This window comes from Clarias gariepinus, chromosome 25 (assembly GCF_024256425.1).
Source record: "Clarias gariepinus isolate MV-2021 ecotype Netherlands chromosome 25, CGAR_prim_01v2, whole genome shotgun sequence".
Taxonomy (NCBI): Eukaryota; Metazoa; Chordata; class Actinopteri; order Siluriformes; family Clariidae; genus Clarias; species Clarias gariepinus.
Window position 1 is genome coordinate 22,949,648 of NC_071124.1, and position 144,179 is coordinate 23,093,826.

Sequence of the window (144,179 nt, forward strand, 5' to 3'; positions counted from 1 at the left end):
TCGAATGTTTTGATTCTGATTAGTCTGATTAGAGGTGTTGATTAATGTTCTGTAAAGTACAATTTGTTCTTAACGGAATGAAAATTGAAACCACTGAAAAATTACTGTATCATAAAATGAAGAAAATGCTCCAGGGTGTGTTATACTGCATCATACCACCACGTTCCCCTATAACAGCATACCCTGTTGTGTTTTTTATTTCTTATTTGTTGATTTGTAAGATTACACCTGGTACTATTAACGACTGCCATCAAGACATCCCGGAGCTCCAGTTCTCTTCAAACTTTCTTTACGCTGTTTACCCTTTCCAGAAAAAAAGTCACATGCGATAAGAAGCGGATAGCAAATGCGAAAAACTAAATCCCTTTGTCTGGCCCACATACTGATATAAACCTCTGAATCTAAATCTGGCTCGAATTCAACCTCGATAATTCCATATCTATGGTAATATTTATATTTATATAAATTATACTTATTTTATACTATAAGTATACACTTTATTAGTGGCAGTGGTAGCTCAAAGGGTTAAAGCACTGAGTTACTGATCAGAAGATCGGCGGTTTGATCCCCAGCTCCACCAGGTTGCCGCTGTTGGGCCCTTGAGCAAGGTCCCTAACCCGAACTGCTCCAGGGTCGCCGTATCATGGCCCTGCGCTCTGACCCCAGTTACGCTGGGATATGCGAAGAAGCAATTTCCCTCTGGGATTAATAAAGTACTTCTTCTTATTATTATTATAACATATTATAACTTAAAGATTAGGGCAAATGTTTCTGAACCTTTGGCGATAAGTTTTATACCTTTTAGATATACTTTAAAAAGATTTCTGTCTTCTTATAGTGCCTCCTGGGGGGGCACATTGCTCTTCATCCTCCACTATATTTCTTTGTGCAGTTTCTAATTGTGTTACTTGGTCCTGATCTGCAATATCAGAATTCCAAACTTTTAAATAAATCAAATTGAATAAAATCATTTTTATTTAAACAGAACATAAGGGTTAAATGCAAGACTCTTGAACTCTTGCCTGAATCTCTGTACAGTAAGACATTTTCTAAGCTAAAACCTGTTTTTGTGCCCTGTTATGCATATTTCTCAAAGTGCTGACATTCTCGGCGTGAAAATTGATTTCTTTTCTGCAGATAATTATGAAAGAGAACTCCGTAGTGGAAAGAAAGTGAGGATTTACAGCTGCAGAGTTTACAGTCCTGACCTCATTTTGGAGTTATGGTTTGAGAAAGGGGAGGGATATTAAATTACACTTGCACGGTTCAGCTCATTAATTTGAAACCAACAGAATGGATGACTGGAAATGAATAGGCCGCGAATGGGAAGCCTCGCTGATTAAACCTGGAGTGCCACACTGAGCAACACACCATCAATCATCATAAAAGCCTCCCACAAGCCCCAGAACACGGGGGCTTCTCTCTCTCTCTCTCTCTCACACCATCTCTCTCATTCTCTCTCTTCTTTCTTACAGACAACATTAGTTTTGCGCATTTCAACCTGAGACCTGTTATAGGAAAGGATGAATGTGCAGTGTTGTGTCGGAAGTTCACAGGTCATTTGTGTTTTATGTCTTGGGGAAAGCTAGCTTTCTGAATCAATACCAGATAGACTCAGTAGGGAGAGCTGTTAACAGGAATGCACCATAAAACATTCATCACTTAAAAAACGATTATGATTGATCAAAATAGTCGATGTGCCAATGAGTTATTTTAAGTAAAAAAAAAATCCCTGCCAGTAGTTTTGCAGTAGTTGTTTAAATAATACAAAAATGTAAACAGAAAATTCTGGCGAATCAGTTAATAATATGATTTATTCCTAAATTTTTGACATTTGTTAAGTTATTTTAAAAATTTGATATATTTTGTACAAGTCAGCTGGTTTTTTTTGCTTATTATGCATGTGCTTTTTTGATGTAGGTGTTTTTTATGGGAGTGAACAAGCTGCACTGGGTTTCTAATTGTCCTCCCAAATAGCACTGTAGCTCCTGGGTCCCTGATTTAACCCCAAGCCCAAGGCACTGTCTGGAGGTTTCCCATATTCTCTGTGCTTTTGTATAGCATTCTTTTTTGTTCGCTCTTTAAAAAAACATGCACGTCAGTGGATTGCTTATGCTAAGCTTATGCCTCTAGGTCTGAATAAGTGTGTGATCATGTGTGTGTGTGTGCGTGTGTGCGTGTGTGCATGGTGTTCATAATGGACTGGCATCCCATTCAGTGTGTAGTCCCATCTTGTTCCCAATTTGTTTGAACCACCATGACAGAGGTTGCCAGGGTTGCATTTTTACTCTGAAGTGGGCCAGTTTCAGAACAAGGTATGCAGGTGGAAAAAAAAATCAAGCTATAAATATTTCCATAAAGCAATGTGAAGGTTGAAAGCTGTAGATGAAGACACTGTGTTTATGGCATACATAGCCAGTTCTGTTTAGTGTTATACTGAACGGAGGAAATAGAGATTACAATTGCAGATACTGGAAATAAGAAATGCCTGTGCACCATGGTGAAAACAAAGTCTGACAAACAGTCAGAAAAAAGCTAAGAAAAATGTATATTACTTTATGGGCTGGTAGTCCAAATCATTTTATTCAGCTGTGGCACAGAATAACGTTCATTTTAAAGATGTACATTATTTTTTGCCATCCTATCAGGTTTTCCCATACTGTACACAGGAAATAGGAAATGTGAAATGCTAATACAGTATTGATTAATATGGATGAAGTTACAGTATAAAATACACTATATTGGCAAAAGTATTTGCTCAACTGCCTTCAAAGCCATTTAAACTTGCCTCCCTTTGCCCCCCTGTTACATTCCATTTAAACAGTATATGGAACCCTCCCTTATAAATTTTTGGCTTAAGAATTAAAATTTTGCAAGGAATTTGCATCGGCATATGAAGCATTAACAAGGGAACCAAACTGAACTGAATGCCGACTAAGTTGTGCAACATCCAGTAGCCGTTTGCTTCAGTGGAAAGCTAAGTAAAGTCAGTACGATTTTTTTTTTTTGTGAACAAAAGCTTATTTGAAAGAGTCAATTATTGTATGTATAAATTTTTTAAAAATGTTATATTGGTAATATTTTTGGGTGGCTGGAACGAATTATCTGCATTTACATAAATTCTTATTGGAAAACGTGTATCGCTATATAAAAAAAGTCACCTTAAAAATTTGCCAATGAAATTCAAATGCCGAGGTTCTGCTATATCTATCCATCTAGGTACCTCTGTAGTCCAACTACAGAGACCAGTGGTGACCTTTGTATTTATTCCCATTTTACAACAGTCATATGACCAACTATGGTCAACATTGACATGCACATTCACACACTACGAGCATTTTGGGAACGCCAGTTATCCTAATCTGCATGTCTTTGGCTTTTGGAGGACACCGGAGTACCTGAATGAAACCCACCAAGCACAGGGAGAACACGCAAACTGCAATCAAACCCAGACCCTGGAGGTGCGAGGCGACAGTGCTTCCGCTAAAGCTTCTTTGTAACAATGACCATTGTTAAAAGCGCTATATAAATAAAACTGAATTAAACTGAATATTAGGCGATTTGGTGGATTATCCGGGGTCCGGGTTAGCACTGTCATCTTGCACCTCCAGGGTCCGGGTTCAATTCCCAGTCAGGTTCAATTCCCGCATGGAGTTTGCATGTTCTCCCCGTGATCGGTGGGTTTCCCCCTGGGTACTCCGGTTTTCTCCCACAGTTCAAAGACATGAAAATTAGGCTAATTGGCGTTCCCCAAATTGCCTGTATAGGGTGAATGCGAGTGTGTATGTGCGTGCCCTAAGAAGGCTTGGCACCCCGTCCAGGTTATACCCGCCTGGTGCCTCCTGAGACCCTGTATGCAGGATAAAGCAGAATAGACCATGGATGAAGTGAAGTGAATTTAATTTAATATTTTATTTAAGGATTTATCACCTCATACAAATAGTTTTAACTAAGTACATTAAAAAAAACAATTCGATTTTATAGTGTCTAATCTAATATTTAGCCATTACATCGATATTGGAAAGGCTTACATCGTTTTTTAAACTCTTGCGCATGCGCGGTTAATCACGCCGGAGTCAGTCAATTAAGGTTATGGACTGTTGGGCTGTGGTGCGTTGTGTGTGTCCGGGGTCCGTCACCTCCCTGCACGGGCGTTACAGTGACTCTGTGGAGCACAGCGTGAATTATGGAGGAGCGCAGCCGCGTGTGTGAAAGTGCGGCGGGATGTATGATTTATGATCCGTGAGGCGGGTCCTGAGGAGGACCAATTGGAAATCCCGAGCACAGGGAGGAGGAAGAGTGCGAGGTGGGAGGGCGGTGTGAGTTGGGACATGTCCTGCAGCGCTGTCAGCGCCTTCCGTGGGGTTTAAAGCGTGACGACGGGACGCGAGTCGGGAGTTTTATTGCGATCCGACATCTCGTGCGTGCACGCGCAGTCGGGACGAGCCGCGTCTCCGTCAGCTGTTCCTTCCTTCTTTTTATTATTATTATTATTATTATCATCATTCTTCCTCCCTTTTTTTCCCCCCTCCTCGCGTTCATCCCTGTCTAAGACTGAGAGACTGGGGGATAAAAGTGCAGGACTTTCCGGCTCTTCTCTGAAGATGTATCAGGGCCACTCTCAGGTAAGATGCCATCCCTAGTGTGATTAATGTTTCATCAGGAACGGCATCATCAGATTTTATTTAGAGTGCATGCAGGAGTGTAAAAGCCCATGGTTGTTCATAAATCATGTGCATGATCAGATGTTTCCGTGCAAATGTTGCATGTTAAGGCACTTCTGAGGAACCTGAAGAGATCAACATCAAAGCCAAGAAAGCGCATCAAAGCTCAGTTTGTGTTCCTCCTCCTCATTCCAGAGGGTCTTATATAACAAATGATTGCTACATAAAATACCACTCAAAAGAGTCTTCTCAATGTTGTTGTTGTTTTTTTTTTTTTTAAAGAACCCTAAAGCTGAGGATTTTTCTTTTTGTGAATGCTCAAAGTAAAAGTTCAAAAACAGTCTGAGGAAGCTTTTATCCAAGAAGCTGTTTTTTTTTTTTTTTTTTTTAATAACCGCATTTGGCACCTGATGTGATGATCATAATTTCGATCCACCAAACATCTGCTCAGTTTGTGCTCCTGCTGACTGCGGAGTATCGTGTATAATAGTTGAATGCTATAAAATTGTATTTAAAAAGACTTTCATGGAAAACTTTCAAACTGAGGATTTTCATTACAGGATGGATTCCAAGTAGAACTTAAAACACCCAAAGAGGAACATTTTATTTAAGCAGTCTACTTTTGTATAACTGTATTTGACACATCTGAGGCAATAATCATGATTTTTTTAAAATAGTTTTTTAAAATACATAATAATAAGGGCTTTCTCAGTGGTTTATTTCCCTCTGTTGTTTCTTTAATGTTGGGCCCTAAATTGAGGATTTAAATTTTTATAAAACTTCAGAGCAGAACAGAACAAAGCAGATTGTGTTTCTGCTGATTTTGCATAATACTTGAATGCTATGAATTTTCATTTAAAAAGATTTTTGTGAAAAACTTTATAACTTTCATTTCATGAAGAATTTTCATTTCAGGGAGGATTCCAAGTGGAACTGAGAACACTTAAAGAGGAACTCTTTATGTCAGGAATCTGCTTTGTATAAATGTATTTGACATCTGAGGAACCTAAGGAGATAATATGATTTAAAGTCATCTGCACAGCTTGTGCTCCTTTTCGTTTCTTGTGAAATGTTTAAATTGTTTTTATTTTATGGCTATAAATAATGCTTAACAGTTGTTTATTTCCCTCTATTTTGTTTCCCTAATGCAGAACCCTAATTTTTCATTTTTATAAAGCTTCCAAGTAGAACTTAAGTAGAAAACTTAAAGAACTTTTGAGGACCCTTTTATCCAAGGAGCCCCTTGTTTATAACAGTATTTGGCACCTGATGTGATAATCATATTTAGGAGCCACCAAACATCCGATCAGTTCCTCCCTATTTTAGAGTATTTTGTATAAAAAATTAATCAAATTTCATTTTTATAAAGCTTCCGAGTAGAACTTAAGTAAAACACTCAAAGAACCCCTTATTATTATTTTATTTTTGCTCAACAAAGACTTTCTCTGGCACCCCTAAGCATTTTTTCTTTTTTTTTTTTTAGGATTTTCCTTTCAAAAAGAGAATGCAAGGAAGCCTGAAGGAACACTTTAACTGAAGTATTTTGGCACAAACTTTTAGTGACGATGGTGATCTACAGCTGTCAAACATGTCAACTGCCCAGATTGTGTTCCTTCTGATATCAAAATATCTTAAGTATCTTAAGTTACAAAACAGTTTTAAGCAGATGTTCTTTTCAATTCTTTTTAATGCCTAGCATCCTGATTGGTTTGTCCCTTTTTAGTTTTTTTTACATGTAGAACCCTAAAAGATAGGGAGCTCTGGAAATGAGGATAATGCATTTATTTTAGGCAGCAGACCTGGTTTATGATAGTGTTAGAGCAAACGCTGCTGTCTCATCCTGGGAAAAGTATTACATGGTTGAACGTTCTTATTTTTCCATGGAGGGTTAAACTTTGTAGGAAACCGCTCTTGTTGCTGGAATTGTTGGGTACAAACCAAAGAAAAGTTAAGTTGGCGTCTTCTGGTGCACTTAGAAACTTAGAACAGCTCTGGGCGAAGTGTACAGTAGATGACGGCTTAAGACATATTTATCAGCTTTACACAAGTTTGCGCTGACTCGGATGTTTTTATTACTATTAAAGCAGACGATGGATTCTGATTGGCTGATCAACTATTGTATGCTTAGGATTAGTGGATAATACTGGCAAAGTGTAGGGATGGAAATCACCAGGGACTGAATGATAGGATATTATCACGATAGCTTGGTGCTAATTCGATTTGTATTGTATTTATTTTTGTGATTTTATAAATATCCTGGATCAGTATTTTTTTTTTTTTACATTTTACCACCTCAAATGTTAATTAAACAGAAAAAAAAATGGAGGCGATACATGAATTGCCACACATAAGAATAAATAAGAATAAATTGTTTTTCCCCCGTCTTTAAGATATCGCGCCATACTTTGCAAAACTTGTGAAAACGTTATCAATTCACAAACAATCACTGACTCGTTAATATAAACATATCTATATGTTAAACATATCACTTGTCAGTAATTACACTGATGCTCATTAAAATGAAGCGTAATGGAACTGAGTTGACAGTGTAACCAACAACGATCCAGCATTGATTATCTGCGTACAAAACAAACATACAAACAAAAACAAACAAACAGTTGAATTCCCGCGTTTCCGTTTTTCAGTGTGGCACAAATCCACTGTAGCTATCACCTGAATGCACACTCCACATCCGCGTGGTTCACGTCAGCTCACCGTGACCTTCATAGTGTCTCTTGAACTCCGACGTCGTCTACTAGCTCTCACATGACTGATGATGCTGCGCTTGCACTTCGCAGGAACTGCCATCAGGTGCGATTCGCTCCAGAGGGTTTGACGCTTGACGTTAATACGCTTCCCGTTGCAGCGGAGTGTAAATCAGTGTGTGTGTGTGTGTGTGTGTGTGTGTGTAAAGGAAGCCCCTCCTCCTTGTTCTCCATGGACAGAGCACATTGTTCGTGGCTGATGGTTTGGGGAAGGTCTTTATTTGTCAGTAATTTTGCTGTGCAAGCAGAGATCTACATACAGAGAGATTTATGAGTGTTTTTTTCCTTTTTAAAAGCATGACACACCGAGGCTAGCACGCTGCTGTAAAAGGTCTTACTAAATTGGTGAGTCTGCACTGTTAGACCGTGACAGATGCTTTGAGCCGAGAGCTGAACCTAAGTCACACACAACGCAAGAGTGTGTGAGACGTAGGCTCGCACAGTTTACACTCTGCATTCATTTGGAATGAAATGAAGTTTTTTCATGATCAAAGGTAGAAATTCTAGTTTTCAGACATGGTGTAAGGAAAAATAAAACAAAAATCTTATAGATGGAGTGATTGATCAGCTTGGATTATAAAATGATATAGCAGAACTAACACATACAGTATACAGTATTTACCAACATAATATTCAAGTCAAACTGGGACTTGTGATGAATTTTATGGTGAATTTTATGGTGACCAGTTTGATCACAAATGGCGTTCTGTTTTTGCATGACCTCATTCTGCCCAATGCACCAGTTGCACATTAAAGGAACTTAACTGAAAGTTATTGCCACAACCCACTGTACAGTCCTGACATAACCAAAAGTTAAAGTTCCTGGGAGGGCAGGGTTTCAGACGTAAAGCAGTCAGTCCGATCATGGCTTCAGAGTACTGGGATAACTTTCTACTTTGATGGTGTCCAAGCACTAGTGAAACACTGGGATATATTTTGGGTCCAAGCACCAATATCAGATCAAACCTAAAATCTCAAATCTGTTTAATTAGTGCAAAGCCGAGAAATGGAAAGTTCAATGCTTTTTAAAAAAGAATTGTAAATAAATCTTTTACATAGCACTGGAGTCTAAAACACACCCCTTATTCAATTTCTTGTTAAAAAATACAGCATAAAACAGTTTATGCAGAATATGTAAAATTATTAAGTGTTTAACAAGAACAAGTATACGGATTAAGGCTGGATTAGGACCAGATTAAGACTGGATTAGCAGCAGAACACATGATACGTTTGCTGCTGTTGCACTATGATGCACATTTCCCTGTACAGTAGTAGTGTCAGGTCTTTGCTCCATTCTTATTCATTGGTATTATTGCTGAAGGTGTTTCATTAGGATTCATTTTTTTTTTCCTGGCAGCAGGGTGGCGTAGTGGTTAACATTTGTGGCCTCTCAGCTCTAGGGTTGAGGGTTCGACTCCCACTTTGGCTCTGTGTGCGTCATGTTCTTGTTGTGCTTAGTGAGTTTTCTTCGTGTTACTCTGGTTTCCTTTCACAGTCCAAAGACATGCAGATTAGTTTAATTGACATTCTCAAATTGCCTGTAGTGTGCGTGTGCCCTGCGATAGATTCTCAAATACGTATGTAGTCAATGGAGAAATGTCTTTTTCCACCAAATTGCACAGATAACATGTCTGACATTAAGTAAGTAAAGTATCAAATAATGATATAGCATTCATTATATTACAGTGTCGTCTCATCATGGTTATAGTCATGTTTCTTGAATAAGCTAAAGGTAACTCAAGAATGCAGCGATGGCTGCACACACACCAGCACATTCTGAACAAAACATCCGCAGTAATATATGTGGCTCGGGCCTGTTGGGAGATGGGGGATGTGCCGTGTCCTGCAATGTCTTCACTGTGACTTAAGAGTAAAGAGTGAGAAAGCTTGATCCACTAAGGCAATGGTTCCGTATATTGTGATGGAGAAGGCTTCTGTAACTGTATGTTGAGACATGGTACAAAACAGATCACGAGTCACAAAGTGCTGTTTGTGGTGTGATGTGAACCATACCAAACACACGGCATCAAATCTGGAACTTTACAGCGTATGATTCAACTGTATTTATTTATTTTAATAATAACTACGGTTATTATAAAAAGAGTGGAAACTGGAACTGACCTTAAAATAAAATTATTACGTTTTAAATGTCATTTGTATTTGTCTCCAGATTTCTCATTTCTAGATAATTTCATATCATAGCTAAAAATACTATAGTGATCCAGTCTAGCTTGAGATACTGGACCTACTTATTATACTGTACATCCTGGAAGTCCTTTGAGAGTTTGCTTCCCCCCTATATCAAGTGCACAGATGGTTCAGTCTCTCCTATAGCTACATCCATGTCTGCTACACTAAAACTTATCAATTATTTATTCATAGCTACATAAAATTTTCAGTTAATGGTTTGATGTCTAGAACAAATATATAGGTCACATCAGTGTTTGGTCCATGGATGTAAAGAAGCGGGACACTTTGTATGTTTTTACTACACTGCAAAAAATGACATTTTAGAAAGTAAAATATTCTTTAATATAGGCAAACCTATCTGTATTGTTACGGAGTGACAGACTCCATAGACAATGATGTAGAAAACCCGAGCGGGCGATTTATTAACAATGTGGATGAATAGAGAAATAAAGATTTCTCTATTCATTAAACTGGAATGTCTTAACTGTGATGGAGCTGGAGGACGGATAACCACAGACTGGAGGAATGACGAACAAAACACGGAGGGATGTGGACACACGAGACGAGAGGGTAGGAGACGAGGCGTGGGAAGAACGCATAGAGGCGTAGCTCATGGAGTCCTTGTCTGTATTGGAGACCAGACACGGAGTGAAGGAAAGTGGGGTGTATTTGTGTAGTGTTGGTGATGAGGCTCAGGTGTGTGTGATTGGGGACGTTGACTGAGGGCGGAACCCGTGACAAGTATAAGATATTAAGCTTTTTTTAAATTGAAGGAAAAAAAAGGTCTTCTTCTGTTGGCAGAGAATATAGCTCTTTTTCAAGAAATAAATTTCTATTCAATTCAATTCAATTTTATTTGTATAGCAATTGTCATTGTCGCAAAGCAGCTTTACACAATCAAAAGAATTATTTAAGTTTGTATGAAATGTGAATGTGCATGAATCAAAGTGGTCAGATAGTCCCTGATGAGCGAGCCGAGGGCGACAGTGGCAAGGAAATACTCCCGGAGATGGTAATAGGAAGAAACCTTGAGAGGAACCAGACTCAACAGGGAACCCATCCTCATCTAGGTGAAACAGAGAGCAGGAATTAATCTGCATTCATACTGCGCGTTAGGTGTGTTAGCCAGTTCAGCTACAACAGTTGATGTTGATTGATGTTAATATGGAGTCCAGGTAGTTATTGCAGACTCAGGTAGACTTGTAGGAAGTTCCAGTCCTGAACTATCGAGCGACTGCAGCCACGTCAAGTCCTCAGAAAAACAGCTGTCAACATCAGTCAAGGTGAGAACCACTGCATGGTAGAGAGAAACCATCCCCAGACACCAGACGCATCCCAAAGAGACACACGGGGCATCCATGTGACGAGATCTCCAACCAGAAGCGGGGCACTAGAATGGGTCAGACAGGTCCGAAGGGGAGAGGGAGTCTGGATCGCTGGCAGCTCAGGAACAACATGTGTAGCTCGACAGAAAGAGAGGGAAGGCGAGAGAGGGGGAGAGAGAACAGTTAGGTATGGTCACAGTCACATAATGTAGGAAGTGAATGTATATTTAGTGTGGTGCAAGCAGAATGTACTCCTCCTAATTCGGGCTAAGAGGTTAAGAGATCCCGTTAAGGGGTGGCTACAGGAGACCGTCTGATCTTTAAATACAACTTGGCGCAGATTTTACACCAGATGCCGTTCTTGACACAACCCTCTGATTATATCCGGGCTTGGGACCGGGACTAAGGATGTCCTGCATCCATTGGCTGGGAATCAAACAACATGATGATGATAATTTATCCGAATAAATATTTATTCTGGCCAAATTAGTGCATGACACATTTTAACAACAATAATGCATTACAGGTTTGCAACACTGCAGGGCATATAGTCGCTGCTATACTATGTACAATCACATCAATCGCTATTTCTGTCCATATCGTGCAAATTTCACTGCCTGGGGGATTAAATGTATTTTTTCGTTCGGCCATTGAGCCGGACTGAACCTGGCTTCTCAGTAGCGCGGTAATTGTTTCAGTACAGCCGTGTCAGCAAGCAAATATGTACTCAGGCAGTGACTGACATTTCCAAGACATTTATGAGGGCATTGAGGTCCTGTGAAAGCCGGCGTTCGTTTAATTCATGCAGGGTAGATTTTTACACCATGCTCATCAGAGCTGGAAACCCAGATGTAATCTAAAAATGAGAGAAGATAAAATGACAAGTAAAATGAAAAAAAATCAGGATTGATTTCAAGACTGATCATTTCTAGGCCCGTCATTTTTATCTTTTTTAAGTTTTATACTTTTGATTAAAATACACACATCTAGTTTAGATTATCAGAAGAAGAACTTCCTGGTCTGATTAGCAATATAAATCTTCTTCTTTGTCTTTCGGCTGTTCCCTTTCAGGGGTCGCCACAGCGAATCATCTGCCTCCATCTAACCCTATCCTCTGCATCCTCTCCTCTCACACCAACTAACTTCATGTCCTCTCTCACTGCATCCATGAATCTCCTGTTTGGTGTACCTCTAGACCTCCTGCCTGGCCGTTCCAACCTCAGCATCCTTCTACCGATATATTCACAATCTCTCCTCTGAACATGTCCAAACCACCTCAATCTGGCCTCTCTGACTTTATCTCCAAAACATCTAACATGGGTTGTCCCTCTGATGAACTCATTCTTGATCCTATCCATCCTTGTCACTCCCAAAGAGAAGCTTAACAATATAAGGTTAGATATTGATTAGCAATATAAATACATGGTAGATATTAGGACTAGCTTGACAAAAGAAATATTTATTTCCATTTTGGAAAAAAAGATTCTCCCACAAGATATTAACTGTTAAATATTAAAGTATTTACAAAATCACTGCTGGTGATTCAAAGAATATGTAGTGAGGTTTCTTTTAGATAAGTTTGTGTGTCTGCAGACAATAATTTGGCCAAATCTGAACTGAAGTCTCACTGTGGCTTTTATCTCATTTTGCTGTCAAACTCTTCTTATTATGCACTCATACAATAAAGCGAATGTACAACTAGTAGTGGGTGCAGTTACTCTGACAGTTTATATGGTGAGTATATTTTAAATATCAGCCGCATGTGTGGTTAAATGTCACAACGTGACTGATCTTTGTGCAGGGATACAGCCTGAACTGCTCTGCTATGGGGTAGTTCTTGTTTTTTTTCCCTGCTTCCTCTGTCATCCTGGTTGAACAGGAGACTGTGAACGACTTCTGTGCAGGACGCCAGCCAGCCAGCCAGCCAGCGATTTCGTCTGATGCGTAATAAAAGATGTAATGACTGATTGGGTAATGGTTTATTGGAAATGGACCATCTGAGCTTGTGAGGGTAATACAGGAAGTGCATGCTTCTGAAAGCTTTCCACAGCTCAGTAACGAGGAGGGGAAATAAGGATCAGGGGTGACGTTACATGGTGACATATTCATGTGCACGCATCGAGAGGATTTAAAGTGAACCCAAGATGCTTAAAAAGTGGTTTGTTTAACATCTATTTGTGCTTTGGTCTACTCTATTTAAAACACATCACACATCCCTAGTCCTGACGCTGTGGCTGTGCACTAAGCAGCCGAGGTACACCAGCGGATTTGTTTCGTAACATAACCCCTGCTGTATTGACCATTAAATGGCTAATGTTGGCTTTGCATTTACAGTTAAAGCAGTCCACGAGTCAGGATTAGACAGCAGGAAATCACCGGGGAGTCTCCGACTAAGCACCAGAAAGTAACTCGATCGTCTCACAAGATTAGCGCTGGATCTTCTGGACAGATTTGAAGCCTACGTCTTTCCATGAGTCCTTTTTTTAGAGAGTGCATGTCCATAATTCCCATTTTCCCCAAAAATTACAGTCTGATTCCCGCTCTCAGAGTACATCATGGGTTTGTGGATGACGAGCGCTGATCTCATGGTTTGTTTTCTGTTCTCTCCATGTGCTTTTTGCTTCCGTCGTCTACACAACCGTCTGGCTGCTGTCCTGGGATTAGTCTGTTACCTACAGTGGCCGAGAAGTGCAAACCAAAATAACAAAACCGAAAACAAAATAACAAATTTAAAAACAAAATAACAAAATTAAAACAAAATAACAAAACCGAAAACAAAATAACAAATTTAAAAACAAAATAACAAAATGAAAACAAAACAACAAAACTGAAAACAAAATCACAAATTCAACATCAAAATAACAAAATGAAAACAAAACCGAAAACAAAATAACAAAACCAAATACAATATAACAAATCAGAAAACACAACAACGTATTCAGAAACTAAATACCAAATGAGAAAACACAACAACTATTCACTCAAACCAGAAAAGGCAGGTATAGTTCGAAAATTAAATACTTATCGCTGGTTGATGAAACATCTGTCACTCAAGACATACAAGAATTACTATCAAGAGAAGTCATAATAAATTTTGAACACAACTTAGTTGCCCAAAGTAATATATAATCCAAAAAAACTTAAATGAATTCTTAAATGAAAATACATCTAAATGTCTGTTTGGCTGCAATACTTTATATATAGCTGCTATATTTTGAGTGACAGATGTTTTGTCTAATCAGCAGTAAGAATCAACAAGCCGAAAAAAGGTAGGTGTGGTTTGCGAATGACGTTCTTACTGCTGATTGGACAAGACATCTGCCACTAAAGATCAGCAATAAGAATTTCATTTGCAAACCACACATGGGCATGTTGATTCTCACTGCTGATTGGACAAGACATCTGTCACTCAAAATACACAGGAAGTATTGCAGCCACACGGACGTTTAGATGTATTTTCATTTAAGGATCCATTTCAGTTTTTTAGGATTATATTTTACTTTGGGCAACTAAATTGTGTTAAATGTGCTTTAAAAATTATTTTTACTTCACTTGATAGTATTTCTTGTATGTCTTGAGTGACAGATGTGTCATCCAATAAGCAATAAGAATTTCATTACCTATACTCATAACCCTAGCTTTTCCGGTTTGACTGAATTGTCGTTGTTTTTCTCATTTGGTATTTTGTATCTGGATATGTCATTGCGTTTTTTGATTTCTTATTTTGTTTTTGGTTTTAATATTTTGTTTTCAGTTTTTTTTTTTGTTGTTGTTTGTTTTCTGTGTTGTTATTGTTTTCGGTTTTGTTATTTTGTTTTGCACTTCTTGGCCACCGTAGTTACCTTATGTGCTCTGCAATAAGTGGAAATATCTTTAAAAATAATTAGATGTATATCCCTTTTTTTAAAATAAGAAACCAAATTCAAGGATATGTATTAAAATCTTGTTTTATTTGCAGAAAATTTTGCTAGTTTTATGAATTTATTTCTTGAAAGTAACAAAAGTCTCTGCCAAAGTAACGAGAAATTTCCTCTTTGAATTGAACAAATAATAATAATCTTATACTTGACTTGTTTTAAACTTATTATAACAAATTATAGATTTAAGAATTGAAACGACTGAACAACGAGTCTTCACTTCACTGAAAAAGGGATCGAAAAATTTCCCATCAGTCATTGCATCTCGCTGGAGCGTTAAAAAAAATGAATCTTAAAAGGATTTATATATTTATTATCATTATTATTGATAACGAAATCATAATAATATCACACAATTATTCAAACTGTAACCTTATTATAATAAATTATGGATATTTACCTTGCCTGTATTATTATGTTATACCCATATTTATATTTTTACATTTTTGCCATTTGGCCCCATAAGTGGCGTAGCTGTCCAAATACTTATGGACCAAGTCGTGTAAAGGAAGACGAAAAGTTCACAGTGCCAGGAAAAGCAGGTAAACCAACGAGCATTAGGTTTTAACCCAATATCGTGCCAGTAATGTACGCTGTGATGAACGGCGAGGACTTTATATGGTGATATCAGAGTGTAAAAATTGACACGTGGCCACCTACTAAATCAGACCGAAGCACAAAATCGATAATATATATCAAGACGAATGAGGAAATGAGCAGCACTTTGCTTCCTGAGCTGTAATCTTATGCTTTAGTATTGATTAGCTGGACAGCAGCACCTGAGCCACAGAAAACACACACACGAGTGCATAAGGCAGAGGCCAGTGTACAGTCGATTCTCATTCCAAACAAAAAACACACACACACATACACACCCAGGTTATAGCTCACATTTAATAAAATACGCTTCTTATATTATAGCATTTATCCTAGCAAGTCGTTCTTGGACTTGCTCTGTGACTAGAACAATGTGGTGCTAAATATTGATCCGTCACGTCTGAACGACACCAGAGTGTTGCTGAAAATGAATTTGGATTGTGTTGACCCTGCAGGGCTCACAAGACGGCCCTAATCCGCCGAGGGACGGCGGGTCTTTTTTTGCGCCAGTCATGTGGAATAAGAGCGATCCAGACGCGCACTGCTTGAATGGAAGGCTTGGATGGAGGCTAAAGCAGGCCAGTGTTCAGGTTAACAACTAATCTGGGAAATCAGCTCGATTTATCGTGGCGGTCGCAGATGTCGTGGCACATTTCCTCCTGAACCAGATATCAGGTAGCACTGACAGTCAGAGCAGATGGCTGGCTGGGATTTACAGCCTGTGATCTGAACGTAGAACAGTCAGGATTATAAGGGAATGAGGCCAGAGCGCAGAGGCGGATCACGCTAGTTTGTTTGTCCTGCCTTTCCATCAAACTTTCACAAAACATTACCTGATGCTTTAATTCCCTGAGCGCTTACTGGCCGTTTCTAAAATGTTTGAGAAAAGTCTCAAAAAGTAGAGTAAATTACAGAATGCGTGTATCCTGAACGCACAATTCATGCTAATTAGCAAAGAATGTGACCCCGAGGAGCCAGTGCTGACCTTAAGGGTAAAAGGTCAATGCAGCTTCTGGACTCGTGTTCACATCAGCAAGCATCGCATCACTAACGTCATGGCCAGTTTGTCTGTTTGGACTGCTGAGGTTCTTGTCGAAACATCTCAACGAAACAGATGTTTCACAACAGAATGAGAAACACATGAGTCTTGGACATACGAGGTGGTCTTAATATACCCGTAATATAACTTTATTTTAGAAGCTGTAACCCTCCTTGTTTCGAGCAAAGCATAACACGGAAGGTGCGTTCCGATTGGCCTGAAGGACACTGCGAAGTTCACTGCACAAGGTGTTAAGTGTGATTCCAAACCGCAGGGAGCAAAACTGCTCAGTTTAAAGGGAACTGAAAAAGGTGTGGGGAACAACTGAACAATGGGTTTTCACTTCACTGGAAAAAGGGAATAAAAAAATCTCCCATCAGTCATTGTGTCTTGCTGGAGTGTGAAAAAAATGGAGTTTGATAAAGGATTTATGTATTTATTATCATTATTATCGATGACGACATTATATTGATATCACACAATAATTAAAATTTTATTTATATCAAGAAATCCTTTGTATTATATAGATTAGCTAGTAATCTGTAAAAAAAAAAATCTGTACCTCTTGTAAATGAACCTATAATTAATGTACAGTAGTTTATGTTTTGAATTAGTATAATTTTTTTCATAAATATTTTTTAATAAATATTCATGTCTATAGTGTGAAATTTCCACTGCAGCAGTGACAGGTACTGAATCTGAGGTGTTTATGTTACCATGGTGACGCACAGAGGAAGTGACATCCGCGATGGTGACGTTGCACGGTGTTCCGAATGGTGGAATTCTGTTGGGGGAAGTCCCCTTCCCTGTACACGGAGGAGGGAGTAGGGAGCACCCTGTGAAGTACGCTTCATTATGCGTTAATCGCATTAGTTCCTTTTGTCACGTGATCGGTGAAGCGTAGCAAAGACACTGAGAGGTTTGAATGTGTTTGCAGGGTTGTTGGAGAATGTCAATGCCAAGGAAAGGACATTTACACTCCAGTCAGTCCAGTCACTTCGGTCACTCTTGCAGTGATTAATGACGTGTATGTCACCTAATGTCCATGATGAACTCTGTGAAACTGGACGTTATGTAATTTGTACGTTGTTCTAACACCAAGTTATATACAGAACTTAACAGAACTATGGGTTACTATAGGGCAGGCACTGCGGTGAAGCAAATAAATAACATTACAAAAAAAATTACAAAATAAAAGTTGCACGAGTGATTTGTATACATCACCCATGTAGGCTATGTGTGCTATGATAGAAAGATGGACTAACACTACTAGAGGAGGAAGCTGATGATAGTTCTTTCTTTCATTTTATCAGTGAAGCAAAGAGATTTAAAGGTGTCCAAAAGGATTTTGGAGAATGTTGTAGACAAGAAAGAAATGTTTACACACTGTTCCTGCTGTTGCAGTCACACCAGCAGTAATAAATCACAGATATGTGTCAACTTGTAGGTCGTACAAATGGGAATAAATACAATGGTCACCATTGGCCTTCAGGGGTCCCAGTTGGACTACAAAGGTTCCTAGATGGATGGATGGATGGATGGATGGATGCGTCAATTAAATTTATGCGATTTGGATGTTGGGGGAACACCTGTTATATAGTTATTAAACACTGTGCGGGATACTGTAGTTCAGGTGATGTGGTAAAGCAGAGAAATAACATTACAAAACTTAAATTATGCATACAAGAAACATGAGATGCACAGGATGATGCCGAGCTGTGGTCATGTACCAAAGTGAAACTGAAACTAGGAGAGGAAGAGGCAGATGATGCTGTCAACTTTACTTTGCATAGATTAGAACATTTCTCATGATCTTCAACAATCTTTTCGATTAAAAATGTTTTGTATGCAACGGAACCTTTCTTTGATCTGATTTGAACGCAACTACTTTCTGTTGGACTCAATACAAAATCACAATCACAGCATGAGTTTCCGCCAAAGACAACTACAGGCTGATTTATCCATTGTGACAGACCTGGACGAGGTGGAGTTATAGCGTTTTGGAAAAAAAAATCACACAAAAGAAAGGATGCAGAAAATATTCTCAATCAGCCACACTTCTTGCTTCATTAGAAAAAAAGAAATGGAGTTATCTCATTTTACTGTCAAACATTTCATTTACAAGAACAATCCATAATTGACAATAATTTCTAGTAATCTCAGTGTGAGGTGTGGTCCTGCTGAGGAATAAGACACTTCTGGAAAAGTTAAATAAAGTAAAAGGATATGCTAACAATAACCCACTTCATCACACCACCACATTGTTGATTTTTTTTTTTGCTATAACGGCTCGGTCTATTGTGTTTAACTCCTGCTTAATTCCAAGTCAGCAAAACGTCCTTTATGAATTTTTATCATACCTCTTTTGTGGCGTTCTTTCATAGGGAAAATGTTCCTGCCAGCTTCATATTTTTAATTCAAGACGAACATAATGACAAAAAGGAAAGTGTGTAGAAAGTGACATGAGGGGAAAAACAGCCCCAAAATTTTAAACATCGCACATTTTCCCTGAAGACACGCACACATTATGAAGTGCTCTCCTTCTTTTCTGTCACTGAATGCTTTATGCGTCCGCGGTCCCGTCAGAGCTGAGTAAGTGCAGGTGTTGAGCCTCAGGTGATAAAGATATGCTGCTGATGCTAGCATTCCGCACGCTGCTTGCGCTAGCGGTTCCTCTCAGCGGTAGCAGCGGCCTATTTTCACACAAATAAACACAACAACCATCGTTGGAACATATCAAATATTTTTGCTAGCAAAACCGCTGCAAGTTTCCATCTGAGTTTCAGACGATATATACTGTGGTTTGTTGCCTGCGAGTATGTGATACAATTTTTCAAGCAAACGATACGGTTCTTTGACCTTAAACTAGTCCAACTCATCCATATTGTCCAATTCGAATCTAATCTAAACAGATCATTTTCTACAGGACCGGCTTACTTCTTCAGCTTCATCCCTGCACATTTATCTCCGTTTGCTCTCCTCCGACGCGGCCAGAACCTCGTTACAGTTCTCAGCTTGTGCTGAGGAGTACTGGCTGTATTCACTGCGTCCGTCAGCTTTATTTTTAGTTCTGATGAGACCGCAAAGATGCTGAAACACTTCGGAGCGAAGCTTTCTGGGTGTGAAGAAAAGGTCAGACGTGAAGGCTGCTCCGGGGAGGGATCTCGAGGATTCGAACAGGGCCGTGTTTGTTTGCAGCGCACGCGGTTAAACGGACGGATCATCAAACACGGAGTAGGACAGGAGCACGGGGTGTGAATTCAAACAAACGTCTTTTATTTGAAGTTTGGGACGTTTTCCCAGTGACCCGGCTGCTCCGGCTTTGAAGTCTGGTTGACTTTTAAACCTGCAAGATGACAGAAAACTGCCACACTGAAAACGAGTAGTTCACGTCAGTGTAGAGCTGTAAAAAAACAAAAACAGCCCCATACGACATGTGGAAAAAGAAACCGAAAACGGCACCCATGAGTGTAAGTCATTACAGTTCACACATGCTGCTGAAAAACAATTTTTATGATTGCAGCAGCAGCGGGAGCTTTCATCCAGGTGTGCAGGCGAAGCAAGGGTGAGAATATGAAGATCACATGCTGCACTGTGCTACTGCCAAGAGACTTCGTTAAATATGGATGCGTCTGCGATATAAATGGGTCCACAGGGCAAAAGAAAGTCAGCGGATTCGAATCCTGTTTGTCACGAGGCGAAGGGAACCTGTGTTTAAAAATAGTGGAACAACATATAATAAGGAAGGTGACATAAACGCCATTAAATACTTAATAAAGACATTTAAAGGTGCAATAAGTAATTATTTATGTGGCATCTTTAAAGGTTAAACAGGTTGGATTGCTGTTTAAATTATTAAAAATTTTTCCATGAGGATTCTCATCTAACTTTAAGCTAAATAGCTAAATACTGTTCTTGCTATTTGACTGCAAAACTGAATTTAAGAGGTTAAGTGGCTAAGAGGGAGCGTCGTCTTTACTTAAACTATACTTGAATGTGGTAACGTACAGTAAAACATACAATATTACATTTGACGCCCCTCGAAATATTCAAGCTACATAGGCGTGTTAATAATTCATTATTAATTGATTTATTATCATTAACCAATTAAAAATATATAATAATCGATAAGAATTGTTTTGCATGATATTTTTTTGTAGTTCTTCTATCTATTAAATTTTATCCCCCAAAATTTGCCCCTTATTGTTTATTTTTATTATGTCTGTTTGAAATATTATGGATGAATTGATTTGTGTTATGTAATAATATATTGAGATTGTGACACTACTACTTAAAATTGATCTGTTAAAATTTTAAGTGAGAAAAAATGTCATACTGTTCTTGATAAAACTAGCGCTATTAAATCATTTTATTAAAGATTAACCGATTATTGACTGTTAACACATTCAGCTATCAGTTAAGAAACCCTTTATTGGTGCATCTCTTCTAAAATCTAAATAAAACAGCTTCCTAAAAAAGGAGAATAAACTGGAATGCTACATGGCACTGAAGTCTGTGAGGCACAAACAAATTAAACAAATTGCTTCTGGTTGCATGCGCGGATGTTCCGCTAGTCCCTGCTAAAGTGCTTAGCCTTGTCTGAGGGGATCAGGGACTGTTAAAAGCCCCCGATAAAGGCAGGCGGTGATGGACAGTGTCCATTCGACGTGACCCTGAATGGATCAGAGCCCGGCGGAAATCGTTTAATGCTGTCAGTGATGTTTCTCTGGCGTACGGCTTTGATACGCCAGCGGCCTTACTTATCGGAGTTTGTCATGTTTTATCTTGGGCAGGCAGTAAAGGATGAAGTTTCGGTTTGTAGATTTTAACTTTTTGATTGACAGATTTTTTTTTTAAATGTGATGGCATACACTTAGTGGTGTCAGATGTTTTTTTTTTTTTCCTTTTTTACAGACTAGACATGTGTTAATCTTAATTGTTTATATCATGATAATCAGAAAACATTTTATTACAAATTTGCAAGGTTTTAAGAGCTAATATGTACTTTAATGTACATCAGATGTAATGCATGGGTAATAATTGGACGAGTGGTCACATTAAGAAGATGTTTGCCAATAATTACTCAGTACGTCAAAAGATATTAAAAAACAAATAATTTATTGACAAACAAACATAAATTCCTGACCATGCAAAAAAATACCTATAATAATTTGCAGCCTTTTCCAATTAAGATAATTGCACAGGTCTAGAGCAGATTAAAAGCCCTGTATGATTCACATATGATTCTTTTATGTTTAATTTTTTTTTTTTTTATACGTGTCCCTTAAGGAGCTCTTTACACTTCTTGGGTCAAGTTAACATTATTATGGATACACAAACTACAATATTATTAAAAAAATTATTTATTTTAGTAAAAATCTCATATATTCTAGATTCATCACATATCAAGTAACATATTTCAAGCCTTTTTTTTATTTAATTTTAATGACTTACAGTACAGCTTATAAAAAAAGTTTAAGTAAATTAAAAGAAAAGAGTTCACTCATAGTCAGAATCACGAAAAAGAAAATAATGGGAAAAACCAAGCACAAACACTAAGTTCATATCTGTTAACCAAAATATTCATTTATTCATTTATCTGTTTATTTATATTGTAATTATTGTGATTAGCTTTAGCATAGAAGCAACATATTAAACTGGATAGCTAACGCTAGCTACCACACTGTACAGTATACACTCTCTGTTAAACTTGCTAGCTTAATTTAGCGATTGCTGCTACAAAAATAACGGCTAAGCAAATCCTAGCTTTGAAACTTTTGCTGCGAATCTGATGCTTAAAAATTCTGCCCGTGAGCTTAAACAGCCTGGATAACAATAAAAACAATCCTGCATGCCGAATATCATGATATACAGTAGTACAGTGTAAGTGATGATCAGCACATGCCTATTCGCGCCCATGCTAATTTAGCAGCACACTGACCCGGTTCACTGTTGATTTCACTGTTATAGGGGAAAGACTCGAGGGTGGTTGGCATGATGCTGAAGGAGTTCCCACGTAAGGCCTCCTCAGATGGAAACCCCCTCCTCACCATCACAACCAAGGTGGGCTGAACACACACACCCACCTGTTAGCTTCGGTGCCTTGGTTAGCTTTCTGATCTGAAATGATAGCATCCGCAGCTCAGCAGTGAACTGGATAAAAGTGTCTGCCAGCTCTAAGCAGCTATTTAAAGAACAGAGTATAGAATAATGTGTGGTCGGCATTCACTTTTCATGAGTTTATTTTCTTTTCCACGTCTCCCACGTCTCATCCACGGAGCCCGTAATTGATTCTTGGAGGCAGTGCTTCGTGTATGAAACATCCCCCAGAATCAATTACAGGCTGGAAAGTTCGTCCACGTTTGTGTGCTGAATTCTTTCAGAATAACTTGTTTTTATCGGTAACACGATGACATTGCTGTGTTAAATCTCCGCCTTCAACCTCTATGACTTTAAAAAGGGTGAAGTGTCAGAAAACTTATATGGACAGTTTGGGGTTTTTTATCCCATCTGCTTGGTGGCAAAGGGTCAGTTTTCAGGACATGAATTATGAGCTTTGCAATTTATCTGTCTTTGAATAGTGTGAACTCAGTATAGGTCGCGCAGTGTGAGAACATGACTAATGGATGTGGGGGAAAGCATAGCTTGTTAATGGATGGATAAGAAACTCCTAGAAAACTTGGCAGAAAACAGTGTCTTGTCAGGATGATTAAGATAATGAATTCTAATGAGTTCTGGGAGGTAAAAAGTGAGGCAGCAGTGACAACTTAAGTAAAATGGATTATTTATTCACTCACATTTACAGTATTTGGCAGATGCCAGTGTGACTTACATTTTATTGCATATCTGTCTGCGATGTTGAGTGTTAAGGGCCTTGCTCAAGGGCCCAACAGTGGTATTGGTGATGGGGTTCGAATCTGGGACCTTCTGGTCAACAGTTCAATGCAATGTAGAAAGAAATAAAAATCGAATTAAATTAGAAGGTGAGTCTAAACATTTGATTAGTGCGTATATCTATATATAATAAAACTGCATAGTTTATGTGTTTTTACGTTGAAGATATTTGCGAAAATAATAATTTGACGGGGACGTAAGATGAGTGATAGAACACATTAAGATGGTTTATGGATTTTTTTTGTCTGCCTGTTTGTCTGTTTTTTCACAGGTGTATTTGGCCCTAAAATATAGGCTTTAAAAAAATTACTTAGAAAAAACACTTAGTCCCAGTTTGACTCGAACGCCCCTCGTGTGACAAACTGTTTCCTTAATTACAGTTACAGATACAACCAGTTAAAGCACTTGACACATGTCAGTACCAACAGTTCCACATTGTAGGTTAAAGCCATATATGAACCTAATGTAGTTAACACTTTATGGGACACATTTTTTATATGCGCTATATTGTATTAAATAACCAAAAAAAAATTATTCACTCCAGATCTTTTGGCAGAAAACCGACCGTCAGTGTTCTGCCAGTATGCGTGAGTTAATTATCAATTTTTGTGAGTTATAGAGTGAGGTGGCAGTGGCAGCTCGTGTGAAAGCCGTCTTTATCCTGCATTTTTTTATCGCTCTCTATAGTTCACATACATTTCACTGGCAGATATCCAAAGGATGAGGAAGTGGGATGAGGCAATGGATCGATAGAGCTTCGAGACAGCGAAAGCAACTCATGATTTAAAGCAACATACACATCGTATTCTGTGTTTTGGAAAATAGATTTTCTTATCTATTTTTTTTTATTGACAGTTTCGTCAAAAGCCCATGTTGTTTTTTAGTATGTTGAATTACAAAGTCACAATAGAGATTTAAATAATCAAACATTTAAAAGCCTTTAATTGGATATTTATTACTGCGGTGATTAATATGTTTCAGCTGCAACAATACTTTAAACCTTAATTGATTAGTGATCATGGAAAAGATGCTGTGTTTCAGAATGGTGAAATTATTGATTAAGCAAAGAAAACAGCTAGGGAGATTCCTGAACTGATCGGAAAACATGGACTGATCATGAACTGATCGGAGATCACTTAAACACTGGGGGAAGTTGCATATATGGAATGGACTAAAATGGAGTAAAATCATTTCCACACACACAGCGTGATGAGAACTCACAGGATTGGGACTAAACAGCTGTGTGTCCATAAGGAAATCACTTTAAATAGTGAGACTAGTGAAAGGGTTCAGATTGCTGGGGAGCATAAACACTGGACTTTGGAGTGATGGAAAAAGGTCATGTGGTCTGATGTGTCCATATTGATTATACAAAAGTACACAAGGAAGGATGTAAAAGTGTTAAAATAAATAAAAAGGAACATTACTACAAGCTTTCATCACAAGCCGAAGACCCTGCATCAAATAGAAAGCCCTATCATCAAACACCCTCAAACAACCAGTTGGAAAATTTGATCAGACAGCCCATCAAGTAAAAGATGAACAAGGGCTGCATCTTAAAAAGGAAAGATGTACAAGTGTTGTTCAAGTCAAAGCAGGACTTTTGATTGCACAGACGGACGTCTCTTTCTTTTGCACTTGGTAACAATCGCTATCTGTGGGTTTTCGAGGATGAGGTGGTGGTCCACTCGCTAAATGATCATGGGAGTGACTGCAATTGGCTCTGAGCCACCTCGGTCCAGGATTGGCATTAACGGACGTTTAAATGTTTTATGCCAATAAGAGTCTCATCACCGTACTGTGTTTGAAGTCTTCTGTCAATGTTGATCGCTCTTACGCCTTCATTCACCAGAAATCCATCACGAGTCCTGGTTTGACTTGAACACTCTTATTGGCACTCCTAGTTAAGATGTGTTCTTACTGTATAATAAATTCTTTTTTTTATTTAAACAATAAAAAAATGCAAAAAGATAGAAAAATCCAACTTTTAATTGAAGTACAGTTATTAAATGGAAAAAAATTACACATTTCATGAAATCATGTGTGCCACAATTATTGGCGCCCCTAATGTTATTACTTCATACAATCACATGACAGCACTTAATCTCCTCCTACAACATTAGAGAATACAGATAGAGGGATCTTTGATCACAATTAAGTCAAGTCAAGTAGGCTTTTATTGTCACTTCAACCATATACAGTATAGTACACAGTGAAACGAAACAACGTCCCTCTAGGACCAAGGTGGTACATATAACATAAGTTAACAGGATAAATGAACAAAAAATAACTAACTAACTAACTAACTAACTAAGAAACCTAATTAGCTGGCTACCTGAGACAAGACAGAATGACATGACAACATAAATTAACAGCATAAAGTAACAAAGAACTAACTTGCTAACTTGGAGACCTAATTAGCCGGCTAGCTGGGACAGGACTGATTGACATTTTAAGTTAAACAGAGAACTATCTACGTTTTTATACAAAAGGAACAACATAAGGTGCACGTGCGAATGTGATCATTTTAGATCATCCAAAATCCTGGGTCCGCTCTCCTGCACTTCAGCTCACACCACAGGTTTTCAGTTGGAGCTTGATTTTGTGTCTGCCACATGTTTTGGGTCATTATCTTGCTGAAAGACCCAATGACGACCCATTTTCAGCTTTTCGACAGGTTTTGATTGAAAATGTCCTGGTATTTCAAAGAGTTCATGATGCCATACATCCTAACAAGGTTCCCAGGGCCTTTGGAAGAGAAACAGGCCCACAGCATCACAGATCCTCCACCATACTTTACAGTGGGCATGAGATGCTTTTTTTGCTTGATCATCTTTATTTTATGCCAGACCCACTTAGAGTGTTTGTTGCAAAAAAGCTCTATCTTAGTCTCATCTGACCACAGCACACGGTCCCAGTTGAAGTCCCAGCCAACTCCAGACGTAAAAGAAACAGAAGTAGAACCGCTGTCTGTTTGTATCTGCGGACATTCGTAACTCGAATGTTCGTAAGTCGAGGACTACCTGTATTGCGATACTGATTGTTTAATGGTGGTTAGCGCTGCATTTTTTTCCAACAGTCCAAACAAGTAGAAAGGCAATTAGGTTAATTGGTGTTTCCAAATTGCCCCTATTGTGTGAATGCGCGTGTGAATGGTAACCAGAGGTCCTACCACAGTCATACAAATGGCAATAAAAATACAATGGGTACCATTAGCCTCCACGGTTCTTAGTTGGACTATAGAGGTTCTCAGATGGATAGATGGATAAATAAATGGATGAATGGATGGATGGATGGATTATTTCATGTGAAACAGTTTACAAGGCTTTAAAATGGTTCACAGTGGTAAGTATTTGTTGTTCAACGTGATTTCGGTTGATCAGAAATGATGGTGTGGGCAGAGACATCCTGTGCCACGGTTAATATTTGATCAGTATGCATAAATAACAGCTTGTTTATCCTGATTTCACAGCTGCTGTTTGAATAAATGTTGAAAATTGTTTGTCAGACAGCCAAAGGAACCTCTGCGGAAGCGTCCATGTTAGAAATTGGCATGCGTTATTTTCGGTGTGCCAAAAACGTCTTGTGATAACAAGAATATTAATATTAATGACTGGGTTCGAGGATATTGATGTATACAGTAAGAACAGTATGACAGTATCAGCTCACTGTATATGTGTGTGTGTGTGTGTGTGTGTGTGTACAGCTGGGTAGCGAGCACCAAGAGAGCCGACCGTTGCTGAGCCCCTCCATCGACGACTTCCAGAGCGAGAGCAAGAGCGATGGAGCCACACGACCGGTCACCTCTAACACAGCAGGTTCCTCCTCACTCATCTGTTCTGCCTCTCTCTCTCTCTATTCATCATCTGTTTCTCCTTCCCCCCCTCTTTTTTTGTCAACTCATCCTATTCACTCAGTCACTCTGATTTTGTCCTCCTCGCCAGATTGGTCCAAAATCCTCAGTAATTGCTGGTGTGTCAGATTACATTGTGCTCACAGCAAGATAGGGTTTTTGCGTCTAAAGGCTGTTCATGTTACAGAAAATGTTCAATTACTTATATTGCCTTTCCGCTTTCTCATGCAAGGACGGGAAAAGTTCCAAAATACAAGTTATAATTTTGCAATTAAAAGGTTTAATCATAACACGGAGGCGAATTAGGTTCAGCAGTAAATACCTCCGACTTCTGACCACGCCTCGTACAGTACAGTACCTGAGCGCGATGCTGGTGTGGAGTGACACCAAACTGTGTGTGCTGAGATATCATGAAGTGTCTGAGCTTCACAACGGAGATGCGACTGTTTTTAGCTCTGTGACGTCCTTATATCTATTTTTGTAGTTAACAGTATCATACAGTGTCAACCACCACGTCGGCAACTCTGTCAGAGACGGTGAACGCTCCACGTGACGAGAGAGTGTGTGAAAATACAGATATGCAGTTTGTATGGTGTTGAGCTGAAGGCTACAGTTGTGGTGAGAAGCTGAGAAGAATTCAGAGCACAAGTCAAGTTCTTCTGATATTAACACAAGGTCCATACAAAAATATCCATACAGCACAACTAATATGTGATTTTTGTTCCTTAGTATGTTTTTCCTTTCGAAGATGCTTTTGGCAAAATTCTGGTTGGATATTTCAACACTGTTTCTGGCGGAATCAACAGACTCCCATTAATTAATTAATTCTGGACCTGACTTTTAAGCATTTTCCATAGTGTTAAGTCATTATGCTGTTGGAACACATGATTCTGTCCAAGTTTCAACCATCTCACTCATGGTTTAAGGTTCTAATGAAGTATTCTGAGATGTTCTTCTGAGACCTTCTTTATGATTCCATCCACTTTGTGCACATGAAGCTACCACCATCACCATGCTTAACATTCGGTTGGGATTGAATGACTCCCCACTTCTTTACTCGTCCAAAAACACCTTTGGTCAAAACCTTCCTCCATAAGGATGTTATTTTCTTCTTTTTTTTCCAGCTAGAAGCTTTAGTTAGGCTAGAAGGTGGAAGGTTATTGGAGCAGGAGCTTCGTTTTTTGGACAGCACCCTTTCTGTGATGTAAAACGAGATAGTGACACAGTGTTCCAGCAGCTTCCAGTTCATGGCAGGTCTGTTCCTTGTTGGTTCCTTGGTCGTTCCTGACCATCTGAACCACTTTCCTCTCAGCTGAGAGGGAACAGATTGGTTCGTGTAATTGTTTGATTTGATCTTAAAATCTGCAGTTGTTTGAGTGATGTGTTAGAACACCATCCTCTTTCTGAGCACTGTAATGAGCTCCTTGGACTCAAACAAACCCTTTTTATGTTGAAACAGAGAAGCTCTCTGGATTCCACAATCATCACTAACAGGAAGTTAGCAGTAAAGTGAGCCCAGCAAATTAAAAGACAATTTGTAAGTTTCAGTACCACTGAATTTATAATGTTGGTCAGTGAATGTTTTGTCTTTGTCTTATACTGTATGTATGAATGTCAATAGTCACCATTGGCCTCCACAGTCTCTTAGTTGGACTACAGAGGTTTCCAGATGGATTAATGGATGGATGGATGGATGGATGGATGGATGGATATATAAATGTTGCTTGTGTTTGTCAGAAAAACCCAAACTAAATTAAACCTTGTGCTCCAAATTCCTGGGGGTTGCAAAGCCCAGTTTAAAGAAATCTTTGAAAGCCCAATATTGCCATGACAATCATGCTCAGGAGAAGTAAGACCCTTGACTCCTACTGTATATCTTTCCAGGGGAAGAGACAGTGGACAAGTTCTCAGAATACAAATATCTTGGTGTCTATCTCAACAACAAACTGGATCGGTCACTTAACACAACGGCACTCTACAAGAAAGGATGGAGCAGGTTGTATTTCTGCGAAGGCTTAGATCCTTTAACGTCTGCAGCACTATTCCCCAGATGATCTATGAGTCCGTTGTGGCGAGTTTATTTTTTATGCTGTGGTTTGTTGGGGCTGCAATACGAAAGTGTCTGCAGAATTTTTACTGGACAGGGTTATGAAAAGGGCCGGATCTGTACTTTGTACTATGCATGGAGCTCGACTCGACTCTGTTGAGGTTGTGGCAAAGGGGCGGATTCTGTCCAAAATGAAATCGATCCTGAACAATCCTTCTCACCCGCTATTCAGTGTGCTTTTCTACCAAAGAGGCAAATTCAGCCGGAGAGTTTACTGATTACTGTTAAGTGTTCTACAGAGCGCCACAGAAGATCTTTAATACCAATGGCCATGAAATTATACAATTCTTCTCTGTAACGTGTACAATATGTACTGTAGGTAGTAACTGTCTGTAATAATACAATATTACATGATTACTGTATAATACGTGCTCCCTCAGTCGTTTACCAGCACTAACGGTCTGTAATGATACAATATTACTATATTACATTAATACATTATTCGTTCCCTCGATTATTTGCCAATACGACTGGGCCTTACCACTCTTCAAGTGCATTAGTTGTGCAACAGTCTTTCCTTTTCCCTTTTCCCCTTTTAAGTGCAATATATGCAAATGCTTTCCTGACTCACGTGTCCTATTAGTGCAACACGGAATTTACTGATTAATGCTTTTATAAAGTTCCATTCCCGCCTATATAAGTTATTCTAATTCCCCTTGTTTAATTTATTACTCTGTAACTAAGACAAAGCAATTTCCCTCTGGATCTTGAATGTTCATAACGAGTCTGCATAAACCTCTGACTTGAACCGTATAAGCTTCCATCGCTAAGTAAGAGTGGCATTTCCCTCTGGCAGTCATCTCGACAGCGCTGGACCTGGTGGACCTGAGCGAGCCGTACGAGAGGAGATGGAGCTGGGAGCGCCGCAGCCCTCGCGCCTCTTCCAGGAAGAGCAGCCTCCGCAGGAAGAAGACCGACGAGACCGAGCTGATCCAAGTGGAGACCGAGCAGCTCTCTCCTGGACACCTGAACCCCGAGAGAGCCTCGTTAGACTCCGGTAAATTTGAAATGTTATATTGGAGTCTAGCTTTACACTCGACCCTTGTTACTTTTAGGTTCATCAGATATGCAAGAGGAGAAAGGAAGGAGCAGTGTGTCATTTTTGCTGTCACATTTTTTTTTTTTTTTTTTTTGGAGAGCAAGGCTGCCCCTGTATTAAAGCGTCAAGAAACCTGCTGTGGTTTGCATAAGTATTCACACCCTTTGAACTTTTCCTTATTTTGTAGTGTGTTACAGTATGAACTTGAAATAATCAGGACTGGGATTATTCAGTATGTCTTGAATCTACACAACATAATGTTAAAATTGAGAGAAGCCTGTAATTTTTATCCATCATTTACAATCAAAAACATAAAAAACTAAACATGGAAATGTTTAAAGGGGGTGCATACTATTGCACTCAACTGTAAATATGCATTGCATTTTAAATATGTTAATATCATTTGTTTATCAGGTCTATGTCTATTCCCTTTTACATGGTTTACTGTTTGTTTTTATTTTACTTGAAAAAAGTGGGCGTGGTTAAATTTGCATAAACTCAGCATATTCTAGAGAGAGCTGTCAATCAAGCATGCTTATTGGAATTAAATCAGGCCCAGCCTGACCAATCTGTGACGGGTCTAATCAGGTGTTTATCACCCTTCTGTCTTGTTTTTTTTTTTTTTATTATATTTCTTTAAAACAACTTCTGGCTGTTTAATAAACAGGCTTAGACATTTTTAATATTTTACACCATATGCGCTTTAAAATTCTTAACACAGCTGCAGTTTCATTACCATCAGTTTGAGCTATTCTGTTTATTAAAGCGATATTCCTGGGACAGAAGCGATGATGTACTCTAACGACCTGTCATTCATTTATTCCTTCATCCAAGGTGTTTGTTTTAATCAGCATGAAGTGCCACATTAGCCGAATTGGAAATTATTCCTGCAAGCGTTTACACTTATTTGAATTATTTAAAGAGGTCCCTTAGGGGGCTTATTTTAATCCATGCTTTTCTTGTAATTATTTATTTTTTTTTTCCTGGTAACATATTTTCCATACAGTTGCCCATCTTTTAGAGATGATCTAAAAATTATTTGCACTCTGGCTGTTTTAGAAAAGACAAATGCATACTTTTTTGACATAATCAAAAAATTCTTGCTTTTCAATACACTTTGTCTATCCGTCACTACGCTTGTGAGCTCCGAGCTACGAATGCACCGCTGTCTTCGCTTCTTCAACAGTCGGAGTGAGATCAGGACTGTAGGGAGGACGCTTTAACACCTCAGAGTGTCAACAGTGTGGACAGAAATGTGCGGACGCGATCACCATGCGAGATCACGACGCCCTCGGATAGCGCTTTAATCCGAAGTTTAGGCTTTAGCTCTTCAATAAGTGTCTCAATGTAACGAGCACTGTAAATTGTTGAACCCTTCTTTCCTGATAATGTTCCAATATTTCTGGCCCCTGAGCATCCCAGACTTTTCCAGCTGATAGTCAACTTTTGAACTTTCTGGTTCATACTCTGTTGTTTACTCTCAGGCTCGTGGTAATGAATCTGTGTCTCGTCACCAAAAATGAGTTTCTTTAAGAAACTTTCACCTTCCTTAGTGTTTCAGTCCGAATTTTATTTTCGGATATCCAAACGCTTCTGTTTATGCTTTTCTCTGAGTTGTTTTGGCACCAGGTACACCACCCTCAGACCACAAAAAATTTCAATAAATCACTGCACGCTGCTTTTCTTTTGTGCAAATTGCAAGTGGGGCGTCCATCTTTGCTCGCACCGCGGTTACAAATGACCTGATGTAACACACTCACACCTGTACAGCAGTGACCGAGGAGACGGTAGAGTTGAACGGAAGGCGCTTATAAGCTCATAAGTTTTATTATAACCAGAGTGCGGATCATTTTTGACTCACCCTCGTATTTTATAAATAACTCAGTGCTTACTGTACGTGTTGGATTATATCTTATACACTGGTGAAAGAAAATTAAGTGGCCTCGAAACTTCAAATTCTACATAGGTTTAGTAAAAAAGCAGTAAACTTCATGTCTTGCAGGTGTGTATTTTACTGCACTACCTTAAAGTTGCACTCAGAAACTGCTTCCACTTTCTGAATTCCAGCCATTTTTCTATAGAGTAAGCCTTAAGCTCTATTCTCATCCCCTTATCATAAAAGACACGGTTAAAAGAAGCATTGTGCTGCTTTGTAATTTTGCAAAGAATAGCACGGCCTCGCGTTTTTACGCTGCGATCCCAGAGTCTGAGGAACCACGCGAATGAAAAGACTTCGGCACTAAAGAGTTTTTTTGCTTTCATGTAGGATGTCTGCGTATAAAGTATGTCAGATTACGCAGAATGAATACCTTCCCAATAACACACTGCACCACTCCGTTAAGTCTTGAGCGACGCTAGACACGCGTTATGAGGTTCCGCATGCAGTTTAAGCTCATTATACGTCAAATTAACCACCTTTACAAACATCCGGCATCACGCTCGTTCTTCTCTTTCTCTCTGTTGAGGTTGATAAGTGCTGCTGCTTCATGCTTAAGACTTGCTTCATGCACTGGAGACTTCTTCCATGACTGTTAAGTTTACCATATCAACCAGGGATTAGTTATAGAACAATAGAACAATTACTAAATCAAATTCATCTTGTGCAGAAGGTAAACCCCTAGCTTTAAATCCACACCCTGTTTGTCTTTCTGTGTAGTAAGCAGCTCACCCCGGGACAGATGGGACGAAGTGAGTCTCCACCCAGACAGCGCCTGGGACGGTGCGAGGAAATGGCGGTACGAGAGGAAGCGGTGCACCTCTCATCACTCGTCCAGCGAGCTGCTCTGGTACGGTGTGGATGATAACACGTGTGCGCTTCTGTTATCTCTTCCAAGTGCAGTTTGTAATGTTTTAAAGCGGCACTATAATCACTATGATAATCATACATCTGATTTGAAAACCTACCAAGGAGGAGTTGCTTCATTTCAGACATTCTGACCCCGGCGATGAACCTTGACCCGCGTCTGAAGCTGCTCGCCTTTTTTTTCAACCATCTATTAGGTCTAAAAAGACATTTAATCACGTTGCATGCTTTATTTCTCGTTGCAGGTCTGCCGACTTTAGAAGCAGCCTCTCGAACAAACACTCGCTGGAGATGAGCATGAGCATGGAGTCTGACCCTGGGCCTACACCACAGGTACGGGTAAAATCCTTGATGACGGGTGGGAATTGGTTACTAATAAATTAGAGAGAAAATGAGGAAAAATCCCAAGAAAATAAAACATTGCAATACAGTGGAACCTCAGCATACAACACCCACCTTTTCATCTTAAGAATTAAACGTTTAAAATAGCGACCATATACGTGACCACATACTGTATGTCCAGTAGCCAATCAAAAGTTGTTTGCGTGATGGGAAAACTAAGCTAACCAAATAAAAAAATCTTTTTTTTTTTTACATTTTTTCCGTTTTGTGCAAGATTTAGTGAAGACGTTAGCACCATGGGTCCCAAGAATATTAGCAAGGACGGTAGCAAGAAGAAAAAGGAAGCTGCTTTGAGTTTGGTTTGTAAAGCAGCTGGTGCCAAGAGGAATCATAAATTACGATTAAGTGAGGTTTAATGTCTATTTATTTCATATTTTACTTCATTTACATGTCTTTTCTAAATGTTTTAATTGTTATCATATGCAAAAATATGATTACAGTGAAACCTTGGATTGCGAGTAACGCGGTTTGTAAGTGTTCTGCAAGACAAGCAAATATTTTTGACTTGAAATAAATTTTGACTTGAAAAACGAACAAGTCTTGGTTTATGAGTACAGAGTATCATGTATTACGCAGTGCGCGTGTAAAGCAAAAGCATGTGTCTTTAGAAAAGTTAAAGATTTTCTCTCTCATTGTACACCATGCCACACAGACCCATCCTACTTTCGCCTTTACAGATGCACACACACACACACACTCTCTCTTTCTCTCTGCTCTACACAGAAACACTACTCTGTTGTGATTCTTTTCCAAGGCAAAGTGCAGGTTAATTTGTTTTATTTTTACTTTACAGCAGTGATTTCGTTAGTGTGTCGCTCAATCGAGTGTCATTAGAGAGATTTCTTGTTTATTTTCTCGATAAACCAGCTTTTTCGTTGTGTGTGCGCGTGTGTGTGAAAAGAGTGAAGGAAGGGTAACTATGTAAGACAAGTAGGGGAAAAGGGAAGCTTACTTTAGATTCACACAAACACAGACACACACACACACACACACACACACACACACACAGCGCCTGCACGCACAAACGGAAATACTTATCTGTCAGGAATTATTTTTATTTTTTTTTTTAAGATAAAGTGCAGCTTAATTAGTTTTATTTTTACTTTATATTTTGTATTAATTATTTTTTGTATTTACTTTTTTGTGCTGTGGAACGAATAATTTAAGTTTCCATTATTTCTTCTGGGAAAATTATTTTGGAATATGAGCCCACTTTCGGAACAAATTATGCTTGTAATCCAAGGTTCCACTGTACAGTGTTAGAAATTAGTAATATTGGTAATATTTTTGGGTGGCTGAAACGGATTATTGCGGTTACATTATTCCCCATGGGGAAATGCGTTTCACAATATGATATTTTCACCTTTAGGACTCGCCTCCAGAACAGATTAAATTTGTATGCCGAGGTACCACTGTATTATTATTCCTGTTGAGTGTGTGTGTGTGTGTGTGTGTGTGTGTGTGTGTTCAGTGCTGTGATAACGTAAGGGATACAGGAGCTCACTTGTTGCCTGGATGCTCCACAACGTAACCACGAAAGCCATAAATCCAGTATGTGTTCTTTAAAAATAAAAACCTTTACTGCTGATTCCTGATTAAGCCTTGGGTTGATTATTATCTCGTTAAAGCACACACTGTTACGGATTTCTTTTGCCTTTTTTTCAATAGAATGAAGTCACGTACACGGTCAGAAACTTTTATGGTAATGGTTTTAAATCTTAAAACATTAAAGACGTCTACGTGGAAATATTCCTGTCCTGTGTCTCCCTGGCTGTCTTTCTGTCTCAGTCTCTCTCTCTCTCGCTTAAAAGTTGGACTCGGAGTTTAGAAGTATAAATGTGACCCTACTTTTCCCTTAAGAATAGGTAATAAGAGCGAGCTACAAACTCCTGACTTGTCCTCCAACTTTTATACCGCAGATTCATCAGAAGGTACCTGAGGATCTAGATAGTCTTACAGGGTCGAGACTGCTGACTGACCTTGTATGTATGTGTGTGTGTGTGTGTGTGTGTGTGTGTGTGTGTGTGTGTGTGGAACCATCTGTGTGCACAGCGTCCCAAGCTGAGACTGGGAAGCTCTCTGTACGGCAGGCAGCACTCTCTGGAGGAGGAGTTTGTGCGAGCCAAAGCTGCTGTAGAGGTGAGAGGCAGTACACACACACACACACACACAAAGTTCCAGATTTCCCCTAACAAACTCAATAATGAACGGAAAACTTACACCCACGCAGATTAGAACTGAACAATATGATCATGTAATAATCTCCTTATTTTCTCCAAGTGCATCATGGGTATTTTGTACTTTCTATTGCAAAATAATGGCGATTATCCTGCTGTTTCATGCTATCAGACTGTCTCGCCGCTCCAGGGTCCCAGGTCCTGAAAATCAAATAATCCACTCTCATAATAATCCTCTGATCCTACTCTAATACTGTCACCTTGATCGCAGGGGGCGGCAAAACTTTCTCCAGCGCATCATCCAGGCTAGTAATTACAGTGAGTAATTAAACACCGACAGCGTCACCGATCTGGTGTGTCTCTGATAAACTGACCACTCACGGTACTGTATGTTGTCTGTACTGCGCTGTACCAGTTACTATATCCGTGCCCTTTTAATTCCGGATTTCAGTCCGGTCCGGGAAGCCATACCTGCACAGTCGCGGTATTTTTAGGCGTAGCATTTTATTTATGACGACGTCAGCTAGTCTAGGATCAGGATCGTCAGCGTTATGCTCGCTGCTTACCACACCAGAGGTTTGTATTACAGCCGTCTTTAAGCCTTCCAGAGCTGTACGTAGAGGAGCGGAGATGTTAGCGCGACTTAGTTGCTATATTTAACAGAAGCACAAAGGTACAGAGGAGTTGATACGGATACGCTGTTCAGGGTTCCTCCGAGTCAGCTTTCCTTCCCCGTGGCTATTTTTTCCTGCTGATTCATTCAAATTTTTACATCATGTTGGATTTGATAGAACAATGTTCTGGAAGTATGATTTATAGGTCCTGGTTACTGGTTTTTGGGTTTAAGTCCAAGATATGATGTGTGCTGAGTTTCCTTTGGTATAAGGTTTGAAAGAACAATGGTGATGATGATGATGATGATACCCATTTGTAAATAATAGCTCTGTAGAAATAATTTAAATAAAATATAAACTTTAAATATAAAAGTTAATTTACTGCTAAATGTGTAAAAACAAACACTTAAAAATAAACCGTATGCGTAGAGAAGAGGCAGGATGTCGATTCGATGTTTGGTCATTGCAAGTTTGGGTTATATTTCTTACAGGTTTTGAAGTAATTAAAATCTTCTTAAATCATTTAATAATCATTGAAATGTTTCAATGTTTTAGCTTTACTCTTTAGTACATTAGGTGGCGGTATTGCTCCAACTGATCATAAACTCAAAAGAAGAAGATGAAGCAATACTTTTGCAAAACGTGAGTATTTGCTGAAGATGGAAGCGGTTCTATGTTCTGCAAATGCTTCGTGTATTTTTAAGGAATGCATAATTGTCTTAAGAACTACAATTTTGCAAGCAATTTCCCACGCAAAGCATTTTTGCCATTCGAGTAACTGAACCGAGTCGAACCAAACGCCGACTTGTGTCTACGTTGTGCGTAAGTCTGAAAGCTGTTTAAAACTTGTTCGCGTCAGTTGAAAGCCAAGCGAAGTAAATCTACATATTTTTTTGGTTGCATGTTTTTTTTTGCATTTTGTGTACGATTTAGTGAAGACTTACTGTAGCATCATGGGTCGGGAAAATTTTATCAGGGACGGTAGCAAGAAGAAAAAGGTGCCGCTTTCAGTTTGGTTTTTAAAGCAGCCGGTGCCAAGAGGCATCATAAATTAGGATTAAATGAGATTTAAGGCCTTTTTTATATTTTACTTTCATTTACATGTCTTTTAAATTTTTTTTAATTGTTATTATATAGGAAAATATGAATATAGTGTTGGAAATTGGTAATATTGGTAATATTTTTGGGTGGCTGGAACGGATTATCTGCATTTACATCATTTCCCATGGGACAATGCGTTTTGCAATACGAAATTTCACTTAAAGTACTCGCCTCCGGAATAGATTAAATTCTTATGCAGAGGTACCGCTGTACGTTAACTTTTGTAAGTTTACCTAAATAATTAAAAAAGTCCAAAATGATTCTGAATCAAACTCTGATCCATTGTTTTAATTAATCGAAACGACCAAAAAAGTTGATTATATTTAATAATAAATTCAATCACAAAGGTCACTTATAAGGCAGACAGACAAATCTAACATGAATTGAGATGGATATGATTTTCCCTTCATCTAAAATCACACCATAAGCTTTTGAATTCTAATTCACCAAAAATTCAGTTGTTTAAAAATGTGCAAATACAAAATATTTACAGTGGATCAATGTTTTATGCAGGTTGTGGTGTTTTTAGCTGAAAAAGTAGAGAAAATGCAAATCAGTTCATTTTGCACACGCTGTGCGATTTTACAAAACGTAAATGTCACTTTCAATTTAGCACGATGAAGAGCATGTAATACATTTCTAGACCTTTGTTTTTATTTATTTTACATTAAACTGTTAAACTGAAACCATTATTCAAGTCTGAACAAAGAGAAAGTTTAACTTTAGTGTGTTGAAACAATAGTAAAAGACCTCTTGTGCTCGGATCATGACTTGTTTCGAGCTGTAGAACAGTTTCATGAAACTGCTGTATGTGCAGAATAATGCTGAGATATAATTGGTGATATTGGCTGCTACAGTCTCACACACATGGACACACACAGACACGCCTGACATCAGAAGAGATTCCTGTTTGAGAAGTTGTGTGTTTATCGATCATCACTGAGAAGACTTGGATTTATTGGAACTCCTGCTCCGGGTTGTGATCTGAACAGGTAGTGAAGGTTAAACATCCATGACGGGAGCCTGAGTGCACTCGAGCAGAGACCAATGACTCAGATGAGGGATGGTCGTGCCACCGCCACTGCGTGAAGCCTTTCATCAAAAAGAGAGCAAAAAGATAGAAGACCAGTCATCTGTACTCCGCGGGGCAGAAAACAGAGTCACTGATTTCGTGTTGGTAAAGTCCAGCATGTCATAGGTGTGTGAAGAAAACAGGGAACATCTTATTCAGCTTTATTCAGCTACGTCCTGGGAGTTTAATTCTGAGACAGGATTCTGGGGTGTAGATGTGATTAAAAAGATTTCTCATCATAGACGACATCATCGATCATGTTTAAAACCTTTTTAAGTTTTTAAGTTTGTCTTAAGCTAGTTCATCTGTGTTTTGTTGTGAGGATTTCTGAACTTTTTGGACATACCTTCAGGGTTGTGCAACATATCTCAAACTGTCACAGGTAAATCTTTTTAGACTTAATCAAGGGCCCAGCGACGTACTTAGCGGGTGTTAGCATCACAGCTACTGGTTATTCAACACAAAAAATTACTCCAAGTTCCAAGTCAAACCAGGAGTTGTGACGTAATTTATTTTTTTTGGTGAATAAACAAATAAAATTGACTATAATGTCATTCACAGAAGACTTCAAGCACAGTATGGTGATATATGTATGTGTATGGGTATGGGTATGGGTATAAGACGCTTAGCTGCAATAAAACATTTGAACGGTGCAAACATTTTGCCCATGTGGGCATTTAAAAATCGCTGCATAACTTGCCAACTTGTGGAAGAGACGCGTCTGTCACCACTTGCACATTACAGGAACTCGTCTAGGAGTTATCACCAAATCCTGACCTCGCTCCAAACGATTTCCATATATTTCGGCCATTGAAGGAGTTCCTGGGAGGCCGGTGTTTCCGAAGTGAATAAAGCAGGTAGTCCGATCGTGGCTCTGGTGTACTGAGTGGTCTACTAGTGAAAGACTGGGATGAGTGCATTAGTGTAGAGCTTATATAGAGAAATAAAGAGTGTTTTAATCTCGTTTAATAACATTTACAATTAGGCGTTTGACAAGATGGTCTTATCCAGAGCGAGTTACATAAGTGCTTTAAAAATTTTCATCATTAAATATAGACAAAACTATGAGTTCAGTCAGTCAAACATTGTCGGGAAAGATTTCTTTTTTTGGGTCGGTTCGTGGAGGGACACACAGGTCTGTAGTCATTGCTTAAGGTTTGCCGGTGACTCTGCAGTCATCCACAGGACATCCTGAAGAAGTTCATTCCACCACCTACTGTAGGTGCCAGGACCGAAAGTCTAGATGCACAGAAAGTCTTAGATTGGAGGGAACATGGTGCAGTACGGGGTGTGAGAAGTTATTTGAGGTAAGTGGGTTCTGGGCCATTTTAAGCTCTGTAGGCAAGCGTCACTGTTTTGTATTTGATGCGGGCAGCTACAGGAAGCCAGTGGAGGGAGCGGAGTAGTGCTGTGGTGTGGGAGAACTGGGGAAGGGTGAAAACAAGTCGTGCAGCTGCATTCAGGATCAGCTGCAGAGGACGAACGGTGCACAGTCTTGAAATAACGAGGAACTGAACGAGCACCTGAGTGGGCTGTGTGGACAGAAAAGGACGAATTCCTCTGATGTTAAAATGGGAAATAAAAAGTCCTGCTTTGGCTTGAACTCCTATTGTTATTTCTATAAATAAATAAATAAATAAATAAATATATATATATATATATATATATATATATATATATATATATATTATTTTTTTGTGACTTCACTGAAATAAAGTGATTTTTTAGGGAAGGTTCAGACGCTCGTCTAGACTGATGACACGTGAGCGGATGATGAAGTCGCCAGAGCTTCTGCCATTCAGGGAGACGCTGTGAAGGTTGACAGATTCGCGTTAGCGTCCTTATTCTCCTTCTCTTCTTTCCTCTCGTCTTACGCTCAACCTTCTGCTCTCAGAACCTTTAGGTTTTTTTTACATGATCCTTAAAATCAGTGCCGACTTTAGGCTTCAAAACTATTCATAATGATAGCAAGTACTTAAATTCACTATTTATTTTTTTTTGCAAAGTAGGAGGAAACCGGAGAACCCAGACCAGACATAGACGCATAAACGAGAAAACACGCACGCAAAGCCACACGGTTTTACGGCTTCAGCACTTTAAAACACGCATCATGTCAAATTTAAGATGAATTCTGTAAGTAACCAGAGTTTCGAGGTTCTGTGCTCGTTCCTTGACATTGTTTGCCTCACACCGATCGGTCTTCCCCTGTCCGTGATCCTTTTTCATAAAAAGGGCTTGACATTCTTCATGGCAGCATTTCGAATGAGCCGGAGCAGTCTAATAATCTCTTTGGGGGAAGATGTGTAGAGAATTATTCACGAGTTTTACTTTTTTTCCCCCTTTTTTTTTTTGGGGGGGGCGGGGGGGCTGTCGGGGGATTGAAGCTGTTTTAGGATTTCAATGTTGAAGCTGTTTTATCATTTTGGTCCTCACAAAGAGCTAAATATGTGTATATGCCATACACACAAACACACACACACACACACACACACACTATGCATGCAGGGTCATTGGTAATGATAAACCTCATTCCCAGCACTCACAGGCTACAGTATATCTATCTATAGTCAGTAAATGACTGTAAATAGCTCAGGTTATAAACTATAATGAATCTGGACTGAGCCATCTCACACACACACACACACACGGTATGAAATCTGAGAATTAGTTTTGCAATCCAGCCCTAAATCTGATATCGGATCTCGTCCTCTCTATAACCTGAAATGATCTCTGAGCTTTTCACCTTGCAGCCCAAACCCGCGCTAATGACCAGCGTCACTGCAGTAACACAGATCTAATGCTGTGTACATGAGGGAGGCCCGGGGTTTGGTTAAAGCAAAAGACAGTGCAAAGGACAGTGTGGACCAGACACAAATTTATCACAGGTGTCAGTGTTGCATAATGAGAATGGCAAGGTTTTTTACCAACAATGACACTTTATCAGTTCCACCAGCGTGCGGCTCAAACTGAACATACAGTAAGGAAAAGGTGGAAAATGAAAAAGACGTGCAGGTTTGTTTGCTTGTCTGGTTCATGTCTCCGTCATTTTATCTTTATATAAACAGGTAAAGATTTCATTTATTTATTTTCCGTAGCAGATCCCAGGTTTCTTTGTGCACGGGGCGGCATATTCCCTTGACAGGGTGCCAATCCATACACACACACACACACACACACACACACACACAAACACTTGGAAACGGCAAGTATATCTAATCTGCATGTGTTTGGACTGTGGGAGGAAACCGGATGTACCTGGAGGAAACTGACCAAGCACAGGGATAACATACAAACTCCACGCACACGGACCCCATGGTGGGAATCGAACCCTCGACCCTGGAGGTACAAGGCCTCAAAGTTTTATGGTCATATTTATTTATTTTTTCTTTATTTATTTCATAGAAACATGAATGAAATCAGTACATTGGTGTTGCGTTTAGACACCAGTGAAAGAAAATAATATTGTCTTTTTGCTTTTGCTTTATGTTTATATGTAATAAATAAAGAAAAAATAATAAATATGACCATTAAAAAGTAACAGATTTCAGATCAATTTAGCAGTTTCTAGAGTAAAAAAAAAAAAAAGTTAAAATTGTAAAATGTAAAAAATGTTCATGCTTACAGTGGAACCTCAGATTACGAGTAACACAGTTTGTGAGTGTTCCACAAGACAAGCAAAGATTTTTAACAAATTTTGACTTGAGAGCAAATGAGCAAGTCTTGGTTTACGAGCAGCGAGTATCATGTATCACCGTGCCACACACACACACACACAGACCCCTCCTACTTTTGCCTTCACAGAAACACACACACACTCTTTCTCTCTGCTCTACACAGAAACACTGCTCTGTAGCAATTCTTTTTAAAGGTAAAGTGCAGGTTAATTTTTTTACTTTTACTTTATATTTTGTATTTTTTTGTGGAAAAATGGAACGGATAATTTGAGTTTCCATTATGTCTTATGGGAAACTCCAATTTGGTCTACGAGTGTTTTGGAATACAAGCCTGCTTCCGGAATTAATTATGCTCGTAATCTAAGGTCAATAGAGATAATGATAACATGCAAGTCAAGTTTTTTATCCTTTCTTGCAATTCATAAATTGAATTTTAGTATTAATTTTACTATTTTCGTGCAATTTTATATAATAAATAATAAAGGTCACACATAGATGTGGGGTAAGCATTGCCACTTCGCACCTCTGGGTTGGGGGTTCGAATCTCAGCTCCGGTCTTGTGTGTGTGTGTGTGTGTGTGTGTATTCAGTTTGCATGTTCTCACTGTTTTTGGTGGGCTTCCCCCAGGTACACTGTTTTAATCCAGCAGTCCATGGATAAGTGCTGTAGACAGATTAGTGTCCCTAGTGTGTAACTGGGTGCGAGACAGTGTGTGTGTGTGTGTGTGTGCAATGACATCCCAGGCATACAGTAGGCTCCAGGCTTCTCTTGTGACCCTACATAGGATAAGACATATAGGCAATGAATGGCTGGAAGATATTAAAGGATAACGCAAATTTGCTATATATTTATAAAATATAAATAAACATAATAAATGTTAAAATGAAAAACTTTAGAAATAATAATTGAACACCTGAAGAATTACAGTACGTGAACCGGAATTCACTTGTGGTTGTGTAACCTGAACAATTGTATTGAACCTGAACACAGATAATGTTTTACTCCCTCTTTTCTTTTCTTTTTTCCTTTTACTCTCCAGTCAGACACTGAGTTCTGGGATAAGATGCAGGCCGAGCTGGAGGAGCTCGCTCGACGGAACTGGCTGGAGGACTCCGAGAGTAAAGGCCAGGCTCCAGCCAACCTTTCTCCCAACGAGACGGTACGATCAGCCGATCAGAAGCTGGAGCATCCACTGCAGGTCCATCAGAGAGAGCTGAAGGCCAGCAGGATAGGACATGTCATATAACATGATGATTATAGACCTGTTTGTCCAGCTGGACCGCAGGATGGTCACCATTAACCGGTTAAAAAAAAAAGAAGAGGAAAGAAAAGAGCAGATGTGCTCAGCGCTTAGGCAAAACGAAATGCAGAGCTCCATTATCACTTCAAAGGTTATAGACCGTAGATCAGCTAATGCTTCCTCTCATCTAAAATTCTCTCTCATCATTTTGTGTGTGTGTGTGTGTCTGTGTGTGTATGTGTGTGTGAAAGAGAGATAGAGAGAACAGATGGTAGAAAAAATGTTGAACACAAAGCAATCACAAGCATAAACTACAACAGCTGTTAAGTTATGATTTTATCAAAATTGCAGAGCTGTATCTTTTTTTATTATTTTTTTTTTTTACGAAGATGCTCTTTTTCGATTAGATTAAAATTTCACCAAGATCCCAAAGATGTTTTTTCTTATGTCCGTAAAAGGCCAATTTGTCTTATTTTTGGGGGGTTTAAAGTAGAGCTGATAATTTCAGTGCTCTTAGGGAAAAGGTTTGATGTCTATTATTGCACTGGAGATATAAAAAGACAAATGTGCCATAACAATTTAAATATTTTTGCTTCTATTTGCATTCCTAAGTATAGTTAAGTTACATCAGATATAAAACTGATTCCATGATTTGAATCTGTGGACCAGGTTTCAAATTCAGTTTTAGAAGATTCAGGTGTAGTTCAATCCTTGGTATAAGTCCGATTGATAAATTTCCAAAATAACAATTTTCCAAATTGTCTACAAAAGGTAAACTTTTGAATTTAGATTGCTGTCCACTTCAGTCCATTGCGTTCTGGTGCTTTTAGGTCTTTCTGTTTCTGCCAGAAACAGGCTCCACCCCCACCTTGAGCAGGAGCTGATAAGCCCCACCCCTTTTTATTTTATTTTAAAGAACAACAGAAAAACAGTCCTGCGACTCCCTTTATTTCTCTTTATAATCCACTGCTACACTACAGCGTTTCACTAGTGCTTGAAAACCCTCAAGGTAGAAACTATGATCGGACTGCCCGCTGCACATCTGAAACACTGGCCTCCCAGGAACTCCTTTAATGGCTCAAACATGTGGAAATGTCTTGGAGCGAGGTCAGGCATGTACGGGGGATGCAGCGGGAACCCAGCCGAGTTCCTGTAAGGTGCAAGTGGTGATGATGAATGATTGTGTGTACAGTTCTCCCAGACACATGTGTCCTTTATTCATGGATGTATGGTGTTTTTTTAGAACCTTCTCACTGTCTAAATGTTAAGAGTCTCATCATTGTACTATGCACAAGTCCCGGTTTGACTTGAACGCCGTTCGTAGTTTATTTTCTGAATAAAGGATCATGGCAAATTAAAAATTAGGTATAAACCAGATCATACTAGTGGAAATTAAATACAATTGAAATGCTAATGCTAATGTAATTCATGAAAGAAAAAGATAATTGAGGTAAAATGAACTAACAAACTTTATCAAAGAGTCGAAATGTCTCAGGAAATTAATAAGCATTTACAAGTTGAACCCATTTTCCCCCAGTACTTTGAGCTCTGTGCCCTTCTCCTCTCCGCACGCTCTCTCTGTGCATGATTCCAGTTTCCCTGCAATATTAAAGAGCCCAGCGTGATCCAATTATCAGCACTCTGCCACGGTCCCTCTATAAAAAAAATAAAACAGCCCTACGCATCAGATATGAGCGTGGAATATCAATCACCAACTCTGTTTTACTACGGGTGTAAAGATTTCCTGATAAAAAAAATCAATGTTCCAGGGTTGATATTCACATCGCGACGCGGCACGCACCTGCCATGTTAATATACAGCGGCACAATCCCATGAATTTCTTTTGGCGGGAATATACTGAACCACAGTGTGCTTGATTTAGAAGGTGAAAAAACGTTGATTAATTTCCTTTAACAGCAGCTCTGATTGTAGTTCTGGCTGGAAGACAAAGCAGATCGTTGTTATTGCATTATTGGAGTCTGAGGAATATGTTACTGTTTCTGTAGCAGCCTATTTACAGGGTCTAATCATTGATATAGAGAAAACTTTTTTTTATTTCATATTTATGGAATGAGTCTCCAGTGTCAGAGATGAAGCTGCAAGGTTCCTATGACAAGCAAAAGAGTAAAAAAACAAGCGACTGCGGAGGGATCGACTGTTGAGTGACGAATGGCGCAATGATAAAGATAGCACCTGCCCTATTATCCGGAGATCACGAGTTCGATTCCTGGGTAAAGCTGTAACCTCTTGCAGCCGGAGGTCTAGAGAGAGCTGATTGGCCGAGCTCTCTCCAAGGGGAGGGATGAGAAGTACAGAAAAGCAACAGGGTCCAGATAGAACTGTCACTCAGTCCGGACTGGAGTTTGTCATTTTAGTCATGCCTGCTGCAAAATAATATAAAGTACAGAGTAGTTCTCAATTATAATAATAATAATAATAATAATAATAATAGTTACCAGATTGCAGTGGTATAACAAGAATAAAACACATCCAGATGTGCTTTTATATAGAAGGAACTGATGACGCAGTATCACACCACTATCACATGTCGTTGATTATTCCTTTGAAGTGTTTTATTTCATATGTAACAAACTCACTTCTGCTCCTGGAAACTCCACTAGCTTCAGGCAAAAAGAATCATGGCAGTGTTATAGACAAATGCTTTATTTTCTCTGAATGTTCTGGAGTCTTGATTCCCCTGTGTCGGTTTCAGGGTTACTTCTTCCACATGAACAACCCGTATAAAGACTGGCCCAACGCTTTCGAAGACGGCCTGCAGAAATCCCGAGAAGGTGACCTGAACAGTGCCGTCCAGCTGCTCGAGGCTGCCATCCTACAGGACCCTCAGGACTCCGAGGTTCGCTCAATGGATCTGTTATTCCACAGCAGAGGTCATGAAACGCTATTGATCGTTCTGAGCTTTCTGTAGTAGCACTCTGTGGTGTGAAGGCAAATCCTCGAGTATGCAGTTTAATTAAATATTGAGCTCATAATCTCTCTTCATAACTCATTCCATGAGAATATCATCTCCACTTCTATATTTTATTACTGAACTACATTTTAATGTCAGTCAAAAATGATTCTTTTTTTAAATATATATGTTTCTATGTAAAGTGACATTTCTTTAATATGACTTTTCATGATCTTGGTTGCAGAGTTTTATTACAGAAATGATCATTAAAGTCTTCTTTCTTTGACGAGCACAGTATTATTTAATGGCTAATTATTAGAATAGATTAAAATTGATTACAAACAATGGCAATGGATGAACCTAAAGCTGGGTGATATGGCAAAAAACACATCATATTACATACTGGTACCATACATTAAATGAATGTGCCCTGTTTACCTTTGGTTATGTTGCAAAACTGTCATAATACCCCTAATATGTCACAAAAGTATATCATTACATGATTTATCACATCATGTTTCCATTATAGTGCCCAGCTCTAGATCACATGGAAAACTTTTACCCACCAATTTAATTGTTTTGTAAGATTCAGTCTATTAAATTCAGACGTTTTCTTTGGGGATGTTCAGTGCACAGGTTACGCTCATGCGTTCATTTATAAAAGAACTTTTGAAAGTGCACAAAGTTTTGCACATCAGTTTGAACAAATCTAGATGGTTACTGGTTGATGTCATGTAATAATTACTTTATCTATCTATCTATCTATCTATCTATCTATCTATCTATCTATCTATCGATCTATCTATCTATCCATCCATCCATCCGAAGGCTTGGCAGGTGCTGGGAACAACACAGGCGGAGAACGAGAATGAGCAGGCCGCCATCGTCTGCCTTCAAAGGTTAGGGAAGACTCTAAGCCTCAGCTTGGCTCTCAGCTCATCTCTCCGGAGAGGCGGGCTGTTCCTGACACACAGTCACCATGTTAATTTCCTCCAGGCAGGATTATGTGCTTTCCGGATATCCGACAAACAGCATGACATGCCTTAACGCGCTTCCCTTTATCTCACTTAAATCCTCGCGAAGCCGTGAATCATGAGCAGTAAAAGCAACACCGTCTGTGCCGAAGGCTTTCTTTCAGGCAACGCTGCATTCTTCTAAAACATGCTGATTCTGTATCTGTGGAGAAAAGAAATTCACACATGGGTAGATGGATAATGAAATTAAAAATTTTATTTTTTTAATGACAAGATCATATAAATAATTAGAATTATTTTATGCAGTGAAATTGCTATACAACAATCAGTATTTAGTATGAAGTCAAAACCTGCTAGATGATTCTTCAAAACCTGCTGAATCTGACTGGACATAGAGTCAAAAAGACGTTTCAGTACTCTGGTGTCACTCGCTCAGTCTGTGCCTGTTTAATCTCGTCCTAAAGATCATGTACAGGAGTCTGTTTCCACCCTCTTCATCAGTGTCCAACAGTTAGCTATTGGGTTTTGGACTGGAGATGATTTAGGTCATGGCTCCAGAAGCTGAGTGTCATAGTCACATAGCCGGTTCTTCGCTATTTTTTTCAGTTCATTAGCGCAACACTTCAGTCAGATAGTAGAAAGGCTAGAAATAATTAGTGACATCCTCTGTTTTGTGTAAAAGGGGAAATATAATATATGGCATATGTTGTCTTAATACTTTGGCCACTACTGTACATACTGTACATACATACATACATACAACTTAAATAGTTCTTTTGATTGTGTAAAGCTGCTTTGCGACAATTTCATTAGTTAAACGCGCTATACAAATTTAATTTAATTTAATTTAATTTAATACACAGCCTGGCCAAAAAAAGGCACACACTCTAATATTTCACTGTATTAATGACGGGAGAGTCGGCCCGCTGCAAAGTCTTGTCCAGCACATCCAAAATATTTTCAATTGGGTTAGGGTCTGGACTTTGTGGTGGCCAATCCATGTATGAAAATGATGTCTGATGCTCCCTTTCCCAATTTGAGCCCAATGAATCCTGGCATCTTCATCTTGCATCATACCCCATGCCATCAGAGAAGAAAAGATCCATTGATGGAAAAACCTGCTCATTCAGTACATTAAGGTTGTTAGCTGACTTTATTTTATTGCCACATAACGTCGCTAAACCCTAGACCTGAGCAACTGAAGCAAAACCAAAATCATAACACTGCATCCACTGGCCTGTCCGGAAGGCACAGGGCATGATGGGTGTAGGGGATGTGTATTATAAAATATATGTATTAGTCATAATGATCTCACACAAAACAGAAGAATGAAACGTGCCTGTGAGACTGTGCAGCACTGTGTATAAATATATTCACAGTGTGAGTGAGTCTACTAACTGCATTGCTTTATAAAGTTAAACGTGCGCTTGTTTGCTGCTACCTCGCAGTTGACCCGAGGTGACGTCCACTAGTCCCATCTCGTACGTGAGACTAAGAGATCTTCCTGAGTCAGTCCCCTGCCTTGCTCACAAATTAGAATCAGTGCACCAACGAGGTTAATAAATCCCCACGGTGATATGAAAAAAATGTGACATGCAGATGAGAGAAAACTGATCAGAATGTGAGCGTCTTCCATAACTTTTTCTTTTTTTTACCCCCGCGCACTCAGTGCCCCCTTCTCACAGTAAGATGCCACCCTGTGTCGTGAGTCCTGACCGGTGAGAAGCGCATTCTCTGTTCTCTGACAGATTATGACAGACAGGCGGCGGAGAAGGAGGGATTCTCAAAAACACGGAACAAAAGGCGCCCCGTGTCAGTTTAACATGCGGAACATGTCTTTTAGTTTCAAAATACGGGATAATTCACTTACATTTACATTCAGGCAGACGCTCTTATTCAGAGAGACTTTGTAGTTTTCAGCATTGGATGGATCCTAATACTGGGGTTACTGGGGTTACTAGATTACTAACTAAGTACACTACTATCAGTCAGACACTTTTGAGTATGTATTTTTTTTTTTTGGTAGCGGGAGAGATTAGCCCAAGTACTGGAGAAACAGATATGTCTTAAGTTATCGTGTGTCTCTCTTCATCCATCACTCTGGAGCAGGGTAAATCTGGACCACATGACCTTTTTCCAATCCTCTGCAGTCTGTTTTTTATTCCACCTTGCAAATTGAAGCCTTTTTTCCCCAAATCATCTCTTTACTAAATGGTTTTCTTAAGGTTTCCTTAAGGCTACGCAGCTGTTTAGTCCCAATCCCCTGAGTTCAAATAGTGACTTTTTTTTCTGGCCAGGCTGTGTACAGTACATGCATGCATGCATACATCCCTAAAATGATTAGATAGATTAGAAACATGGAGCGATAGATACAACCACTGAAGGATAACTCGCTAGCATGAAAGCTAGCTAGCTGGATATATAGATAGAAAAACTTTTTTGAGTCTATTCTCTCTCTCTGTCATGTCCGCAGGTGTCTGGAGCTGCACCCGAATGACCTGAGCGCTCTCATGGCACTGGCGGTGAGTTTGACCAACGCGGGACGGCAGCAGGAGGCGTGTGAGGCCCTGCACCGCTGGATCACACACAACCCCACCTACACACACCTCCTTCAGGAGCGTAGTGCTCTGGACGGTTCACCACTACCTCAACGCAGGGGCTCCAACATCTCCCCCGTCCCCACTCTAGGATGGTACGCTCCTGTTCCACACTAAGCATCGTGGTTGTAGTACACTGGGGAGAAAGGAAATAATGACAGCTGAACCTTTTACTGGTTTTTAATTATATCTCCTGCACCATGCATGTTAGCACCGTGCTAATGTGCATCGTTTTTCACTGAACTGTAGGATAAAGTGTATATAGACGAGTTACTATAATCTGACAGTTTGCTTAGTTTAAATGTATGTAAATGTGTTTTGTGCCCATGTGTCCATGTGTGTGTGTGTGTGTGTGTGTGTGTGTGTGTGCAGCTCACAGTTGGTGGAGGTTTTGGAGCTTTATCAGGAAGCCGTGCAGCAGAACCCGGGCTGCGTGGACCCTGACCTGCAGACGGGACTCGGCGTGCTCTTTAACCTCAGCTCGGAGTTCGATAAGGCCGTGGACGCCTTTAATGCCGCGCTGTCTGTACGGCCCGAGGTGAGTGAAGTGTATAGTTGTCCTTTTAGGGAATGGTGGCAAAAAGTAATACAAGATGATAGTGTGACAGAAGTGTGACAAAACAAGAACTTTGTAAAACTACACTGTGAAACCAGACTTCTAGGAAATTATTAACCAGGGGTTGGTTATAACAAAAAAACAAACAAACAAAAAAACAAAACAAAGATAACTTTGAACATGATGCTCCCACCACCATGCTTCACTGTATGGATGCATGTCGCAGTAAATGTACGAGGGTCAGTCAAAAATGAACTTCTGTTGTCTTATCGTTTTTTTATATTCCGTTTAATGCTCCTGTCTCCCCAGCCACAGCTGTGCAGGTGTGAACGTGTTACATCAGTTTATTTGTAACTGAGGTGCAAACCAAAATGGACGCCCCATTTGTGATTTGCACAAAAGAAGAGCAGCGTGCAGTGATTAATTTTATTTCTTTTGTGGTCTGAGAGCATACTTGGTGCCAAAACAACTCACAGAAGAGCAAAAACAGAAGCTCTTGGATATCTGAAAACAAAATTTGGACTGATACTCCCTCACTCACTCACTCATCATTTATACCGCTTTATCCTGTTTTCAGGGTCACGGAGGGGCCTGGAGCCTATCCCAGGAGGCGGAGTACACCCTGGACAGGGCGCCAATCCATCGCAGGGCACACACATACACTTACTCACACACTCATTCATTCACACACTACGGGCAATTTGGGAACGCCAATTAACCTAACCTGTAGGTCTTTGGGAGGAAACCCACCAAGCACAGGGAGAACATGCAGACTCCATGCACACAGAGATGGGAATCGAGCCGGGCCGGGATCGAACCTAGACCCTGGAGGTGCAAGGCGACAGTGCTAACCACTACACCACCGTGCCGCCTTGGACTGATGCTTTAAGCCTAAATTTCGGATTAAACGTAGAGGACCGCTACTCGAGGGCGTTGTGATCTTGCATGACAATGGACGGCCGCGCACTTCTGCTCACACTGTCGATACTCTGCTAAAACTTCTTTTTGAGGTGTTAAAGCATCCTATAGTCCTGATCTCGCTCCATCCTGTTGAGCAGCCCTACGAGGACGAAGACTTACTTTTGATGATGAGACAGCGGTGCATTCGTGGCTCGCGGCTCAGCCGTTAACATTTTTAATCGAGGAAATACGTCAGCCATGTCGAAAAATTATGTATTTGTCTTTTCTACCACCAGATTGCGGATACGTTTTGACTTACCCTCGTAAATGCATAAATGGTTTAAATGGTTATTATACCATGAATTTATAACAATGCTCTACTGTAGCATAATGATTATGTTCACTAACATGAAAGCACTGTGTCTCTCAGGACTATCTGCTGTGGAACAGACTGGGTGCGACTCTGGCTAACGGAGACCGCAGCGAGGAAGCTGTTGAGGCCTACACACGAGCTCTGGAGCTCCAGCCTGGCTTCATCCGCTCCAGATACAACCTCGGCATCAGCTGCATCAACCTGGGAGCACACAGGTACAACAGACCAGAGAGTACCGAGTACCGTACTATAGCGAGATATAATCAGATATAATATTAACCACACGTCTGGTAATGTATAGTGCTGCAAAAACAGCTCTGACGCCTCAAAGCCTGGACTCTAAGGCGTCTTAGACATAGTAAGGACATCAAGAAGAAAGAGCTCCTTATACTGGAGTTGTCTGTATGTAATTGTATTATTAACTGGAGGTTAATACATTTAAAGTGAAAGATATATAATAATTAGACATGGAGGAGCAGATGCTGGAATAGATCACCACATATTAATTGTCAAGGTAGAACTGTGATGAAGTGTAGGGGAAAAAACACAGTGAATAGATTTCGCCTGGCACAGTAAGAATTATCAAGGAGTAAAAGAGAAAACAAACAGATTAGTCCAACAACAGCCTTGCATTACAAGCCGAAGACCCTGCAAAGTCGAATGCAAAGCCCTATATCAAACAGCTCGCTGGAGAATTTCATCAGACAACCCAGTAGTAAAAATAAAGGGCTGCATCCTAAAAAGGAAAGATGTATCAGGGATGTTCAAGTCACACCGTGCAGAATAACAGAACACACTTCTGGGAGTAAAACCTCCCTTTACGTCTCTATATAATCCCCTGCTACACTAATGCACTTATCCCAGTGATTCTCTAGTGCTTGGACACCATCAAGGTAGAAAGATTTCTCAGTACGCCATCGTCTGATTCATGTCTGAAACGCCGGCCCCTCAGGAACTCCTTTAATGGCCCAAATATGTGAAAATGGCTTGGACTGTACACTCAGGACTGTACTGGGTGTGTGGCAATAACAGCACTCATCATTAAGGCTCCATTTGAATGTAATGTACACTCACCTAAAGGATTATTAGGAACACCTGTTCAATTTCTCATTAATGCAATTATCTAATCAACCAATCACATGGCAGTTGCTTCAATGCATTTAGGGGTGTGGTCCTGGTCAAGACAATCTCCTGAACTCCAAACTGAATGTCAGAATGGGAAAGAAAGGTGATTTAAGCAATTTTGAGCGGGCATGGTTGTTGGTGCCAGGCGGGCCGGTCTGAGTATTTCACAATCTGCTCAGTTACTGGGATTTTCACGCACAACTATTTTTAGGGTTTACAAAGAATGGTGTGAAAAGGGAAAAGCTTCCAGTATGCGGCAGTCCTGTGGGCGAAAATGCCTTGTTGATGCTAGAGGTCAGAGTAGAATGGGCCGACTGCTTCAAGCTGATAGAAGAGAAACTTTGACTGAAATAACCACTCGTTACAACCGAGGTATGCAGCAAAGCATTTGTGAAGCCACAACACGCACAACCTTGAGGCGGATGGGCTACAACAGCAGAAGACCCCACTCATCTCCACTACAAATAGGAAAAAGAGGCTACAATTTGCACGAGCTCACCAAAATTGGACATTTGAAGACTGATGAGTCTCGATTTCTGTTGAGACATTCAAATGGTAGAGTCAGAATTTGGTGTAAACAGAATAAGAACATGGATCCATCATGCCTTGTTACCACTGTGCAGGCTGGTGGTGGTGGTGTAATGGTGTGGGGGATGTTTTCTTGGAACACTTTAGGCCCCTTAGTGCCAATTGCGCATGGTTTAAATGCCACGGGCTACCTGAGCATTGTTTCTGACCATGTCCATCCCTTTATGACCACCATGTACCCATCCTCTGATGGCTACTTCCAGCAGGATAATGCACCCTGTCACAAAGCTCGAATCATTTCAAATTGGTTTCTTGAACATGACCATGAGTTCACTGGACTAAAATGGCCCCCACAGTCACCAGATCTCAACCCAATAGAGCATCTTTGGGATGTGGTGGAACGGGAGCTTCCTGCCCTGGATGTGCATCCCACAAATCTCCATCAACTGCAAGATGCTATCCTATCAATATGGGCCAACATTTCTAAAGAATGCTTTCAGCACCTTGTTGAATCAATGCCACGTAGAATTAAGGCAGTTCTGAAGGCGGAAGGGGGTCAAACTCTGTATTAGTGTGGTGTTCCTAATAATCCTTTAGGTGAGTGTAAGTTCCAAGAGACCATCGAAACCAAAGATGAAGATGGTTGAATCAGGAAAGTCAGTAGGACTAGACAGCATTCCAGCGGAAGATCTCCAGGCAAACCAAGCTTTATCAGCAGATATTCTCTACAACATATTCGGAAAGGTCTGGGATAAGGAACAAAAATGCCACAGGAATGGCAACAATAGTTACATCATCAAGGCTTCCGAAGAAACATGACCTTCTTAAATACAAGAGCTAGACAAGAGCAGTCCAACACCTTAACCACAGAGCCAGCCTGCCCCCTGTATGTATTGGGAAGGTCCTACCATGTAGAAGCTTGAGCCAGCCCTAAGACTTCTTGTTGAGCTAAATGGAAAATATCTTTATGCATCAATTTTATATACTTCGAGTCTGGACAGAAGAACCCTCTGGAGCCTCGTAAAAAACATTACAGCATCCCTAAACAAATTCATTTAAATCATAAAGCGTTCAGATGACAGGATGACCTGCAACGTTGTGCACGCTAGAAACTAAAAGCTCATCTGTCAACAAAGGCTTGATGGAACTTTTCCTGTTCCTGTTGTCCATTTTTTGTATAATGAAAAAAAAAAAACATAAAAAGAAGAAGAATCCAGTGGATTTTATGGGAGCCGCTAGGCGATCCAGATAATATTGCTGTTGATTCTTTCCAGGACCGACCAGCACATACAAGATAAATCAGCACTACTGACAGCAAATACTAACTATCTGCATTGATTTCAAAATGCTTAGTGACCTTCCTTTCTTTCTTTATTGAAGTAGATTTTTCACCTAGTATAGTACTGGATATTGGATTGTTTTTTTTGTTTTTTTCTCCCCCACTGTTTAAAATCAATTCTCTGTATATCCAGCAGAGGGCGATAAAGGCTACAATCTACTCTTTTAAAGGGAAACACATGCACAATCCTCTTATAAAATTGTATTGATTTAATTACATTTCCACTCTAATGTGACCTTATATAAGAAGATCCCCCTCCTCCGTCTCGGTGTTCCTTTGTCTTTGCTGCTCTCCAGTGGGGGCGTGGCCCAGCAGTAGCTCATTCACATAAACACTGAAACAGCAGGTTCAGATGAGTTGAGGCATTAAAGAGAGAGTTTTTCAGCTGGAGCATTAACACACACACACACACACACAAACACACACACACACTGTAGGAGACATCTGGGACCTGTGTTAGCTTATTACAGAAATACTCTTACAATATATGGGACCTTTAAATCTCACAAATGAGGGCCTGGAAAAAGACACCACCCGGTCGCGGTACTGCTGTAGGGCTGTAAATATAAATCTGATGTTGTCGTCTCACGTTGCTCTTCTCTCGCGCAGGGAAGCGGTGAGTAATTTCCTGACGGCTCTGAACCAGCAGAGAAAAAGCAGGAGCCACCAGGTGATGTCCAGCAGCATTTGGGCAGCTCTCCGCATCGCTCTGTCGCTCATGGACCTCCCCGAGCTTTTCCACGCCGCCAGCGTCGGCGATCTCGATCTCCTCATGCAGGCTTTCAATATGGATATTTGACCCTGAACCTATAAACAAAAAAACAAAACAACACCACCAACCTGATGGGTGCAGCACCGACGCTGGGCTTCTTAAAAAAATTAGCGAAAGCCATGTGACACACGCAAAGCGCTTTATTTATTTGTATTTCTGCTAGTGTGTGTGTCTACAACTGATTTGCAGTTTACACAGAGGAGAGTGGCGGTTTATATACATACATACCTACCTACATACATACATACATACAAACATACATACATACATACATACATACATACAAACATACATAGGGTTTCGAATGATGCTAGGTGTGTGTGTGTGTGTGAAAGCGAGAAAGGCGGAACAACTACAAGCACATTTTAGAGAATACTACTTCAGAATATAGTCTTTCCTATTGCATTGCACAAGGCCAATGCTGTTTGTATCCTCGACTTCTAGCACAGAGAAAACACATTTATGGATAGAACATGACCTTTAATAACCTCAGATGCTTCTAAAATCATACGCTATTATGAATTATTTTATTTAGTCCAGCACGTCACTTTTGGGCATTCTTATGTGTACCTTTGCTCTTGTACTTTCCATATGCCAGGTTGCATTTCCCAAAGACATAAACTGAATATTCTGGATTGCCAGGTTGTAGCAAAATGTTCACTTCGGTGCTTGGTAGTGAAAGTATTCACCCCACTTGATTTTTTTTTTTCCTTGAGCACATTTTGTACTGGAAGTGAAATAGATTAAATTGGGATTGTCATATATACATAGGATATGTCTAAAAGAGTTTTTGAGGGGGTAAATACTTATGCTTAGACACCGTAGAGGCTGATTAAATGTTTATATACAGGTTTATATACAAATATACAAAGAGTCTATTTCTAATAAAAGTGAACAAAGGGAAACTTTGGGGAGGGGGTGCAAATATTTTTGCACATGATAGTTTGAGATGACTCTGCTTAAAGCATGCTAAACTAGTAGCTATAAGGTTCACTACTTGTAAGCTACATTAGCCTTGTCGCTCAAAAATATAATGTAGAAGCAGGCCTGCACTTCTGCTTTTCCGCCACATGATGACACTGTTGCTACACAGAGTCACCACAGTGACCCCGGGGTGATGAGTGACATTAAGTGCGTCTCTCTTCGGGACACAGCGGCCCCTCTGAGGCATGTCATGTGCCCAGGTGTGCCAGCAGGAAGTGTTGCCCCGAGCCATCTGTGTTCCAGCGCTCCCCTTTGACTGCGCAGAGCTCGGGGTTCCGCGGGGGGCCGACTTCAAACGCCTCGCATGAAAGGTCACAGCAAAAAAAAAAAAAAACCTACAGCATCATGTTGAAAGTAAGGAAATGTATGAAAGCACACTGGCACAAGCAGCTGAGCGGATAGTGAACCCGATCCCAAATGTATGCAGGTGACAAAAAACGAGGATTATTGTTGGACTTTAAAAGGTCAAATGTCATAGGGTCACATATAATGAAATTCTATTATGATAATTGTTTTTTTTTTAAAGTAACAGGCAACAAGAAGGGACATGAGAATGAATTTTGGATCTGTGCTTCCCCTTATGGAAAAGTCTCATAACTTGACATGGGAGTCAATTGTGATTACATTTACTGTAAGTGTGAGAGAAATTTTAATTGAGGAACAAAATCACAAAATTGCTCAAATTAATAATCACGTTTGATATATTGAGAAATTTACAAATAAAATTACGTCTGAAAACTTTACGGGAAATGATAAGTCCTTTACCAAAAAAAATAATTGAAATGTAAAAATTAATTAAACCATATGATCTGATGTGACCTATTAAAATGTACTGTAATTAGAAGATTTTAAAAAGGACAAATCATGAAAAAAAGGTTTTAGAAATGTTATATGTAGTTTAAAAACTTCTATTAATTATTAATCTAATCTAATTATTTCAAAAAGTAAGCTAAATGTAAAAAAAAATATTTAAAGTGTACTACATGTCAAATTTAATTGGTAAGACAAAAACATATTTAATCAGATATTGTATACCGAAAAAACATGGATTATAAATTGAAACACACACAATGTACATAATTTGCAGCATGTACAGTTTGTGTAACTTTTCCATAAGGGATTTTAGCATAACTAGATTTGACTTTATATACAACTATGCAAGCCATATTTGTGTATTTTTATTACTATTATTACTATTATTATTATTATTATGAAACCTCTTTATAACTGCTTTGTATGAAAGCAATCTCCAAAAGCTATATATATATATATACATTATTATAATATCGAATGTATTATTACAAATATGTTTTTAAAAAAACAAACCCGAAACTGTAATTTTTTTTTTATCCGAATGTATTGCTATCACAACATAAGCATGCATGTTTACTTGCCTGTAATGTACCTAAATCCCAAAGTTTTGAATCTAATGTCTAAACGATCAAGCTGCTTTCTTGCTATAATAATTGAATGTTCTGTATCACATCACTACTGCATTAATGATCCACAGCTTTTAATGTAACACCTACTGTAGAAAGTATTTATTGGAAAAAAAAAACTAATTATTATAGTAGATTTGGAATATTAAAGGGTGTCTGGAGTTAACACTGAGCATGTTAGAATTACCTCTGGGACTATTTTGTAAATACGCGATATGATTTAAAGAGGTGAGATATGATCATGTATTTATAATATTAAAATGTTATTTTAGAAGGATTCATAATGGCTCATGATGATTATTATGATGATGATGATGATGATGATTATTATTACATGGAATTTTTTAAAATAAATAAATCACTTATTTAAAAAAAATTTTAAAATAGTATAAAAGTAATTTAAATAAAATGTCAAATTAGAAGTAACCGCTATTGAAGCACATTAGACAGGGTGTGCATTTCTTAAAAAATAAGTGCTAGGAAGTAAAATAAAAAAATTAATTGATTAATAAAATTTTATTATACTTTTTTAAATTTAACTATGTGTGAAAGTGAAACAAATAAATAATAATTGGTGAGATTAAATTAAGTGCAAAAAAATCACATATACTGTATAAATAGGTATTTTACATTTATTTTGTGAGAAAAAATATTTTAGAAGGATTTATAATTGCCCATGTTTGTTATATTATTATTATTATTATTATTATTATTATTATTATTTTGTATTGGTATACTAATTCCTTATGTAAATAAATCATCAAATAGTACAGAAGACATTTAATAAAAATGTAAATTACAAATAACCCCTATTAGCAACTTAGTCAGGATGTGTACTTATAGAAAAAGAATTAGTGCTAGGATGGTGTGCCTTATATGTAAAATAAATAAATACAATTATTCAATCAATAAATAAATAAAACCACTAATTATTTAAAAAATTAATTACTTGTGGTCTAAAATTTAAATGCACTACATGTAAAACAATTAATTATTAAGATTACATTTAAATACATTTTAAAATCACATATATAAATGGATATTTTACATTTATTCTGTGATAATCTTTTTCCCGAAGGATTCATAATGGCTCATGTTCATAATAATAATAATAGTAATAATAATAATAATTTTATTATTATTATTATTATTATTATTATTATTATTATTATTAATAAATATTAATTGTTATTTAATTAGTATTTTAAAAAATAAAAATATTTGTAAAAAATTAAGAACAATTCTTCTTCTTCCTATCATTATTAATAATAATAATAATTATTATTATTATTAGCAGTAGTATTATTTATTTAGTTTTTCCCCCCAATAAAACCCACATCTTTATGAGCTTTATTTTTTTTTTTGGTAGCAATTTGTCAAAAAGAAATTCTTAATTAAAGACTTTTTCATTCATTTTCAGTCACATTTAAAGTTGTGAAACCAGGTTAGTTTCTGTTCTCATTTACATTATATCAGGTATAAACAGTCATTCCTTTACCGTCTCACTCAGAGTTTTTCCTCTGATTCTTTATTAAAGTAAAAATTAAATCAATCACAAAATGTAAACTGCTTAGTCCTGGAGTCTATCCCAGGGGACTCAGGCACGAGCTGGGGTTCACCCTGGACAGGGTGAGAGTACATCGCAGAACTCGCAGACAAGCATGCACATATACACACTTTGTAAATGCCACTTAGCCTAATCTGCATGTGGGAGAAAACCGGAGTACCCGGAGGAAACATTAACAAAGCCCCCAAGGCAAGAATCGAACCTATTGTAGAGGCTGGAGCCGACGGTGCTAACCACGTACAGTACATCAGTATATCAATAGCTGAGTGTCTTTGAAGTCCGAGTAATATTGGGTCATTTTCCTGCCCATTAAACAATTTATTTTTTCTAAATCTGCATTCCATCAGTTTTTTTTTTTTTATTAGGATATTGCTACAATATTGCTCTTACTGTTTTTTGTAATTTTTGTAACATTTTGTAATTTCTTATTAACAAGACAGGATGTATATACTGTAAATTTAAATTTTTATAACAAAACATAGATTTGATCATAATCGTGTAACGAATCATACAAAGTTAGAGTGGCTATTTAATTTTCCCATCTCACATGACAGATCAAGGTTACATGATACACTGTATCTTATGTTGTATCACTGTGGGTTTTGTCTCTTTAAGACTCTCCAGCAGCTCACACCCCTCCACCTAGTCTGGAGTAAACCCGCTGTGGACCCGTTAGTGCTTCACGGTGCCAGCACGCTGATCCATGAAACGCACGCTACGCTGAGAACGACTCACTCAACCAGGGACCAGCAGAGCACACTGTTAGGTAAGACTAATAAACCACTTTTCTGTGATTAATTACACACATGGAGTTTGGTTCATGTAAAACTAGTCTTAATGAAGTATCCTGTCTTATGATGGGGGACTGGAACAATAAATATGTTCTAATCCTTAAAACCCAACTGGAAATTTACTATTAAGGATTAAATTTTGATAAAATTTTGATTTCATGATTATTTTTTCTCCTTAAACTGGAGTAAAAATCATGGTGAGGTGGAAATAAATCCCAGCAGCTGCAGCAACGTGACTTTTTTGTCTTCATTTAAAAAAAATATATAAGGTATGTGTGGTAGTGGAGTTCCCACCCTAAAGGATGTGGCTTTGAAAATACAGTCATAACCTTAACTCTAGCTCACACATCCCCCTAAAACCCACACAAACCCTGTCATGCAGCTCTGCACAGGCACCTCCCTGGTGAAACGTTAGGTGTTTTACTATGTAAAGTATAAAGTTGAGTCATGCCCTTTTCTACGCACCATGCAACTTTACTTAATTATAGTTTATCATATGTAATATAAGTAATCCTATTGTTTTCTGTGTTAAACTTAGACTGATGCCAGAATTCGAATACATAACGCTAGGGCTGGGAGATGATCCCAGAAAGAATCGATTTTCTCATTCCAGGAGTTGGGAAGTAAGAGTCGAATCCAAAGCTGTTTAGTAAAATGTAATGCAGGAGAATTACAGTACAAGCAACTCTACTAATGGTGAAGTATTATTACTGTATGCAATGTTGTCACTTTGTCATGAAGACAATTGCACATTAAAGGTTGCACATGAAATTCACTTATTAGTATCATTCATTTATGTCTTTAAAAAATATATATTTTATTACTCGTGACTTATAATAATACTAATACTACTAACAATTTTGTTGCCGTGAACCACTCAAGATCTCGCTTCTGTTCGATGTGTAAGTCTGCAGACTTTTCATGTTTTCCCCTTTCTTGGTGGGTTTCCTCCTGGTACTCTGGTTTCCTTCCAGAGTCCAAAGATATGTTGTGTAGGCTGATTGGTGTTGTGTGATTGTGCATGTGTATATACACAGTGCCGTGAAATATTTTTTTGTTTTTTACCCCTTCCTGTTATTTTTGTTTTTGTTTTTTTGCATATTTGTTACGCTTAAATGATTCTGAATGGAACAAATTCCAAAGCAAAATGCATTTTTTAAATAATAATAACTGGTGAAGCGGTGGCTTAGTTGTTAGCACTTTCACCTTGCACCTCCAGGGTCTGGGTTCAATTACCGCTTCGGGGTCTGTGTGGATGGAGTTTGTCTGTTCTCCCTATGCTTGTTGGGTTTCTTCCCTCTACACCAGTTTCCTCCCACAGTCCAAAGACATGCAGATTATTCTAACTGCTGTTATCCAAATTGCCCATAGTGTGTGAATGTGCATAACATTGGAATAAATCCAATACTTTTCCAGAACTGTGCATACATTTTTTGATGACTCTCATGTGTGTGTGTGTGTGTGTGTGTGTGTTTGTCTTTTGCCTGTAATGGATTAACTGCTGCCTCTCTAGTATGGACTCCAGCAATCACCCTATTGGTAACTCTATACAGGATAAGCACCATGAAAAATGAATTAATCAACTAATTAATGCATTTATAATTTATTATTACTACTTTTATTATTATTATTATTATTATTATTATTATTATTATTATTATTTATTATGAATGTTGTTTTTGTCACTATCGATCATAATGCTTTATAAATATTACTTCTTTTTTTTTTTGCTTGTGCTGCGATTTAATTTGTGGAATCGACTCTTTGAATCTTTTCATTTCCAACACGTAAAAATTTGAATCAGATTTGGAGTCGACACCGAAAGTTTCGGAATCGAACAGCCATCCGGTACGCGAGTTCAGTCATTCTGATAATTGAGGAAGCTGGCGGGCGATACCATTCTCACTGAGGGGGAGTAATAACTAATATACCGTCTATATCTGATTACATAAAAACGATAATTGTTTAATAAATCACTGGTTTACATAACAATATAGTATTATATAAAATTGTGAACAATGTAACTATTTTGGACGCTTTTATAGAAAGATTTCTTTGGTTAGTCCTAACGACTCCCCCCTTTGCCTGACTGTTGCCATGCTCCAATATCAGTATGGGTGTGGTGGTAATCCCGGTATGAATTGGTCAGATTCGCGTCAAAATTTGGCGCCTGAGGCCTTGTTGTTTTTGTGGATATACCAAACGACGCAAACAAACTAACAATGAGCGCTGTGTATTTTTAAAACAATTCACTAAAGCATGCTCGGGAACTGACGGAACGTGTGGCGGATCTTAAGAGCTATCAACAGTAGGTAAACGCTAACGGCTAAGCTAAGCTGGAGTTAGCAAAGCTGTAACCTGCTAAAAGTGGTGCTAGTCACAGTGCTGGGTTTAAGGTTATTAAATGTTATGTGTTTTGTTCTCATGTTAGTTTTTTGCTTCTGTAAAAGATGAATTTTATTTTTTTTTGGGGGGGGGGGGGGGGTTGGTTGGTCCTTTGTAAAGCAACATGTGGTTTTTAAAATATCTTTCTGACTTGGATTGTTAGCCTGTTTAGCTAGGTGGCTGCTAAAACACAGTGTACATGGTGTCTGTATAATCTATCTTCCTTTACAGGCATCTTTAATTATTTTTAAGTGTTAGTTGATTAAAATGTTTGTCTTTATGAATTTAAGAAAAATTAAATCTGATCTATTCCATGATTGGCTGAAATCATGAATACAGACTTCTGAATCAAGGCTGTTTTGTTTTTTATAATTTTGTCCTATTATTAATATCTGTCTGACTTTTAAATATTAGGACTAAATTTAAACTTGCTTTTTATTTATTTATTCTTTGTACATACAAGCTTGTATTTTTTGCTCCTGTGAAATGCTTGCTGAGGAAGGAGCAGCTTTCCTTCCTTCCTGTTTTTGAAGCACTGCAGCTCTGTGGTTCTTAGAAACTCAGGCTAAAGTGCACCAAAGGCCACGTCTTGTACTTCCTACAGAGACAGAGACGCCGTCTGCGAGGGTAGACGAAACCACCTTTGTGAACTTGCAAGATGGTACACTGGTTGGGGTTTCGTATCAGCTGTTGCGTACTTGTAGAGGCTCTCCGGTACTGTAGGTGGTGCTGTTTAAATAAATAATGATAAAAAACTTTCAAGATGATTTCTTTGACTAGAGCAAGATACGTGCTGCCTTTTCTTGCGGCTGGATCATGGGTAATCATCGACCATTGGCTTGGATGTGTAAAAGAATAATAGACAAGGCCTCCTTGATGTCATGCCGTTCAATTAATCCGGCTAAAGGTTGTTTTTGCTTCCGTGTGAAGTTATCAAGCACAAGACTACAAGTCACGGGTCACTTCCTACTTCCTGTGTGAACCCATAATAAAACAAAAACTAATGTCCAAACAATTCCATGCCAATTCAGTGCCACAGCCATCAGGAGTCCAAGAGAGCAAAGTTGTCCGTGCTGTCTGGGTCGGAGGGAGGGTCTTATTGTCTCTCGCAAATCTTGTACATCTGTATGTGGAAGAGGGTGGATAGCGCTTTTCTCATAAGCAGCATGGCTGGCTTTACTTTCCCTAAGGAAGCATGCACTAGTGCTAGTTTTCACCCACCCACACTTAGCAGCTGTCATATGATTGTAGATATTTCCTGTCTTTATATATAATTAATTACACGATATATAAATTAAGGATGGGAATCTTCAGGGATGTCCCGATATGATGTCATCACGAATCCTTAGTGTAGGTGCAGATCCGAATCCAATTCGATGTTACTTTTTCAGATTCTCCTACAGTTTCTAACAAACTTAGTAAATCGTTCACTCCTGCCACGCAGGACGTCTGTGCTGGTTGTAGGAGTGTGAATAGTTTACAGTGCACCACCTGCAGGATTGTAGAGGAACTGCGACATGTTACCGCCTCCAGTTGCAAACATTAAAAAGTCTTAATTAGAAGTGAATGTTTAAAAGATCGATTTTTGAGTTAGTGTGGTGTGTTGCCACACAAAAGAATCATGAAACAAAAAAAAAAAATTTTTTCATTTAAATCATGCTGTGGGTGTGACCTGCTCTAGTCTTTTAGCTTTGGAGTGGGAAAAAAATAGTGAAAAAAAAAGAAACAAAATTCACGGTCAAAAAAGGAATCCTACAGAGTATTCTGCCTCAAATACACAACTATTTATAACACGCATGCAAAACTTCAGCCGTAACACACATTTGATCAGATTGGGGGGGGGGGATATTAACTAGCTTAGAAACTTAACATTGAAACAATGCAATCAAATAACCTGATACTGAAACACTTTGCTGGTGATTGAACAGATTGTATGCTTTGCAGGCCTGCGTGATCATCAGCGTGAGAAGTGCAGTGGGAGTGGAGCCCTGAGCGGAGGATCATGAGCGAGCTGGAGCAGTTGCGGCAGGAGGCCGAGCAGCTGCGCAATCAGATCCGAGTGAGTCCAGGCACTACGTTCAACGTTTAGCCGTACACATTTATCCAAAACTAGTCGTTCCCACACAGCCGCTAGTAATTTAACGCTGCCTTTCACTTCAGCATGTGAGAAATCGTAGATGAGAAATGTAGAGCCTGCAGCTTGTTGTACGATTAAATTGCGCCATTTTTGGTTAAAGATGCGTTTATGTGTTTAGTGCTCAGATTAGCGGCGTCCGCTCACCAGAGGAACCAATGATCTCTTCTGCGTCCTTCCAGGCTTAATTCGTTTGTACAAGACAGGATGAGGTTAATCCACTGCTCATAGCATCCTTTTATTTTTGTGTCTCAAGCACAAAGAGTAAATGCAAACTTCAGAGAGATTACATCTCTGTAAAATTGTTCCAATAGCTCAGTCATTTGGATTTCTTGTGTTACTGGTTCATATGTAGTTTGTATAGAATCATATAAGAGTTTGTATCAATTATATAAGAAAATCTTCGTCATGAAATCATAATTGTGTGGTGCCCAAGTACAGTGTCTGACCAAACCCGTGTTGCGCTCCATCTTTGCAAGACTAAACGCGTTAAACGTTCTAGACCTGGTCCCGAGATAATGTTTTCTGGAGATATTTACCAGCTCTTCTTCACTCCTGACATGAATATGCATCCTAAGAGATTCCATCATTCTGTAAGTGAACAGCCATAATTACAGCGTTAAACAAGGTCGAGTGTCTCTAGATGATCCGGTCATTCAGACAAAAAGTGTAAAAAAAAAAAAAAAAAAAGTGGTAAAGTGCCCGTCCTATCATCCGGAGATCGCTGGTTCGAACCCCAGGTGATGCTGTTTACCTCTCACAGTTGGAGGCACAGAGAGAGCTGATTGGCTGAGCTCTCTCAGGGGGGAGGGATGAGAGGTCCCACATTAATCACGGCTCTACAGCCGATCAGGGGCGTCTGTGAGCTCGCGCACGCGAAAGGAGCGGCTAGCGCTTTCCTCCAAATGTGTTACTCCGCCCCTAACGGTTCGTGAGCAAGCAGTTCAAAAAGATGTGGTGGGCTGACGTCACGTGATTCGGAGGAAACACGGAATAGTCCTTGCCCTCCTGACTGAGTGGTAGTAGTAGCCTTAATGTGGGGACCCCTTAGTGACGGGGAGGAATTGGCCACGACTAAATTAGGGAGAAAATTGGGAAAAAAAAAAACCCCAAAAAACGTCTGGGACACGTGACCAAATGTGACGCAAAAGTCTCAGTAAAAATAACTTTTTCACTACTAGGGTAGTGGAAGAAGCAGTTTACCTTTTGTAGCTTCTCATGTTTAATTCATGTTTCATTAACAAATGACGCTGTTGAAACATTAGAAACGGGTACGTTGGAGGTGCAGGATATTTCTGCTTTAAAATAAATACAGTGCAAGAGGAAGGTAATAAATGTGAAACCCACCCTCTTGCAGAAACGATTTTACGAAACCCGGTGGTCAGTAGTGTGATAAACGATTTGTAATATTTATTTCTTCGTTTTTTTTTTCTTTCTTAGTTCTCACAGCTTCTGGATCGCTCTTTCGTTCTCAGTAAGCTTTAAATATTTTATTCAGCAAAAACAGAGCAAATCTCTATACAACAGACCTTTTAAGCTTGTCACATCATAGCCCAAAAGCTTATTCTGAGGTTAATAAAAAATAACTCGACACGCGTGCATTTTATACGTTTTAAACTATTACATTCAGATTTTTTAGAATTATTTTTATTTTAATATTTATTATATTTTATTTATTTTACGCAGAATAGCGATTTGTTTCTTGTTTAACGCATGGTTTCGTATGCATCCTGTAGCTAGCTTGAGGGATGTAGTGCCTGGAACGCCCACTAGTGGCCAGTGTAGAGCCATTTGACTTGATGGATTGGGAAAAGAAATTAAATGCACGTCCCAAATTGATACCGATTATGATCTGGCTCCACTTATGCTAGGAAAAACAAAAATTCAAGTCAATGTTTAATATTAAATTAACAATGATGTCCGAAATGATTCTTCGCTGAGAATACATCTTATATATATATATATATATATATCTTAACTATACGTTTAATAATACAGAACAAGGTCACATGTTTTTTTTGTTTTTCTTTTGATTAAAGAAAGTCTTGTGTAATGTTTTGCTGTGTGTTACAGGATGCCAGGAAAGCATGCAGCGACTCCAGTTTGTCCCAGGTAAAAAAAAAAAATCAGCACGTAAAAGCTTTTCTTGTCTCTCTTTGCATTAGTGTCTTTGTGCAAGCGCAGCACATCTTCAGAACCTGCAGCTAACATAGACTACATGCTTTTAACTTAATAAAATATTAAAGACCCTCCCGCATGTGCGCTCTCATGGTCATGCTGGTTTAAAGATATTTCAGTCATGGAGTCTTTAGGCTGTGGTGGTTTTATTCATCTTATTTGTTTAACACTTCTTGATAAATGACATGAACGCTGGTCACACAAATCACAAGAGATTCCACGGAGTTGCAACTCGCTGACAAATGCGGCAAAAGAAGAAGAGAAATGTCTGACGGTATGTCATGTGACTTTTTAGAGTTTATTGGTCGGTATCTCAGCCCTTCCCTCAGTTAGCGTGTGTCAGGTTAATTTAAAGCAAGCTGAATTTTGTACCACGTTCACCACAGAGGGTCAAATATATTCGAAAGTGATGCATTCCGGGATAAAGTTTAATACGGTGTTAACGTTTCCTTTTCTTGTGTTTTTATTTAATTCTTTAAATATTTTTTTCTTAATTATTTAGGAGTCTAATACTGAAACTTTTTAAACAAATAACGCTGAATTAATGTGACTCTGCCATTTTTCTTCACAAATCTAAAGGAACAAAAAAATACAACAGGTTGCTATTGGAAATTAACAATGATGTGGTGCGATATAGAATTGCTGTATTATTTTCCTTAAATGACACCAGTCGACATGGTTGTATCTCAGGAGTGTTTTTATTTAATTATTTAATTATTGTTATTATTATGTCTCTTCTCACACGTTATAGCAGCTCTCTATTTTTCTTTCCTATTTGCTTAAAGTCAATTTTAGGGAAAATGCTACGGTATGTTATTAAGAAATATAAAAATGCTCTGTACAGCATTATACACCTTTTTAAAGCGACTGATGTCACAGAAACAATAACGCATTAGAAGAAGTAGAGATTTGCATAACTGTCTGACGGTTAATCCACAATTTCTGACTAATCAGTCGAGAATTCAACATGGCATCAGTGTAAAATCATGAGTTAAATCATCACACGGTATTTATTTGCATAATGGATTAAATGATTGGGTTAGTGATTTTGTCTCACATTTTTACTATTGGACGAATGTAAACTTTTTAAATTTAAAATTAGTCATAGAGAGCATTTTTTTTTTTTTTTTTTTTTTTTTTTTTTAAATCAATATTCAATTAAAAATTAAAGGACAAAATGTAATAAAAGCAGCTCTTAGTTTAAGTACAATTGGTAAGCCTGAACAAGTGGTTGTAATCATACAGGATATTATTGCGCCTTCATCATTTTTTCTTTTGACCGCTCTGTCTGTCAGTTCAACTAACTAGATGACTTCTCCACACCAGTCCGATGCTAATTTTACACACTTGGCTCTAGCACATTCTGTACTTTTTGTCATTTCATCATCACAGACCCACCCTTCGTCATTTAAACCTTTTTACAATTATGATCATTTAAAAAAAAAAAATTTTTCCCTCCTCCTTGTTGGTAGATCACAGCTGGACTGGATTCAGTGGGGAGGATCCAGATGCGCACGAGACGAACCCTGCGGGGCCATTTAGCCAAAATCTACGCAATGCACTGGGCTACTGATTCCAGGTCAGTGCAAAAAAAAACACACACGCACAGATGGAGGGAGCATGTGCTGGAGAGAGGAAGAGAAAGTTCAGAGGAGAGTAGGAGGATGGGTGGGTTCCCTCAGCGGAAACCCTGCGGCTCTGTCAGTGTATACTCGATGAATAATGCAGCGAGCTGCTCACAACTCAATGGTGTCCTGAGATTATAACCCCCCCTCCATCTCTCTCTCTCTCTTTCTCTATTACTTTGCCATCATCCTCTTTCTGTCACTCTTCCTGCATCTGTTTGTCCTCGCTCGAACCATCGAGCCGACCCGCAAGCGTAACTGCCTCGTCTCTGCGGGGGGGAGAAATTCGTTTAGAGCCGTTAAATGTCAGCTACTCGTACAAACTAGCGCTGTAATTTTAATAGCATTTAGCAGGCCTGCCCTGTTACTTATTTAAAACATTTAGATGTCTTGGTTTTAGTGTATTATAGAAATGTCTCTATGTACAAAACCGAATTCCGGACGTTTTTTAAATTTGTATAAAAATAAGACATTTAAATCACATGAGCCGATATTTTATTCACAGTAGAACATAGAGAACATAATGTTAAAACAATAAGTGAGCTCATTTCAAATTTGCCGTTACAGGTTTTAAAAAATTTGGCACGGGGGCCACGAGAAGGCAAGAAATTTTGAAAAGATACAGCCAAGTTAATTGACATCAAGTTTGTAACATGATTAGATATAAAAAGGATGTGTTAGAGAGGCATTAAGAGAGAGAAGTAAAGATGGGCAGAGAGTCTATGATCTGTTAGAGTGCGTAAAAAGATTGTGGAAGTCAACGTTTAACATCAAATTGCAAAGGCTTTGCAAATCTCATCATCTACAAGTACGTAACATGAAAAGATTCAGAGAAATCTCTGTGCGTAAGGGACAAGGCCGAAGACCTTCGTTGGATGCCTGTGTTCATCCATGCTTGTGAAAACCATAGGAAAGCCAATGCAGCACGGATCGCTGAAAATGGTCAATGAGAGAGTCGTATCCATGAAGGTCCCACCCACAACCCTCATCATACAAAGGGTTCACTCCAACATCCAGGTGCTAAAGACCACAGCATGCCCCCACAAGGGAACCCAAAACCTAGTTGGTTTTAAAGTTGTGTATATTATAGTATGATGGTTATAAAGTATGTGCATCCCTGATCTTTACGACCATAAATGGTGAAAGCACACAAATGTCTACTATTTCTTTATACACTGTGCGTTACAATTTCCGTTCACTGTAACCAATACGCTCAAATCTCTTCCACCATGACGATGTCCCCCGTGCACAAAGCAAAACTCCATGAACACACGGTAGTTCAGAGCCCTGATTTACCTTTGCTGCACCGAACCATCACCTTTATGATAAACTGAAACCAGAGTCTCCGCAACATCTCACCATTAGTACCTGACTTCACTAAATATTACAATGTAAAGCTTATTATAACAGGAAAAGTGTAGTCTGTGTCATAGTCTGTGAGTTAATTAATACTTAATGCTAACTTAAAATCTTTTTTACTCTCTTAAACCGGTAGGCTACTAGTGAGCGCATCTCAAGATGGAAAGCTCATCATATGGGACAGCTACACAACAAACAAGGTAGGAAGTATGGGTCATGATGGAGAAGAAGAATAGACGATAAGTTTGTTCCTGTATATTTTTGCAAAACTTATAGAATGTACATGTGGTTTAAACTTTAACACATACGCTGAGGTTAATTAGTGTTCTGGTCTTCAAACTTTCTAATAAAGAATACTCTTATTTATTTATTATTACGCATGTTTTAAAACATTACATGCTAAGTGCCACGTTTAGTCGGGTGTGTTTAATTTACAACATTTGTGACTTGTGTAAGCCCCGCCCACTTCACAGCCCCACTCTGCTTGCTCTAAAAAATACTCTTAGAAGTATCCTGTTTGTGTTTTTCAGTGCGTGTTTATTGTTTTTTCTTTTTTTCCCCTGTTTTCAGATCCACGCCATCCCCCTGCGCTCCTCCTGGGTTATGACATGTGCCTACGCTCCGTCTGGGAATTACGTAGCATGCGGAGGCCTGGACAACATCTGCTCCATCTATAGCCTGAAAACCCGCGAGGGCAATGTCAGAGTCACCAGAGAACTGCCCGGGCACACGGGTAAACAAAACACACCACACACAAACACCATGGGGGATAAGGGACGCTTTTTAAACATCGCTGTGAGACGATGGACAAGTTCATTATGTCGGCATTTAATTATTGTTTTTTTTTTCTTCCTATAAGGATATTTATCGTGTTGTCGATTCTTGGATGACAGTCAGATTGTCACCAGCTCCGGAGACACCACATGGTGAGTAAAGGACGTGGGGTCGCCTCTTTTGTCCTGTTTCAAGGCGATGAGGACGATGTGTTTTGCAGGGTTTAATATGCAATATATTTTATTTTATGGACATCGTCGCTTCGTCGTGTCCTCAGCGCTCTGTGGGACATAGAAACCGGTCAGCAGGCCACCATCTTCTCAGGCCACAGTGGAGACGTGATGAGTCTGTCTCTAAGTCCAGACTCCAGGAGCTTCGTATCAGGAGCCTGCGACGCCACGTCTAAACTCTGGGACATCCGAGACGGCATGTGCAGGCAGTCCTTCACTGGGCACGTCTCCGACATCAACGCCGTTTGTGTGAGTGCAACGCACACTTTTTTTTTTTGTGTGCGCGCTTGTTTTAATTCTTTTCAGTAAGCATTAACGAGAAATATACAGGTGCTGAATTTACAAGCTGGTTACAGTGAGGGTGTGTATGTATATGTATATATATATATATATATATATATATATATATATATATATATATATAATATATATATATTTTTTTTTAAAGGTTCTTTTACATCTCTCCAGATATTTAAGATTTCTTAAGGCTTCAGAATGTACGAGTTACATTACTTTATAGATTTTGTTCAAAGTTAGTGCTGTACACCAGATTCTTTTAGCTAATTAGTTACATTAAATCATATCAAAGTGTAAATAAAAAAATTGCCACCACATAAAAATAGAAAGCTTGAAAGCAGGAAACATTTTTAAATAATGTAAACTATACGAATGTATCTATTCCCCTGTCACTTTTAATGAATAAGAAGCGATACGACTCTTAGTAAAACATTTGAAGGCTACAAATGTTTTAAAGAAGGCCGTACGTCTGTGAGCACAATGCAGTCGCTCCCGTGAAGATTCAGCGAGTGGATTGTCTGATCCTTGAAAATCAATGGATAACTCGTCACCAAATTGTTAAAGAATGATTGTGTGTACAGTCTCCCCCTCCCCATCCCCATCTGATTGTGTGAACTGTACACACAATCATTCAACAACTGGGAATTATTGCCACACAACCCCCATACAGTCCTGACCAAACTCCATGCTATTTACACGTTTGTACACATTTGACGTGAACACCCACTATATGTGAACTACATTGTGAACCAAACAAACAAACAAAAAACCTATCTTTATTAGACGTAACCTGAAAAAAAAAAAAAAAGAAGCTATGAACTGTTGAATGCTTAGCAGGAGTTTAAACTTTATTCCTTCTTTTTTATGATGTACAAGATGTCTGTTAGAGCCTTGTACTCCTCTTGGTGTGGCTACAGTATCTGCTTGAATCAAGCATAACTTTTTACAAAATGGTAATCATGGCCACTATCCAGAGTAAGTCTCTCTGAACAAAAAAAAAGAAATGCTGTATATGTAACTCCTTGCATAAAAACATACACTATAAGAAATAAATGTAGCATTGCTTAAGTCACGCGCTCTCTCTCTCTCCCTTCTTCCAGTTCTTCCCTAACGGCAACGCGTTTGCGACCGGCTCAGACGACGCCACATGTCGCCTTTTCGACCTGCGCGCCGACCAGGAGCTCATGATGTACTCCCACGACAACATCATCTGCGGCATCACGTCCGTGGCTTTCTCCAAGAGCGGCCGTCTGCTCCTCGCCGGCTACGACGACTTCAACTGCAACGTCTGGGACACGCTGAAGGGAGAGCGCGCAGGTAAGGCCATGAGAAGGCGCCCCTGAGACGACGTTTTGTCCTGTGTAGACACGACATGGTTTAAACCTGTATTCTCCTTACAGGCGTTCTCGCCGGACACGACAACAGGGTGAGTTGTTTAGGGGTGACTAACGATGGCATGGCCGTGGCCACCGGCTCATGGGACAGCTTCCTCAGGATATGGAACTGACCTGAGTGGACAGGACTGGAGGTTGTTGCGCCACTCTGACCAATCACGGTCACTGTAGCGGCCTGCTTCGACAGAGGAAGCCCTTTACACCCCCACCCCCCTCCTCTCTTTTATTCTTTCTTTTTTCCAGTTGATCTACTCTTCCTAAATCTTTTCCCTAAGGCTACGTCACTGATCCCATTCCTGGTGTCCACAGGGCGGAGCTCTGGGGACCCCCCCCCCCCTTCCCTCTCTCTTTTTTTTCCCCTCTCTCTCTCTCTCTCTCTCTTTCTCTCTTCCACTCGTAAAGAATAGACTGTCGTGTATATACCATTTGCTATTCTTTGTGCTTATATGTGAAATGTACACACTTAGTGTTTGGATGTCGTGCAGAATTTTTACGGTGGATGTGTTGGTCGTCCCTGACCTTGATTTCCTGATTTTTTTTTTTTAATTTTTTTTTTTGGGAACATGCATATATATATATATATATATATATATATATATATATATATATATATATATATATATATATACACACACACACACACACACACAAAGGCACTGCCATCAGTTTGGACTCGTCCACGAACAAGCTGACCCCCACCCCAGGTGCTGAAGTCGGCCCGTGAATAGGTGCTGATTTCTAGGGTGCTGAAGTCGACCCATGGGTTCCGTGTTTTAAGACGTCCAAAGTGTCGGTTTAAGCCGATGAAGCGCGTGAGACGTGTTAGAAAGCACCATACGACACGTGAACGTCTTTGCGGTGTCGTCATTACAGGGCATTATCAGTCTGTCGTTGTGCCGCCCCTCACATGTGGACAGTATTTGCTCGCCGCTCCATCGTACAGTATTGCAGCCGGACGCCACGGCGGGGCAGAATCTAATATTTAGGACATTTGCGATTCCGTCCGTACTGCAGTTGAACCAGCACGACGGGAAGAAACGTCACTAGTAGGTGATACGGGGGATACGATATAGATATTGTGATCTATTAGCGTCATGATATTTGTACTTTTAAAACACAAATCGCATTTCCGTGAGAAGTTAAGTTAACCTTAACCATTAACCTTTTTTTTTTTTTTTTTTTGATGAAGGAAAGTCATCGGGACAGAGGAGGTCATGCTTTTCTAACGTGACAAACTGCTTGTTTTTTTTCTTCTGATTATTGGTAAAAGGCAAAATCACTGGTGAAAGAGAGAGAGAACGGATGTTTATTGCTGCTATAACGTAAGTGAGAGCAGGATCGAGCTCATTTTATCAACGTTTGTTAATAATAAATAAATAAGGGAGAAACGGATCAAATAACGGACCACATCTTCACTTGCAAGCTAGCAGTAGAGTCCGATAGTGTGGGAGAAATACAAGAGGTATATTTCTATTTTTTTTTTTTTTTGTATATATATTTTTTTCTTTTCATTTTAATTTAAGCACTTTGACAGGCAAAAGAAGAACGTTTTAACCTCCAATAGTCTGGCATGTAATTGAAACAGAGCAGAGTCTGAGTCTTAAAGTCAGTCTCTGTTGTTTGAGCTGCTGTAATAAAACATGAACCAACATCCTCCTGACCAATCAGATTGCAGGATTCCATCCATCACCACTGTTTGGTATAAATCACAATATCTTTGTCATATCCCCCAAATCCATCATCCAGTGCCAAACCTAAACTCAAAATGTTCAGGACAGTTTTGTGATTTAGCTCCTCTTGAGAACCGTATTAACACAATATCCACGTAATCACTCATAACCAAATCGTGTCTTGTGAAGGATGAAGGAGAAAGAGCAGGAGCTTAACGGTTTCCTTTGACTACAAGTTTCACTGTGTGGGTTGTATTGTTTTTTTTTTTTGTTTTTTTTTTTTCCCCCCCTCCTTTCCTTTCAAATGTGAGATTATATACGAGCTTCAGTGTTGCTCGGCACAGACGCTCTTTCCTGTGTCGTGAGAACAAGCCTTAACCGTTGTAGTTCACTTAATTTCGTGCCATGTAGTAGAAATGATGAAGGCTGATGTTTTTTGTTTTTTTTTCTTCCCATGGAGGCTTTACCCCACAATCATGCTTTTTTTTTTTTTTATATATATATATTTTGTCATTTTCTGCCTACAGTATTGAGTCACTTTTGTTGTATTAAATCATTGAAATGATTTCACTTTCGTTTCTCACTTGCTGTCAGTTTTCTCTTTGGTGACTGTTTTATAAACTAGTTTTCGAATTGGAGTGTTAGCGCAGCCCAGAGTCACCAGTAAGGCTCCGATCGGACTTCCAGTTTGAACTGCCACCACGAGGAATCAGTTTTCAGTATAAAAAAAAACAGAAGTGTATGTATCTGAACCCGAATGTGTTCGGTTTTAAACCAGTGCAGGCGGAAAAAAAACACCAACAACAAAAAAATTGCTTCTGGATTCTTTTTCTGCATTCAGCTGACATTGTATTAATTTTTATAACACAAATACAAACAACATTAAAACCAACTGAAACATGGAGTAAAATTGTGCACTTTAATATTTGATGTAAACAGGAACAAAAACAAAAAAATATGTAATGATCAGAAAATGACCAAACTTTCTTTTGACAAGGTAAAATCATGATTATAAAGTTTTCTCCACTTGTAATTATAAAGCTGTAAATGGAAACTAGTTGTAGCTAGGAAGTTAAGTTGTGGGCAGGGAACTGAAGAAATGTCGAATCACGCGAGTCTCAGCGTACAAAATGTTTAATCCGAGTCCTCTAGCTGTTTCTTCAGTTCCTTGCGTACAGCTTTACTTCCTAGCAGCAGTTAGTTCCTATTTACGGTTTTTTGCGCAAGATGGAAGAACAACTCATAACCTTGGTTCCTTTTATGTTTCTATCCTCTGACTCTCATTATAAAATGTCTATATATTGAGACATATTAGTAATTATTAAAAATAAAAGTTGGAAGGAACACTGTTTCATTCATTGTTGTTTAGTGTTTTACCTTAAGAGGCTAGGTGGTTTTTAAAGTTTTTTAATTAAACATTTTTTGTGAATATTTTGTCGCAATTGAATGATTCAGATCATTAAAAAAATGAATATTACACTAAAATAACCAGAGTAAATTAAAAATGAAGTTTTTACATAATTTCATATATTAATAGGGAAAAAGTAAGTAGTAAAAGTAATTGTCCTCCAAACCTAATAACTGGTGTGTGCGATAACTAGCAGTGAGTCTTTCATGTCGATGTGGAGGAATTTTGGCCCGCTTTTCTTTGCAGAATTGTTTTTCCAATGTGAATTCCAACACATTGGAGGGTTTTCCAGCATGAATGCCTGTTTAAGGTCATGCCAAAGCACCTCAATCAGATTTTAGGTGGGAATTATTTTTTCACATGGGTCCAGGCAGGTTTGAACAGCCTTACTTCAGACTTAGTGGATGTCATACATACGGTGTTGGTTTTACTTCAGACATTTTTGGGATAGGGAGGCAGTTGTATTGGGGTGATAGACCCACCTTATTTTGTGTTTTCCATGTAATGGTCTCATTGTGGCCAATCCCAAAAGACCAACCTTTTCAATGTGGCATCAATTCTGTGGGTATAAAAAGCTGGTATTGTCAGCAAGTCATTCCAAGTTCAATCATCATTCAAACAGCCATGAACACACGTCGTCACTTAACGAACGAGCAGCACCACCTGGCCATGGCGTGCCTTGGTTGGTGGCAGCCAGTCAGATGTTGCTCCTGAACTTGGTGTGTCTCAAAGTGTCATCAGCAGACTTGCATCAAGACACAGAACTACTGGCAGAGTTCATGACCGACCCAGGAATGGAGCCCCATGTGTGACAGACCGTGACAGAGCTGACCAGTACCTAAGGACCTATGCACTGAGACATCGTTATGCGACTGCCACACAGCTGCAGGCCCATTTACGAGATGCTAGGAGTACTAGGGTTTCATTTTCATCCGTGAACATTTGCAGTGGGCACAAGACCATGTGACCTGGACAGTGCAGCAGTGGTCTACCGTCCAGTGCACAGAAATGATTCTCGTCAGCGTTCTTGGAGAAAGCGAGTTGAGCGATATGCTGAGGTCAACATGATTGCCAGGGATTGCAGTCTGGACAGGCATCACCAGTTAGCGCAAAACAGATTTGGTTATTGTATATGGCTCAGTTACTGCACGTTCTTACCTCAGAGACATCATAGAACCCATCATCATCTCCCAATTCCGCCAGCACACCCCCAACTTTCTGTTCATGGATGACAATGTTTAAGTTTGAGCCTTTAAGCCTTTATTTGTCACATATACATTAAAGCACAGTGAAATTCCTTCTTCGCATATCCCAGTGTAACTGGGGTTAGAGCGCAGGGTCAGCCATGATACAGCGCCCCTGGAGCAGATACTGTAGGGCTAAGGGCCTTGCTCAAGGGCCCAACAGTGGCAACCTGGTGGAGCTGGGGATTGAACCGCCGACCTTCCGATTAGTAACTCAGTGTCTTAGCCCTCTGAGCTACCAATGCTCCACCACATCGTGGCACAATTGGCACAGCTCGACTTCAGGAAGTTGGTGTGCCTCATATGGTATGGCCATCAGTGTCCCCTGGCCTGAACCCCATAGAGGACGTCTGGGACCAGTTCAAGCAGAGACTGGATGACCGTACCCCACCCCCACGTGCCCTGGTAGAACTGTGTGTAGCACTTGTGGAAGAATGGGACGCATTGCCTCAGAACATCATGAGGCTAGTGAGGAGCATGAGACATCGCTGTCATTGCAGCAAATGGTGGAAACAACCGCTACTGACATTGTCAATATTTGTTATTTGGGGATATCCCTGTTATTGTCAATTTTTGGGGTAGTAAATATTAAACTAATGAAAATGGTGTTTCTTCTCATACATTATTACTAACACCAAAGGGAACTTTTACTTATTTCATTCAAATTCAGAGCAAATAGGAAAAGCACTCATGTAAATAACAATATTACTAACTTATTGTGAGTAGTGTATATATATATTTATTAAGTCATCAATTAAAAACTGTGTTTTTGTTTTTTGTATTTACTTTGGTAATCTTTGCCTAGTATTAAAATTAGTTTATTAGTCATTTAAATGTGACACAAAATCAATAAGGGGCAAATACTTGTTTATAGTACTGTACAATATAGCTACTTTGACATTCTCATTGTCAACACTGGACCGGCCACATGAAGTAATAAGCAGCGGTCCCTACAGGACACACCCCTTGGGTCTTGCTTATGTGAACCTTGGGTCAGATAACATGTCGCCCATCCTGCTTTCTCTTTACTGTGTTGATCAATTCAATAAACTGAATAAATTAGTTTTGATTTAGAAATTATTCATACTTTTTTTTATAAACATTTAAATATTAAATCTAAAATTGGTATATATTTTGAAAATGTAGCACAAGCTTTTGCAGAAATGACAAACTTTCTGCTAATACCCGCGTTTTTTTAATAAAAAAAAAAATTGTCCAGTGCGGAAGACATGAAGTTCCTCAAATGACCACTAGGAGCTGGTTTCAGAAGTGAAGATGACACATGATGTGTAGAGTACGGATCATGAAGTTTAATCTAATGCAAAGTAACATTAGCATGTAAATTAACATTAGCCAGTTTAGCATTTTAGCTAAAGCCAGCTAGCTAGATTGTGGTAACTGAGGTCAGTAGGCATGTACCAAAAAACAGCTAGTCTCATTTTGCTCCACCCATTAGCATATTTTGGATTAACCAGGATTTAGGTGGAGTCAGCTCCTGCCAAGATGGCGACAACCAGAGCTTCAAAACTGCTGATCAGAAAACATTTACGTTTTAGGCATTTGGCAGACACCCTTATCCAGACTTACATTTGTATTTCATTACACACGTAACCAGTTGAGGCTATTGTTCAAGAGTCCAACAGGGACAACTGTAGTTCAATGTCTTAACCACTGAGCTACCCCTGGCCCTAGAAAACCTATTGGTTACATCACTATTTGTTCAGCCCTTTTATGCGATCTGAAAAAAATATTGCTTCTACATCTTTTGTGTTTAGGTGGTTGGGTATGGCACAGAATATTGGCAGGGAAAAGAAAAAAAAAACATACAGTGTTACTCGGCATACAACCGCCCCACCTTACCAATGTTCGCCTTAAGAACTGAAATTTCGCAAGAAACTTGAATGCGAATGAACCAAGCAGCAGCTAAGTTGTGCGAATGTCTGGTTTGTGAAAGCAAACAAAGCGGGTTTACAGATTATCATAATTTCTTTCGTGCATTTTGTGCAAGATTTAGTGAAGACGTAGCACCATAAGTTCCAAGAATGTAATCAAGAACTGTCGCAAGTAGAAAAGGGAGCCGCTTTCAGTTTGGTTTTTAAAGCAGCCAGTGCTGAGAGAAATCATAAATATAAGGGCTAAGTGAGGTTCGATGTTTATTCATTACATATTTTACCTCATTTATGTCTTTTTTAAATGTTTTTGATTGTTTATATAGTTATAACTATAATCATTGCAAAAATATGATTATAGTGTTGGAAATTGGTAAGATTTTGGGCAGCTGGAACGGATTATCTGCATTTACATTATTCCCTATGGGAAAATGAGTTCCACAATACGCAATTTTACCTTAAGAACTTGCCTCTGGAACGGATTAAATTTGTATACCGAGGTGCAGCTGTAATTGCTTTGAGACATGACATTTTAATGCAGAAAGCATCAACAACACAAGTAACACAGCATTTCAGTGTTTATTAGAAAGTAGAAACTTTAAGTAGTTTTGAAAATCTTAACGCATGAAAATCTATTTCTGATTGGCAGAAAGTTCAATCCTTGGACAATGATCAGAATGTTTCCTTCTGTTTGAAATGAAATGAACACATATTGCTCTTGTATTTAGGGAGTGAGTGAAGAGAGCGCGTAGGTTCCTGTGTGAGCTCACAGAAGTGTTTATCACAGTGACGCTCACTCACTGAGCAAGATCAGAAATCCCAAGAAATCTTCGTAGCTCGAATTCACAAGTGTTGCTCACACTGTCATTTCCTCCAGTGAGTGTGTGAGAGGGGAAACTCATACTGCAGTGATGAATATACACTCACAGAAAAACTGAAATCTATAGTACAGCAGTAACTGTGTTTCTTAAGTCTGTTACTCCTGCAGCGTTTTGTTCCCCTTGTTGTTGTTGTGTTCCTGTGACAGGGTTCGGTCTGCAGGGTGTGAGGATGGTGTAACACTCAGCTGCAGTTTCATCATCTCAGAAAGTTCGATAAAATACTCGAGGCCCACTACCGAGAAACAGTGACCTGAAAACGAAAGTGCATGTGATGTAAAACTGGTGTCACACCTATTATACACACACGACACATATAACACATACACAGCACGTACACAACAAACAGAAACCAGGGTGTTAGGTTTTCGAATGGCGCGTGAACATTTGAGAACGAACTTTGTTGTTGAAGATGATTAGCAACGTAAGAATTACAACACACCCATCTCTGTTTACAAACACAATTACATTTCTTGCTTTAAGTTCTTCAGAATGCTTATTTGGATTTCTGTGTGTGTGTGTGTACATAATTACATTTAATTGTATTTAATTTGAAAATTTTAGGGACAAAATCAGGTCAAGCAATTATGCTGAGTAGAAGTGAAATTTTTTTTCTGCATTTTAGTTTTTTTATAGTCTACATCAAAAATATCACAATAATACAATTTTGGCATTCTGTTCCATTAATATGTTCAATTCTATTGTTATATTAAACAGTTTTTTTGGCCGCCCAGGGGACGCTGATATGCGTGTTCACGAACAGCATGACTTTTTCCACATTTTGTTATGTCACAGCCTTATTCTAAAATGTATTAAATTAATTTTTTTCTCAGAATTCTACACACAACACCCCATAATGACAACATGAAAAAAGTTTACTTGAGATTTTTGCAAATTTATTAAAATATAAATAAATTGAGAAAGCACATGTACATAAGTATTCACAGCCTTCGCAAAATTGAGCTCAGGTGCATCTTGTTTCCCCATATCATCCTGTTTCCCCTGATCATCCTTGAGATGTTTCTGCTGCTTAATTGGAGTCCACCTGTGGTTAATTCAGTTGATTGGACATGATTTGGAAAGACACAAACCTGTCTATATAAGGTCCCACAGTTTGACTTCATGCATGGTTTGTGCTCTGACATGAACTCTTATTTGTGGGACCTTATATACCTGTAGATCAATTTTGAGCTTCATGGCAAACGCTGTGAATACTTATGTACATGTGCTTTCTCAATTTTTTTTTAATTTTTTTTATACATTTGCAAAACTCTCAAGTAAACTTTTTTCATGTTGTCATTATGGAGTGTTGTGTGTAAACTTCTGGAAAAAAAATAATTTAATCCATTTTAGTAAAAGGCTGTGACATAAAATGTGGAAAAAGTGATGCGCAGTAGATACGATACAGGTATATGTGTGTTTTAACCATGTTTTTACACTAGAGGGCGCCAAAGTCAGGCAGATAAAATTGCACTTCCTATTAAAAACATTTTTTTAACGTGATTTTGTTCATTTATGAAGAGAATTTGCATATTAGTACCTATGCATCAAACAAACACGGTTTCATAAACAAGAAACTAAATATTAAAAATTAGAAACACAAATTATTCCAAAACAAAATTTTCTTATAAGCTTTAGTGTTTTCCTGCTATTTAATTATATATATATATATATATATATATATATATATATATATATATATTGGAAATAAATAAATAAATAAATAAAATTCCTTTCTTGGGGTCTTCAAGCTAAAGATTGTATAAAACAATTAAAATAAAACTTTTAATTATCTTAAGTGATTTCATAAAGTGGATAATAAAACGTTTAATAAAATATATAAAATTTTTTAAAAATTCAAAAAGATTTAAACTTATCTTTTCATAATGTGAATAATTAAAAAAAATAAAAATAAAACGAGTTACTTAAATAACTTTTATATGGGCCAAATAACGCTAATAAAACAATGAAATATGCATTTATATTTAATCATTTTATATTATTGATTGATTTTGATACTTATTTTAAAAACAGTAAAATGTTTTTTTTTTTTAATAAACAATTTCCGAATAAGTAAACTATTGGCTGTATTGCTGCTCCTTTGTCTTTTAATAAACTAGGAAACAACATAATTACTGCAAATTTTCTTTCTTTGTATACATTTTGTATACAGTCATGCGAAGAGTATTCAGATTATATATTTTTCACTAAATGATTCACTCAGTGGTTCAAATGTCATTATTATATGAACAAAAGGACCAAATCTATCAGTGTATGTGTCAATTCCAAGATCCACTGTTCATTAACCAAACGTCGCTAATTAACTCAATCACTCAACAGTCACTGTGTTAGGCCATCATGAAGGTTTGCTAGGCTAATACGCCATATAACATATGAATTTTATGATCACATTTTACAAAAAAATTATGAAAATTGTTGCTTATTACACGACCACAAGGAACTCTAATTTTTACTTGCTATGTTTGTTAGAGATGCTAAACAGCAAACACTTTAAGAATTTAACAGTACTTTTAATTTAGATGTGATGCTGTTAAATATATTCAATGCGTATGAACTGTAAATTCAGGTTAGAATAGTTGAAATGGAAATTTTGAAACAATCGACTCCGTGTAGTCTGGTGTCGCTAGCAAAGCCAATCGCTTTAAAATCCATTACTGTTGTTTCTCCTCCTAAAATTTTATTTTACCATAAGATACAGTTGGCTGTTAAGAAATAGACTAGAAAAATTTTTTTTCTCTATTTCACTAATAGAATATATTTGTATATTGTTTAATGCATGTTCAATTTATGTTCTTGCTTGTTCTGTCCGCAAGAGGGCAGTGTTAGAATATAAAACAGACTGTAGCAGATTAAAAGAAATCCTACCCATTATTGAGCTTTACAAGAAAATGTACTCTTTTACATTTTAGCTAATATATATATATATATATACACAAATAAATAAATAAATAAATAAATAATAAAAAAATCTTTACTCTTTAAATCTTTAAATCTTAAATGTATTGGAATTCTTTTGTTCATCCTAAATTTAGGTGACATACATCCTGAATGTCAGGGGTTCAAGACCCAGCATTGCCAAACTGCCACTGTTGCCCCTAACCCTGTGCGCTCCAGGAGTGCTGTATCCTGGCTGACCCTGCGCTCTAACCCCAGCTCCCTAACTGGGATATGTGACCAAAAAATAAATGAATTAGAAATCACCGTTGCTGTAAGGTCCATGTCAAAAATAATTGAACCTAATCTTTAAATGCCTGACTAAGAGAAAAGTTTCTCATTACTATGCAAAAATAACTAACATATTTTCACTATTAAGAAACAACTTACTGTTATGAGAACGCTCCTTTCTATTAAATCTCACTATGAGAGAATATCTTATTATACACTCACCATATAATTACTACAAAAAACATCTTATTTCTATAAAGAAATAAAGAAGAAATAAAAAGTTACTATATAAAAAACTCATTATCATGAAAAAAACATTCATGAGAAACAATACACTGTTTTGTTACTTCGAATAAATTCTCATCATTAGGAGAAAAACACTTTTACTACATGATGAAAAGCATCAAGTTACTATGAGAAAGCAGCTCATTTGTAAGAAAGGTCCTGTGTGACTCAAATGATGTCTTGTTATTGTAAGAAAACATAATTCTATGAATCATTGTTTAGTAAAATGTTGCCCGAACCCTTTTACAAAACCGAATTAATAACCATCTGAGCTGTACGGTGAAAAAAAAAGACAAATGATGTGTTTCAAGTTTTTCTATCTTATTATAACAAAAAGCTTTTTTGTCATTCTGAGCTGCAGTTATTAGTTCCAAAATCTCAAAACCTCATGTTTGCCACTATTGATGGCCTGAGAGCACTACCGATGCATACAAAAAAATCCCTAAAATAATCTTGAATAAATATCACAGAGAGCCATGGGACTGAAATGAAATTCCTCCAGCCTTGCTGAGAGGTTGAGTTATAGGTTTTGGATGCGATGCACTTATGATAACAACGTCCACGAATGTAGCGAGCTGTAGAGAAAAGGCACGGTCACACATCAGCCCCGAGTTGGCTAGACCAGACTGAGACGCTAGTCGTGGCACTGCAGGAATGCAGGACTGGCATCTGCAGGACAGCTCCGAGCATCTCGCACGTCGCAGAGGAGGGACTGTCGTCATGTCCCGTCTCCGAGTTCTGGGAAACAGCTCTCGCACATTTCTCGCCTAGACTAAATAAGAGCGAGACGGAGCAATTTTCCAAACCCGGATTTTTCCGAGCTCTTCTCTTAATCCTAATTGTTTTCAGCTCCTTTCTGTCGAGACGATGATTATTCTGGAGCCGGTAGCCATGATTCGAGTGTAGCTCGGAAAGTCGTGCAGTCTGTCCTGGATTCCTGCAGCCAAAGCACCACCTATAAATAAAAAGCACATGCATGACTTTTGAGCCAAGCAGCACAAGAAACAAGAAATGAAGCATGGGCGGTGTGGTCACTCTTGTGTACTTTACCCCCCGAAGCATGCATGCTTCAAACCGTTGTCACGTTCTGACTCTGACAAGTTAAAACATGATTTATTAGCCGATTTTCCACCGTGACTGTTTATGACTGTTTCACTGTCTTTTCGGGTTCATCTCGTGTTTCTCTCCCCCCAGGCTCTTTTCCAAAAAGAAGAGTTCGAGAGTCTGGAGTGCATTGGTCTCTGGCACCCTGAGTCTCCACGGCAGACGTGAAGAAGATGCGTACAGGCGCCGGGTGTTGACGGCCTCCACCTTCAGCTCGTCCACTCAACAAACTGACTCAGCCCTCGAGTGCTGCTTCCACACCTGAGGTAATGTGCGAACCATGAGAGAAAAAACACATCACTGTTTTCGACTCCAGAGAACATTTTCTGCATAATGGGTAATGTGTCTGATTTACACTTGTCTCAGTACGGGTAATATTGACACACTGATTTAACACAACAAAAATAATTGCAAAAATAATTAAATAGATGTGTGTAAGCGTGCCTTTTAATTACTAGACACCATTAAAACAAGTTTCCTTTGTCACCAGGGCCAATGTGCTCGTCACACAGACTGTATAAGAACTGGACAAGCCCTCAGTGATGTCACCCACAGGTTTCCTGAAGATCGGTTTCGAAGCTCAGCTGTGGGACCCCTAGTCTGAACACCAGATGACCCACGGGTTAATCCGTAAACCGTAAACAGGCAAATGCGTGGAACAAGCGTGGCGGTGGTCACTCTGTGTGTTAAGGCTTTGAGTTTCCTGATCAAAAGGTCGGCGGTTCGAGCTCCATAATAGTCGTATAATGACTAAACATTAACAAGAAGCTGGAATATGCAAAGAATAAAGAATTATATTACATTTATGTGACGGATAAAAACTGAACTCAACTTAACCTAACAGATCCTGGCTGCTGGTAACCTCAGTTGCCACAAAGTAGCTAGCTTAGCTTTAGCTTAGCTAAAACACCAAGGTGGCTAATGTTATATATAATTTATAAAGTCACTTTGCATTTGATTGAACGACATCGTCCTGTGTCAACTCCCACATGTCTAAACAGGGCCTTTGGTCTTTGTTCCTGTCAGTCACAACAAAAGAGGCGTGGCCTTTGTTCCTGTCAGTCAGAACAAAAGAGGCGTGGCCTTTGTTCCTGTCAGTCAGAACAAAAGAGGCGTGGCCTTTGTTCTTGTCAGTCACAACAAAAGAGGCGTGGCCTTTGTTCCTGTCAGTCACAACAAAAGAGGCGTGGCCTTTGTTCCTGTTAATCACAATAAAAAAAAGGTGTCGCCTTTGTTCCTGTTAGTCACAACAAAACAAGGCATTGCCTTTGTTCCTGTCAGTCAAAAAAAGGCATGGCCCTTGTTCCTGTCAGTCACAATTAAAAAGGCGTGGCCTTTGTTCCTGTCAGTCACAATAAACGAGGCGTGGCCTTTGTTCCTGTCAGTCACGATAAACAGGGCGTGGTCTTTGTTCCTGTCAGTCACGATAAACAGGGCGTGGTCTTTGTTCCTGTCAGTCACGATAAACGAGGCGTGGCCTTTGTTCCTGTCAGTCACGATAAACAGGGCGTGGTCTTTATTCCTGTCAGTCACGATAAAAGAAGCATGGCCTTTGTTCCTGTCAGTCACGATAAACAGGGCGTGGTCTTTGTTCCTGTCAGTCACGATAAACGAGGCATGGCCTTTGTTCCTGTCAGTCACGATAAACAGGGCGTGGTCTTTATTCCTGTCAGTCACGATAAAAGAAGCATGGCCTTTGTTCCTGTCAGTCACGATAAACAGGGCGTGGTCTTTGTTCCTGTCAGTCACGATAAACAGGGCGTGGTCTTTGTTCCTGTCAGTCACGATAAATGAGGCGTGGCCTTTGTTCCTGTCAGTCACAATAAACGAGGCGTGGCCTTTGTTCCTGTCAGTCACGATAAACAGGGCGTGGTCTTTGTTCCTGTCAGTCACGATAAAAGAGGTGTGGTCTTTGTTCCTGTCAGTCATGATAAAAGAGGCGTGGCCTTTGTTCCTGTCAGTCACGATAAAAGAGGTGTGGTCTTTGTTCCTATCAGTCACGATAAACAGGGCGTGGTCTTTGTTCCTGTCAGTCATGATAAACAGGGCGTGGTCTTTGTTCCTGTCAGTCATGATAAAAGAGGTGTGGTCTTTGTTCCTGTCAGTCACGATAAAAAAGGTGTGGTCTTTGTTCCTGTCAGTTACAACAAAAGAGGCGTGGTCTTTGTTCCTGTCAGTCACGATAAAAGAGGTGTGGTCTTTGTTCCTATCAGTCACGATAAACAGGGCGTGGTCTTTGTTCCTGTCAGTCATGATAAACAGGGCGTGGTCTTTGTTCCTGTCAGTCATGATAAACAGGGCGTGGTCTTTGTTCCTGTCAGTCATGATAAAAGAGGCGTGGTCTTTGTTCCTGTCAGTCACGATAAAAAAGGCGTGGTCTTTGTTCCTATCAGTCACAATAAAAGAGGCGTGGCCTTTGTTCCTGTCAGCCACAATTAACAGGGCGTGGTCTTTGTTCCTGTCAGTCACAATAAAAGAGGCGTGGCTTCTGTAGCAGTCTGGTGCAGGCTTTTGTTAAGTTGCAAATTTTACACATTTGACCTTAACCATTGAGTATGTTAACAATTAATGACTGATTAATCATTAAAATGAATCAATCGTTTCGTTTTCACTGGGAAATTTTGAGAATGTGGAGAGGCAGAGGTAACAATAGTGTGAGCTGTACTCACGCTTGCTTTCACTCTCTCTCTCTCTCTCTCTCTGCATCCACCCACGAATAAAAATTCTACTTTCCCCTGTAGAGAACTGTAAATATAGTGATGTGCAATTAATCAAATCTCATTCGATCAATCAAGTACTTGTAATCAGTAACTTTGGAAAAAGTATTTCCTTAAAAGTAAAACGATCAAATGGCATCAGTAAACACAAGGGAAGTTCATAACAGATTGTGTTAATGATGAGGAATTCGACCCCAGAGAAAAGTCTCAAGCTCAGTCCTAAACATAACGAATTCAGCGGACAGCGATCTGGCTCACAGTGTTGGGGTTAGTGTTGGCCAAACAGAATCGACAACGAGACATTTATTCATCATTTATATAAGGAGTCTCCGGTTTCAGCAGTCAACGTTAAAGCTGAAGGATTTCTGACACCTTCAGTACAGAGGAATTCACACTTTGTTGTTTCTTTGTAATGTGTTTTGTCTTATTAACTCAGAGAGGAAAAGAAATATAAATGGGTATTAGATTATTGAGAAACGTGGTCTTTATTGCTATATAATACAGCTTTTGTGTGGGTAATTCACCATTGCACTTCATCACACCACTCTGTCATAGATTATTTTCTGATAACATCACACCTTAATTCTTTTATAATGTTATCTTAGAGTTTTATAATGTCTGACCTTTTACAAAGCAGAAAGTGTACAAAATATCCAACATAATATCTTACATATGTTTATATGAAATAGACAGCGCTATGGCTTAGTGGTTAGCACTGTTGCCTCGCACCTGAAGAGTCCAGGTTTGATTCCTGCCTCGGGGTCTGTGTGCATGTTCTCCCTGTGCTTGGTGGGTTTTCTCCGGGTACTCCGGTTTCCTCCCACAGTCCAAAGAGGGGGAAGAGAAGGTAAAATTCTGGGGTGAGTTAGATGAAGTGATGCAGAGCATCCCCGGAGATGAGAGAGTGGTGATTGGTGCAGACTTCAATGGACATGTTGGGGAAGGTAACAGAGATGATAAAAATGTGATGGGCAGGTTTGGTCTTCAGGACAGGAATGTAGAAGGACAGATGGTGGTGGACTTTGCAAAGAGGATGGAAATGGCAGTAGTAAATACTTTCTTCCAGAAGAGGCAGGAACATAGGGTGACATATAAGAGTGGAGGCAGAAGCACTCAGATGGACTACATCTTGTGTCGACGTTGTAATCTGAAAGAGATCAGTGACTGCAAAGTGTTGGTAGAGGAGAGTGTAGCCAGACAACACAGAATGGTGGTGTGTAAAATAACCCTGGAGGTGAGGAAGGTGAAGAGGACAAAAGCAGAGCAGAGGACAAAGTGGTGGAAGCTGAGAAAGGAAGAATGTTGTGAAGTCTTCCGGGAGAAGTTGAGACAGGCTATGGGTGGTCAGGAGGTGCTTTCAGTTGACTGGACAACTACAGCCAATGTGATCAGGGAGACAGGTAGGAGGGTACCTGGTGTATCATCGGAGAAGGGAAAAGTGGACAAGGAGACTTGGTGGTGGAATGAGGAAGTCCAGGAGTTTATACAGGGAAAAAGGCTAGCTAAGAAGAAGTGGGACACTGAGAGGACTGAAGAAAGTAGACAGGAGTACAGGGAAATGCAGCGTAAGGTGAAAGTAGAGGTGGCAAAGGCCAAACGAAGAGCATATGAGGACTTGTATGCTAGGCTAGACAGTAAGGAGGGAGAGGTGGATCTGTACAGGTTGGCGAGACAGAGAGATAGAGATGGGAAGGACGTGCAGCAGGTTAGAGTGATTTAAGATAGAGATGGAAATGTACTGACAGATGCCAGGAGGGTGATGGGAAGATGGAAGGAGTACTTTAAGGAGTTGATGAATGAGGAAAACGAAAGAGAACAAAGAGTAGAAGAGGTGACTTGAAGTAGCAAATATTAGTAAAAGTGAGGTAAGAAGGGCGTTGAAGAGGATGAAGAGTGGAAAGGCTGTTGGTACTGATGACATACCTGTGGAGCTAAGGAAATGCTTAGGAGAGGTGGTAGAGTTTCTGACTAGTTTGTTTAACAGGATTTTGGAGAGTGAGAGGATTCCAGAGGAATGGAGGAGAAGTGTATTGGTGCCGATTTTTAAGAACAAGGGAGATGTGCAGAGCTGTGGCAATTACAGAGGTATAAAGCTAATGAGCCATACAATGAAGATGTGGGAAAGAGTAGTGGAAGCTAGGTTAAGGGCAGAGGTGAGCATTTGTGAGCAGAAATATGGTTTTATGCCTAGAAAGAGTACATCAGATGCAGTATTTGCTTTAAGGATGCTGGTGGAGATGTACAGAGAAGGTAATAAAGAGTTGCGTTGTGTCTTTGTAGATTTAGAGAAAGCGTATGACAGGGTGGGGAGAGGAGCTGTGGCATTGTATGAGGAAGTCTGGAGTGGCAGAGAAAGATGTTAGAGTGGTGCAGGACATGTATAAGAGCACTAAGACAGTGGTAAGATGTTCTGTAGGTGTGACAAAAGAGTTTAAGGTGGAGGTGGGTCTGCATCAAGGATCGGCTCTGAGACCCTTTTTGTTTGCTCTGGTGATGGACAGGATGACAGATAAGGTAAGACAGGAGTCTCCATGGACTATGATGTTTGAAGATGACATTGTGCTTTGTAGCGACAGCAGGGAACAGGTGGAGGAAAATTTGAAGAGGTGGAGGTACGCTCTGGAAAGCAGAGGAATGAAGATTAGCTGCAGCAAGACGGAATACATGTGTGTGAATGAGAGGGACCCAAGAGGAATGGTGAGGATACAAGGAGCATACCTAAGCAGAGCAGAGGTAAATAAGGTGCAGGATTTTAAGTACTTAGGGTCAACAGTCCAGAGCAATGGAGAGTGTGGAAAGGAGGTGAAGAGGCGGGTACATGCAGGTTGTAATGGGTGGAGAAAAGTGTCAGGTGTGTTGTGCGAGAGTATCAGCGACAATGAAAGGAAAGGTGTACAGGACAGTAGTGAAACCAGCAGAGTTGGAGGTAGCAGAGCTGAAGATGTTGAGGTTCTCTTTGGGAGTGACAAGGATGGATAGGATTAAGAATGAGTTCATCAGAGGGACAACCCATGTTAGATGTTTTGGAGATAAAGTCAGAGAGGCCAGACTAAGGTGGTTTAGACATGTTCAGAGGAGAGATTGTGAATATATCGGTAGAAGGATGCTGAGGTTGGAACTGCCAGGCAGGAGGTCTAGAGGAAGACCAAAGAGGAGATTCATGGATGCAGTAAGAGAGGACATGAAGTTAGTTGGTGTGAGAGAAGAGGATGCAGAGGATCGTGTTAGATGGAGGCAGATGATTTACTTTGGCGACCCGTGAAAGGGAACAGCCAAAAGACAAAGACGATGAGTGTGATGAGTGTTTATATGAAATGTTCAGAATTTGGTGCTTCTGATATAAACTTTCACAATAATATATACAAAAACCCCATCATAATTTGGCGCAGTAAGACAATTTGCAAAACGGTGTTTCAGCTTCAAGATGGATTGTTTTTAACTCAGTGACTTTCTTTTGTTTAATTTTAGAGATACCGGTGTGTCAGAATAATTTAAACAAGATTACTCAGTTTCAATTAACAACCTGAGGAAAAGCATGTGTTTATTTGCTGAATTTCTATTTTCCATTACCTGCTACCCAAAAACTAAAGAAGCAAACAGGTTGGCCTGCTAAATATTTTTGCGACAGCTTGAGTCTGCTTCTTTGTTAATATACATAAGATTCTGCGCTAATGGATGATCCATTAGTCACGTCGGCATCGATTTAATCCCTTGTACAACACATTAAGCCGTGCAGAAGCCAGCGTGTCTGCCAGCAGTGGCCTGAATATGCCAGGTTTTGTCCTGAACGCCAGCAGTGCAGAGCGTGTGCCAAAGACTCGCTGCCCTTAATTTACCTCAGACGGTCTGGACCAGGGGCTGCAGAGTGCTCTGTACCTGTCAGTTAGGACCGACTCATCTCTCGGCATATCATGCTTAAACTTCAGCCAGGAAACATGCACAAGACAGCCAGACTTCAGATCTGTGTGCAGGAGCAGAGCATTAACTAGATGATTTAAACCATATGCAGGATGAGATCTTCTTTTTTCTATGCCTAAAGGTGCATTTCTACAACTTTTTGATGGTATGAGTATTTGAAGTCCTGCTTTAAGACTGTAAGACTGTTGCTAGGCAACACAGAAGTATGTACATTGAGCTTCTCACTTTTAACTAGGCTGTTGACGGTAAATATTTTACAAGGATTAATACAGACAGTGGAAATGAGACAAAACGGAGGAGAAAAGCAACAGGTGGGTTTGTCAGTTTCTTAGAAACAACTTTAAATTACATTGTCCAATCCATCCATCCATCCATCTAGGAACCTCTGTAGTCCAACAAAGGACCAATGGTGACCATTGCATTGACATTAGGCTGCAGGCCAATGCAGTCTAATCTGCATGTCTTTGGACTGCGGGGGGAAACCGGAGTACCCAGAGAAAACCCACCAAGCACAGGGAGAACATGCAAATTCCATACAAACAGACCCCGAGGTGTAATTCGAACCCAGACCCTGGAGGTGCATGATGACAGTGCTAACCACTACTCCAGTGCTATAACCAGTGCTGTAATAATGGTATAAAATATACACATATAATACTGTATATACTTAATACAATAATTGTAAAAAAAAAAAAAAAAAGAAAAAAAAAAGCCAAGTCGCCCGTGACCATGATGTGCAAAATATGCTCATTCTGAAACTACTGGCATTGGCATGGAGTCAAACCCTATTTAAATGTATTATTCACTCCACTATTCTTGGAAGGCTTTCTACTAGATGTTGGACGTTGGAGCGTAGCTTGTGTTTATTCAGCTACAAGAGCATTAGTAAGCTCAGCCACTGATGTCTTCCTGGAGCTTTGTGGATCCGTTGTCATGCTGGAACAATTTAGAGTTGGTTTCAGCGAAGGAGAAATTGTAATGTAACAGCGTTCACAGACATTTTATACAATTATGTGCTTCTAACTTTGTGGTAACAGGTTTCGAGAAGAACCGTGTATGGATTCAGTGACAGTCATGGGCGCACAAACTTTCAGCCATTATAATATAAAAAGCCTAGAACAACTAGAAAGCAATTTCAACCTGGGATTAATTAAGTTCTTTGAATCTTAAATCTTGAACCTTGGCTCTCCGGCTGGGATCCAGGAACCATCCGGGGTCCATTAAGTATAATCAGGGGGGTTTTGCTTTTTTTTTTTTTTCATGGTAATTATAACCAGTAATTATTAACATTTGTTTTGTTTATGACTGAGTTTTAATAGTTCTTAGTCTTTTTGACGTTCAATCTAAACGTCAGTAATTAGGCCTGTGATGATGTCAACCTGAATAATGAAGAAAAATATTCAAAAACTTGTATAATATTTCAACGTCTCATAAAAAAGTCTGTGGGGTACCCTTAGACCAAGTGATCCTCCAGTGAACTTTAAAGCATCGCCAGCTACCAGATCTGTTATGTAATTTTTCTTGAATGCAGGGTTTATATTTATTAAAATTGAAAATGTCTTGGAAAGTCAGACGGCGGTTGTTGCTAAGTGTTTAACGAAGTCCAATTTTTTGTTTGTAGCTAAAATCTAACCAGGCAGCACAGAGGTTAGTGGCTTAGTGGTTAGCACTGTCGCGTTGCACCTCAAGGGTCTGGATTCGGTTCCCGTCTCGGGGTCTGTGTGCATAAAGCTTGCATGTTGGTGAGGTTTCTCTGGGTGCCCCGGTTTCCTCCCATAGTCCAAAACCAATCAGATTAGGCTAACTGGTGTTCCCAAATTGACATTGAGCGTGTCAGTGTGTGTGTGTGTGTCCTGCGATGAATTGGCCTCATGCACTAAGACTCCTGGGATAGGCTCCAAGCCCCCTGTACACAGGATAAAGTGATATGACGATGAGTGATGATAACTACTGAAACCAAGAACCTTGTTTCTGAGGCTACTGTGCCTTTAAAATGCCAAGTCAGCTAGATGATGATGATGATGATTAATACAAATTAGAATAATAATACTTGTTAAAAATTATATGAGCAATTTAAAAGAAGATATTTAACAATTGTAAGACTTGGACCCAATAAATGAGGCGTCGAAAAGTTCAAATAAAACAATTGTACAAAAATTGTAACTAAATGTCAAGCGTAAGAAAAAGCAATTGTTGTAATGGTCAATTTTTAAGCGCTACATCTCCTGCTTTATGCCTATAAAACCTTTCTTGCTCTGCGTGCGTGTTTTGGCAGCAAACCGCTAACCGAAGCCAGCGCAATTAATGCTAATAAAAAATTCCGTTCTGCAGGCTTGTTTACAAACCGAGCAGCCTAAACAATTTTTTTTTTTCAAAATGTTTCTGGCTGTACCTCATGAATAAAGGCCACCATCATGTGTGCATTTTGTGATCACAGAACTGTGATTCTGCTGCATGCTGGAGATCCTGATCAAAGAAACACACACACACACACACACAAAACGTCAAATCTGTGTTAATGTGCATCCAGTTTGGATGGATTACCATGAAATAAGTGAAGCGTTAACACTGGTAATTTTACTGGCCCATTGTGCCCGGTGGGTGTTCTCGCAATAAATACACACAAGTCATATTATGGCTCTTAAATAGCTAATAAATCGCAAAGGTGTGGTGTGTTTTTACTCCACACACACTGAGCCTTGCTGTTTAAAGCAGTAAATCTGCGCAGTAAAGAGGCACTGCGTTTGTTGTAAACCGCAGCATTCTGTTTTCCGCCGTGAACTCGATGCCTTGGCCGGGTCGAGGATTAATAAAGTCCATGAGCCTCGACAAAATTCCGATCTGGCTTTAACAAACTGTTCGAACACCCTGCTGATCATCTCTGCCACCACAGCACTCAAGACTTATAAAGGGAGCTGGTCTGAAATGTAACGTGAAATTTCATTCTCCTAAAAAGAAAGAACAAATATTGTTTCCCAGTGAATGCAATTTAGTTTTCTCTCTCTCTCTCTTTCAGATTTTCTATGTATATATTGAGACAGTACACCACAAGGCTGCAAGAAAAAATCTCTATAATATTGAAGGGTTTAGTGTTGTTAGCATCACTAGCATCACATGCTAGCTCATTCACAGCTGCCTGAAAAGCAAGCTGTACAGAAAATTATACCCAAGACATCATGACCGACCGGCAAATACTGAGCAGGTCCCCCCTTTGCCACCGAAACATTAACTCACCAAATACATCAAGACCAGCATTAACCTTTTCCCCAATCTGATCTACACTAGCACTTCTACACGGGCCAGCCTTCACTCCCCATGTGCATCAGTGAGCCATGACCGCCCATGACCCTAGCACCAGTTTACTGGTTTTCCTTCCTTGGATTACTTTCGGTATGTCCTGATTACTACAGCCTGGGAACATCTCACAACAGCTGCAGTTTTGGACTCGCTCTGTCCCAGTTGTCTAGCCATCACAATCTGGTCCTTCTCACAGTAGCTACATCTACAATATCTCGTTCCTGAAGTTGATGTGTTGGAAGCGTAAGCGTTGCGAGCGTAAGGATTTGAGGGCCAAATTTTGATGTCTAGACGACCAAAAATGCCGTGGTCTGGACAGACTGTACCAAAAGTAATCCAAAGGAGGAAAAAAGCCTTCGGAGGTCAAGACTCATGTGAACTGCTGGTTTTGATAGAAAGGTGTCAGAACACACAGTGCATCACTGTTTTGGTGGCAACTCAATATTAGGCAGGTGGTCATAATGTTTTGGCTGATCATGTGTTAGTTCATGCTAATCAATTCTTGGCCTGGTTGTTTTGCGTCCACCTTCCTCCTATTCATCAGTATGATTACTCCATGATGGGGCGTGTGTGTAAAATGACTGACACGAACAAGCACTCTGTGCTTTTTCAAACCACATAACATGCTTTAAAGAACAATTTTTAAAATCATGTTTTAGATATTTGTACAGGTTGTTTTGTAAAGGTTTTTTTTTTTTTTTTTTATCCTTATGTGTAGTTATATAATGTCTAATGGATGCCGGTTAGGCTTCATTTCGGATGCAAAAATGTGCCCTTGCAGGAACTCCTGGGTCTGTTCATGTACGCAGCAACACCGACCTGAATTTTAAGAGCGTGCAGAAATTTCTCACACTGCAACAACAAGACTTGTTCAGACAAGGGAATAAAACTCAAGCTCAGGGTCGTTCCAGTTGCATTAATATCAGGGATGATGACATTTAGACACAAAGTTGCAAGCTGTCCATGAAACCTGCCACACCTCTTCCTTTATCAGTGTGTAGCAGGGGCAGCTCGACAGTTAGAGGTGTGTGCTGGGGCAAAGTTGGGAAGGTCGAATCCTGTCCTGTCTCTGTAGAAGTTTGTGGACGACGCTGAAGTTTAACTACGCGAAGTAGATGAGCGTAGTATGCCAAGGTTCCAGATCTGAGATATTATAAAGTAAAGCTCAGTTATTTTATTATTTAAGTATACAGTGTTTGTGTATAACCACAGCATGACTACACTTATTACTGACGAGCGTAAGTACGCATTGCTGACGGGTAAAGAGTTTATAGAAAGAGTTTAATGATCTTTAATGTAATCAGTGATATTATTATTATTTCAGGTTGAAGCCCACGTACATGTCTGTCTGTCCTTCTGTACAGCAGAACTCTCTGTCTAAAGGTCGAGTATCTTACGCCTTGTTTACACTAAGTTGTCCTTCTTTGGTGCTCAGACAAATACACTCCCTGTTCGGTAATCGGAGAGTGAATCACAGATGAGAAATGGAAAAAGTAGATAAAAGGATAAAGAAGAAGTTTTGTCTTAAAACCACTCCAGCGTGTTAAAATTCACTTATACCACTTCAGCGCTGTTATTTCAGCCAAAGTGAAAATATGAACTAATCCCAGTAAAAATATTCACTTTATCTTTTCTAATTAATATCTATTGGTGCAGGTGTTTGTTTACATTGAGACTGTAGCGCATTAGTAGATTATTTTAAAGTAGATTATTAAATCCAGCACATAACTGTTCATAACATCACTTTTACTCTACATTTGGATTTCACTGATGGTGCAGATTAAACTTCAGGCAGATACCGAAGGACTGCCAAAGATCCATTAAATTCCAGTTTTGTGTGCCGTTCATCATTAAAAGAGCGAGTTCTGACTGATGTATCGACAAAACCTTTATTTTATTTATATAGATAAACTCTGCAGTTAATACATAAATTAATATTCCACAAGCCTCCCCGTTGTTGAGCTTTTGGAAAACTCTAAACTGTGCAGCTTGCACTTTATTAGGATTCATTTGTATTGTAAATCTAATAAATTAATAAAAGTTTGTCCTTCTTGCCCTTACTGTTTTGTTTCCAGCTCAGCTGAATAGCGTTCTGTCCTTAACCTGGCAACTTGTTTAAAATAAAAACCTCTCATGCAAATATTGTTTAAAGTCCATTCGGGTGTTCACTACCCCATATACAATTTATATTAAAACCAACATAAATCTCATTCTGGTTTTAAAAGCTGAGAACAAAAAGATTATTATTCTGCTTATCCTGAAAGTGTGTTGTGTTTTTTTATTTTTATTTTTATTTTTAAATCCAAAACCCCTCTTGCTGTGAGTTACAGTTCCTTCGTCTGCACATCCTTCTCTTGCCAAAGATCAAAATGCTTCATTGTAAGGACTCAACACACTTTTTTTTTTTTTTTTCGCCTAAATGATGCACAAACACAAACAGATCCAGCATGCGCTGCATATTCATTACGCGACGCCTAGACAAGCAGCGACTTGAAATCTGTAATGTTTGTTTTAACATAAATTGTCCATGAGATGGTGCCAGTGACCACTCGGGTTAACTCTGCGTGCCATTTTTGTGGTGAATTATGTAACGAGGTTCCATCAGCACTGACCCAGGTGCTGCTCTAAGGACCGCGCTGTTTATTGTGCGGCAGAGACAAGAAGGGACGGACCGGTGAAGGAGGAGGTGTGGCAGGTTATTTGGAAGGCTTTGCAAATTTCCCATTAAATGTCATCATCCTTGATAGCAGGATTCAGCATATCTGACATGCACATTACTGCTCCACCCAAATGTCCCACAGTGTCTGGAAACACAATACGGATTAGTCTTTTATTCTAACAATAACACAGCGGTAATATGAATACAATCTGCTCATGGATTCCTGGCTTTGATCTTTGTTTTAAAAGAGATTAAATTAGGCAACTGTTACAGATCAAATGATAGGCACTAGGACCTAGAGGTACATGAAAGAGGGCAAAAACAAAGCTGGCAGGGGCAAAGGAATGAGCCAGACACAAGGCAGGCAGGAGAACGAGAGCTGGGAATGCTCAGGCAGGCGGATAGGATGAGGGTAAGATGAGGGTGAGACGAGGGAGAGATGAGGGATCAGGGTGGCTGCAGAGAGACAAAGTGACGGATCGAGATTCACGAGCGGATAAGCAAGGGAAGGAGGAGTGAAGGGTTGAAAGGAGGAGGGGCATGAGCTGCTCAGGAGCTTAAAAAGAGCAGAGCGCGAAAGGGAACCTAACACAGAGTGAACATGGAATAAACTGAACGCGCTCGTCTGGAGGGGGAATAAGATCATCATCACTTGAGGGCCTATGGAGCGGGAAGGAACCGAGCCAACAGAGGGAGTGTAAGGTTAGTGAGAGAGCAGGGAGTAACTAAGACAGGGAATCCCACCCACTGGGCAAGTGTAACACACACACACACACACACACCGGTTTTATCACAACCAGTCACGCTGTAACAGAACCGTGTAGCCGTCTAATCATCACACAAACGCATCAGCGGCGCCACACATGCTGTATTTACGGAATACACACACACACACGGACTCGTAGTTCAAAGCTCGACCTGAGGGAGTTTAGACTGTAGCAAAAAGGCATAGAGAGTCTTGGATGACACAAGGGCAAGACTGAGCTTGGAAGGGGGGGGGGACAAAAGAGTGACGTTAGGACTGATGCACCACTCGCATAGCAGAGGATAAATATTCCACATCTCCAGGACTGAACCGCACAAAAGATTGATGTTTTACCTTTCTTAAAACCATCCCAGCACTATTTCTTCATGAGAAGCATCAATCCTTCGAGGAACTGAGGATCCATCTTCACATCAGCTATATCCTTTTAAAAAACCTTTTCTGGAAAACACTACGAAAAGCCCAAAGATCACTCTCCACCATCCTGGGAGTGGGATGGGACCTGAACACTGAGGATACGTGAGAGATCACCGCCCGCCGACCCTGCAGCATGTTGCCCTGGCATGGGACGAAATGGCCACTTGTGCCCCTGTTCCTGAGCCTCCTACTCACCACCTGGGCTGGACAGGACAGCCTCGAGGACGTGGACGTCGATGATGAGAGCAACTCCGTGAGCACAGAGAGTCCTGTAAGTTCAGCATCCATGCCCATGTGGCGAGCACCTGTGTTCATGCACAAGGGAACGCTCTCATGTGGTTTTCTTGTCATCTTGCGAGCATGCGGTATTATGCAAGGAGTGAAAGCGACAGTAATATTTGTGTTTCAGAGTTATGGAAAAAGTTGCCTCATGCTAAATTTCTGTGGTGTGTCACAGTATATATACCTGACGCTGTTGATGCATGCTCCGGTAGGAAAGCTACGGGGATTTCCAACTGCTCTGATTGATTGGTGAACTTTTGTGACCGTCTCTTCCGCAGGAGACTGTGTCTTCAGATATGGACATAGTTGATCCTCACATGACCTGGATAGCCTTCAGGGATAACTCAAATAAGGGTGGAAACAAGAAGCCCAAACAAAATAAAAGAATCTCTAAGGTAAGGTTCTGAGCTTGGGACTTTTGGATATGCTTGCGCAATGTCCTCATCACTTCCTGTTCTACTCCAAGTCCTCAATTTATAGTTCATCGCCACACATAACGGTTGTAACCACTTTTTTTCCCCTCTTGATTTCTCCAGCACGGCCTGCCTGGTCCTCCAGGCCCTCCCGGACCCCAGGGGCCTCCTGGTCCTCCTGGCCCGCTGATGCCCAACCAGGACGAGATACTGGAGGACCTTCAAGTAAAACTAAAAGGTATGGCAATGTTAATTATATATCTTAAATATAAATGACTAAAATCTGGTAAAGAAGTTCTAGATCATCCAGCTTGGGCAGCATGGAGATCAGACCAATCACGACTCTCGGTTAACGTCAAGCAGTCCTGTCAAACATTTCAGTGAGGTCCTGACAAGTAAATTGCCATAGTGTGGTTACAGAAAAGAAATAGCTGAAAGCAAGGATAGAGGTTTTAAAATGTTTAAGGCTTTTAAAAAGATTTTAACACTGTACGAATGTGAAAAGGTGTCTGAATGGTATATGGAAGTGTACAAGTTATAAATTAATAAACTGTATAGTTACTGTATGCATCGAAGTACGGAATTCATAAACGCCCCATCATTTTCAATTAATCACAGGACATTATATACTATAGACATTTTTTATATTAGAATATGCTGAAAAAGTTCAGTTTCTTTTGTGATTTAGTTAAAAAAAAAGTCATACAACCATAAACTGTACATTAACTACATGTAAAATTAAACAAAAAAAATAATTCAAGCCTTTAAAGTTAATATCTTCAAATTAAAATTAATTGATTAAAAGTTTAAGGGCTTACAGCTCAATAAAAAGTCCAGTGTCTCAAAATATTTGATATTTCCTAATATAAATAAATAAAAAAGATTTACAATACAGAAATTCAGAAAATTTATGTTCATTTATGCACTCAATAATTGGTCAGGGCTCCTTTAGCACACGTCACTGCAACAATGAAACATGCCGTGGAGGCGATCGACCTGTAGCACTGCTGCGGCGTTGTTGAAGACCAGGTTGCTTTGATAGCAGCCTTCAGCTCGTCTGTGAAATTAGTGGTAGTTTCGCCCCCATGGCCATGTGCTAAGTCCTGCTGGAAAAGGAATTCGGCATCTTCATAAAGCTTGTCAGCAGACGGAAGCATAAAGTGCTTACCTGGTAGATGCCTGCACTGACCTTGGACATAACAAAACACATGGTACACCAAATCATCACCGACTGTGGAGCCTTCACAATGGATTTCAAGCAACTTAAATTCTGTGCCTCTTCACTCTCCCTCCAGTCTCTGGGACCTCGGGACCTTCAAATTAAATGCAAATTTACATGTATCAAATAAGAGGACTTTGAGTCTAGTAAGGTCCCTGGTTCAGGAGTGGCTTGATGCAACAGTTACATCCCATTTCCTGAAAATTGCTGTTCATGATGGCTCTTGATGCACTGACACTAGCCTCACTCCGCTCCTAATGAAGCTCGTCCAATGTCTTGAGTTCGCTTTGCCTGACAAATTTCCTAAGCCTGCAGTCTTTCTTGTTGCTTGTGCACCTTTTTCTACCACACTTTTCCTTTTCAGTCACCTTTGAAAGAACATGCTTTAATACAAAGTGTGTATCAAAATATCTATTCTGTGACCCTGCTTATGAAATGTATCGATGATCATCGTCTGGACAACTTCCACTTCTGTGTACTGACCTAGACCAAGACATACACAGTATTTTATACTGTATAAATAGTAATTTATCATTAAAAAGAACACAACGCAGGCATGAAATATTTCACTTTACATGCAATTAATATAATGAATGTAGAATATAATGTTTTACTTTTTAACATTTATTTAAAAAATATTTTTTTCCCTATTCAACTGTGTCTTAGAGTCTTGCTCATGATTGCCAGAAAAAAAGTTACAAAGATGTTTTTGCAGCTTTTATGCATTGCACTGCTGCCACATGATTGGCTAATTGAATAACTGCTAATAAATTAGCATAAATTCGTTAAACTGATCAATGAGTTTTTATGTGTATATACTCACACATAAGCTGACAGTAAAGCTTAATTTTTCGCACACAACAAAAAAAGGATTATGCAAATACACAAGCTTTTGCTTGGTGACATTCCCGAGGTAAGATATTCTGATGAAGTCTGACGCCAGTGATGTCTAAAACGCTGCCTATAATTAAAAGACATAAAAACTTACAGATAATTGTATCCTTCAGCAAAATCTTATTGAGTCAAGGAAATGTGGGGAAAATCTGAAAGAGAGGTTGACGGCGAAATGTAATTGAGCTAAACGTGGCGTTCTGTCAAAAGTAGCAAACGCATTATGCTGAGATTGAAAGCGTCTTTGCTTGATTGAATCGAGACTTTATTTAATCATCTCAAAACGGCCCACAGTTGGATTTCCCCCTAAAAGCTGGTTTCTACAGTTGCACTATTGCAGCTTCCAGCTTAAATCAATACCACATGTTTACTTACAGTCTGTTATACAGCTTATACCGCTGAATATTAAACGAGAGATGGGTAAAAGTTTTGGCTCTGGGACCACAATAGGCTTTAGAACCTGGGTTAATTCTAAGCATCATTTACTTCCATTTAGACCGGTACCATAAGGGGCTTGTTTTTGGTCATAACATGTTTTTATTATTTTTATGCACTCATTATAATAGTTCATGATAAAATTTATTATTATTATTATTATTATTATTTTTTTTTTTTAAAGTGATTAATTGTTGAGATGGTGAAGTTCTCCTGAAAGAAATGAGCAGGTCCAGGGTTATAGACGGGACAGTTGGACTCATGATGGTAGAAACCAAAGCCTCAGATCATTAACCAGTTTAGTATCAATATCAATTAATCTGTATAACTTTTACAACAAACAAAGCCTTAAAATTCCTTTAATCATTTACGTCCTCAAAATATGTCATAATAAACAGACAAACATGAGAGAGTATAGGTTTCTTTATTAACTTAGCATAAAAAAGATTAAATGAATTTATAATTATCTACAATTTCTTAATATAATATTACAACTTTATATATATATATAAGATGGACTATTTAAAGGGTAAATGTCTTGTTCTATTGTTTTACTGAAATAAATGCTTAATGATTAATAATCTTATTTTTTGTTCGTAATATTCAATAAAAATATGTTTTAATAGTAAAATCTATAAAAAAATACATACTGTAAATAAATTAAAACAATTATATAAACTATAACTATATATAACTAACTATATAGATTCACTATGAAATAATAAATTTTAACATAAAATATTTGACATAGTAATGATGAAAATCAAATTATTACATCACAAATTTTGTTGACATTTTGTCCTGGACCTTTCCATCACTCTTTCTTTGTAGTTTTTATCATTTTTGTATCTCTTTGTGTTTTTTGTTTTTTTTTTGCTCTGCATTAGATTTACAATATAGGTGCAAGTTTAGCCTCAGACATTCTTTTTCGATAAGTATACGTTTTTAGTAACGTATCAAGCTGAGGTTTTATTGGAAAAAAAAGATAAAAGAAAAGGTTGAAATGGAAAGACTTTAGTGTCATTAGGAACTGGCTTGTTTTTAGAGATGTTCCAAAACACAACTATAAATAGAGTAAAAGTGTTCATTTATAATCATTGGCAAATCGCTGCTGTGTTAGAGAAATGAAACACTTTAGTTTTGGAAAATAAACTTCACAGCTGTAACAGTAACTCTGACTAACCCTTTGATGATTGTTTTCCTATAACGGAACACCGTGAACTGTAAAGGAAGCTCAGTCTTGCTTCAGGACGGCCTCGTAAAATTAACCTCAACAGTTAAACAAATCTAAGCAGAGCGATCATAATTACACCCTTTAGGGTTTGCTTTTTCACTCTTACGGTTTACTCGTGTAACCGCATTTCAGCAGATCACTTACCAGAAGATAATCAGAAAGTTGCTTCAGCGTTTAAAGACCTGATAAATAATTCAAGCTTTCGCTCAAGGCCAAGATCTCGCAACCAGGCCGAAGGAGCCAAGTTGTGCAGAACGGTGTGGAACAGCCGACGTACATGTCTGTGCAGATAGGAATCAATGACTGGGTCTTTTAGGAAGTCAAACGGGAAGCCTGTAAAGGAGTAAACATGGAGGAACAACAAGAAAAAAAACCTAGATACATTCATGCCTTTTTAAGTATTCAATATAAATGACTGGAACTCGTGTTGTAACGTGGAGTAACGCGTGGAGGGAGAAGAAACGAGCCAGTGCACATGCTTTCTTAAGTAAACACACAAGTCAGGGATTAACTCTGACCCAAAAACCCAAAGACATGATTACACATGCTTATTTACACATTTTTACACCTTGAAACGTGTACGTATAAGAGACTTAACCTCGCCACGAGTCGATAAAGAAAGAAAAATGAAAACCATACCAGTGAGGATGAGTACAAAGTCAACACAGTTAGGGTTTATTATGCACACACACACACACTACAAGCTAATACTGTAACACAGATGTACCAAACACCAGCGAAAATATAAAAACCATGAATAAACCATCCAGTTGTTGTCGATCCAAGACGCGTTTGCCTCGTGTTCTCAATGGGTAAGTTATTTGACTGCTGATCAGGAGGTTACAGGTTCAAATCCCCAAATCACCTGCTGGGCCCTTGAGCCAGGACCTTAAATGTTAGTCACTTTGTCTACAAAATGAATAAAACCCTTGAGGATGTGCTGTTATAGGAAAATAATCAGTGATAAGCCCGGAGTTAGTGTTAGTGCGCTTAAGTTGATTATTTTCCCATAATAGCTTGTAATTAAGTATAACTTTTCTACACCTTCATCCGTCTTTAACTTGATGGAGATGATACAGAGAACCCACAACGTGTAAACTCATCTGTCTGAACTTACAGTTTAACCTTTAATACCAAAGAATCTACATAAATAAAAGAAGGATTCGGTCTGTAATTTGGTCAGAAATCAGGCTTTCAGTGATATCTTTATGTTTCATGCGATAGAGGATCAGAAACCTTTTTAAACCTGGTTTTAAGACAAAACTTCATCTTTATCTGATCTACTTCTTCCATTTCTCATCTGAAAGAGAGTTCTGCCGTGAAGAAGGACATGTACGTGGGCTTCAACCTGAAATAATAATAATAATATCGCTGATTACGTTTAAGATCAGCAGATTATTTTAAGCTTTAAACTTTTAACTGTTTCTACAAACTCTTTACCCGTCACGTCGCATACGACACCCTATCGGTGTATACGCGCTATTCACACTTTTGTATGAGAACGTCGCATTAAGTGATATGATTTGCAGCTGCACTATTCTCGGAGCCGGTGTTACAGGAAATAAATCAACAACTTTGGAGAAAAATTTAACATTTGTCCTTGATGAATGTGTATTAACACACTCTCTGGGACTTGCACTGTAGTTTGTTATAACTTGCAATTTTGTGTCAAACCTCAGATAGCCTTTCAGTGGATAATGTCTTATTCGTGTGTGTGTGTGTGTGTGTGTGTGTCACACTTATTGTCTTGTAGATTTGTTTCATTATGAATGTTGCATGTTTGATCGAAAGCTAGTTTGATCCTTTAATAGGTGTAATTTTCTTGGACGTCAGTGTGACTTGGCCCTGTTGTAGAATTCCCTGGATTCCACATTTTGTATGTGTGTGTGTGTGTGTGTGTGTGTGGGGACTGAGTGTTGGCAGTTGGCCAGGAAAGCAGACACAGGTCTGTTTGTGCTCTGGAGCAGCGAGCTGCAGGCTGTTCTGACAGCAATATAAAACATAAAGGCTCTTATTCACACGGCAAAAACACAGTGGCGCCGCAAACTCAAGCATGTTCAACCCCTACACACTCTTACACACTTCTTACACACACACATACACACGCACGTACTCTCCATCCACTCATACACACTCACACTCCAAATATTTACATCTCCCTTTCAGGCACAGATTGTTTAATGACTTTATATGCAGCCAAACGTCAGTCAAAGATAATTTCAGGCGTTTCAAATCTCGCTGATTATCTTCGGTATTTAAGACTTAAGAGGGCAGCGAGGGTGTGAAGTGCTGACAGCTAACCAAATAGCACGGCGCAGAATGTAAACGCTGGGAACAATAAGGCGCGAGAAGAGTACAGCTGGCTACGTTTTTTTTTTTTTATAGACAGAATTCATTTTTTTCTCTGCAGTTCAAACAGGATGAACTAACAAGTCAACTTCGCTCACAGTGACACAAGCCACCCATGAGGATCTGGTACCACATTTCCACCAAGGCGGTTCCGGAGCTAGTTCAGGGGCCGATTTTTAAACCGGTTCTTTGTTTTCTGCACCGGTCCTCAGACAGAAAAAACAGTTCCATAGCGGCACCAACGCTTTGCTGGGTTAAAACAAAGAACCGCTTACATCAGGGGCTGGGGGCGGGATTATCCAACCAACAAACAACTCAAGTTTGTGACCATCATTGTAATTTTACATTTTTTTTTAAACAAACTCATTATACAATGGGCAGCTCAAATGCTTTCTAGTAACGATAAATCCAGGTGAATTGCTCACAATGCCATGTTAAACCTGAGGCAGAGGTGGGTAGTAACCAGTTACATTTTACAATTTCTTACATACCTTAAAAAAAAAAAAAAAATTAAGAGTAGTTTTCCTGCTACATACTTTTTACTTTTACTTAAGTAGATTTGTAAAGAAGAAACGCTACTCTTACTCCGCTACATTTGACAATAATCACATTAACCGCGAGGTGGAGGGTGGTGGTGGTGGTGGTGGTGGGGGGGGTGTTGCGGGGGGGGGGGGGGGAGGGGTAGTGCTGTCTTTTAGTGATGGAAAGTTTGAATCATTTTAGTGACTCGATTCTTTGAATCTCTTTCATCAAAATGAACGAATCTTTTTTTGAGTCATTTAGTTAATTTCGTTCTTTTGATAAAAAGTTAAATAAAATGTTGCATTTTAAATAAAAAGACCCCCAATACATCTACATACACAAACCTTGGCTATAGTCACAGTGATGAAAATATCACGATGCAGCTAAGGACATAGTATAATAAACAGAATGAGTAGCTCACCTCTCACATTTTCTAGTCCGAGTCGTTCGTTCTTTTGAATCTATTCAACCGCATAGCGTCTATGGGAGTCACGTGACAAAGGAACAAACGACTCGAAGTAGAAGAGTCATTGAGAAAGAATCGCTCAATTCTGTGTCCTGTACATAACCTACAAGGGTTTTGCGATGATTTGCGCATGCGCGGCCATCACTCTCGGAGATACTCGTTCTTCGGAGTCACGTTAAAGATTCGATCAAAAAAAGAACAAATGGCTCATGAATGACCCATCACTACCGTGGTAGACAGCAAAGGAAACGTGCCGCGGTTAGTTTAAACTGTTGCAATCTTAACATGTAAAATTAGCAAATAAACTAGAGGCTAAAATAAGTTTCTTACATTTGTTCTGCTGGACACAGTTTATGGTAATATGAGACTGAAACGTCTTGTGTTGGAGACGTACGCTAAGCACAGGCACCGATGGTGTCTAGCCGATGGAAAAACAATGCCAGTTCTTAGGTTCGCTATTGAACCAGTTTTAGCACAAGACCTGAATTGGCAACTGGTTACCTTTGGTGGAAAAGGTGTGTGGGTCTCTAACAGTGCTCGCTAGCTTGTACCTGGTGCTCATGGTGCTTGTATAGTGCCCTATAAGTTGAGGCGGAATTGGATACGACTAAATTAGGAAGAATTGAAAAAAAATGGTGAAACATAACAGACAGATCCTCATGATAGAATAAACACTAATTAGGAAAAGCGTTAACATTGCAGTTCCTCTACAGTCCAACTCTAAACTATTCACACACTTCCAGGTTGTACAGCATCCTGTATGATAAGGGCGAACTATTTCATAGGTTTGTTTAGAATTCTAACAAAATCTGAAAAGTCAGCCAAAACAATGTACAGTTCACACACTTCAACAGTTGTTATCTACGCCCCTTTTTAAACCTCGAATTTGAATTATGGTAGGGATGTGTGGTCTTAGGTCTCTCCAACGATGTCAGTAGTCGCACCATCGTTGATGCCGTCATGTGATCGTCAGAAGAGAGGCGTATATTTTTCATGTTTTGAGTGTGTATACATTTTTTTGGCTGCCGCTGTATATTGATACTTAAAAATCTTGATACTTACAGAATCGCAATACAAATCGAATCCGCACCCAGGTATCGTGATCATCATTATTTGTGATTCCCATCACTTCCTCCGTGTTGCTCTGCCCTGTAACACAGCACTTTGAAAAAAGGAAGTGTTTTTAGGGCAATAGAGAGCTGGCTGGAGCGTGGGAACTGACCAGACATGTGAATCACCAGGGACCCGCCGATACGATATTATCGCGATACACAGGCGCCGATTTGATTTGTTTTGTGATTCTGTAAGTATCAAGAATCTACAAATGATCTTGATTCAAATTTTTTTTTTTCAACATAACAAACTTTTCAAATAGTTCCATCCTACCACACAGGATGATGTGTGAATAGTTTAGAGTGTGCCACCTGTAGGATTGTGGAGGAACTGCAATGCTTTATCACCACGAATGCAAACATATACTCACTCATTCTGTATACCTGTACGCCTGAAGTCTATCTCAGGGACTATAGGCAGGGTGACAATCCATCACAGAGCACACAAGCACACACACACACACACACTTTGGGCAATTTGGAAACACCAATTAGGCTAATATTCTGCATGTTTTTGGACTGTCTGAGTCAAGTGGAGTATCAGGAGGATTGAACCCAGATGCTCCCCTACCCTGATGTATGACTGTCCGTTGCCAAAACAAATATTAATAATAAAAAACGATAATAGTAATAACAAAATTATTTATTGTGGAGGCAGTGTGGCGATACACGAAGTGCCACACAAAAGAATCCTGAGTCATCACTGAATTGATTTATTTCCCTCATCTCCAGAACTGACCAAGACCAAATTACAGAGGAAACATAGTGGAAGTCAGGATTAATAAACCCACAGAACACCCCCCATCCCCACCCCCCCCCCATAACCACCACAAACCAGCTCATCATCATCATCATCATCATCATCATCATTATCCTCTTCATCGTCAATTGTGGCTTTGTCCAAAACCACACACACACAGGCCGCATAAACATTACTACAATTATCCCACCATCATCATGGCTGCGTCCTAAAGCACTAGCGATCGGCCTGCTGTTAGTCACCATTCACCAGAGGGGGGCGCTCATACACGTCACGCAAGCCGTCGTCTCAACTTTCTTTTGGTCCTGTTTGTTGTATCTTCTTCTTTATAAGTACTTTAGCCAAATTTTTTGACTCACTACACCATCACAATTGTGTCCTTTGTGTGTTACATCATGTGTGCGGGTCTGATTCATCCATTGACTCCAGTGAGTGCAGTGTAGAGTGAATGGGATGTGTTTTTGTGAGATGACTTAAACTTTGCCCCTTGTTGCTGTCAGAGATGGTGGACAGCCAGTGTGTGCTCTGTGAACAGCCCCCCCGCGTGGCCACGGCCTTCCACAGCCACCTGCACCGCAATCTGCTGGTCCAGAGACGAAGCCTGCAGGAGCTCCAGCCTTTCAGCAGTGTAAGTCCTCTAAACTCTAATTAAAACTTTAAACTCATCAACATGCCATTTCTTGCCTGAATGCAGGGACTTTGTCACGTGGCGCCCCGCACATCTGGAATAAACTTCAGTCGGCTTAAAAGTGTTATTATGATGTCTGGGGGGTTTTAACACATTTTATCATCAACCAGAATCCAAAAGTAGTTTTATTAGTGAAGTCAGATTATTGACTTTGAAAGAACACTCAGAATCTGGCAATAATTTAATTTGCCTGTTAATGTTTATGGCTTTTCATCTAATTACAGGCTCTGAATTATCTGTTAAACGTGTGTGTATATGTGTGTGTGTGTGTGTGTGTGTGTGTGCACTAAACTCTGCAGTCTGTGTTAAAATTATTTGCTTCATGTCAGGTCTTTTGCACAAAGATGAACTAATGAATTAATGTGAGCTTGAATTTTCTTTTCTGTATCTTTAATCCGAATTGGTTTAATGTGAAGAACTTAAATGTCACAATCTTAGTAAATTTGGCTTTTTATGCTAACCAAAATGCCTGGGGGAAAAAGTGTTACTGTAACCATAACACTATTAGCCGTTCCAATTAGTATCGGCTATTAACTAACAGCTTCCTGTGCAATGTGACAACATTATTCTTAGTTACAATTCAGCGCATCGTAAATCCTGTTCACTCTCAGCACTTTAGCCGCTCGTTGGTTTTTCTCATTTCTCCACCAACTTGCAATCTGACCATAAAATCTTATTTTCTAGATAGACAGATAAATGGATTGATCCCAAAAGGAATTTCCAGAAAACATTAGCTTTTAGCTCGGTGGCGTAATGCAGTCCCGATACCTGCGGTGGAAGTTCTTCTCTTAAATAAATGAGAAGGTTTCAGTGGAACTGCTTAAAATGGGTTCCATATAGTACAGACTATACAAAAACAAGCACTCGGAACTAAAAAAACATAGAAAGAAGAGACTACAGGATGGGCTGCCACTTGTGTTGGCGCCCGGAAGTAAACCAATCAATCAATTAATTAATCAATTAATCAATCAATCAATCAATCAATCAATCAATCAATATACTAAGTGTATACTTCTGCTTCCTGTTTAATGACACACAATGTTTGTTGGTTTAGGAAATAAAACCTCGAAACTGGCATTTTTAAATCATACGTTCAAAGTTTTTAACACTGACCATACAGGATAAATATTTAGATTTTTAATTCTCATACTTTTACCCTCATGTTGTTTAACAAATCATTAAAGACGATCATCCTCATCTTTTCTCTAAGTAAAATTCAAGAGCTGCACATGAAGTCTTTTTAGTCCGCTTTCATCATTAGTGTAATTATTTTCCTGTGTCAAAACCTTGAAGTGAGAAAAACATGAAAGCAATAACAAGAGACTGTTAGCCTATAATAAATGCATTTTATTATATTTATTATTTTAATTATATTTTCATTATGTTATAAACTATATATAGTTATATAATGATTATATTTATAGCAGTATGCATCTGTTTCACATTATTCGTTTAAATCACAAGAAAACTTGCCAGTACTGTCGATTTGTTGTAAACTGAAAATGTATGGCTTTCTACAACAGATTTGAAATGTTTAATATTTCCTCCGTTATATAATGAGGTCTTCTTTTGTTTGTAACTCAGCACCGTACATTGTAAATGAGGCCCTCGCCCTCAGCGTGTTTTCCCAGATTTAAGTAAATGAAATGAAACGAGCCGCTGGCACTCGGATGAGACGGGCTGGCGATGGAGGAGAGCAGCTGGAACAGTTTTGAGTCATTTCTCTTTCTCTACTCTGTGCTCCTCACAGCCGTCAGACACCGAGCAGTTCCACCAGCGGGGGCAGGGCTTCAACGCCAGCAGCGGGCGCTACACCGCTCCGGTCTCGGGGTTCTACCAGCTCACGGCCAGCCTGGTGCTGGGTGAGTCAGTAGTGTTTCGTAGTCATCATTTCAGAAGATGCTTATTATTATTATTATTATTATTACATTCTTTTTATTTTGTAAAGGCTTGATTTATGAAGTGAATAAACATTTATAATTAATCATAAATCATTATTTTATTAAATCAGAGGTGAGTGAAGTAGCTAAAAATTGTACTCAAGTAAGAGTAGCTGCACTTCAAAAATTCTTTTGTCTAATTTATTTATTACTATTTTCCTTTCCTCCAGTAAACGATTGTAAGCAACTGTAACCAAGTATAAGCAATTTCCCTCTGGGATTAATAAAGTTCTTTGAATCTTGATTTTAAAAAAAAATAATATTACTCAAGTAGAAATAAAAAGTATTTAGTGAAAAGATATTCAAGTACTGAGTAACTGTTTCATCATAAAGTCTGATTTATTTATTTATTAGAAATTATGTAAGCAGTCAGACAAATAATAAAATAATGTACAAATTCTGACATTTTCAAATAATAAAATAAATTTAATTAAATAAATAAATAAAACTAAATATATTTACAAAATAGCAAATTAAGGAATAAGAAACAAAAATGTTCTAATCTTTTTTTTTGTGCAACATAAATCTTTTGAAATAAATCCCTACTGTAGGTAACGTGATGTTTGAACAGTGTAAACTATACTGTATATTCAGGTTCAACATATAGAGAAAAACATTAGAACTAAGAAGAGGTCTCACTAAACTGTGTCCAGCAGAACAAATGTAAGAACCTTATATTTTTTAGCCCCTAGCTAAATTGCGAATTATATATTTTAACACTGCAACATTAAATAAAACAGCTAATCTAACCGCGACACGTTTCCTTCACTGTCTACCACGGCTGAAGATTTTTCCCCGCTATGCAGCCAGTTTGTGTGTGGTCATGTGACTACATGTGGTTATTTTTATTGCCGCTGATTGGTCAAACGGAGTCATGTGACTATTGTTGCTACGTCTGATTGGTGGAACACAGTCAGTCATGTGGTAGATCCACCATAGCAAAAGTAAAGAAAATCTCCTAAAGTAACGAGTCGAGTGTAGCGGAGTAAGAGTAGCGTTTCCTCTTCACAAAAAGTTACTCAAGTAAAAGTAAAAAATATGGGGCAGGAAAACTACTCATAGTAGTAATTTTTTTTTTTAAAGTTACTCGAGTAAATGTAACTGGTTACGACCCACCGCTGTTATAAACAGTAACACACGTTAGTAACCGTGACGTGTTAGTGACAGTGTTAAAGTTTGTAATGTCTTTAATTGTAAATTTATATAACGTGTTAAGAAGGTCGCGCTGGGCGGAGTTACGATTCTTCGCGTCTTACAAAACATTTTATGTAAAATCATTTTTAAGTTTAAAATTTTTGTTACAGCATAATTCTTTTAAATAGAGTAAGGTTTGTAATTTTTTTACTTTTTCTTATGAATTCATATTTATGGTATAAAAACTCACCTTTCTATGATTTTTTTTTCTGTGAACTTTAGACTTAGGGGTATAAAATTAGCACTAAATGTTTAAAATGTAATTAGATAATAAAAGTTGTACAACTCGGATTGGTAGAATTTTTTTTCCCCCTAAACAATATTTTTATGAGAAATACCTCAATTATTCTTATGATCTAAATAATGAAGTATAATTACTAAAGAGTTTTTTTTTTCATCTTTGATTGTGATCTACTGATAGCCATCATTATTAAACTTTATTACATTATTACAGTAGAATATTCCATACCAGGAATATTTCACATTCTTTCCAAACCGCAATCGCTGCGTCATGCTGCGTGTTAAAGCTCGTGTACGGTCGCGGTTAAAACCCGGGCGTACAGGGTGTGGTCTTTACACCCGTCACGGCACATACCTCATTAAACTCTGTGTGTTTTCAGAATCCAGTGAGAGTCAGAAAAGGACGCAGGCGCGACAGAGGGACAGCGTAAAGGCCTCCATATGTATCGAGTCTCTGTGTCAGAGCAACATGTGAGTACGAAGCTGCGGTCATGTGATCAACGTACTCCAATTACCACACTTATTTTATTTACGTCTAGCCACTTTATAAAACAAATATTAGAACATATGGAGGTTCACGACCTAACCAAAAGTATGTGCACCTCTGACTATCACACACCCATATGCCCTTGCACCTGTCTGTGGGAACCGTACACACGTGATCATTCACCAACACCACTTCTCATTGTCACATTACCACATTTCTTCATGTTTGGGAACACCATTAAAGGAGTTCCTGGGAGGCCAGCGTTTCAGACATGAACCAGGCAGTCTGATCATGACTCTGGCATACTGAGAAAACGATCTACCATAATGGTGTCCAAGCACTAGTGAATGTGCATTAGTGTAGCAGGGGATCATATGGATATATTTTTATTCTTATAACTGTGTTCTGTTATTCCACACTGTTATCAAAAGTCTCAGTTTGACTTGAGTATTTTAATACAAGGAGCTCAGATTTATAGGCAGAAACACTTCATCTGCTGTTAAAATGATAGAGAGAGCACTATAACAGGTTATTATTATTATTATTTTTTATGAAAAACTATATTAGTATTTCCTAATATGTTTCGATGTTTACAACAGCACACTCACAACAAAATATCCATCATCACACATCAATCAATCAATCAATCAATCAATCAATCAATCACTTTATTACCCAGTATCTGACAGCTGGAATGGGGTAAATGATGAGACATGGCAAAAATACACACAAACTAAAAGACACTAAGCAGATGGTGATGAATTGTTTTTACGACGGTGCCGCAGGTCTCTGGAGACGGTAACAGGCGTGAGTCCTGCAGGAGGCGTGTTCAGCATTCTGCTGACAGGAACCTTGTACCTGCAGGTAAGAATGACTAACACACAGACACACAGACATCACTGACACAGCGGGTGAATACCATCGAGGGTGAAACCTCAGACACACACACACACACACACACACACTTAGATGTGCCAGACATACACAAATAATGCATTTCACATCACCGTCATAAAACACTGAATATTGTGTGTGTGTGCGTGTGTGTGTGTGTGTGTGTGTGTGTGTGTGTGTGTGTGTGTTTTGCGTCCTGCAGGCTGGAGAGTACGTGTCTATTCTGATTGACAACGGAACAGGATCAGCGTTAACAGTTCTCCAAGACAGCTTATTTTCTGGGATCCTTCTTGGAATATAAGACCTCAAAGACAAACCACACAGACACAGGGAAACAGAGACAAAGAGAGAGACAGACAGACAGACAGAGGACAGACATGCAGTAATTAGCTAGTCGGAAAGTGAGACACATTCACACACAGAGGGAGAGACAGAGAGAGACAGAGAGAGATGGACTCATTAGCCTCTTGAACAGAAACACCTGTACAGCTGTTCACTTACACTGTTATCCAAGCAGCCAATCATGTGGCAGCAGCACAGTGCATGAAACCCAAGAGCTTCCGTCACATCAAACATCAGAACAAATGGTGAACTTACACCAGCAGAAGAACACATCAGGTTCCTGTCCGGTCAGCCAGTAATAAAGATCACATTTGCAGATTCACTCAATAATAATAATAATAATAATAATAATAATAATAATAAAACATCTGACTGGTTTAAGTGAGTCTAAGAGAAATAAAGGGTTTTTAACTCTTCTGTGGTCATTAAAAGTCCCAGTTTGACTTGAACACCCCTGTGTGAAAACCCCAGGAGCTCAGCAGTTCCAGAAAGCCCCTAAACATCAAAACGAACGAGCTCACATTTTCTCCTCTTTGATGTTTGATGTGAACAAGCCCTTTCCTTGTATCTGCATGAATTTACACCGGGTGCTGCCACAGGATTGGCTGATTGGATCCCTGCATGCATAAACACAGACATTAAACCATCAAACACAAAAAGCTCCCGGTCTCTCCCAGGCCAGGCCAGGTCAGGTCTCGCTCTGTATCCCGTCTGCGTTTGTACAGTACTCCAGGAATCCTAACGTCAGTATCAATTATCGCGTTTCACCCAAATATCTACACTAAGACGCTTTAGCATCTTGCCAGCAGGATCATTACACAGTGCCACATTTATTCATCTGTCCATAGAGATGTATGTATTTTTTTTTCATGTGTTGTGTTTATATGCTACAGCGGTCCACTGAACAGGAAAAAAAGAAATGATATATACGTATTTATTTTTGCTTTTTTTTTTCGAACAAGTGTGAACAATGTTAATAAAAAAATAATAATAAACCTCGCTGAACGTGAGACTGGAGATTCTTCATTGTTTTGTATGTTAGCATCAATCAAGGCTTTGGTTAATCCTGGGCTACAGAGTGAGATGATCTACAGTAAGGAAGGATTAGAGCTGAGTGAGTAGACATGCAGTCTGATTGACTCACTGATCCGGGGAAATACACCAGTGTCAAAACACACACACACACACACACTCAGATCAGGTTCGAACCGGGACCTTTGTTTGGAAACACACATTTTCATCACAAATTTGGTTTATTAATGTTTTTCCATCAGACAAACCCGAGATACTGTTATTACCTTCCTTTTATTTAGAGTTCTGCTAAGTCTTCATTCAGTCACCTTTAGCTTTGATTACAGCACACAATGTGTAGAAATGATTTATCTTGGGAATCAAAACCCTATAGATGTGATAACCTGGTGATTCAGTACATTCAGGTCGTCAGCTGACTTCATTTTATTGCCCCATGACGTTACTTAGTCTAGACCTGAGCGACTGATTAACCCCAGATCATAACATCACTCTGGGACAGGATCAGTCTGGACTCATCAGACGAGTCACATGACCTTTCTCATTGCTCCAAAGTCTAGTCTTTATGATCCCTAGCAAACTGAAGTAATTTTTTTTCTGATGCGTCTCACTAACCAGTGGTTTTCTTATGGACACACAGCTCTTAATTCTTTTACTTTTAAACATTGGTCTGATTTTTACTTTTAAGTAAAAAGTGAAAGTGATCATTATTTATCCTTCCATGTTTCTGTAATGTGTTAAATTAGTCCTTAGTTGTTTTCTTCGCTTGATGCAGCCCAATAATTTGACCCTCCTGAAATGGTGAATTGTTTTGGCCAGGCAGTGTGGGATAAAATGTCAAAATATTTTTCTGAGATATCAGTGATAGTGTGATCTTAATTACAAATAAAATCCTGATCTAATAATACACCAATCAGAGTGGATAGTTCAGATTTTTATCATTCTAGAGGATTTCACCTAAACCACATTCCATAAAGACGGACCTGTTAAGACTGTTACCGCCACTGTACGTACTGTCGGTTTTAACGCGTTCCTCCTTTAATTACACCTGCTTACAGCATTTATAGCCTCGGATCAGCCAGGTAATAAGTCCTTAATTACAGATTTAGCGTCCTGATAGACAGGTTAATAACTCTGCCCTTTTCCCCTACTGCCATAATAAACATGTAGACACTAAGCACTTTTAATTATGACTTTAAAAATTCAACATGTCTGTAGGATTTAAAATAATGCCATGTTGTTAAAAATCACAATCGGAAAGTTTCACGGCGTCAGAAAGGTCTGAATCTGGGGTGTGATGTTTTAACGAAGCCCACAAGCTGTGTTCAATAAATGTGGGGGTGGGATGGGGTGGGGGGGGAGGCGGGGGGGTTGGTGGGAGTGTGAGCACACACTCCACTCACAGCTGGGTCTGCAGAAAGAACTATTAAGGAACCTAAATCGATTTTGGCGTGTTTATTTATGGGCTTTGATCTGAGCGTTTGATTTTCGACTGGGGCTATAACAAACTTTAAGACGTTCTGGAAACACTTACGACTTTCTAAGCCTTTTGCAAAAGTGCCGTTAAGAGTTTTTTTCTTGATAAAAACAGTAACATTTCAAAACGGACTGATCAGGTTGGAGTTTGGATTAGAGTTGTGCTGTCCATCATTTATTTCTTTTAATTTAACACCAATTCAATAAACATTTAGCAGAAAGAATGCGTTCTAAAATATGCTCATAAATTAAGACAATCAATTCAACTGGGATGAAAGTAATGGCACCCTGTGAAAGGAGTGAGAACCGTGCTGCAGTCACTGAGATGCATTAATGCAGGATTTAATGCAAAGTGCACTTAAAACACACTCTCACTATTTAGTCACCATTTTGTCTTTCTTGACTTTTAATAATAATAATAATAATAATAATAATAATAATAATAATGCTTTTTATTTAAAGGCGCCTTTCTAAACACCCAAGGACACCTTACAGCAAACATCCAATAAAATAGTAACAATATAAAAATCACATTATAAAATTTACAACATAAATACATCCATCACATATTAAAAAAAAAAAAAAAAAAAAGGAGTAAGGAGTTTTGTGCGGGGCTGAAGGTAAATCATGTGTGCATTAAATGTGGCTGGTAATTTATGGATAACTGTTAACATGCACATGTGGGGAAACTTTCAGTTCGACTTGCACAACCATTTACACCCATTTAGGGAATGAAAGAGAAACCTGTGGAAGAATAAAACATTGCTACATTAAATAGTGAAAGTAAGAGCATTTTTACACACACACAATGTGATGAGAAGGATTCACAGGACTGGGACTAAACAGCTGTGTATCAGGGCAGAAGGAAACTACATGTTGGTGGAATAAAGAAATGCACGACGAACTGGTTAGAGGAAACAGATTATGCAGTTTTTATAATATCTCAAACATTAACGTTAAACAAATATTAAATTAAAATCTCTTGAATGTGACCGACGCTGCATGCAGTGGGCGTGGCTCGAACCTGAATCCTCAGTTCCAAAAATCAACAACCTCGAACCTTAGCCGCCACTCACACAGCTAACATTACATTCGTTATTGTAGAAAAATGGTTCCCCGTGAAGGTCGCTCGAGCACACGTCACGAAGCTTTTTATAATGAAACTTGCCTTTCAGCACACGTGGTGACGTTTCCTGTCATCTTATTATCAGCGTTAAACGCGTCGTTATTACGCTGCTGTAATATAGTAACGCGTTAAAATTCCTCGGTAATATTGACAGCTCTAGTTATTACCTCCATCAGCCTTACACATGCAATGCAAAAACTAAAAGCAAGCAGATTTAATGATGTAATGTGACATCGCCGATCGGAGAAACGGTTCATTCTGAAGTTAAAAAATAAGTGAAAGTGAGTCGGATTCTAATCATAATAAGCGTGCTAATTTATCACTCACTTATTATCTATACCGCTTTATCTTGTATTTAGGGTCGCGGGGACCTAAAGTATATCCCAGGAGGCTATGGGCACGAGGCAGGACACACCATGGACAGGGTTCCAATCCATCGCAGGGCACAAACACACATGCACTCATACACACACTACGGGCAATTTGTCTAATCTGCATGTTTTTGGACTGTGGGAGGAAACCCACCAAGCACGGGGAGAACATGCAAACTTCATGCACACAGAGATGGGAAACGAGCCTGGCCGAGAATCGAACCCTCACCCTGGAGGTGCAAGGCGACAGCGCTAACCGCTACACCACCGTGCTGCCTGTGCTAATTTATATGTATCTTTAAACATACTCTAATTTTTAATGACTGTTTTAGAAGCTGTAAATAACCCATGATTGAGTAGATTTACTTCTAGAGTCACACACACACACACACACACACACACACACACTAAGAGAGCTGTGGACTCTGTGTTCTACTGAGGGATAAGGGATGAGTTCATCATGCTCGAATAGTGGCGCCTGCTGTCTGGCTCTGTGCCCCATTCTCTCAACACACACACACACACACACACACGCACGCACACGCACACACACACACACCAGGGATCTATCCAGCACTGCATTTGTAGTACGAGTGCCTTACCTTACGAGGGCCTTCAAATAACGTGCAGAAAGATAAATGATCCCACCGTAATCATGCGGCTGTTTACTCATGATGGCTCCACTGAAAGCAAACTCTCATTACACACACACACACACACACACACACATAAAGCTCTACCCAGCCTGTGTCTGCCAGCTTGTTTCCTTTTAATTGCACAACATGGCAGACCTTCAGTGTAGAATAAATGATGTTTGTTTTGCAGGAGAAATGAGTGAGTTTCCACGCGCAGCATTACGACTCGTTCCTCTGTCTCGCTTCCAGCACATTCCCCAAACAACCAACCCCGACCAACACCCCCCTCCCACACACACACACACACACACACACACACACACCACCGCCTGCTCCTTCTTCTCTCCACTTTCTCCTCTACAACAATGCATTGTTGCCAAAACACATAAGATCCATCGCAAGGCAAGATTTTTAAGAAATAACCCTAAAATAACTGAGACCTGAGCAGTGAGGAATGGTGTTTGTATTGGACGCGGCTCGCTCCAAGAGCTACCAGACCGACGGGATGACGTAAGTAATGGAGCTTTTACAAACAAACACTCAAAATGAGTTTTTCAGCCACGAAACCGAGGCTTAAACGTTTACTAATCACAGCCCAAAAACATCTGACAAATTGTCATTGTGGTCTGTAATGTGTCTCAGGTTTGCACTGAAGGTGATGCCTACAGCACGCGGGACCGCGGCCGGGCCTGTACTTAATGATCACATGCTCACTTTATCTGGATATAAACTAACTTCATTAGAAAATCCAACAGGTCCGAATCAAATCACGGCTAATGCACCATTCCAGCTTTACGATTTGATTTCATTAAACGTTTAAGTAATCTCCTATCACAGTTATTTAAAAAAAAAAATTCTCCTGACCACATTTCCTTCTTCCAGGTTATAATAATGCATTTTACAGTTCCTACCCCAATTTGAGTAGTTTCAGAAATCTCCTTAGTTGTTTTCTTTGCTTTGCTTTTCTTTGCATCCACAGGATGTGTCTATCTTCTGACATGGTTGTTTAAGAAATGAGAAGCTCCTCAGTGCATCACTTAGGGTTAAATTACTTGTTGCAGCTGAAACATATTAATCAGAGCAGTAATTATCTAATGGAAGGATCTTAACTGTTTACTTAAATCCAGGTGGTGCCTTGGTTGGGCAGGGTAACGTATCACATCACATCATATCGTATCGTATCATATCATAAAACAACACATAACAAAAAACATCAAACAAAGCACAACATAACTTCTAACACCAAACATAACATAAAACAAAACTAAAAACACAGCAACAACAAAAAATGTGATATGAGATATCGTATCATAACATCATAACATAACAAACATAGCATAAAACATGTGATATATCATACCATATCATATCATATCATATTATATCATACCATAACATAACATTTACATAGCATAAAACATGTGATATATCATACCATACCATACCATAACATAACATATCATATCATATCATATCATACCATACCATACCATACCATAACATAACATAACATAACATAACATAACATAACATAACATAACAAACATAGCATAAAACATGTAATATATCATATCATATAATACCATACAATACCATAGCATAACATACAAAACTAAACATAACATATAACACAACATAAAACATAAGACCAAACCTAAAATAAAAAACTTAAAACAACACAACACAAAACAAATAATAGATTATATAACACACCATATAAAACATACCATACCATAACATAACATAACATACCATACCATACCATACCATACCATACCATAACATAACATAACATAACATAACATAACATAACATACCATACCATACCATAACATAACATAACATACCATACCATAACATGACATAACATAACATAACATAACATTATAACACAATGCAAAACATAACAGAACCATAAAACAAAACATAACAAAATATTATATAAACATATTAAATAAAAAATGGGTGAAGTTTTTGTTTTCTACAGAACTTCAATCAGTTGGAAAGTCTTAAACTTGCTTTAACTATCCTGTTGGGGCTTCTTTATTTCATTTTATTTTATTTAATAACATCAGGATTTAGTAACACTATATTCATGTGAAAGCATTACACACAGCGTTCTTTATTGCGTCTGTGTTATTGTTATTGATGCGGCTGTCTTGGCCTTTACTTGATTTAGAAAAGTAAATGAACATGTAATACAATTTGGAATCGTACTGTTCGTATTAAAAAAGCATAATCATCATCATCATCATCATCATCATCATCTGGTACTTGCAATTCTGAACATTGATGGATGTTAAGATAATTATAAGAGATTGTATCAGCCCTAATTTTGGAAACAGTTAAGAATTCTGAGAAAGCAGAAAAAAAATGTTTATTGATATTATGTGTCCCGATTACAGCGTGGAAGATTTCTCAAATCTGACTGGCGGGAAAACGTTGATTTATTTCCTGTAACAGCAGATTTGACAGTAGTGCAGGAGGTTTATATTAATGAGATTAATACAACATGCACAGATACTTGAACGGTGGACGCTCCATTTAATGAACTTTTTAATAAATAAGCAAATAAAATTTTAAACATTCTTGACAAAGAGGAATAACACACTCAGGGACGTGCACTTACAGGAAAGTGTTTGTACTTCATCTATACAACATATATACTTTAAACATCATGTGAAAAGTCTTGTCTCTTGTAAACCCCGTGAGACTGGGACAGTCCGGCTCAGACGAGGCCCGGCGTGACTCTGCCCCCGAGAGGATTAATGTGTTTGCTGAGAGATGTTCGAGTCCCACATGAAAGCGGGTCATTAGGGGCCATGTGGCTCGTCTCGCCACAGATATTTCAAGATATTCTTATCTCACTGATTCCAAACTTTCCACTCATTCATCCCCACCTGCCTGCTGGAGCTCTTTGTGTTCCCACATCGCCCCCTGTTGTCCTAAATGATACAGCACTTACAGAATAAACCACTTTGTTTAGACACATATTTTAAGAAGAAACACCCTTGCTTGCAAATATTATAAAATAAATAATTACTGGAAACACTGGACTTTTGTCCACTAAAACACAATAAAATAAAAAAACAGCTGATGCTTGGAACCACAAACATACGACAATAGTCATCGGAATTCCATGAATCACTGGACTCACAGAGTCGACTCTTTTGAATCATTGTTTTTTTCTCCAAAACCAGCTACACTAAATAAAATGTACAATCTCTTTTTAAAATAATTGGGTGAGACATTACAGTGGGCGGCACAGAGACTTAGTGGTTAGCACTGTGTGCTTGCACCTCCAGGGTTAGGGGTTCGATTCCCGCCTCAGGTCTTTGAGTATGGAGTTTGCATGTTCTCCCTGTGCTTAGTGGGTTTCCTCCGGATACTCCGGTTTCCTCCCACAGTCCAAAGACTTCAAATTGCCTGCAGTGTGTGAATGACTGTGTGAGTGTGTGCATGTGTGTTCAGGGTGTACCCCGCCTCGTGCCCTAAGTCTCCTGGGATAGGCTCCAGGCGCCCCGCGAGCCTGAATACAGGATAAATTGGTATAAACGATGAGTGAGTGACATCACAATTGAAAATGTGGAAGTCGGTTCTTGAAGAGTCGAACCACTTAAAAGATTTCGAAAATAACAGAGACTAATTGGGACGCTCTCTAAGATACAGTGTTATGAGCACGATGTCATTAGTGTAAATGCACAACACAATATTGCTGCTAAATATTTAATTTACCTAATTAAGTTAAATAAATTTGCATTCAAAGATCTTTCAGTAAAGTATTGACAAAATCAACAAAATACTTTTTATAAGTAAAATTAACATGTATACAATTAGCTAACGTAATCAATTATATTGTGCAAAATATTTACAGTAGCATTGTTTGCAAACACTTTTTTTTTTCATTTTGAAGCTATCTAAATTCTGATAATATTTGGCCACATAAACTGGCCTCCGCACCATTACGAACAAATCAACTTCAATCAGCCAAAGCCGCCCGATTGGACCAGCAATTAGGGGCTTCTGAATCACGTGATGCACTTTTATGCTTCCTATTGGCTAAAAGAGTCTCAAGATTATTTTTATCCTCCACATAATATATAATAAGGAAAAATGACAGTTTCCAAACAGATGGATTTAACAGATAGATGGGGCTCTCTCTCTTCTTTCATAGTTTTTTTTTTTTTTAACTATTATTTCAATTAATCAAACTTAAGTAAGTACAAGCGAACGTCCTTATCTTTATGTTAGGAATGTGATTTTACATTTACATTGCTGCATGTTTCCAAACAAATATGCAGCAATGTAAATATTGTACTTACATTTGTGTGTGTGTGTGTGTGTGTGTGTGCGTGTATGTTTTTTTTATTTAAATTTCAATAGACTGAACAACACATTTTTAACATGATCACATCAAATGCTGTTGTTGTTGTTGTCGGACGCAACCCGCCCATTTTATCCAGCCTTGGGACCGGCACGACGTACACTGGCTGGGGTTTGGGCATCTTCTTCTTTTTGTTTAGTTGCATTAGCTATTTATACAATTTATATTTATTAACAGTATAATACATTTGTTTACTTGCAGTTGTTTTGCACAAATGGACCAATTCAATTTTTTCTATCATGACAACAGATTTATATAAGTTAATTAAATTTTATTTGCACTGCTGTTGGCCCATCTCATTCCATCTAAACGTCTTAATGTACTTGATGTTTATTGTCTTTCTGTTCTACTCTGCGTGCCTTTAACAGCCCACTGGTGATAAATAAAGTGTTTTTGAATTGGGTGGGAATCAAACCCAGACCCTATGGCAGGAGAGAAACCTACCACGGAACCACCAATGCCCATCTGCATGATTACATCAAACACATATAATAATAATTTTAAAGCTGACATAAATTTTACTGATAAAAAAAAAAAAAAAAAATATATATATATATATATATATATATATATATATATATATATATATATATATATATCACTCGTGTAAAAATATTTGGTGAAACAGTATTTTCATGAACAACTTCCATATTTTTTTAGTAAACAGCATTATAGCATTGCCTCTATACACACAACTGCTTCTCTTCAGTAGAAAAATACGTCCTGATGGGAACTCCGGCCCTTTTCAGTGAGTCAACTTCTGAACACAGTATAACATATAAAATAACATAATGACATTTTAAGCGTTAAATATAATAATTAGGTGACAACAGTCAAATTTAATAAAGTAAAGTTGGAAAGCCCTAAACTTTAGAGCTTAAACAGACTAAACCAAATCTTTACAAAATGTGAAGACACCCAAACATTCTTTTAAATTGCAGGACTATCTTCTAAACCAGCCCAGCCTGGGAGATGATGGACACACCCTTGGACTGTATCTGGGCACCATTTTTGGTGTTTTAGGAATTTCCAATGGAGCGGCAACTTTGACTGTATTTTTCCCATAAAGTCTCTTTTCGTAGTCCAGAAGCTGGTCCCAGAATCCTGCGTTGAGGCTGATCGAAGGTCGGCTCTGCCTCACCCAGTGATGCGCCTGGCACAGGGTCACTCCTTTGTACTTCATGAGGTAGGCCATGATCAAAGCAGGTGAGCGGCTCATGCCTGCCGCGCAATGCACCAGCGTTCCACCTGCTCGGTTGTTGTGAATGCGTGCTGCCACTCGGTCAAAGTGCTCGCCCAGACGCGCAGTGGGAAGATCAGGTACAGCCACGCGTACGCACTCGACTCCTGGGTATGTGGGGCAGCTGTGGGACAGGGTGGCGTTCACGATGAGGGTAATGCCCTTACGTGTCAAGAGGGCTCGATTGAGAGAGGCATCGGCTCCGCCCAGGAAAAGGCTTGGGGTAATCTGGGACAGAGACATGAGGCTGGAGAGGACACCATTTTAGGATTATTGAACATTCACATAAATATACTTAGTATGTTCAAAAGGGCAGTATGAAACAAGGGCATCACTAAAGCTGACTTTTAAGGCAAAGCAATAGACTGAACATGAAAATTTTAAATATAAACTGAAGTAAGAAACCAAGAAAAACAGCCATAACATGGTAATTTATACTAAAGTGTAATTAAATCATATAATTATTCCAGGTTCCTAAAGACTTTTTATGACAAACTGCACGGTAAATTTAAAGAAAACCATGTAAAAGTACATCTGTTAAAACAAACTCTTATAAAAACATTTAACACAAATATTTTCAAATGTAACCGTTAATTAAATAAGTATATTGATTAAAATAAATAATTAACGCAGATGAAGATATAAAATTTTAATATTTAAAATTTAAATTCACACCAGCAGTTACTAATGTAAATGTTTTTAAATGTCCATAAAAACTGGTTATATGGCAGACATAATACATTTGTTATAGATTTTAATTTTTATTGTGCCTATTAAAATGATAGATTATTTATTGTATATATATAATATGATTTTAATTGACTGACCTGGTCCCTTGTTATGTGTTCTGTCTCTTTCTTCTGACTGGTCTGTGTTTATCTGCCAAAGAAAATCAGCTGTTGGCACACTCGAGCCATAAAAAGGCTTTGGGAACCAGAGACCAGTGGAGAGGGAGGTTAAATTTAGACAGGCAGAGAAGCTGTGGAGGGCCCGGAGGAATCATATCGCAATAAATAGAAATGTGTTAACATTTTATCCTCCTTAGATCAACTATTACTGGTATCAAAAATATAAAAAAACCAACTGGTTTTTAACTTTGAAATAGCATTAAACACTCACTCATCGTCTATACTATTCTTTATTCTGTATACAGGGTCACGGGGACCTAGAGCCTAGCACAGGAGACTTAGGGCACGAAGCACTCTGCATAGGCCACACACACATTCATACACCACAGGCAATTTGGAAACGCCAATTAGCCTAATCTGCATGTCTTTGAACTATAGGAGGAAACCTGGAGTACTATGAGGAAAAACACGAGGAGAACATGCAAACTCCATGCACCCAGACCCGAGGCAGAAATCCAACCTAGACCCTGGAGGTAGTGAGTCCACATTGCTAACCAATACGCCACCTTGGGTTTATTTATATTTTTCTTCTAAACATCACTCACAGACATGGCTTTTACACGCCTGTTAGCGGCCATAATTGCATTTGGACTAGTGAACATATAGTGCTTGAGGCTGTGACACCACTCACAGAATACAAGCTATATATAAATACACTAAGATTGCCCTTAAGGGGCCTGATTGAACCACCTGAATTCAATTATTAACAGGTTTGGCCAAAAGTATTTGCAAGTATTTTGATAGTTTCAAGCAGGCCCCTTACCGCCACTGAGGGACAATCTTAATGCTTCAGCATACCAAGACTTGGACAATGCTATGCTTCCAAGTTTGTGGCAACAATTTGTTGAAGGCCCTTATCTATTCCAACATGACTGTGTCCCAGTGCACAAAGCGAGGATTTAAAGACATGGTTGGATGAGTTTGGTGGGGAAGAACTTGACTGATTCTCACAGACCCCTGACCTCAACCCCACTGAGCAGCTTGGGGATGAACTGGAACAGAAATTTCGAGCCAGGCCTTCTCGTCTAACATCAGTGCCTGACCTCATTAATTCACTATGGAATGAACGGGCACGAATTCTCACAGAAACACTCAAAAATCTTGTGGACAGCCTTCTATGGGAGTGGAAGCTGTTATAGCTGCAAAACCAACTGCGGGACCGACTCCATATTAAGTATATGTATTTGGATAAAATGTAATACAGGTTTGGGCTAATACTTTTGTTCTTATTCATCAAGTCCCTGACTTCCAAACATTCGCGTTATGAATTTCCGCAGATACGAACAGGCCATGTTTCTAAGAAGTTTCGTAGATGCAAACAAATCGTTGAAGTAGCTCATGTGTATTGTACTAAAAATCAACAATGCAGTGCACCAGATACCAATATTTAATATTTTCAGTGTGTAAGTAGATATATAAAAAGTCTGGTGTATTGTATGTGGGAAAATAGATCTGAGAAAAAAATGGGATCCGCAAACAAGGCCCTTCCCAGATTTAATTTTAAACAAGGTCAGCTGACTCATTAAACATGTTCAAAAAGGCTTACATGTGGTTACAGTTTCGTTCCCACATGGAATTTTGGGGAAAGGGGACTCAGATTTAGCCAAGTGGATCAGTATGCTTTACAGTGCTTTATATTTATGTCGAAGGTGCACAAGATTAACTTCTTAAGACTCACAGTAAGAACAAATTCAACTTACGAACGTGCTCCAGGAATGAAACTCTGTTTGTAAGTCATGAACTTTCTGTAGGACATTTTAGAGGTGTGTAAAAAAAAAAAAAAGACAGTTGAGATGCTCATTTATTGACAATATAAATTTTATTAACATTTTTTATTGACACAATTAATTTCATTAACATTTATTGGCGGAATTAATACAATTTCAACAACAACAAAACAGTCCAACAAGATTTGTACAGCTTCCTTGTCGTCATTCCACCTTTATCGCGCTTACGTCATAAAGAGGCGCCCAAAGTGCACGACACCGGTCGCGTGTTTATGACGTGTCACATCCTGTTTGGGTTCCAACGGTACAGTCATGGCGGAGTTAAACCGCCAGCTTCAGGAGTACTTAGCGCAGTCTAAAAGCGGGGCGAAGACAATCTCGCAGTCGAGCTCCAGCACTACCGTGAACATCGATGAAGCCGACAGTAATGTACCGGGCAGCTGGTTCGGTCGCTGGTCGAGTCCGTTCTCAGGTCGCGGCGGCTCTTCCACAGGCCCGAGCTCGAGCAGCGGCTTTTCCTGGCCGTGGTCTGCGGAACCCGATCCGTGTCTGCCGGGCATCAGTCGGTCTCAGCGGCTGGTCGCGTTCGGGGTGTGTCTCATGTTCTCGGCGCTGTGTTTCGGACTCTCGGCGGTGTACGCCCCGCTGCTGCTGCTCAAAGCGCGGAAGTTCGCTCTGCTCTGGTCGCTCGGCTCGCTGTTCGCGCTGACCGGCGCCGCCATCCTGCGCGGCCCGAGCCGCATGATCGCCGCCCCGTCCCCGGGGGCCGTGCTGTACCTGTGCGCGCTGGGGGCGACGCTGTACGCCGCGCTGGGGCTCCACAGCACCACGCTCACGGCGCTCGGGGCCCTCGTACAGATCGGCGCTATCGTGGGCTACCTGGTGTCTCTGGTGCCCGGCGGCACCGCGGGGATGAGGTTCGTCGGAGGGATGGCTGCATCGGCCATCAAAAGGACGGTGACGGGAAAAACCATGCCCATATGAGCGCGCACACACACACACACACACACACACTTACAGGACTAAATAATACACTAATGTGCAGGAGGAGTGTGTGTTCATTATAAGTTGGTGTAATTAATATTATTGAGCAGGTCGGTGTTTCTGATCCGATGGAAACGAGTTCAGATTGTTTGACTGTGAATCAAGGACCAAAGCAGAACTTATTGCACATCAAAGTGATTTTGTAACTTTGTAAATAGTCTTGGAGATTTGCTCTGAATGAATAAAACTGAGGGAAAGTATGTACACCCTGTTGGTACAGTCTTTCTTTTGATACATTTAGATTTTTAAATCAGACACATTAAGACATGGACAATAACAAACACTGCTCACACACACACACACACACACACCCTTACTATGTTGCACCATCCTGATTTTTCTATTTTATTAATTTTTTTTTTTAATCGTAACTGTCAATTGTAAATTTGTATGCGGACCATATTTTGAAAAAAAAAAGTACTTTTAAAAAGTAAAAATTTCCCTATCGCAGTAAAATCCTGTTATCAGTCTTTCCACTCCCCCATGTCTTTATCTTTTTAAGTTATAAACAGAAGTTATTGTCTTAAGTTATTGTCCCGTATGTGACAAAATCAGACTTTGAATTTAAATTCATTCTGGTGAAAAGAAACCGATGCTGAATTGTAGAGCCAAGACCAACTGAATTCTGCTTAAAATGATTAATTGATTATTTTTTTTAAATAGGATGCCGGTAAATCTTCCGATCTTCATTTTATACTAATGACCTTCAGGTGATAGAAACACTAAAAAAAAAAAAAAAGTAAAACATTTAGGGATGTGCTGTTACAGGAGAACAAGTTGTGCAGCCTGATGGTTAATCCCATGATGACGGAAGAGTGGTTTGATGCTTCTGTATCACTGAAATATTAAAAAAATATAACGAGCACTTTCTAACCACATAAATCTGTAATACATCAGTGTAACTATCATTAATTCCTGTCTACACTTTAATTATAACCATCCTTCATTTAGTATTACCATCCTTCATTTAGTAATAAAAACTACGAAATGTAAAATACTCTAATTTTCCCGGAGGCTTAGGGCACGAGGCAGGGTACACCCTGGACAGGATGCCAATCCATCGCTGGGCACACACACACACACACACTATGGACAGTTTGAGAAACGACAATTAGCCTAACCTGCTTATCTTTGGACCTTTGAGAGGAAACCGGAGTACCCAAAGGAAACCCACCAACCTGCTATTTATATAAAATAGAGCCGATCGACGTAATGTCATATTTGTACACAATTCTTGTATTGTATAATATTTTGCAAAGGAAGTGTTTAAATGAATTTGTTGCAAAAAGCTAAATAAACTAGACCAATAATATTTAAAAAGAAATAAAACTAAATAAATGATTTTCCATTGGAGTTCTTTGCTAATAACTATCCAGATGTGATCACTTTAATCCTGTGCTTTTAAGACGACTAGACTGAATGAGTAACCGACTAAATGTATTATTAATTTACTACTAATAAATTCTATTGTGAAAATTGTTTCCACCCCCCTATTTTCCTCTTAATATTGAAAATACACTGATTTAAACCCGAGTTCAAACCATTTCTGAAAATAATTGTAATTGTGTAAAATGTGAAAGAATAGTAATGACAACTGATTTGATATAAATCTTGCACAAACTTCTATTGCCATCTCATACAAAAACTCACAAAACAATATGACAACTTTTTTTTTTTTTTTTGCCAAACTGTACACTTTGAAACAAAGTCAGTTAGCCTCATCGGTCGGGCTGTTGTCAGAATTCTTTTCTCCGTTATTATTTTTTTACATAAAATTATAGGACAGGCCGTGTCACGTATTTAAAGTCCGTCCGTTCATTTGTCCCTCGGTTTCAGCTGCTGGATTGGAAGTGTGGAACAAGGCGGGTTTTTGAAGCTTGTCGAGCCAGTCCTGTGAACGTCAGCGTTGATGACTGCAGTCAGAAACACTCTTTCTATAGTGTGCACTGCCGGGTATTTGGGAAAGAAGCGTTAAAAAAAAAAAGAAAAAGAAAAAAAAATCCCCCAAACGAAGTGAAAGCTGTGAGCGAAGTCTCTCATATCCGTGATGTTCGTGTGTGTCCAAGTGTTTCTGATTCAGGCCGGCCTGAGCAGGTCGCAGCGCACGGGCTTCAGCCGGGCTCGTGTTCCTATGAGAGCCGCTGCCACCTCAGGACCGACTGGTGAAAACAGTGTGAACGGGCATCACTGAGCAGATTCGCTCGTCTCGTTTGGTCCTTTTGTTTTCAATCCAGCGTCCGGGTGTAGCTCCGCCTACCGGCCCCGGCCCCCTCTGAGTCCACGACCACCTCGAACCCACCCTCCTCTACCGCCCCTGGATGGAGGAGGAGGACCGTACCCGACGTCGTCACGTGGAGGAGGTCGACCTGTACAGAGGAGGTGTTTTTAAACGTGTGAGAAAATGTAAAAATGTAAGCAAATCTAAAATAAGGTTTTTTTTAAAGCTACTAATTTTGTATAATTTTTTTTCCATAACTTGCGTTATCAATGTATCCTCTGGCGTCTTACCTGCCCCTCGTTCATCGGGTCCGGCTCCGGGCGAATCCATGTCTCCTGTGCCCGGGCCGTCGTGCCAGGGACGCTTGCGTGGTGGAAGCGAGGCCATGTCCATGCCCTGTAGGGAGGAAGAGCGCTCCCTATTGACCGTAGACGGGCTGTCGTGCATGCTGTGGTCGCCTCTCTGACCGTCCCGGTAGCCGTCGTGACCTGCGCACGCACGCACACACACACACAGTCATCATTATACACTTCCTTTCTAAAGTGTTGGATATTCAGCATGTTCATGTTCAGCTTCACATTCACACTATCTGCCGGCCCCCTCCCACCCCAAACCGTTTTTCTCTCCCTCTCTTTTTTTTTGCTTTGTTTTACTGTGGCTCTACCTGAGTCTTGCCCTCCCTCCCAACCCTCCTGGTTTCTTCCTCCTTCGTAGTGAGATGTAAACTCCTCAGGAGTTGGCAGAAGCCCCTTTCTTCCTACACCACCTATGGGATATGACATGTTCAAACTCATGCTGATTGGACGGTCTCTCAGTGTCTGTGTGTGTGTGTGTGTGTGTGTGTGTGTGTGTGTGTGTGTGTGTGTGTGTGTGTGTGTGTGTGTGTGCGTGGCTGAAGGGATGATGTGATTTTCAGTCGAACCTCCACGCGGTGGTCCTCCGCGCGGCCTCCCTCTTCCCCCGTTCCCCCAGCCCTGTCCCATCTCGTCCTGAGAGTCGAAGTTCTCGTCTCCTCCGTACTCGTCCTGATAACCACCTCGGCCTCCGCGTCCGCTCATTCCGCCTCGCCTAAAACTAAACAAATCAGGAGCTTCATTACAGCACTCGTTTATGATCATATTTCAGCTGACTAAGATTATTAATAAACAGTATTCAGCTTTGGATTCAAGTGTACTTATAATTTGTTATTACACCGTACTGTACTTACGAATCGTCTGAATGTGGTGGTCGCCTCGGCCTCTGCTCGTATCCATCACCTTCATACCCGTCGTCAAACCTGCAGTCACACAATACAGTCACAGAAAGAAAAAAAGAAAAAAAAAAAAAAGATCTCTATATCCCTTTTATTAGACCTTAAATCAATTCTAAGTCCCACAATACCGAACCGTTCTAGTGTTTAAAGTACAGCGGTACCTCTGCAGTTTCTTAAGGCGAAATTTCATATTGTGAAACGCATCGTCCCATAGGAAATAATGTAAATGAGGATAATCAGTTCCAGCCCCCCCAAAATATTACCAATTTTTAACACTTTGTTTTTATATGCCAAAATAGTATTAATTAAAACATTCAGAATAGACATGTAAATAAAATAAAAAAATGTGAAAGCGGCTCAGTTTTTTTTTCTTGCTAACATTCATGGTGCTATCTCTTCACTAAATCTTGCACAAAATGCCAAAAAAGCCACAAAACAAAGAGTAAACTTGCTTCGCTTGGCTTTCCACTAACGCAAACAAGTTTTGAACAGCTTCCGGACGTACACACAACTTAGCTTTGTATGCAGAAAAAACTTCCAACGCCGAAGCCTGTTCTTAAGGCGGGGCCGTCCGTATACCAAAGTAACACTGTATTTATTCAACACCGTAGACTTTTTTTTTTCTTCTGGACAAAAATGCTCTCTCTTTCTCCATCTATCTATAAACCTGATCATACATCGGTCATACGTAAATATTCCTAACATGATCTTTTTTTTTCCCCCCCCGACATACCTTTCATAGTCATCGTCGTGAGAAGGAAACCTTTCCTGGTTTTCCCACTGCCCTCCAGAACCTCCTCGGTGGCCCCTGTGATCTCCGTGAAAGTCCTGTCCCGGTCTCCTCCAGCCCTCTTGGTACCCCCCGTCCTCAGGCCAGTACTGAGAACCTCCGTCCGAGCCCTGGTGATCAGGTGGAGGCCCCATGTGGTGGTTCGGAGGCCCTCTGGGTCCGTCTACATAAAGCGACACAAACAGTGATGAGACAAAAATAAAGAAAGAAAGAGTCAGATTAGATATAAAATATGAAGTGGTTTCTCGAACATACCTTTGGCACCAGGGCCGTGCATCATCGACTGCGGGCCCGAATTCTGTCCCTGGAAAATAGACAAGAGAATAAAAAAACCAAAACTCTTAAATTGAAACGAATTTAACTGATTTAAAAGTCGACGTCTTACCTGGTTGAACTGTCCTCTGTTTCCTTCACCCATGTGTGGCGGCTTGCCCTGCTGCATATACGGAGGAGGTCCTTGCATGTTACCTGGTGGCCCTTGCATATTGTTCGGGGGCCCGTGCATTCCTCCAGGAGGAGGCCCCATTCCATGCATGTTCCCCATGTTGTGATTCCTTGGTGGAGGCCCCATCATTCCTCCTGGAGGAGGTGCCCCCATCATATTCCCATGAGGTGCTGGACCTCGCATTTCCTGATGCATCATTCCCCCCTGGGGTGGCCCCTGACCTCGAGGTGGAGGTCCCATCATGCCTCCTGTTGGCGGGCCTGAATTCATCGGGCCTGGTGGAGGACCCTGCATGCCCCTGGGCCCTTGTGGCATGCCATGTGGCCCCATGTTTCTGTGGGGCCCGGGGTAGCGGGGAGGTCCGTGAAGATCCGGAGGCCCCATCATGCCCTGAGGAGGAGGACCCTGGTGAGGAAGAGGACCTGGGGGGCCCATCGTATTTGGGGGGATAAAGGGGCCCGGGCCGGGGCCGGGCATGTTGCCTTGACCCATTGGAGGAGGCGGCCCCATGTTGGGAGGCATCTGCTGGGGTGGCCCTGACTGAGGGAAGCCCTGAGGAGGCGGTGCAATGGGGGCGCCTTGCCCAGGGAAGGATTGCATGGGGCCTGGTTGGCCTCCAGGAGGTGGCATGGTCTGATCCTGGAGCTGGGCCATTCGCTCAATCTTCAGTTGCTGCAGATAAAAAATGCATGTTATTTTTTTCAAGTTAAAGATGGGTTTTAACAGGTTTTAAAATGTAAACCATCTAAGATCTCAAACTAAGAAGAACGACATAGTATAATGTGTATTTTAGCGCACCTCTAACAGCATGGGGTTCGTGTACTGCAGCGCAGCCATCTCCTGCTCGATCTCAGCCTGGGTCTTCTTCTTTCCATCCACCTTCTCATCCTTCCTCTCCTTAGGTGGCTCTCCTGGGACCATGGTTGGCACCTTGTTCTCCGCCCAGGCCTGAACCATGACAAGGTAGAGATTAAATCTCATAGAATACGGTTTGAGCGAGTAACATGGTTCTTATACAAATTCAAACATTTTTTCACGTTATATATTTAACGTACTTGCTGGAACTGAGCAGGAATGGGTTTTGCGTAGGGAACCTTCTTTGTTGGAGGTTTCTTCAGGTCCTTTTGCATCACCTCATCCATGCCCCAGTCCAGCCCCGGGATGCTCATTTCAGTCTCCGGTACAGTCTCTTTATCTGATGATTAAAAATCAACACTGCATTAATAACGGTTTCAGAGACAAATGCAGGAATTTAAATACTGATCAGACTGGAAACACAGCATCCATTACCTCATTCTTCATATTTAAAAGCCTCAGGGAATTATTTACAGCACAGTAGAAAATGTGTGTGTGTGAATTCCTTACTGGTTTGTTCCTGCTCCATGGCTGCTTTGAGCTGCTCTGGGATCCCCATGCCAGGAATGGTGGCCAGGTTGTTGGGCTCATTGTCATCTAGAAGGCAGAACGCGACACTCACAATTTAGGAGCGTTCATTTAGTTGAACAGCATTCATTTGAACTTGATAGCTATGATTCAGGGTAATGGAATACAGCGGTACCTCGGCATACGATTGTAATGTGCTCCGGTGACAAGTTCTTAAGGCGAAATTTTGTATTGCGCAACGCATATTCCCATGGGAAATAATGTACATAAGAATAATCCGTTCCAGCCGCCCAAAATATTACCAATATTACAAATTTCCAACACGATATTTATTCAAAAACAAACTGAAAGTGGCTCAGTTTTTTTTCTTTCTGAACATTCTTGGTGCTCAATCTTTACTAGATCTGACAAAAAATGCAAAAATCCCACCCAAAAAAACAAAACAAAACAGGTAAACTTGCTTTGCTTGGCTTTCCACTTATGCGAACAAGTTTTGAATGGCTCCTGGACGTAGGCGCGACCAGCTTGCAAAATTGTATTTCTTAAGGCGAAAATCTGTTGTTTTCTATGCCGAGGTACCGCCGTACACTAGTAGCACCAATTCTACACACTTAAAGCCTTGAATTCTATTTGTGACGCCTTGATTATTGCGCAACAATCAGTGCGAATACACTCGCCGTCTCTGTGATTCTTACTCACCGTACTCGACTCCGTCCTCCGACATTCCTGGTAGGAGATTCAGGTTGTACCGGTCGCGCATCTTGTCTCCGGGTCGATTCCGGGTCCAGAATTTGCTGGAGGCGATGAATTATTAATTTTTTTATATGACATCAAACATGATACTTTTGTTTCACCACACAATACTTTATATTTGTTATTTTTTCCATCCTAACATTTTACAGATTTTATTACAAACCTGCTATAGGTGTCATTTATAATTAGATCATTCCGCAGTTATTCTGGTTTATCCTGATGCTGCACTGATATAATACACATATACACTGAATTATTAAATATCACGTACCTGGTGTGGTCGTTAGACCCCGAGCACAAAATGTGGCCAAGAGGATGCCAGGCCAAGCTCCAGATCATACCCTCATGGGCCATCTCCATTCCGCCGACCTCCTTCTCCACCCTGTGGATAACACACTATAAATATTACTTCTACTCTCAGATGTGTAATGAGATGTGTGTGTGTGAAAGCTAGCTAGCAAGCTCGTACCCTGCGTTCCAGAACAGCAGAGATCCATCAGAGCCTCCACTAGCAAAAAGACCCTCATGGATTGGGTGCCAGGCGACAGCTACGAACACACACCACAAACAAGGTCAGATAATGCACACACACAAACATGACACGCCTCTGTGTGCGTGTGTTTTTTTTTTTTTAAATCACCTGTCGCCTCCTTTTTGTGGCCCCTGAACACCTGCAGCTCTTCTTTCAGGTTGCGGATGTCGAAGAGTTTGCATAAATGGTCGCGCGACGCCGTCAGCAGCCAGTTTCCGTTCAGGTTCCACTTCACTTCCATCACTGTGTTTTTATGGGCGTGTCTGAGAAACGAGATGATGCCAAGTCAAAGTTAACTGCATGAGAGAGATGTTCGCTTATTATTTATTATTCATCCGTTCTCATTTGATGGAATCCGGTGACAGCTCGGACATGCTGGGGATCTGAATCTACAAATTTTTTATTAGTAGCCCAAATGCTGAAGCACATTCCCACATGTTTACATGTTTTTAGGAGAGACTTCAACAAATTACATGTTTATACTTGAAGCAAAAAAAAAAAAAAATAGTAATGAATATAGGCAAACAATTATTATATATCTTTTTTGTAATTTCTGTTATGATGTGGAAGTCATACTGTCTGGGCATGGCCTAATATTCCAAACAGTGTTTTTGACTGACAGCCTAAGACTACCCGACACTCAGTCCCGCTTTCAATCAGAACCCGACACGATGATGTAAAGCTGAACTGTACGACTGGGTGGCATTGCATCTCTAGGGCAGAGGGTTCGAATCCCGCCTTGGTGTGTGTGTGTGCTGAGTTTGCATGTTCTCGCCATTTATCTGGTGATATTTGACCTAAAAACTCACAATGTTGCCAGACTCTGGCCAGTTTTTGGATCCCAGAACTTGATGGGCTGCTGGCTGTCTTTGCTGCCCGAGACCACCAGGCCTTTAGTGGGATGCCAGTCGACACACTTGACATCTGCTCCGTGACCTGAAGAGCAACAAATACGAACCAGTTAAACCTTAAATGTTAAACAGCACACACACGTTCATGGCATTAAATATGCAGGTACAGAACAAGTTGCTAGGCTGGCACTAGTAAAGTGCGAGTGTGTGTGTGTGGGGTTGTGATTGATAGAGGATGTAGATGGACCCAAATTTTTGTAATAAGACTAAACCTGCCTTTAAAAGTCGTTCATAAATTAATTATATCTTAATAAATAAATAAAAAGTTCTGTTCCTTATGGCACTGTGGTATTATACTGTATATAGTATATTAGAGTTAAATGTGATCATAAATGGAATTGGTGAAAAAGAAAATCTGATATCTATCATCAATATCAGGGCAAAGAATAAAGGGGAAAAATAAGAACTACAATCTTTTTCTGGAAAAAAAAAACCTAGGCGTAAAATATTACACATTAATTTTAATGCATAGCAAAAGCCACAAAAGCGAGCGAGTTTGTGTTTAAAATAAAAGCAGCTGTGGTTTCTGTAAGTCATGCACAGGTATTTCACATCATTTTACAAAAAAAGTACAAATAATTCTGATTTTGCAAGGTTGATATGAGAAAAGATGTTCCCTCTAATCAGAAGATAGTTTCCATCCTGGTGCTATAATTCACATGACCGTGCCTTCCAGTGTGCCAGAACATAGAGGAAATATTTACTGTTAGTATTGGACACAGGCAGAGGAAGCCTTCGGGCCAAAGAAATAAAAAAAAATAAAGGGGCTAAAAGTCAGTTATACTTTCATCTGAAAACTTGCCACTTTAGGGTTATCTGTTATCGACTATTAGCGTAAGGAACTGATTAGTAACGCATTTAAGTTCATTATATTAATAAAAATACAGTTCTCTTAATTAAATCTCACAAAACTGGTTGAGCTAATTTTATGCAGCAGGAATTGGTAAAATCTTGACAGTTTTTAATGAAAAAAAAACTTGAACATAAACATCTTGAGAACAAAATGTTAACGACGCACGAGATGACAACCTGATCATTTTGTTTTATACGCATTTCTATAATTTTCCTTTGACCGTCAAGCTGCTTTGCGACAATGAACACTGTTAAAAGCGCTATACAGATAAAACTGAATTGAATGCGCGCCTTGTAACTTCAATCGTTTATTAGCACCTCGTATAAGAACAGTGAGAAGAACAGTATTTATAAAATTCTTTTTTTTTTTTAAACCAAAAGACATGCAGAATTCTGTAAAGTACGACAAGTGTGTGAAAATAAGATGCAATTTGTAAAACCTTTAAATTGCAGAATTTTAAAATTGAATTTGTACAATTTGTACATTGATCTCTTATGAATATATTTTTTTTGGGGAAAAAAATACAGGTTTCTGTAATTTTATAAATAAAAACAAAATGTAAATTAATAGTAAGGTAAATTTTGTTATTTTTATTAATTTTAAATCATTTGTTTGTGATTCTTTGAAAATCACATTTATTGGAAAAAAACTTTATTCTTATTATAATATCGGTAAACCACTCCTGATTGAGATGGACACTGTGTGTGTGTGGTGAACTGGAGCAAAAGTTTGTACATGTTAGACATTAAAAAAAAAAAAAAAAAAAAAAAACACTAGCTTGGGGGATATCTGACAGGGGACCAGTGTGTACTGTATCTGTCTCGGGCAAATTCAGAGAATTTACACCAAGCTGCAGTAAACCTGTTGTGTCTCTTTGGGGTTTAAGGCAAAGAGTCATGTTTATTAATAAATGTATTAGAAATAAAGGCGTAAAACTGGTGATGTTGGATTATTTTTCTCTGAATGCTCATGGCCGAGTCTCTCCTGTTGCACTGAACTACAGCTCAGGCCTGATGGGGAGGAACACAGAGTCAATACAACACTGGAACTCAGTGCAGGACGTCAGGGCTAAGCTTAGAAATCCCAGCTCTCTTAGCAGAGAGATAGTTTTACTGCACACACAATTAAATCCAAGAAAGTGGTTTTCATAATTCATACTATATCTGTCTCCTTGTTATCTAAGCGATAGAGCCAACACCATTACGTCATAAATAATAATTATGTAATATCAGCCCGCGACCTTAAGGACACCTGTGTTTTAATGAAATGACCCGTTTTTTTCCCCCTCTTGTCCTTTAAACAGACTTTGAGAACCTGACATGTACATATGTATAACAGATGACGATATTATTGTCACCTAATGGTAGATCAGTAATATAGCCATTTAAATCATTTTTAATATGCAAAGATTTTATTATTGTACAATATTTTATAATAAATATAAACATGGAAAAAATGTACTGAAACTATATTATAAAAAAGTCACATGTAACTTAGCAATTATCAGTGACTGGTGATTGATTTGATCAATTGTAGTTAATATAAAAATGTATTTTGTTTAATAATTTAATAAAAAATAAGAATTATTTAATTATATATTTTCATTATAGAAGAGTTGAACTGGATTAACTAGAACAGAATTCACAGGGTTACTACAGTTCACATCCTCACAATTCTGAGCTCAAACCAGCAACTTTTTTATTACTCCAGTTCAGTGTCGGATACAAAAGAAGAAAATAAATCTACATTATTTCTCCTACAAAATCAATGATTACTTCTACAAAACACTACTATATCCAGCAGGTCCTGTGTCGCTACTGTGGACAATTCAAAATATAAGAGTTTACGTTTTAGAGAAAAGAGTCCGAGTCAAAATTTGAGTTAAATTCAGATTTAAGGAACCGCACTTATTATTTTTTAAAATAAAACAGTAGTGTTGAATGCAAGAAACAGAGGAACAATAGATCTCTCTCTGACTTGGCAACACGTTTAAAAATGGAACTTACATAAGAACAGATTGCTATTTAGAAAACTATAGATTATTTTTATTAATTAAATATTACAGTGACCCATAAAGATATAGAATATTAGTCCATGACAAAGTCAGTCAACTTCTATTCGGGAAAATATTGTTTTTCCTTCAGTGAAGGTAATGTGCCTCAGAGAATTCGGAGACATTAACGCCTGGAAAGAAAAAGCTAAATTCTATTTATGATTGTTGGTTTTGTTTGTCCTCTTCTAATTTTTTCTCAACACTGAGTGATTTCATAATTTGTTCCTCTAATTGATAAAAAAAATATATATATTACAATCATTTACTTTTTTTCAAGTATGTTTTACAAAAAACTTAAAATAAATAAATAAAAAATAATATCTGTGATTTAAGAAATAAAATAGCAGGGTGAGGGGATTCTATAACTTCTTCTCCAGGGGTTGGATAGATTAGACAGTTTTTAAGCTGACAAAAAAAACAAAAAAAAAAAAAAAACATGCATGATAAACTTTACACCATTATTATTATTATTATTATTATTATATGAGTAATAGAAAATATTTAACAATTAGTGATAGGCCTGTTTAATAAAAATGTTTATTCTTGGTCAAAATCTGCCACTTTTTTGGTGCAAACACCAATATTCCTGTGTTTATTATGAAGTAAGTGGACGACGATGGCGTAAACGGGCATGCCTTAAGTCTAGTCCTTTTTAAAAAAAAAAAAATTGTATGCATTTAACTTCAGACGGAAAACACTAAATCAAACATCTGCCTGCTATAACCCGCAGGCCCGGCGTCATTACTGTGGACGACTGAAAAATATAAAGATTTAGATCATCTCAAAGAAAATAAATAGGTCAAAATTAAAAAATTAAGAAAAATCTTAAACTAAATTAAAGTTTAACAAAAGTGTACAAAACATAAGTGTGTGGCAAACATAATGAGAGCTGATGGACACACAAATAGACAGAACACGGCTCTTTTCGTGTCATTTTGTGTGCATTACACCTCAGCGTATCCTGCTATTAAAATGAAACGGCACATGCTCATGCAAAAATAACTCCCAAACACCCAACACCGCCCCCCCCCCCTTTTCGCACCTCTGTCGTGCTTTAACCTTCATGTTTAACATGAAAGATCAAAAGATTTAAACACAAAGGGAATTTTAAATTACCAATGTGACTGACAAGGCAATAATCTGCTTTGTGGAAAAAATCTAAATGAGTTTAATTACTCTCAAGAATATGATAAAACACACTGGATGAAGTGAGCAGCTGTGTTTGGTATTATTTGATAAATATCTGAGGAAATGTCTCGGTTGTGCTGATTATCCAATAAATAACCTATTTGAGGTTAGAAGATTTATTGATTACATTTAGTGCTGGCTTCCTACAAAATAACTACAGCTGTTTTAAGGTCTTGTGGATGTTCCACTGTACTACATGGTAAAATAAACAGATGTCTATTTTTTGCCACTTGGTATTGCTACAAGAAAGTGAATTGAAACTTTCACACGCGCCGTGATTGAGAAATAATCAGATCCAGTCCAAACACCCCTCTGTGGTGGATTATTTTCCATAAACAGCACGCTCCTGAAAGTCTGATCGGACAGGACTTTAGACCGCTCGCTTGTAACGAGAACTTTAATAAACAAATAAAGTCAATACTGATGTCATGGGTTTACCACTTTTTTTTTTTTTTTTATCCAACATGAATGAGTGACCTTTGTGTTATCTTTCAGAAGAGGATTAAAGCCATTGTTTAAATCTGTAATTTTGCACACGGCATTTTTAACATGAATAAACATTTATTGATCTTTATCAACGTTCCTCTCAAAACGTGTCTTGTTAGAGTCATTTGTCTTATACAATTATGATAAGACAAAGATAAAGTATATAATTAGCAGTATTTAGTTGTTATAATCAACATTTCCCCATGAATCTGACACACATGGAAGGCATTGAAAAAATTTTTTTTAAACAAACAAACAAAAAAAAAAAAAAATTCACTGATTGCACCTATACAGTGAGAAAATAAATAATCTAGCTCATGACAGAAAGAGGATGGCTTTATGACCCTGTGGTTAATCACACCGAGAGGTGACGAGGTGCAGAAATGTGTGAAGTTAGTGCAGATTTATTTGACGAGTCCAACATTCGAGTGAGTGTGTTGCTCTTTTTCCCTTTTTTTTGTGTTTGTGTCTTCAGGTCAGTCATAAAACGTACCTCTGAGTATTCTCTCCTCGTGGCAGCGCAGAAAGTCCCAGATGCGCACAGTTCCATCATCTGAGCAAGTGGCAAATTTATTATCCGTAGGAGAGAAACTGAAGACATAGCAGGGAAAGAATCAATAGTGAAGATTACAAATGGCAGCTCTTTGTGGGATTGAGACACGCCCCGGTTTCTGTGAGAGGGGGCTTTCTCTAGTAAGTAAGGGTGTCTGAATTAAACTGGGAGAAATCGGATTCTCGTTTAGGCAGCGTGATGGAACGGCAAGACGCTACAACACTATCAGTTTTGTCCATCAAACCCACAAGTATAGCGTTAAAGGAAGCAGAGGAACCAAGTGTTTTAAATTGAATAAAATAAAAAAAAAAAAACCCACATACATCTTTATTCACAGATAAGAAAAGCTCTTGGGTAATTAGTAATTATGTTTTGGCTACCTTGCTAAGGCACCAAGTAATTCTAGATAGGTTACAAGTCACATGACTAAACTAAATGTAAAGTATGGTAAGATGTTAGGGTTTCTCTTGCTAGTGCTAATTCCTAAAAGAGAGAGAACACACAACCAAGCAATCTAGTAGATAATATAGGGAGAGCCAAAGTACGAACACTGATAATAATAATCATTTAAAACATTCACCCGTGTTTAAGAGACGAAACAAAAACAAAAACCACTTAATGTTAGTGCAACAGAAAACAGAAAGGAAACTATCCGGGGTATGATCACAAGATGATAGACTGTCTGTCAAAAAAAAAAAAAAGTGTCATGTCTTACAAGGGCCAAATTATTGCCTGCATCAAGCAAAGAAAACAACTAAGGAGACTGTGGAAACTCCTGGAACTGACATCAAAACCTGTAAGGATTGAGCTGAACCGTCAACTTAGTGTAAGAAATGGGGTGGGGGGGGGGGGGGTGTTGATTAATGTAAAAAAAAAATTAATAATAATAATAATAAAACAAAAAGGGCAGTAGAAATGAAGAGGTTTTAGAGCCCAGATTGATCCTGTCCCAGAGTGATGGGCGTGTCAGGGTAAGAAGGGAAGTGCATGAAGCGATGCTCCCATCGTGCATAGTGTCCACTGTACAAGCCTCTGGAGACAGTGTTATGATCTGGGGTTAATCAGTCGCTCAGGTCTAGACTCAGCAACGTCATGTGGAAATAAAATGTAGTCAGCTGACCACCTGAATGTACTGAATACCAGTCACAGGTTATTATATCTATGGAGGTTTTGCTTCTTCCCTGATGGCACAAACATATTCCAGGACTTCCAGATTGTGAAGTGTGTTCACACGTGAACCGGACACCACATTGTGTGCAGTGATCAAAGCTAAAGGTGGTTCAAGTACATAATACAGTATGTTTTTTTTATTTTATTATTTTTTAAGGGGGTTGGAAGACGGTGTATTATCTACAGAGACCATAACTGACATAACGCAGGTACAGTCAGCGTGAAATGATGCATTGCTTAAAACAGCCTCCCCCTGTGGCAAGTCTGCTAATACACACAAGCACTCTTTTGGGGGAAATTTCCCCTATTTTCCACCCTCATGGCCAGGTTGTACCCATTGTGGTGACAGCTGGCAACCATGAAGGGTCAATTAATCAATTAAAAAAATATATAATAAATAAATAGAAGCTAAAGATGGAAAGATGGTCCATTTACATATTAGAATTGTAATTAATTAAACAGTTTGTTTTTGGCGGCAGGCAGCGTACTTTCCACAGAGACCACAACTTCTTACTTGTTTTTCTTGCAGGCCAAGGTTGATGAATTTGTACATTCAACTACATAAAGTCAGCATGAAATGAAGAAGCCTTGTTTAAAGAATATATAAATATATATTAACAAGCATTAATGTGTTTGACGAAATGCTCCCTCTCCACTTCGGAAAGTTTTTTTTTTTTTTTTTTTGATATTCCCTCAATTTTACCCTGATGGCCAGGTTGTACTCATTGTAGTGACAACTGGCAAGCAGAAAGGACAAGTGTCTGAGATTGTTTAATGATGAATATGGAAGTGCGGGAGATATTTGGACGGCGGGCCGATCGCTTTTCTACTGCACCACTCTTTAGAACCCTAACCAATTGCTAAAATGTGGATTAGACTTTAATCTGGGGGGAAAAACAAAACAAGGAAGTGTATAATTATTGCAGCAACTGGACAAAAATAATCATACAGACATTAATGTATGGAGGAAACATACACTCTATATGGAATTTCCTATTTAGGTATAATTGAGGTCCTGGGCTTAGATGGTTGCTCTGCATCCTTTTGCTTTTACACTTGGTTCACTTTAGGAAAATGCTGTTATGAAATAATATTTATCCGTAATTAAGAACCTATTCTGTTAGCACACTGCAGAACCGATTAAGATAAAGGGGGGGGGGACCAAAAAGAAAGAAAGAAAAAACCCTGTTGTGATTTATGACAATGTTAAAACAGAAACTAATTTATAACACTTTGTGAGACTTGGACTGGAAATTCTGTTCACTAGTTAAGCAAAATTGTATATCATAAAAACAAGCAAAGATTTCCCACTGCTCATCCAATAAACGCTGAAAATGATGAGTTTCCCAACCCTGCTTAACCTCATATGAGTGGAATGACACGAAAAAAGGACATTTTTTGTTTTTTTGGCTCAACTCTTAAAAGTAAGAAGCTAATAAGGGGGGACGGGACCATAATATCCAACTTTATTAGATCTTTTCCTCTGTGCATGTGATCTGAGAGTGAGAATGGAGTTGGAGCAGTGAGAGGTCAGGCTGTGATGCGAGCTTTACAAGCGAGAACAGTGCCCTTTCATCTTCAGTTCATCTTTATTCTTACAACCCTTTATTTATTTTAATCTTTATTTAAAAAAAAAGAAATCCAGAATTAAATCTTTATTTAAACTTCAAGGCGTGGCACTTGGCGATGGCCGGCGTTCCCGGGGATTAAAGCAGCGGTGTGAGATGGCCCGTGTGCACGTAAAACCCCTCCACAAATAACCAGGTTTGTCCCTGTGTGTCTCACCGTGTCTAGTCTGTGGTTATAATAACCTTAGCATATAGATAAATGTGAATTCTTTATTTAAAATGTGGAAATAAAAGTAAAATAGGAAAATTATTTTCTGTACATTGTGATTATGTATAGATAAATAGAGGATACATAACTTATGAGCCACAGGTGACAAATCAATGCAGTGTTGCAACAGCACACACATACACGTGTCAACAATCAAGGACATCAACATCGAGCAGCACAGGGAGAAGTGTATAAGGACGGAGGACGC

At 39.2% G+C, this 144,179-nt stretch overlaps 6 protein-coding genes across 9 annotated transcripts in view; 4 read left to right on the forward strand and 2 right to left on the reverse strand.

Moving 5' to 3' along the window:
- Positions 1-4,375: 4,375 nt before the first annotated feature.
- pex5lb (peroxisomal biogenesis factor 5-like b) lies at positions 4,376-57,371 on the forward strand. Of its 2 annotated transcripts, XM_053486095.1 has the most exons (14): positions 4,376-4,625; positions 22,468-22,560; positions 27,098-27,209; positions 30,148-30,348; positions 33,047-33,176; positions 33,439-33,526; positions 35,648-35,734; positions 43,273-43,392; positions 46,187-46,330; positions 47,213-47,283; positions 49,832-50,050; positions 50,328-50,493; positions 51,842-51,999; positions 55,386-57,371. In XM_053486095.1, exons 1-14 carry the CDS (start codon positions 4,605-4,607, stop codon positions 55,573-55,575), a joined length of 1,800 nt encoding a protein of 599 aa, XP_053342070.1. In that variant the 5' UTR covers positions 4,376-4,604; the 3' UTR covers positions 55,576-57,371. The 2 variants fall into 2 exon arrangements, with proteins under 2 accessions (XP_053342070.1, XP_053342071.1); XM_053486096.1 differs by lacking the exon at positions 22,468-22,560.
- Positions 57,372-62,452: 5,081 nt separating this feature from the next.
- Positions 62,453-73,037, forward strand: gnb4a (guanine nucleotide binding protein (G protein), beta polypeptide 4a). 2 transcript variants are annotated; one of them, XM_053486946.1, is made up of 10 exons: positions 62,453-62,637; positions 64,659-64,773; positions 66,922-66,960; positions 68,499-68,605; positions 70,147-70,210; positions 70,581-70,743; positions 70,870-70,936; positions 71,062-71,263; positions 72,412-72,628; positions 72,712-73,037. In XM_053486946.1, exons 2-10 carry the CDS (start codon positions 64,717-64,719, stop codon positions 72,816-72,818), a joined length of 1,023 nt encoding a protein of 340 aa, XP_053342921.1. In that variant the 5' UTR covers positions 62,453-62,637; positions 64,659-64,716; the 3' UTR covers positions 72,819-73,037. The 2 variants fall into 2 exon arrangements, with proteins under 2 accessions (XP_053342921.1, XP_053342920.1); XM_053486945.1 differs by having other exon boundaries at positions 62,459-62,641.
- A 24,355-nt stretch (positions 73,038-97,392) lies between these two features.
- On the forward strand, positions 97,393-114,632 carry si:ch1073-184j22.1 (erythroferrone). Its single transcript, XM_053486581.1, has 8 exons — positions 97,393-98,411; positions 98,701-98,817; positions 98,959-99,073; positions 108,324-108,451; positions 110,262-110,373; positions 112,266-112,356; positions 113,158-113,236; positions 113,469-114,632. The coding sequence occupies exons 1-8, from the start codon at positions 98,274-98,276 to the stop codon at positions 113,565-113,567; spliced, it is 879 nt and encodes a 292-aa protein (XP_053342556.1). The 5' UTR covers positions 97,393-98,273; the 3' UTR covers positions 113,568-114,632.
- Positions 114,633-123,236: 8,604 nt separating this feature from the next.
- Positions 123,237-124,773, reverse strand: si:ch1073-184j22.2 (dual specificity protein phosphatase 14). Its single transcript, XM_053486768.1, has 2 exons — positions 124,697-124,773; positions 123,237-124,116 (listed from the first exon to the last, which is right to left on the reverse strand). The coding sequence occupies exon 2, from the start codon at positions 124,110-124,112 to the stop codon at positions 123,573-123,575; it is 540 nt and encodes a 179-aa protein (XP_053342743.1). The 5' UTR covers positions 124,113-124,116; positions 124,697-124,773; the 3' UTR covers positions 123,237-123,572.
- Positions 124,774-126,704: 1,931 nt separating this feature from the next.
- sft2d3 (SFT2 domain containing 3) lies at positions 126,705-127,754 on the forward strand. The gene has a single exon (XM_053486767.1). The coding sequence runs from the start codon at positions 126,817-126,819 to the stop codon at positions 127,486-127,488; it is 672 nt and encodes a 223-aa protein (XP_053342742.1). The 5' UTR covers positions 126,705-126,816; the 3' UTR covers positions 127,489-127,754.
- A 1,373-nt stretch (positions 127,755-129,127) lies between these two features.
- Positions 129,128-144,179, reverse strand: part of wdr33 (WD repeat domain 33) — a 26,329-nt gene continuing 11,277 nt past the window's right edge. Inside the window, exons 7-23 of one of the 2 annotated variants that reach the window (XM_053486342.1) lie at positions 140,906-141,003; positions 135,731-135,857; positions 135,030-135,184; positions 134,859-134,937; positions 134,661-134,771; positions 134,336-134,430; positions 133,619-133,705; positions 133,309-133,448; positions 133,052-133,201; positions 132,194-132,925; positions 132,064-132,112; positions 131,752-131,971; positions 130,974-131,042; positions 130,689-130,840; positions 130,431-130,532; positions 130,057-130,254; positions 129,128-129,914 (exon numbers count right to left, since the gene is read on the reverse strand). In XM_053486342.1, the coding sequence (XP_053342317.1) occupies positions 129,802-129,914; positions 130,057-130,254; positions 130,431-130,532; positions 130,689-130,840; positions 130,974-131,042; positions 131,752-131,971; positions 132,064-132,112; positions 132,194-132,925; positions 133,052-133,201; positions 133,309-133,448; positions 133,619-133,705; positions 134,336-134,430; positions 134,661-134,771; positions 134,859-134,937; positions 135,030-135,184; positions 135,731-135,857; positions 140,906-141,003 (2,677 nt within the window). In that variant the 3' untranslated portion in view covers positions 129,128-129,801. The remainder of the gene's footprint in view (positions 129,915-130,056; positions 130,255-130,430; positions 130,533-130,688; positions 130,841-130,973; positions 131,043-131,751; positions 131,972-132,063; positions 132,113-132,193; positions 132,926-133,051; positions 133,202-133,308; positions 133,449-133,618; positions 133,706-134,335; positions 134,431-134,660; positions 134,772-134,858; positions 134,938-135,029; positions 135,185-135,730; positions 135,858-140,905; positions 141,004-144,179) is intronic. The other variant, XM_053486343.1, reaches the window with a different exon arrangement.

Bases quoted from the DNA above. Each gene is read 5' to 3' on its own strand.
- pex5lb (XM_053486095.1), top strand. From the start codon at position 4,605: ATGTATCAGGGCCACTCTCAG. The intron at 35,735-43,272 runs GTGAGAGGCAGT...TTTACTCTCCAG, and splicing joins GAGCCAAAGCTGCTGTAGAG to TCAGACACTGAGTTCTGGGA. The intron at 47,284-49,831 runs GTTAGGGAAGAC...TCATGTCCGCAG, and splicing joins GCCATCGTCTGCCTTCAAAG to GTGTCTGGAGCTGCACCCGA.
- sft2d3 (XM_053486767.1), top strand. From the start codon at position 126,817: ATGGCGGAGTTAAACCGCCAGCTTCAGGAGTACTTAGCGCAGTCTAAA.
- si:ch1073-184j22.1 (XM_053486581.1), top strand. From the start codon at position 98,274: ATGTTGCCCTGGCATGGGACGAAATGGCCACTTGTGCCCCTGTTCCTG. The intron at 99,074-108,323 runs GTATGGCAATGT...TGTTGCTGTCAG, and splicing joins CCTTCAAGTAAAACTAAAAG to AGATGGTGGACAGCCAGTGT. The intron at 108,452-110,261 runs GTAAGTCCTCTA...TGCTCCTCACAG, and splicing joins AGCTCCAGCCTTTCAGCAGT to CCGTCAGACACCGAGCAGTT.
- gnb4a (XM_053486946.1), top strand. From the start codon at position 64,717: ATGAGCGAGCTGGAGCAGTTGCGGCAGGAGGCCGAGCAGCTGCGCAAT. The intron at 68,606-70,146 runs GTCAGTGCAAAA...TTAAACCGGTAG, and splicing joins CACTGGGCTACTGATTCCAG to GCTACTAGTGAGCGCATCTC. The intron at 72,629-72,711 runs GTAAGGCCATGA...TTCTCCTTACAG, and splicing joins GCTGAAGGGAGAGCGCGCAG to GCGTTCTCGCCGGACACGAC.
- si:ch1073-184j22.2 (XM_053486768.1), bottom strand. From the start codon at position 124,112: ATGTCTCTGTCCCAGATTACCCCAAGCCTTTTCCTGGGCGGAGCCGAT.